This window comes from Schistocerca nitens, chromosome 11, assembly GCF_023898315.1.
Source record: "Schistocerca nitens isolate TAMUIC-IGC-003100 chromosome 11, iqSchNite1.1, whole genome shotgun sequence".
NCBI classification, from domain to species: Eukaryota; Metazoa; Arthropoda; class Insecta; order Orthoptera; family Acrididae; genus Schistocerca; species Schistocerca nitens.
Window position 1 is genome coordinate 164,172,522 of NC_064624.1, and position 144,179 is coordinate 164,316,700.

Consider the following 144,179-nt stretch of genomic DNA (forward strand, 5'->3'; position numbering starts at 1 on the left):
CGATCACCAGTGGTGTACGGCCAGTGTAGGAGATTGCTCCCCACACCATGATGCCGGGTGTTGGCCCTGTGTGCCTCGGTCGTATGCAGTCCTGATTGTGGCGCTCACCTGCACGGCGCCAAACACGCATACGACCATCATTGGCACCAAGGCAGAAGCGACTCTCATCGCTGAAGACGACACGTCTCCATTCGTCCCTCCATTCACGCCTGTCGCGACACCACTGGAGGCGGGCTGCACGATGTTGGGGCGTGAGCGGAAGACGGCCTAACGGTGTGCGGGACCGTAGCCCAGCTTCATGGAGACGGTTGCGAATGGTCCTCGCCGATACCCCAGGAGCAACAGTGTCCCTAATTTGCTGGGAAGTGGCGGTGCGGTCCCCTACGGCACTGCGTAGGATCCTACGGTCTTGGCGTGCATCCGTGCGTCGCTGCGGTCCGGTCCCAGGTCGACGGGCACGTGCACCTTCCGCCGACCACTGGCGACAACATCGATGTACTGTGGAGACCTCACGCCCCACGTGTTGAGCAATTCGGCGGTACGTCCACCCGGCCTCCCGCATGCCCACTATACGCCCTCGCTCAAAGTCCATCAACTGCACATACGGTTCACGTCCACGCTGTTGCGGCATGCTACCAGTGTTAAAGACTGCGATGGAGCTCCGTATGCCACGGCAAACTGGCTGACACTGACGGCGGCGGTGCACAAATGCTGCGCAGCTAGCGCCATTCGACGGCCAACACCGCGGTTCCTGGTGTGTCCGCTGTGCCGTGCGTGTGATCATTGCTTGTACAGCCTTCTCGCAGTGTCCGGAGCAAGTATGGTGGGTCTGACACACCGGTGTCAATGTGTTCTTTTTTCCATTTCCAGGAGTGTAGTTTTAAGTGATGAGTGGGAAGCTAAAATTGTCTTTGTTTCTTGTGTTATACGTGTGATTGAAACAGTTTTTCTCGAATAACTCTAAATTGCTGTGTAGAAAGATGATAATATCCTAGATGTATAAGGAGGGAACTATTAATAACTGTTGTTTTTCAAATAGTGGGTGACATGATGTCCTTGGATGGGCAGTACACATGTTCCTTATTATTCTTTTCTGTAACTTTAGTATGCACAATATATTGCTTGAATTTCCCCAAAAAATAATACCATACCTTACAACTGATTGAAAGTAGCTGTGGTATGCAATTTTCCTTGTGTTCATGTCTGTTGCACCAGCTAATATTTGCATAGTAAATGCAAAGCTACATAATTTGTTTAACAGGTAGTCAACATGTTTATTCCAATTTAGATTTTTATCTAGGTTTAACCCTAAAAACTTCACAGAATCCACTTCTTCTATATCCTGATTTTTATGAGTTATTTTAATTTCTTGGGGCTTTGACTGTTTTGTTCTGAATTGGACCATGTGGGTTTTGGGGATGTTCAATCTTAATCCATTCAGTTGGAACCATGTTTCTAGTTTGTTCATTGTGTTTATTATGTAGAGAGAGATGTTTTCTGGCTCCTGGTTTTCAATTAATACAGATGTGTCATCTGCAAATAACATCAATGGAGCATTTATATTGTTCGGTAAAACATTAACAAAAACAAAATAGGTCCTAGAATCAAGCCTTGAGGGACACCTTGGGCTACTGTTTTCCATTTTGAATAGTAATTTTCTGCATTTGATGGGACAATCACTCTCTGTTTCCTATTTGATAAGTATGAAGTAAGCCAGTTAAGAACATTACCCTTGATCCCATACTTGTCAAGCTTATAGATGAGCAGTACATTATTTACAGAGTCAAAGGCTTTTGTGAGATTGTCATCCCCACACCCACCCCCAGGAGAAGAAAGAACAGGTATATTACCCTCACAGTATTTTTATACAAATAATGAAACAATGAAAAGTCCAGGATGGAATGTAACAATATTATGAAAAGATAAGTTCCCACTCACCATATAGCGGAGATGTTGAGTCGCAGGTAGGCAGTGTGTGTGGGGATGGCAAGTGGTGACATGTAAAAATAATGTAAAAATATTTGGTAACAACCAATATTAGCACTGAATCCACAATTTTTGGGGCCCCTAGGCTCACTGGTGAAAGTCCTGAAGATGTTTCGCCCCCTAGGTTTATTTGTGTGTGTGTGTGTGTGGTGCAATTTCTAGCAAACGGGGCACACATATTACATATCATTTTGTGTGTGTGGCTATCTGCGGCTCAGCATCTCTGCTATATAATGAGTGCTAACTTTCCTTTTCATTATAGAAATAGTCATGTATACACAAAATTTGAGTGTAATTGCTCTAAATATTCCTGAGTTACGCCTATATGTCACCTCATCTTAACCCCCCCCCCCCCAAAAATCACTATGAAAGGTAGATGATTCTTACACAGTGCTTGTTTCCAGATGGTAAATATGTTCCACTTTTGATTCAAATTGATTCAGTGCTCACTGCCTGACTCAAAAGTGGAGCATCCAGAAGGAGAGGTGGAACTGAAATGAAACTTGATAGGTTGAGAGAGTATGTGATGTTATTTCATTGATTACGAAGTTTGGTCAAATTTACAGTGAACTGAGCAGTACGAGCCACTTATCAGTATACTGTTGCACCTGGCTGGCCTGGATGCATGCACAGATTCAGTGAAGAAGGTTGTTATGAAGCCATTGTATGCTCTCCTGAGGCAAGATGGGCCACGAACGCTGTAACTGGTCCTCTATATCCTGGCTACTGGCAGTGGATCGGAGTTGACATCTGTGACTGGTCCCATGTAGATGAGAGTACCTCAACATCATGCAGACAGTTCATAGACACACATACCATGTGTGGTCAAGAATTGACCTGTTGACAAGTGACACCACAATAGTATCATATGAGAGATGTACTGTTGTCACGGTCAATCCCAGCTGCAACCTGAAGTCATACCACTTGGCCAGGAATACAGGGCTATTAGAAATGATTGAAGCGATTTCATAAATTCACTGTAGCTCCATTCATTGACATATGGTCACGACACACTACAGATACGTAGAAAAACTCATAAAGTTTTGTTCGGCTGAAGCCGCACTTCAGGTTTCTGCCCCCAGAGCGCTCGAGAGCACACTGAGACAAAATGGCGACAGGAACCGAGAAAGCGTATGTCGTGCTTGAAATGCACTCACATCAGTCAGTCATAACAGTGCAACGACACTTCAGGACGAAGTTCAACAAAGATCCACCAACTGCTAACTCCATTCGGCGATGGTATGCGCAGTTTAAAGCTTCTGGATGCCTCTGTAAGTGGAAATCAACGGGTCGGCCTGCAGTGAGCGAAGAAACGGTTGAACGCGTGCGGGCAAGTTTCACATGTAGCCCGTGGAAGTCGACGAATAAAGCAAGCAGGGAGCTAAACGTACCACAGCCGACGGTTTGGAAAATCTTACGGAAAAGGCTGAAGCAGGAGCCTTACCATTTACAATTGCTACAAGCCCTGACACCCGATGACAAAGTCAAACGCTTTGAATTTTCGGCGCGGTTGCAACAGCTCACGGAAGAGGATGCATTCAGTGCGAAACTTGTTTTCAGTGATTAAGTAACATTTTTTCTTAATGGTGAAGTGAACAGACACAATGTGCGAATCTGGGCGGTAGAGAATCCTCACGCATTCGTGCAGCAAATTCGCAATTCACCAAAAGTTAACGTGTTTTATGCAATCTCACGGTTTAAAGTTTACGGCCCCTTTTTCTTCTGCGAAAAAAACGTTACAGGACACGTGTATCTGGACATGCTGGAAAATTGGCTCATGCCACAACTGGAGACCGACAGCGCCGACTTCATCTTTCAACAGGATGGTGCTCCACCGCACTTCCATCATGATGTTCGGCATTTCTTAAACAGGAGATTGGAAAACCGATGGATCGGTCGTGGTGGAGATCACGATCAGCAATTCGTGTCACGGCCTCCACGTTCTCCCGACTTAACCCCATGCGATTTCTTTCTGTGGGGTTATGTGAAAGATTCAGTGTTTAAACCTCCTCTACCAAGAAACGTGCCAGAACTGCGAGCTCGCATCAACGATGCTTTCGAACTCATTGACGGGGACATGCTGCGCCGAGTGTGGGAGGAACTCGATTATCGGCTTGATGTCTGCCGAATCACTAAAGGGGCACATATCGAACATTTGTGAATGCCTAAAAAAACTTTTTGAGTTTTTTTATGTGTGTGCAAAGCATTGTGAAAATATCTCAAATAATAAAGTTATTGTAGAGCTGTGAAATCGCTTCAAACATTTGTAATAACCCTGTACTGCCACCGTGTCCTTCCAAAACAGCAGAAGAACGAGACCGATTCCCAGGTCACTGACATACTCACTGACAATGGTTATCACGGGTAGTGTAGAACCACGATTCATCACTGAACACAGTACGGTGCCATTCATCGACAGGCCGTGCTTCCTGGTCACATCGTCACTCCAAATGCGGATGTTTGTGTTGTTGTGTTAATGACAGCCTACGCATTTGGACTGTAACAGCAGAAGAACGAGACCGATTCCCAGGTCACTGACATACTCACTGAGAATGGTTATCACGGGTAGTGTAGAACCACGATTCATCACTGAACACAGTACGGTGCCATTCATCGACAGGCCGTGCTTCCTGGTCACATCGTCACTCCAAATGCGGATGTTTGTGTTGTTGTGTTAATGACAGCCTACGCATTTGGACTGTATGTCCCTAGCCCAGCTGCCACTGGTCCCTGACCGATGGTGTACGACGACAGGAGATGTTGCAGAGACTCGTTACTTTTTCTCGGGTGGCAGCACACGTGTGAAGGGTTCACAATGTATTATGTGCACAATACAGCTGTCGTTCCCTGTACTGATCAGATGTGGTAGAGCGGAATCTTGACAATGAGTATGCCTGTCCTCACATTCCCGTGCAGTCCAACATTGGGCCACTGTCCCACATGAATGCCCCAGAAATCTGGTTGACCAGCCAGCCAAATGAAGACTCACAATGAGTCCCCTTTCAGACTGTATCAGGTGCTGATTGCACTGTTGCAGATGAGTACGTGGCATCTTCATGTGCTCCACAGAGATCACTCAGCAGCTTACAATATTACCCCCCCCCTCCCCCCCCCCATATACCTACCAGTCCCTGTAACATCACTAAACACAAACAGCGTTAATGCACTCTGGTTGCTGTCTACCTGTCAAGGAGAATGGCAACTCTAATCAGTTACTTGCCTGCTGGTGGTGTGTACATGTACAGAGTTAGAACGATGTCCGACTGTGTCGTCTGGGTTCTTACTTTGGTTTGTCAGGCAGTGTACGTAGATGTACATTACATATATCTCTATATGGTTTGAAATGCTGCATGCATTGTTTTAGACTTATTTAGGCAGATGTGGGAACAAGTGTGTCGTACATTATTCTGAGAACTTTATAGCCAACAAAGTTCACCGTTTTGAGGTAAATCTGTGAGTTCCTCATTTTACACAAGACATCTCTCCGCTCCCCTCCTGTCAAATGCTTCTCTGTAATAATTCCTAAAATTTTATGCTGCTTCCTTCTTTAATTAATACTTTGTTTATTTTAATATGTACATAATACATTTCACTCTGGTTGGTTAAACACTATTTACATTGTTAACAGACTCATTTTGTGAAATGTGGCAGTGAAAGTCCATTGTACTGTATTCTGAGAATTTCAGCATTAACATCTTTTCCCATTTTGTTTATGAGGAATATCTTGTGCTCAACTTTTTAACAACACATCTGTGTGTTCCTCACACATCAAATGCTTACAGTGACTAAACAGCCTCAACGCACGGCCAAATAGGGTTAGGCAATACAACGGCAAAATGATGGCAGCACAGATTAGCAATAACTGGACTTATTAATATACTGTGAGATGACAAAAGTAACAGGATAGTGATACACACATATACAGGTGGCAGTAGTATCGCGTACTCGAGGTGTAAAAGGGCATCGCATTGACGGAGCTGCCGTTTCTACACAGGTGATCGATTTCTAAAGGTTTCCGATGTGATTACGGCTGCACGGAGGGAATTAACAGGCCTTGAAGGTGGAATGGTAGTTGGAGCTAGACACGTGGGACATTTAATTTCGGAAATCATTAGGGAATTCAGTATTCTGAGATCCACACTGTCAAGAGTGTGCCGAGAATACCGTATTTCAGGCATTACCTGCACCTCGGCCGACACAGTGGCCGACGGCCTTCGCTTAACGACTGAGAAAAGCGGTGGTTGTGTACAGTTGTCAGTGCTGACAGACAAGCAACACTGTGTGAAATAACCACAGAAATCAATGTTGACTGTATGGGAAATGTATCCGTTACGATAATGCAGCTAAATTTGTCGTTAATCGGCTACGGCACCAAATGACATGCGAGTGCCTTAGCTAACAGCACATCGCCTGCAGCAACTCTCCTGGCCTTGCGGCCGTATCGGTTGGACCTAAGGCATTTGGAAAGAGCTGGTCAGATAAGTCCCAATTTCTGTAGCTAAGAGGGTTAAAGTGTGGTGCAAACACTGTGAAGGCACGTACCCGAACTGTCAACGAGGAACTGTGCGAGCTGGTGATGGCTCCGTAATGGTTAATGGTGTGGGCTGTGTTTACATGTAATGGACTGGGTCCTCTGGCCCAACTGAACTTATCATTGGCTAGAAATGGTTATGTTCGGCTACTTCTCTGGCCCAACTGAACTTATCATTGGCTAGAAATGGTTATGTTCGGCTACTTCTCTGGCCCAACTGAACTTATCATTGGCTACAAATGGTTATGTTCGGCTACTTGGACTGGGTCCTCTGGCCCAACTGAACTTATCATTGGCTAGAAATGGTTATGTTCGGCTACTTCTCTGGCCCAACTGAACTTATCATTGGCTAGAAATGGTTATGTTCGGCTACTTGGACTGGGTCCTCTGGCCCAACTGAACTTATCATTGGCTAGAAATGGTTATGTTTGGCTACTTCTCTGGCCCAACTGAACTTATAATTGGCTAGAAATGGTTATGTTCGGCTACTTGGACTGGGTCCTCTGGCCCAACTGAACTTATCATTGGCTAGAAATGGTTATGTTTGGCTACTTCTCTGGCCCAACTGAACTTATAATTGGCTAGAAATGGTTATGTTCGGCTACTTGGACTGGGTCCTCTGGCCCAACTGAACTTATCATTGGCTAGAAATGGTTATGTTCGGCTACTTGGACTGGGTCCTCTGGCCCAACTGAACTTATCATTGGCTAGAAATGGTTATGTTCGGCTACTTGGAGTGGGTCCTCTGGCCCAACTGAACTTATCATTGGCTAGAAATGGTTATGTTCGGCTACTTGGACTGGGTCCTCTGGCCCAACTGAACTTATCATTGGCTAGAAATGGTTATGTTTGGCTACTTCTCTGGCCCAACTGAACTTATAATTGGCTAGAAATGGTTATGTTCGGCTACTTGGACTGGGCCTTCTGGCCCAACTGAACTTATCATTGGCTAGAAATGGTTATGTTCGGCTACTTCTCTGGCCCAACTGAACTTATCATTGGCTAGAAATGGTTATGTTTGGCTACTCGGAGACCATCTACCATTTTTCATCCACTTCACGTTCCCAAACAATGACGGAATGTTTATGAATGACAGTGCACCGTGTCGCCAAGCCACAGTTGTTCGTGATTGATTTGAACAACATTCTGCGCAATTTGAGCAAATGTTTTGGCCACCCATATTGCCCAACACGAATCAAATTGAACACTTATGGGACGTTATCAAGAGGTCAGTTTGTGCACAAAACCCTGCCCCGGCAACTCTTTCACAATTGTGGACAGTTATAGACAGCATAGCTCAATATTTCTGCAGGGAACGTCCAACGACTCGTCTAGTGCACACCACATCGAGTTGTTGCACTACGCTGGGCAAAATGAGGTCTGACTCGTTATTAGGAGGTATCCCATGACTTTTGTCACCTCACTGTATGTCACTGTAGACTCTCTTTTTGATTATTGAAATTTTTCCTGAGTTTTGGTTTCTAAACTGTGACTGTTTTTCAATACAATGATATTTGTGTCATTAGCTCTTCAGGCGCTGAGACTACTGCATACATTATGATCAGTCCTCTCTTAATGCACATTCCCATCCCAGCCACTGCTGCCTACCACTGCACAGGAGGCAGTAGCTAGGACTGTGTGTGACCTTGAACTCACTCGCCTGCTCGTGCTGAAGCTGACTCCACTCAATGGAATAACTTTGAATGAAGATGCTCGGAAAAGAATGTGTCACTTCTGAAGGAAACGTCGCAGTGGGATTGAAGGAAGTGGCGTTTAGCTGGTTCCAATAGTAAAGCACAAAATGTTGTCAGATTATGTACTTTATTTAACAAAGTAATCAAGCAGTCAGACAATTAAAATATAAAGAAAAAGTATGAATTAAGGTAACTGGTATTGGCAGTAGAGAGAGAAAATGAAATAAGTCTTTTGTTGTTGTGGAAATGATGAACTGCTCTCTATGGAGCATTACAAATGACAATGTGCACAAAAGGGGGGATGGGAGTACCCACTGCCCCCACAAACGCTGCAGGCAGCATACAAAACACCGAGTACCTGTGCTGCGGGAGCAGAGACAGAGGTAATGACTGCTTAGGGAAATCTCTACAGTCAGAATAACAAAATACTAACATACAGTGATTCTACAGACAATATCACCTGCTTAGTTCGGCACCGGGTGGAAAGGAGTCAATACTGGCCATCTCGTAGCCATTCTTGTGCGCCCGACATCCCTGATATTGTGTGTACAGAAAACGGTACAGCCTCTGGCAAAGGGGAAGAGCCGACTGATGGAATACAGTTTCATCGACACAGCAGACTCACCTCTCCACTGCGATTTACACAAATTATCAAATGTAGGGAGAAGTGGTTGCAGAGGCAAAAGGGAGGAAAAACTGGTCACTGCTGATCAAACAGGCCGGGTGTTCAACAATATGTATAAAAGATTACTTTTATTATTTTTTTAAATTTCTGGGCAAATAGAGGCCACTTTCTGCTCACACTCAATGTCCTTTTACTTCAAGCTTTTTTTAAAAAAAATCATTTTACTATAAACACTAAAAAATGAGAACTGTTCTGTTCAAACACAGCACATATTAGAATATCGAAAGGTGACCTACCACCAACTTCTTAAAATTAGTTCACCATATACTCAGTCGCCAATGGACAGTGGATAAAAGCAATGGCAATTTTATGATGCCCCCCAAATAAGTCCAGACTGACAAAACTGGTAATGGAAGGTCCTGGGGGAATATAAATAATTCAAGCAATAAGGGTAACACCTCCTGAATATTAGACACACTGAGTTGTCAAAAGGCACATAAAGGAAAGAGAGGAATTTCCTAGCTTCCAGACAAATCCCAAAGTGCAATTCCCCCACCCTCTCTCTCTCTCTCTCTCTCACACACACACACACACACACACACACACACACACACAAGTGCATGTGCACGCACACAGCAGCACGACTGGTTTGAGGGGCTGTGTCATGTGGAGTAGGCAGGGCACTTGAGGAGGATTCAGCTTAAATATAATAGTTAAGTTCTTTCTCTCATTTATGAGCCATACAACAACTCAGCACCTCTAATATTTGATGAGGTGTTATCCTAATTTCTTTAATTATTTACAGACTGACAAAAATACAAACTGAAGTTCCTGCCACTGTTGAAAGTCAGAATTCTTTATTTAAAGGGGTATAAGTTTTGTACCACATCAGTAAACACTAGAGAGGCGAGGATCATACAAACATAAGTCTGAGAACAGCAAGAGGCCTCAGTCAATAACTTTGAGAACTGCATATCCTCCATGCTAGGAAAAATGCAGTACGGACAAGTTATTTTCCACACTGCCATCCAACATGTACTTGATGTAACACTTTGCTACTTAGAGTTGTTCTACTGCAGTCAGCAGAAGTTGATAAAACCTTATGATAGTTTGTTCCAGTACAGTGTGACCTAATAATTATGAGCTACAGCAGCAAAATTAATGGTTATACTTGAGTCATCAGTGAAAGCTTCATTACCACAAATCTGTGCAACACATTCACAGAGTTGCCAAGATGCGCTGCAATTTGTACTTGAGATTGCACATTAAATTGTACAGCTCGTGATTAGTGGCTTCTGAATAATTCCTGATTACACAGTGGAGTGAAGCAATTGCCTCAGCTGCAGCTAAGCCACTTCTCTGTCTATCCTTTCTTCTGGAAGTGACAACCCCACATTGTATCCAGAACTGTCTTGTTCAGGGAGGACAGAGAAGTGGTACTGGTGAAAATAAAAGCCTCGAGAGCGGAATGTGAGTCGTACTGCGATAGCTCAGCAGGTAGAGGACTTGCCTGTGAAAGGCACAGGTCCCAGGTTCGAGTCCCCGTTTGGCACACAGTTTGAAAATTTCTGCACACACTTCTGCATTGTTACAGTTGGGGCGTAAGGCCAGATCAATCAAAGGTGGGGGAAGAGCAGACTCATTTCTCGGCAGAGGAACCATTTTCAAACTCACGATTCACAAGTACTCCTCATCCATCTCTATAGCTCTTACCAATTGTGAATAATGTAGCAGAGAGGGAACATTCAAAGAAGAGCTCAGCATGCTTCACCACTTGCTTGTTCAGGAAGTGCAAGTGTGTTGTGCATTACAGTGTGGTTTACTATTGAAAATCCAAAAGAATATCTTCTTAGAAAAATGAACTTGTATACTGATTACTCGTTCGTATATCTCGCAAAAAGACCATGAAGGTAAAGTTAGACAGATCTGAGCTAAGGTGGGGGCTTACAAAAGTTGTTCTTCCCACACACCATTTGCTACAGGAATGAAAGGGGGGGGGGGGGGGGTGACAATGGTACACAAACTATGCTCCACCACAACCTAAGATGACTTGTGATGGCTTAATGTTGACTTCTTTTGTGTAAATGTGCTGTGTCTAAACCATCACTACATTTTATACAGTAGGTAGCAGCAGATAGAGAACAAAGATGACAAGAGATGAAGAACAATGACAAGCATTCTTTCAGGAACTGAGGGAATTGTGTGTTGTTTGTTCTCTCAGATCCTTGCAGGATCTATTACAATAATCTAGAAGTGGAGACTGGATGTGATTCGGAAATTCCCTGTGAATCGATTACTCCTTCCTCCCTCTCTGCTTTTGATTTTTACAATCTTTACAGACTAGTACAACCATTAAATTTGTTCTGCATGTTTTAAGTCGATTAACACTGAAATGCCAACAGAATGGAATGGGACAAAACAGAACGGGGCACAATAGAATATCACCGTCAACTATTCTCGGGAAAGAGTTTTGATGTTTGCGGAGGCTTGGTAGCATCACCTGCTAACTTTCAAAATTAATTTAATCTCACCACACTCACTCATCCGTGATTCAGTAGTGGATATTTTGCTTTCTTAAAATTTACTTGAATATATGCATCGCTTTCGCGAAAGGCTGCAGGACAACTTGTACATTTTTACCTACAAGTGTGAAATGGAAAAATAATTTAGGTTTTAACAATACCCAGACAAATAGAGCTTACAATATAGACTAATGAAACAAATGTAACACTCTTTTTTTTTTTTTTTAAGTAGTGAAAGGGCTAGTCAGGAGAAAAATCAGATTTTCATGGCATTATTTGGCAGGTAAGAAAAGAAGGATGGGGAGGGAAGAGCAAGACAGAGGATAAAGTAAAAATGTGTTATACATTGTCTTGGAAATATTGTTTAGTGTGTTTGTACATATTTATATCGATCAAGCAGATGCTGACATTCTAAAATGTTTGGATGACACTTTCCCTATTGTACCATCTCTCAGCTGTGTGTAAGTTGTACAATGCAACTTCAGTCAAGACCATTATTTATGATTTTTACTTTGGTCATTGATAAATTTTATTACTGCTAGTTCCTTAGTTCTGATGCCGTATTCTGACTACGTATCACTGATGGTATCTCATAACCTCATTTTCACCGTTTGGTAATGGGCTAAGGGAAACTGTGATATTCCCACACCACATGGGAAGGTGAAACAGCCAAAATAATTCACCGTCAGGTAGTCTGTTAGATTTGGACAAAATGTTAGCATAAAAGAAGCAGTTTAATCACTGGGTTTACAGCATACTGTCTCATGAGAGAGATGTGAAAGTGAGTTTCATCACTCTCTTGTTTGACAAAATTAAGAAGAACACTTCCACTGTTTGAGCAGAACTGCACAGGTGCAATACTCAAGCACACTCCAGTTTGAGTTCTAAGATTTGCAGACTGTACTGAGAATTAACATTTATGTATATTTAGCAGATATTGATACAAAATCAATAAAATGGGTGAATTCTGGACTATAGATAAACATTTTATTTACTGCATATATATTTAATAATCTAGATGCTGTGGGCATTTGCAGTTTTAGAAAAGCCACCATTGCAATGAAAGTATTACATTGTCTTTAAAGAAGACCCCTGCATAAGGGGGTCAACTGAAGCTACTGGTACTGGATGTTGGCTTTGCACCATGATGTAACAACATAGTGCTGTGTGACATCATACATGTGCAAAAAGGAAGAGAACAAAACCCCGATTATTTCTCTTTTACTCCATCTATATAATATTTTGGAATGTAGGTTGTGGTGACATTGTGAATTGGCAAAGCTGTATAGAAGGCTTCAGTTATTCCGTGTGAGGGATTGTAACACAATGATGACACACTGATATAATTAAGTAGGATTAATCTTCAGATCAAGAGAGAGAAATTATAAATATAGTAGCAACAGGATAATTGTTTCTTTTTTTTATACAGATGTGTAGTTTTATTCTTTACTCTTTTTGTGTTTGTTGTTTGGTTTCATGTATACTCCTGAATGAAAACAAATTACAGAAAACATAGATATTGAAGTGGAGAGGAATGAAGGAAGAAAAGAACATACAGTAAAGTTGAGGGGAATGAAAAAGAAAGTAAATAAAACAGAGGATCAGATGAATTACTAAAAATGCATCCAAAGCAGAGCAGCACACATTTTACGCAAAAAGTAGAAATTTTCTTGTAATACATAGTTCATACAATGAGCGTAATTGAAGAGAAATGGAGGAAACACTGTTGGAAATGCTATCACTTAAGAAAATTAATGTGATGTGAAGAGCATGAAGGAGACGTAACAAAGTATCTTCGTATTGATGTTCTGTCTAGTGTGAAAAGACCCCTTTCATACTGTTGACGATCAGTGCGAGTACACCTTTATACAAATATATGATGCACATTCCAAACAGAAACTTTCAAAAAAATCAGCTCAAGTGTGACCGAAACTCGTACAGACGGTCAAGCCCGGCCCGTTTAGAATGCTGACTGCAGTACGTTCGAGTTACAGAGGCACCAGCCACCGGCAGAGGAGCAGACGGTGAATTTTTGAAGGGATAGTTTTGACAGCAGAGAGGCAACACGAACAGCTTTCAATGCCCTGCATTTCACGATGCGAGGCCTCGCAACTCACAGCATCCCCATCTTCCGCCACTCTTCCCTCAGCATTGTCAGCTCCAGGCCTTCCCAGTGGCGCACCGGCAGCTGAGCGAAGAACCTGCAAAAGAAAACGGTAACGAGTGTACTAAACATTCTATTGATGGTGATGTAATTTGAGTGTGTGTGTACACTTATAAAGGGGGAAAACACCTATCATGTCCATTTCAGTGAAACCATCCTGACAGTCTCCCCAAATGACAGATGAAGAAAAAGGGCTAGCAAGGTTTAGGAAATGGGGGGGGGGGGGGGGGGGGAGATTGTAAAAGTGGCCCAGATCCCCAGGTTAGGGGACAAACCGGACTGGATGAGAAGGAAAGACTGATTACCGTATTTACTCGAATCTAAGCCGCACTCGAATCTGAGCCGCACCTGAAAAATGAGACTCGAAATAAAGGAAAAAAAATTTTCCCGAATCTAAGCCGCACCTGAAATTTGAGACTCGAAATTCAAGGGGAGAGAAAAGTTTTAGGCCGCACCTCCAAATCGAAACAAAGTTCGTCTAATTGTAATATGAGACACAATTTAGGTCGAATGAAAGACGATACAGCTACAGTAGTTTGGTTCGAGTCGTAAGCTTAGCAGTTAAGCTTTACCAGGTAGCCATTGCTACGCGTGACGCGCTCCGTCCGTATTTATACGGGTACCCTTCCTTTTTCACGTGCTTCGTCTGGTTTGAATCGATTGCTTATTTTGCTTTGATCTGATAAGTGCCGTTTTCTTTGTTATAGGTGTTTATGTCACTCTAAGCTGAAAATGCATTACTGTACTGTGTCATGCATTGTTTGACGCATTTTGATAGTGCGTGTTTACGGCCTGTCGCGGCTCGCGGCATGACTTGCTTTTGTGCGCGCTACCGCCGCTTAAAAAAAAAGAGGAATCGTCTCATTAGCGAAACAATGGCAAGAGACTGCTATTTGTTGTTACTTACACTGCTGCTTTCTTTGATAATGATCAACAAGAACCAAATGCGTATGATAGAACATGCGTATGATAGAACATGTTCTGAACGAGAGTTTTGCGAAAATTTTCCTCCGTTTGAAAATCTTTGCGGCCGCTTCTTTAGTACATCAAATTCTGCACAGAATTTAGTCATCTTACATTTAAAATCTAGTCAGTTGCCGTGCTTCATTTCTGACTGTATCACTATTAGGCATAAGAATAATACGAATATAAACATGACACGATACGTATATTCTTCCGCGTTTGCTGTTGTCTCACTCTAGTTTCGTAGTTTATTAGGCAGACAGGATTTAAATGAGATAGCAGCAAACACGAAAGAATACATGACAAAATGTTTATATTCGTATTATTCTTATGGTGAAGATAATACTGCATGTGATTCACATTTCATCAGGTTCCTATTAGCAACCATCTCTTCCCACAGGTAGGAAAAAACTCGGAACGTAGAGTTGGCCATATTGACAAACATCCCTAACAGTCTTGCCAGTCGGATTTTCGTAGTACATTGAAATTCTGCTACATTCGAAGATGAACAATACGGAATTTGTATTTACTTTGTTGGATAATGTATGAAAATGCAGTGGTCAAAACTCGGGGCGGAGAAAAAAAAAGCTCGTCTTCTACCTTTTTTTTTTTTTTTTTTTTTTTTTTTTTAATTTATTTTGGCGCCAGTATTTATCTTTGTGCCCACAAAGCACGCTTGTGTAGCGCCACATATATTCGACGGCAGAAGTTAGTTGTGGCGGCACCTATCAACATTTTTCAGAACTTCCGCTTGCTTTGCACTCGATTCTAAGCCGCAGGTGGTTTTTTGGATTACAAAAACCGGAAAAAAAGTGCGGCTTAGATTCGAGTAAATACGGTATTGGGTACTGCACCAGATGAGATTTGGAAGCTTGAGAGCTTAGTGGTGGAAAATAAGGTAATAGGCAATATAGAGATTACTGACAAAACACCACAGAAGTGGGACAGGACAGGTCAGAATATATGAGATATAGCAAACTAAAAGGAGTGAAGAAAAGAATAGTTACTGAGAAGAACTGCTGAGAATGAAGAAATTAATGCCAAATGGGTGGTGAGAAGAAAGGACATCATGTAATGCCAGTTCCCACTAAATGATTCACCTTAATCAACTTTACACATACCAAAAACTACTTTGCCTTTGAGGAGCAGACTTACAAACACATCAGGGACTTGGTGGGAACCAGGATGGCTCCTTCCTATGCCAACCTTTTCGTGGGTCACTTGGAGGGGTTTTCTGGGATCTATAAACCTTCATCCCCTTGCTTGGTTTAATTACATTGGTGGCATCTTTGCCATATGAACTCACAGTGAGGCCGACCTGTTAAAATTCTTAGAGTCTAAATATATTCTTCCAATTAAATTTCACACGGCCCTATTCTGAATCCCATGCCACTTAATTCAATGTTGATCTCGTCCTCACTGAAGGTCAGCTACACTCTTCTGTTCACATTAAAGCCACTAACAAATGACATTACTTACATTTTGACAGTTGCCATCCTTTCCACGTCAAATGTTTCCTCCCGCGCATCCTCGGCATTCGAGGCAAATTTTTTGTTCAGGTGCAGACTCTTTGCAGCAATACACCACCAGCCTCACCTCAACCCTCAGTGGAAGTAATTACCCTACCAGCATAGTTCAAAAGCAGATTTCCCAGGCCATCACATCTACCGTATTTACTCGAATCTAAGCCGCACTTTTTTTCCGGTTTTTGTAATCCAAAAAACCGCCTGCGGCTTAGAATCGAGTGCAAAGCAAGCGACAGTTCTGAAAAATGTTGGTGGGTGCCGCCACAACTAACTTCTGCCGTCGAATATATGTAGCGCCACACAGGCATGCTTTGTAGGCACAAAGATAAATACTGGCACCAAAATCTCTGCGTCAGTAAATAAATTAAAAAAAAAAGTGGAAGACGAGCCTTTTTCCTCCGACGAGAGTTTCGACCACTGAATTTTGGTACATTATCCAACGAAGTAAATACAAATTCTGTATTGTTGATCTTCGAATGTAGCAGCATTTCAATGTACTACGAAAATCCGACTGGCAACACTGTTTGGGATGTTTGTCAATATGGCCAACTCTACGTTCTGAATTTTTTTCCTACCTGTGAGAAGAGATGGTTGCTAATAGGAGCTTTTATGTATTGTGAATCACATGTAGTATTCTCTTCGCTATAAGATTAATACGAACATAAACATTTTGCCATGTATTGTTTCGTGTTTGCTACTATCTCATTTAAATCCTGTCTGCCTAATAAACTACGAAACTAGAGTGAGAAAACAGCAAACGCGGAAGAATATACACATCATGTCATGTTTATATTCGTATTATTCTTATGCCCGATAGTGATACAGTCAGAAATGAAGCACGGCAACTGACTAGATTTTTAAATCTAAGATGACTAATTTCTGTGCAGAATGTAATGAACTAAAGAGGCACCTGCAAAGATTTTCAAACGGAGAAAAATTTTCGCTAAACTCTCGTTCAGAACATCATCTATCATATGCAGTCTATTATTTGGTTCTTGTTGATCATTATCAAAGAAAGCAGTAGTGTAAGTAACAACAAATGTTTCGCTAATGAAACGATTCCTCTCTATTTTTTATTTGTAAGCGGCGGTAGCGCGCACAAAAGCAAGCCATGCCGCGAGCGGCGACAGGCCGTAAACACGCACCTATCAGAATGCGACAAACAATGTATGACAGTACAGTAATGCATTTTCAGCTTAGAGTGACGTAAACACCTATAACAAAGAGAACGCCACGTATCAGATCAAAGAAAAATAAGCAATCAATTCAAACCAGACGAAGCACGTGAAAAAGGAAGGGTACCCGTATAAATACGGACGAAGCGCGTCACGCGTAGCAATGGCTACCTGGTAAACCGTAACTGCTAAGCTTACGACTCGAACCAAACTACTGCAGCTGTATCGTCATTCATTTGACCTAAATTGTGTCTCATATTACAATTAGACGAACTTTGTTTCGATTTGGAGGTGTGACCTAAAACTTTTCTCTCCCCTTGAATTTCGAGTCTCAAATTTCAGGTGCGGCTTAGAATCGGGAAAATTTTTTTTCCTTGATTTCGAGTCTCATTTTTCAGGTGCGGCTTAGATTCGAGTGCGGCTTGGATTCGAGTAAATACGGTAGTCCTGGTACAGCTGATTCCTCCAAAAAACAACTTAGGAGTTCACCTCTTGTCTTCCAGTATTATCCTGATCTTGAGAGTGTTAATCAGCCACTCTGACAAGGCTATGTCTTCCTAATATCATCCCCTAAAATGAGGTCTTATCTGTCTGCCATCTTGCCCACCACATCGCTCTCCACAGTACCTGATCAGACCAGCTCCACTTTAAGGCTCTCCCTATGCATCCTCCTATCACCACTCTTAACTTACAAAGCATACACTACCAAAGGGAGACCCAAATGTGAAAAAATACACCATATACCAGCTGTTAAGTAAATGCTGATCGGTCTTTTACATTGGCACAACTACTACCTAGTCGTCAGTCAGGATGAATGTGAGCACCACATGTGTCATCTGAATTTTCCCTCAGACACCAGTTTCTCAGAACTCTACAGGTGGGAACTGGTATTAAAACATGTACTCAATTCTTACTAGCGACCTAGCCTTAATTTATGTTAATTTCTTCAGTCTCAGCAATTATTCACAGTAGCTATTCCTTCCTTCATTCTCTTTTAGCTTTCTATATCTTTTATTTTTTTTGACCAGTGTTCATTCAACATTTACCATACAAAATAAGAATAACACGATCCAATTACACAGTAGAATATACTGAAGCAACCACATCTGTGTACTCTCTGGTCACAAGCTGCTGTGCACTGCTACATTGACTCGCTGATATTTTCGTAGTGATACCCAACAACTGGCAGCACTTGGCGCATGATGAAAAAGTTGAACATTCACAAATGTGTAAGACAGGTTTCCATTTTGAAAAAAATACCTTTGTTGCAGCTAAGACACAGTAAATGACAGTTGTAGCCAGATGGTCTGAAAGGGTTAATGTAAGACAAAGACATCATAGAAACTTAGTCTGAATAATATACTAACAATAAACTATCAGTATACTGTTTAATGCTGTATACAGAATGATTGAAGGGAGCAAGTGAATAGTAAGGATGGGTTAAAAGAGGAAGAGAAATGAAAAGTTGAAAGGATAAAGAAATTAGAATAGAAAGAAGGTAGGAATGAGAGGGATATGGAAGGGGGAAAATAGGTTTCAGGTTTTGGCAGGCTAGTGTGCCGTGCTTAGAGTTGTCCGAGACTGTGAGTTCTTGGAATGTTGCCATTCCAATCCAGGTGAGAGACAACTGGCAGCATTAGACTAATTCAGAGGTTACATCTTGCTACTCCATATTTGGATACACATACAGTGATCAGGGCATTACAAACACAACTGCTTTTACTATTTTTCATACAGAAATAATTAACTGCATCACTTCGGTATTGACAGACAATTTAGTGGAGTTGCAACAGAAGTTAAATCAAATGGGATGTAATGGGATTGTCAGACATGTGCCACAAAAATGGAGATCAAACAGACCTATAATCAAGACATATAATTACTACAAAGGAACAGAGCTAAGGACAAATCATGGTGCAAGAACTATTGTAAAATAGAAGATTGAAAATAATAGTGACAGAATCACAGACAGAACAGTCAGGTTTGTTTAAAAAATAAACAAAAACAACCCCATGGAAACCATTAATAGCTATGCATCAAAATGAAGCGGTAGAAGATCTCTAGGAAAAGAAAGATAATGTTGACAAATGACAGCAAATTCCACTACAATAGGATAATGGGTGATTTTTAGGTGGAAGAAGCTTTGGGTACGGTACCAGAAATCACTAAGATCATACCTCAGCAGAATTTTCATTAACAAGGGGAGGCCGCCAATTGTGAAATTCAGATTCGATTCATATTGCGCATAATAAAAGCTCATAGCCAGAGGTGGAATGTGGCAAAGCATCAAGATGCACTTCTCAGCCGTTGTCGAGAAAATCGACAGTTAAAAGAAACTGTTGAGGTGAAATACTCTCTACGATTTGTAACTTCCTACAGCGTCGTGGCGCAGCGGTAAGCACCGGATCGAATCTCGCATCATGCAACATTTTTTTTTTTTAGTATTTAATATATATAATTCACTGCAATCAGTTGCAACAATTATGCATATAATAAGTTGTTGAAAGTCGTTTGTCGTGGAAAAACTGGCGACTTCGAACATCATTATGTTTTCTGCAAACAAAGTTGTATTTCACAAATGTTATTAATTGTCTTCATAATGTTTACACGTGTAGTTAACGGAAGACGTAGAAATGATATTCCGAAACGAATACGTATAGTGTAAGTCAATATATATATATATATATATATATATATATATATATATATATATATATATATATATATATATATTTGAATTACAAAAAACAAATACTAAAAAAAAAAAAATTGCATGGCGCAAGATTCGATCCGGCGACCTTTGACTTACGAACCCAAGCACTTGCCGCTGCGCCACGATGCTGTAGGAAGTCATACATCGTAGAGAGTATTTCACCGCAACGGTTTCTATTAACTGCCGATTTTCTCGACAACGACTGAGAAGTGCATCTTGGTGCTTTGCCACATTACACCTCTGGCCATGAGCTTTTATTATGCGCAGTATGAATCGAATCTGAGTTTCACAATTGGCGGCCTCCCCTTGTAAGAAGAATACCATGTATCCTTAAAAAATTTCTCCAGAAGAAATCTAAGAGAAAAACAATATGACAAGGAGCAAAAGGAACTTGACTACAATATATTACCAAATAACAAAGAAACTGTAAACTCTGAAATATGAAGTGATTAGAGTCTCTTTAAGATAGAGAGTTATAACAGATACAAACCTAGAAAGAGCCAAACTCATTATGTAGAAAGTGGGCAGTGTTAATTATGAGAAAATATTTAAGATTAGTGAAAGAATGAGAGGTACTGGCAGAACTGAAGCTGTGAGGATGGGTCGTGAGTCGTGCTTGGGTAGCTCAGTTGGTAGAGCACTTGCCCACGAAAGGCGAAGATCCCGAGTTTGAGTCTCAGCCCGCCACACAGTTTTAATCTGTCAAGAAGTTTCAAGAATAGAGACATTTGCTAGAATATATTAAGCAGCAAGTTCACTGTTTTACAAGTGGAGGTCCCAATTGTTGGGAACAATTTTACAAAACCATCTATATGATGGTGTAGGTTAAGGTCTCAGGTGTCACACAGCCTGCAGCCATTCAACCCCATGGCCTTACTCAGTCATTCTATAATTTAAAAAAAAAATATATGTACTTTTATCTGTTAACGTTTTTGCATCTAGGGAGAAATCACGTGTAGTGGTGTTACAAAAGTTTCAAATGTAATTTGGTTGTGCCCCAAAGAAGGAGAGGGGATTAAGGATACATTCATGACATGCTGAAGATTGTGAATATGATCTCATCTGGTGTTTAAAACTTTTTACTTTTAAATCTTTTTCTAAATGACTTTATTTTTATTCAATTAATTGGCTTCAGTCATTTAAATCATCATATTAACTTTCTTATTTGCTCTCATTTTTTTCTTCCTATCATTCTTTTTTCATTTGAATCTTTGGCGTGTGATTTCAGTTATTTTGATTAATTTATCATAATATTTAAATGTTTGAAAATGCTGTCTGTCAGTTAAGAAAACAAAAGACAAAATAATCTATTTATATTTGCTGTGGGCTATGACTACTCCACAATTCACAATTCACACTTAATAATTGGCAGAGGGTTCATCGAGCCACCATCCAATTGTTCCTATACAGTTACTCTTAAACAGCAAGTGACAAAAATGAATATGTAAGCTTTTTGCGAGACCTCTGATTTCTCTAATTCCATTATGACTGTCATTTCCCCCTAAGTAGATGTCTGTCAATAAAATATTTTCACATTTGTGGGAGAAAACTGATGACTGAAATTTTGTGAACAGATCTTGCAAGAAAAAACGCGTTTGTTTTAATGATTTACAGCCTTTAGATGTGCCAAAAATGAACTGTCATAGCAAGATGTACATTTTTTGGACAGTAATTGCCATACAATCATTTAAAACAAATTCTTGTTGCACTATGGACAAAATAATGCAAATCTAGATTTAAATGAATTATAAATGATCGTATATATAATGACACACAGGACAGAGTAGCATGGAGAGCTGTATCAATCCAGTCTTACGTCTGAAGACCATAACAATAATATATAACGATTATAAATAAAGTGGCAGTTTAATGAAAATGAGACACATGGAAAAAGTAAGGAAACTGTTTATTGTTTGAAAAATAATCACCATAACTGCTAATCTGCTAATATATTTATCCCACTGTGAAATAAGACAGTCAATACCTTCATAAAATCTCTTGACTGAATTGAAAACTTCAACCTCTGGCATGTCAAGACTGTATCTTAGTCACTAATGCTACATCAGCATGCTGAATAACTTTTACATTTAAGGCCCTAGACCAAGGACAGTCAATCTTCAGTATCTACTGCCCACTTTTGTATTGGTGTTAGCAGTAAAATTTTCTTATCACCCACTGTTCCACAGTAATGGTAATTTATAAAACAGAGAGCTAATTTAGCACAGTTTCACTTGGCCTCAGAAACAGTCAAATGACTATGAGGAAACGCCAAAAAAATTTGACAGAAAATTCTGAATCCATATACAACATCATAACAGGATACAAAACTTGGATGTATTCATATCAACTGGAAACTAACATGGGAAACTCCCCATTGCACCCCCGCCCTCAGATTTAGTGGTAAAACAGGCCAGTGGATGGCCCTTCAAAAAATGAACACAGAATACATGAAAACAGGAAGAAGGTATGGTGAACTGTGAAAAAAGAAGCCAAATAGAAACAGTTCATGGTCCAAGGTCAAGATGTGTAACATCGGGAGAATTGTAAGAACTGTGGCATCATAGCTGTGTGGTTGCAGTGTTGGACTGCAAAGCGGTAAAATCATGTTCAAATCTCCCTAGTGATCATGATCCTCTTTTTTTTCTCCCCCCCCCCCCGCCCCCCCCCTACACAAAATTATGAATGTTCTATCTGGTTATTGACGTGGCTGCTCTCCTTCTGTAGTCTTGACAGTTGTCATACTATACACTGGCTATAAAATATGAGTCATGTGGTAAGAACATGTTATCGTCGTCAGTAAATGGAATGAACAGTCAGAGCAGGCATAGATCTCTCACAGAAATGAAAACAACAAAGAAATGGGTGTGAACTATGTTACATCACAAGAATTAAAAAGCCAAAACATCCAAAACGGAATGCAAGAGTTGTAAGCTGTGGTATTTAAGTAGAAGTAGAACAGATGGGATGTCCACACGTCTAGAGGTCCCTTCCTAACACCTCACTGTTGCAAATGGGCGTTACGCCATGACACAAAAAAATTTGAATACACTGAACAGACACGTCAATGAGTGGATGGACAGTTCATAATTTTGTGAAAAAATAAAAATATGAGATACAAGGGAGATTTGTCATGGGGACCAACTTGCGAACCGTTTTTCTTTTTTTTTTTTTTTTTTTTTGTTTTTTTTTAAAGCTGTTTGTGTACAAGTTACCACCAAATTGTCAAACCAAAACACTGTATAGAATGCCTAGGCAATATACAGAATGTGTAGAACTTTTTGGCAAGGTTTTTAATTTTAATTTAATATGTTTCACAGCAAATGTATAAAATGCCTAGGTATTTTATAAAATGCAAAATGAATACACGGAAAGTATAAAATTACAATGAAATAATTTGTTGAAACCAGAAATTTATCACATTTGTGTGTGTCTGAAAATTGGGTTATTGTGAAGTAGATATGTTTTAATAATTTTTAATAATTACCAATATGAAACAAACAATTAAAAAAGCTTTTAAGAGTTATTACAAATACATAATATACAATAACTGAACCATCTAGATGTGTTTGAAACTCAATTAGATCAAACTAATATTGAGAAATAAATTCAGAAGAAATCCATGATTTTACTACCATGCCTTTTCTACAGCATTTCTGCTGTTAGGGTTTACAGATTTGTCTGGAAAGCTCTATATCAAAACAAATTACATTAAGATGAACCATAGACCTTGTCGTTGGTGGGGAGGCTTGCGTGCCTCAGCGACACAGATACCCGTACCGTAGGTGCAACCACAACGGAGGGGTATCTGTTGAGAGGCCAGACAAACGTATGGTTCCTGAAGAGGGGCAGCAGCCTTTTCAGTAGTTGCAGGGGCAACAGTCTGGATGATTGACTGATCAGGCCTTGTAACACTAACCAAAATGGCCTTGCTGTGCTGGTACTGCGAATGGCTGAAGGCAAGGGGAAACTACGGCCGTAATTTTTCCCGAAGGCATGCAGCTTTACTGTATGGAGAAATGATCATGGCATCCACTTGGGTAAAATATTCCGGAGGTAAAATAGTCCCCCATTCGGATCTCCGGGCGGGGACTACTGAGGAGGACGTCGTTATCAGGAGAAAGAAAACTGGCGTTCTACGGATCGGAGCGTGGAATGTCAGATCCCTTAATCGGGCAGGTAGGTTAGAAAATTTAAAAAGGGAAATGGATAGGTTAAAGTTGGATATAGTAGGAATTAGTGAAGTTCGGTGGCAGGAGGAACAAGACTTTTGGTCAGGTGAATACAGGGTTATAAATACAAAATCAAATAGGGGTAATACAGGAGTAGGTTTAATAATGAATAAAAAAATAGGAGTGCGGGTAAGCTACTACGAACAGCACAGTGAACGCATTATTGTGGCCAAGATAGACACAAAGCCCATGCCTACTACAGTAGTACAAGTTTATATGCCAACTAGCTCTGCAGATGACGAAGAAATTGAAGAAAAGTATGATGAAATAAAAGAAATTATTCAGATAGTGAAGGGAGACGAAAATTTAATAGTCATGGGTGACTGGAATTCGGTAGTGGGAAAAGGGAGAGAAGGAAATGTAGTAGATGAATATGGATTGGGGGTAAGAAACGAAAGAGGAAGCCGCCTGGAGATACTATAAGGTATCAGATAGATTATATAATGGTAAGACAGAGATTTTGGAACCAGGTTTTAAATTGTAAGACATTTCCAGGGGCAGATGTGGACTCTGACCACAATCCATTGGTTATGATCTGTAGATTAAAACTGAAGAAACTGCAAAAAGGTGGGAATTTAAGGAGATGGGACCTGGATAAACTGAAAGAACCAGAGATTGTACAGAGTTTCAGGGAGAGCATAAGGGAACAATTGACAGGAATGGGGGAAAGAAATACAGCAGAAGAAGAATGGGTAGCTTTGAGGGATGAAGTAGTGAAGGCAGCAGAGGATCAAGTAGGTAAAAAGACGAGGGCTAGTAGAAATCCTTGGGTGACGGAAGAAATATTGAATTTAATTGACGAAAGGAGAAAATATAAAAATGCAGTAAATGAAGTAGGTAGAAAGGAATACAAACGTCTCAAAAATGAGATTGACAGGAAGTGCAAAATGGTTAAGCAGGGATGGCTAGAGGATAAATATAAGGATGTAGAGGCTTATCTCACTAGGGGTAAGATAGATACTGCCTACAGGAAAATTAAAGAGACCTTTGGAGAAAAGAGAGCCACTTGTATGAATATCAAGAGCTCAGATGGAAACCCAGTTCTAAGCAAAGAAGATAAAGCAGAAAGGTGGAAGGAGTATATAGAGGGTCTATACAAGGGCGATGTACTTGAGGGCAATGTTATAGAAATGGAAGAGGATGTAGATGAAGATGAAATGGGAGATATAACAGTGCATGAAGAGTTTGACAGAGCACTGAAGGACCTAAGTCGAAACAAGGCCCTGGGAGTAGACAACATTCCATTCGAACTACTGACAACCTCGGGAGAGCCAGTCCTGACAAAACTCTACCATCTGTTGAGCAAAATGTATGAGACAGGTGAAATTCCCTCAGACTTCAAGAAGAATATAATAATTCCAATCCAAAAGAAAGCAGGCGTTGACAGATGTGAAAATTACCGAACTATCAGTTTAATAAGTCACAGCTGCAAAATAATAACACGAATTCTTTACAGACAAATGGAAAAACTGGTAGAAGCCGACCTTGGGGAAGATCAGTTTGGATTCCGTAGAAATATGGGTACACGTGAGGCAATACTGACCCTACGACTTATTTTAGAAGCTAGATTAAGAAAAGGCAAACCTACATTTCCAGCATTTGTAGACTTAGAGAAAGCTTTTGACAATGTTGACTGGAATACTCTCTTTCAATTTCTGAAGGTGGCAGGGTAAAATACAGGGAGCGAAAGGCTATTTACAATTTATACAGAAACCAGATGGCAGTTATAAGAGTCGAGGGACATGAAAGGGAAGCAGTGGTTGGGAAGGGAGTGAGACAGGGTTGTAGCCTCTCCCCGATGTTATTCAATCTGTATATTGAGCAAGCAGTAAAGCAAACAAAAGAAAAATTCGGAGTAGGTGTTAAAATCCATGGAGAAGAAATAAAATCTTTGAGGTTCGCCAATGACATTGTAATTCTGTCAGAGACAGCAAAGGACTTGGAAGAACAGTTGAACGGAATGGACAGTGTCTTGAAAGGAGGATATAAGATGAACATGAACAAAAGCAAAACAAGGATAATGGAACAGGTTTTCAGAAATTACTGCAACCAGTCGCCTTTTATGTAGATGTATTTTATTAACCATGACCGGTTTCGAGCTGCCTAGCAACTCATCATCAGATGGTGTATACATTTAGTGCTTTTTTTGTACCCATTGTGTGGGTGGTTGAGTATCTGTGGAAATGAATCTTTTTGCAGGTATATATATCTCTTTTAGGACGTATTTTTGAAACCATTGTGTCTTGTTTTTCACAATTTCACAAGTTAAAACTTTCACTAGATGTATATTACTTTTATGAGGCACTGTTGGAAACATATATCTCGTTTTTCGTAAACATCGCTGAACACACTTAGCCACAGATACGAATACAGGATTTACACATTATAAACATTGTTTATAATGTGTAAATCCTGTATTCGTATCTGTGGCTAAGTGTGTTCAGCGATGTTTACGAAAAACGAGATATATGTTTCCAACAGTGCCTCATAAAAGTAATATACATCTAGTGAAAGTTTTAACTTGTGAAATTGTGAAAAACAAGACACAATGGTTTCAAAAATACGTCCTAAAAGAGATATATATACCTGCAAAAAGATTCATTTCCACAGATACTCAACCACCCACACAATGGGTACAAAAAAAGCACTAAATGTATACACCATCTGATGATGAGTTGCTAGGCAGCTCGAAACCGGTCATGGTTAAATAAAATACATCTACATAAAAGGCGACTGGTTGCAGTAATTTCTGAAAACCTGTTCACACCACAGTCGCAGTGCTCCACATCCACAATGGATAAAAGTCTTAAGGATAATGGAATGTAGTCGAATTAAGTCGGGTGATGCTGAGGGAATTAGATTAGGAAATGAGACACTTAAAGTAGTAAAGGAGTTTTGCTATTTGGGGAGCAAAATAACTGATGATGGTCGAAGTAGAGAGGATATAAAATGTAGACTGGCAATGGCAAGGAAAGTGTTTCTGAAGAAGAGAAATTTGTTAAAATCGAGTATAGATTTAAGTGTCAGGAAGTCGTTTCTGAAAGTATTTGTATGGAGTGTAGCCACGTATGGAAGTGAAACATGGACGATAAATAGTTTGGACAAGAAGAGAATAGAAGCTTTTGAAATGTGGTGCTACAGAAGAATGCTGAAGATTAGATGGGTAGATCACATAACTAATGAGGAGGTACTGAATAGGATTGGGGAGAAGAGGAGTTTGTGGCACAACTTGACTAGAAGAAGGGATCGGTTGGTAGAACATGTTCTGAGGCATCAAGGGATCACCAATTTAGTATTGGAGGGCAGCGTGGAGAGTAAAAATCATAGAGGGAGACCAAGAGATGAATACACTAAGCAGATTCAGAGGGATGTAGGCTGCAGTACGTACTGGGAGATGAAGAAGTTTGCACAGGATAGAGTAGCATGGAGAGCTGCATCAAACCAGACTCAGGACTGAAGACCACAACAACAACAACGTGTAGCAGACAACTCCTTTATCATCCTGCCTCACCCACCATGGCCAACAAAAGAACAGATCTCACAAAGTATGTTAAAAAAAAACTCACTATCTGGAATGTAAGAGTTGGTTGTGTCAGTTTGTGTGTTCCTCAGATGTTCATTACACTGTACTTCATCATTAACGAATAATAGCGAGGTTGCTTCTTTTCCACAGTCTCAGTCGTATTCACACCCCTTAATGTGATTGTCGTTAGAATACCAATGTTTGTTCAATTACTACTCATTATCTGTAGCTTTGTCTTATTGCATTTGTGTGATCATCAGCCACAATGTTTTCACAGTTCTGATGTGCAGCGTCCATTTTAGCGAAAGTGGCACTCCAACACAAATGAACTCCAACTAAACTGGATTGAAAGTGTTACAATAATGATGTCTGTGGACCTTGTAACAGTCAAAATATTTAATTATCTTTCTTTCATAATTTGCTTTGAATATAATTCTATTAAATGCCTAGGCAAAATATCAAATAAGATACATTTTACACCCTGCCTAATAATTTTTTATATTCTTTATATTGTCTAGGCATTCCATAAAATGGTGGATTTCCCAGTTTGCTGGTAAAATGTGCATTGCTTTTCATGTCCCTTAGTTCGTTGGCACACGGACCGTGCTGTATATGGTTTCTGGCGTGGTACAAATGATAAACTGATGCTGGAATAGGATTTATAGCTAAGACCGTGCATCCGAGCGTTAAGCGTGCCGAGTTTCTTACGTCATAGCATGGAATAGCACATTCGGGAGTCTTTCCGAATGTGCAGAGCAATATCTGGCATGTCAGATATTCTGAGCGTGCATCTGAGCATTGACCAATGAGATGGCACAACGCCACCTACATCACACACACGCAGTCTCCCTTCAGTACAGAGTTGTGAGGCGCCATTTTGGCATTCATTTCAAGCCTGTATGTATATATGCCGTTTCTGAGTATCAGCAAATTGAGAATCACTGGAAAACCCATTGTTAGTTGTGTGATTCATTCCAATAAAATAATGAGAAACAATATATTCATGGCAAAAGAATTATTGTAACTTGTGTATTATAAGAGTAGGCTATTTGAAGGCGCGACACACTGAAAATCCACCCAAAACGCATTGTTCTTCGTACAATTTGTTATAATTAAATTTCAATTAGTAACATAATTATCTACGATTAACGTTTATAGGAAGGCATAACTCAATATGATTTATTACAACGAACGTTTTGTTGGTTTAGCGTAATGTGTAGCGTCTCTGTCGAGTAATGAGTTTTTGTTGGGGCGTTGGTTCGTGTCCTAACACTTCAAAATTTTTTTTCGTAACATTCGTGTTTTTATTAGGTTCTAATACTTTATTATTAGTTTAATATAAGTATATGCTATAATATTTGATGTTATGTAAATATAAATTCACCTTTTTTTGAGGGGTTACTGTTCGATTGGCTTATTCTACAGGGCAGCTTCCGGTACTTGTATAAAGGTATTTTGCTCCTTTTTCTTTTACGCTTCGTAATTCACATGTTGCAAAGATTTTGCAAGGAACAGTGATCAAGTAAGACTGACCTTGGGGTTTTACTACAATGTGGAAATGATGAAATAATGTTTATCTTATGCGGAAAAGTATTCCAAATTTGTACCACACAGTTTGTAATGGAACTTTTCTAAGTCTGTGTCCTTATTGATTGGACACGGTAATTTCCTTTTCGTGGACGATGGAGGAAATGTGCGTTTTAATAGAGCTAATGTGGGAATTTTACGCATGCGTGTTGAGTAAACAGTGTGATTTAAGAACTAGAAACATCCCTCAACTGCCACTGGAGTGTGTTGCGATCACGTATACCACGTCGGGGCCCACGTACCGTATGCACAAGTCGCATCGTTCCTGAGCATTCGACAGCTCGTCGAATTTGGCACGTTCAACGTTAACGTTCGACAGCACAGTCCGTGTGCCGACGGCTTTACTCTGGTGGTACATATCTCACATTTATGAAATTCGTAGGTCTTTGGTGAACCACAATAAAATTTTGACATAAATGTTTGACTGCAGTTTTGAACGACTTTAGTAAATTTTTGAATCCTTCAATCAAAGTGTTAAAAATGTTTGGTACCACTACAGGTATACTTTTAAACAGCAGACTGTAACTTCTGGATGGTTCAGCAGCAGCCAAAAACTGATGGGTGACCACCAGTCTGGTAGTAAACTGGTAAAATCACACACAATTTTGTCTTTTCTTGGTGTTATAAAGTGTAATTAGCTATATAATTGTTAGAAACAAGTTTGTGTATCCCTTCAGAATTCTTGAAGGACAATTATAACCTAAAAGTGAATTACGTGTCTTAAGCAAAAAAACACTATGTGTAAGGATACCCCGTCCATGGGTTAACTTAACTGAGACATACAGGGGATAGGCAAAATGATGTCAAACCTGTACTTACTTGGGAACGGTTTATTAATAAGGGGTTGGACCCTCATTTGCCCATAATACAGCTGCGATTCTTCTGCGAATACTGACATATGATGATTGTACGGTTTCCAGTGGAATGTTCAATCAGAACCTCTTCTAACTCCAGTAGTGAAGAGGGAGCGGAAATCTGCTCCGGAGTCTGTGCTCCAGTACCATCCAAAAGGGTTCGATGATGTTCAAGTTTGGGGACTGTCCTAGCCAGGAAAGATTATGCAGTTCAGCTGCGTGCTCCCCATACCACGATTGTACTCTCCTGGCTGTTTGAATGGGTATATTATCGTCCTGGAATACGGCATCATTGTTGGGGAACAACACTGGTATCACGGGCTGCACCCAAAATGTTCACATAATCGCTGGCTGTAATGGTGGGACCAGCAGAATACCACGATATGGCTGCCCACACCATCACACTTCCACCTCTCCGTGCTTAACCACTGGAATCGAGCACTCAAGATTGTAGGCTTCTTTTGGTGTTCTCTAGATGTAAACTCGGCCCGATGTTGGAAATAACTAAAATGTTGACTTGTCAGACTATATGATGATTTCCCACTGATCAGCCTTCCAGGATTTATGTTCCTCGCACCGCGTTTTATGTTTCTTTGCATCGGTTGTCGTCACTAATGGTTTTTGTATAGCTGCTCATCCGTGAATATTCACTTTATGGAGTTTTCGGCAGATATTGTCAATAGATACAGTGTCTCGAAGATGGGTACTGAGTTATGTAGTCACTTTAGCTGCCGTAGTTTTGTGTTGTTTTGACACAATTTGTGTTAGTGTACGAAAATCTCTGTCATTTAGTTTTGATTTCCACCCACTATTATGTTTACACAGAGATGTCTTTCCATGTTTTGTGTAGGCCCTCACGACTGTTGAAACAGATGCTCTTGAAACATTCAATAAGTTGTCTGACCTAGTTACTGACGGTCCGGCTAATCGGGACCCCACAATCTGCCATCTCTAGAACTCTGTTAGGTCTTGCATTGTACATCGACCTTGGCCTCTGAACGAAAATACTGCACTGTCGACCGCCAAACACAATCGTCCCATCGCTACCACTGTTCACATTATTTTGCCTATCCTCTGTATACTTATCGAGAGATTCAACAGTATTACTTTGTAATGGGTAACTTCATATACATGTCTGGAAATTTTAAATGGAAATAAGATAGAAATCTGGATCGATACGACGCTTTTCACAGTTTTACTGAGTTGTCTAAACACATTAAAAGTATAAATGGACATAGTGAGTCATTTCAATGGTAATTTTTTATGAAGTAAAGTGAAAGTGAAAACAATGTTTCGGCTATGTCTGGAGTAAGGACTTTTTCAATCTTCACTTTTGTAGCACTTCTTCTGCAGCGTGAGACACCACTCATCCTAATTTCACTTCAGTAAAGATTGAATGTTTATATAAGTGATTGCATGTGTTCTTTGAACTTCAGAAACCCTTTTCATAATATCCTTCATTCATCAAGTCGGCTCACAATGCCCCAGTAATTGATTTAAGATATAACTTCAACATCAGGCAGTATATATGTGCATGTTGATTCATCTGTCATCTTCACGAACTTCACTTCTCTCTCATCACACTATATCACTTTGTCTAATGAAGTTCTTGGTTTTCTTCTTTGATCTGAATGTTACCACAGCCTTTTTAAAGTAATCCTTACCCAAGTGCGAGTTTTGTCTTTGGTTTGCTAGCAACATGCTTCTACAGTTGCCTCCTCTTGAGGCCTTATTGAAGTATATTTCATACAAACAAGAATAACACCTAGAACATAACTATTACACCGCAATGGATTTTCTAGACAATGTAAAATACATAAAGATACTCATGTCCATTTAACTACATTTATCATCCAGGAGGATGATGTAGGGAACAACACAATCACAGTTTTCCTACCAGTAAAGTTCAGTCGTATCTAAGCAGCCATTTTACTCAGAACTTCCAAAACCAGCCACGTGGGGCACTTGCTGGAACTTACTTGATAGTGTGCAAAGTACGTCGGGGTTGTGTACAGTATACCCAGCTGACAGCGTACAATTTTTCATATTGGTAGTGGTCTTACCAATTCTCAGACCAACTGCTTTATAACACTGATATATTTGAAGTTGTGATTCAATATTCTGGAACAGGTATGCATCCACCATCAGTTCATGAGTTAAAAAGTTTCAAAAGCAGTCTGTGGACTTGAAAAAGAACACATCCATTAAGCCCAAATTGTATTTCTCCTTGCTAAGTTTCTTCCTTGCAGGCAGCAGAGACACATTCACTTCTACGAGCTACGTTTCATCCACTCCACAGCTGTACTGTCAACTGTGTAAACGCTTCTGGCTCTGAAATGACTTTGCTACAAACACTGCCAGTGGTTGACAATGTTGCCAAATGTGGCTGCAACTCATGTGACTGACAATGTTGCCCCACAAGATACAATTTCTGCAGATTGTTTAAGTATACCTTAAGAACAAACAAAAATGACTTCTTCTCGGAACCTGGCAGCACAGTGACTCAACCTAGACAGACCAGGGGAAAACATGCAGCACGCAGCAGAAGCGGCCTTACTTCTTTTGGACATCACGCAGCACCTCTTGTTCTGTAGAAGTCAGCCCGTCACGCAGGATCTGCAGGTTGGAGCGCAGGATTTGTGTGCTGTTGATTCCGACGACGTGTGTCGCCTGCCCCTCGCGCGTCAAAGCGTGGTGCATCGCCAGTCGGGCCAGCTCGACACCTCTCTCCTACGACAGCGAGACAGTCTATCGGTTCACACTGGCAATGCGAGTAAACAAGAGTGTGCATTCATTAAAACGATTATTGCATTGCATAGCATTAAAATCTTAATATAATCATACTGCAGAGTGATCTCTGCTGTCTCTGCATTTATCCCATAAATAAACCAGAAAACCTTGTACGGCTGTAGCCATTTTAGTTGCAATTACTGTGTTACTTTTTTACTCATCATGAGATCAGTCATGCTGCAACGCATGAAACAATATTGGTATAAAGGCTGTAATCTCCATTAGTAAACAACTGCCGGGCTGTAATCTACATTAGTAAACAACTGTCTTGGAACCCAGTATACCAGCTACAGGTTGGCTATCTAATAGGCTTCCAGGAGAATGAAAAATTTTATTTTTAATATTTCATCTAATTATTGACTGAATTTAAAAATTCAAAATGCTGTCATTATCTACTCATTAAGAGTATGTTTAGTATTTAAAACAACTAAATGAGGAGGAACTGTGAGGTAAGGGATAATCATTTGGGAGGAAAGGAAAGAAAACACTGCGGTCAGGACCTGAAGACCACGCGACAGTCGACCAACTGCCGTGTCATCCTCAGTCATTCGTCACCAGATACGGTATAGAGGGGTATGTAGTCAGCACACCGCACTCCCGGCCGTTGTCAACATTTTGAGATTCAAGCTGCTGCCTCTCAACCAGGTAGCTCATCAATTGACATTACAAGGTTGAGAGCACCCCCAGTCCCACTACCAAGGAAAAATCCCTGACAGTACAGAATCGAACACGGGTCCCCGAATTAACGATCTGTCGCATTGGCCACTCGGCTACGGAGGCAGGCATTGTTTGGGAGTGTCATAACATTTGACCAGGATGTTTTGGAGGTTATGAGGGCATCTGGGAAGGATATCAGAGGGACAGGATTTCATTGAATCACATTCAAAAAGTTGTAGCTTCAACCAAGTACAGTCTTGAGGCATTCAAGGTGGGTGACGAGGGGGATGCTCCTGAGTTTTTTGGAAGTGGAAGCAGTATTAGTCAGAGTGAGAGGACATTGGTTTGTGACTATCATCTGAGGGGTAGTTGCAGGAGAGGAAAGCCTAAGAAAGGGTTATCAGCATGGGTGTTGAGGGATATAGTGGCAGAACAGGTATGTTGCACAGGCTGGTGTACGTTTTGTTGCTTGCTGGTCAGTTTGCCAGCTGCCACCCCTTCCAGCAGCACACTGAGTTTGCTATAATTTTCACATGTGGCACAATGTTCTGTGCAATAATTTTTGCTTTACAAGAATTTGAATACTGCACCCAAACTATTAGCAGTACAAACTTCCATCATGAGGTGTAACTAGTTGTGTCTTCCAATTGCCAGTCTGCCATATGGTTTCATAGTGAGCGCATGAGTGTAAAAGTTGTTACTGATGTCTTTACACCTTTTTCTACTGTATTGTCTTTACACCTTTTTCTACTGTAACTGCAAATTTTAAAATGACTAACTTGAATGAACAAAGAATATGCATTAAGTTTTGTTTTAAGCTTATCAGAACTGCAACTGACATCCACTGTGCGCTACATGATGGTTTTGGTGCACAAGTTTTGGCTAAACAAGAACATTTGAGTTGTATGATTATTTAAAGATGGCCAGGAGCCTGTAGAGGATGACAAACACTTGAGCCTACAGTCATCACACACAATTCCCAACATGATCATGAAACGGCACGAAGTGATCAACAAGGATGCAACGCAGACAATCCGTGTTTGGTATTTCATGCGAGACATTATGATACGTTATAGCTGATGAACTCAAAATGAGACAAATTGCAGCGAATTTTGTTCCTTGTATGTCGAATGCACACCAATGAGACTGTTGAGATCAGATGTGCAGTGAAATGGAAACAGCAATTTGAGATGATCCAAATTTCCTGCCCAGAGTCATAACTGCCAATGAATTGTTGATGTACAGTTACAATTCTGAAACAATGTGGCAGTCTTTGGCGTGGAAGACACCGTCCTCTCCATAGCCTAAGAAAGTGCGCTAAGTTCACAGGAACATTGAATCAGTCCTAATGATTTCTTTTGTCATTTATGAAATTGTCGATAAGGAATTTCTTGAATGTGGTCGATCAGTCCCAGGAAAGTCCATCGCGATGAACTGAGGACACTGAGGGGAGATATTGGATGCAAATGGCCTGGTAGATGGGACCAGGGTGTATACATGGACAACAACAACAACAAAAACAACAACAACAAAATTTCCCCGATGCTTCCTAGATTTCCCAGGTGAAAACACACTTTTGCCCAGGTGAAAATACACTACATTATGGGTAAATATACACTCTGTCCTAGGTGAAAGTACATTATTTGCTTGTTAAGTGACTGTATACTTTTCCTTGGAGCTGTAAACATACAAATGCTTTGAGAGGTAAAGGTTTTATACACCAGCGCCGAACTTCCTGGAATTTAGGAAACAAAACTCAGCAAAAACAATGCGTTTTGGAAAGATCTTTGATGTGCGGCAATATGTACATGGTGTATTTTTGTACACTACTGGCCATTAAAATTGCTACACCAAGAAGAAATGCAGATGATAAACGGGTATTCATTGGACAAATATATTATACTAGAACTGACATGTGATTACATTTTCACGCAATTTGGGTGCATAGATCCTGAGAAATCAGTACCCAGAACAACCACCTCTGGCTGCAATAACGGCCTTGATACGCCTGGGCATTGAGTCAAACAGAGCTTGGATGGTGTGTACAGGTACAGCTGCCGGTGCAGCTTCAACACGATACCACAGTTCATCAAGAGTAGTGACTGGCGTATTGTGACGAGCCAGTTGCTCGGTCACCATTGACCAGACATTTTCAATTGGTGAGAGATCTGGAGAATGTGCTGGTCAGGGCAGCAGTCGAACATTTTCTGTATCCAGAAAGGCCCGTACAGGACCTGCAACATGCGGTCACGCATTATCCTGCTGAAATGTAGGGTTTCGCAGGGATCGAATGAAGGGTAGAGCCATGGGTCGTAACTCATCTGAAATGTAACTTCCACCGTTCAAAGTGCCGTCAGTGCAAACAAGAGGTGACTGAGATGTGTAACCAATGGCACCCCATACCATCACGCTGGGTGATACGCCAGTATGGCGATGACAAATACACGCTTCCAATGTGCGTTCACCACAATGTCGCCAAACACAGATGCGACCATCACGATGCTGTAAACTGAACCTGGATTCGTCCAAAGAAATGACGTTTTGCCATTCGTGCACCCAGGTTCATTGTTGAGTACACCATCGCAGGCGCTCCTGTCTGTGATGCAGCGTCGAAGGTAACCACAGCCATGGTCTCCGAGCTGATAATCTATGCTTCTGCAAACATCATCAAACTGCTCGTGCAGATGGTTGTTGTCCTGCAAATGTCCCCATCTGTTGACTCAGGGATCTAGACGTGGCTACACGATCCGTTACAGCCATAAGGATAAGATGCCTGTCATCTCGACTGCTAGTGGTATGAGGCCATTGGGATACAGCACGGCGTTCTGTATTACCCTCCTGAACCCACCGATTTCATATTCTGCTAACAGTCATTGGATCTCGACCAACCAGCAATGTCGCGATACGATAAACCGCAATCGCGATAGGCTACAATCCGACCTTTATCAAAGTCGGAAACGTGATGGTACGCATTGCTCCTCATTACACGAGGCATCGCAACAACATTTTACCAGGCAATGCAGATCAACTGCGGTTTGTGTATGAGAAATCGGTTGGAACTTTTCTCATGTCAGCACGTTGTAGGTGTCGCCACCGGCGCCAACCTTGTGTGAATGCTCTGAAAAGCTAATCATTTGCATATCACAGCATCTTCTTCCTGTCAGTTAAATTTTGCGTCTGTAGTACGTCATCTTCGTGGTGTAGCAATTTTAATGGCCAGTAGTGTATTACAAAAGTATAAATACGATTTGCACCAAAAACAGCATGGTAGCTTCCAAAGCACTGAAATTGAGATGGTGATGTGCTTTTGTCCGCCAATCATAACTCATGTCATGTGAACACCAGCCAATGACTGCAGATATTCAGAGCATAGGACACATGATGTAGTCAGCCAAGCAACATCAACTGAGTAGTATGAACACACAGATAGGAAAGGTTAATGGTTTAAATTACCATGCTCAATGTTTTGCTACATGAAAAGCTAAGCTTTCACATATAATACTGGTCATCAAAAATTTCTTGCTTTTTTCCAATAGTGTGGTTTGGTAGGATCCTTAAATCACAGCAACTGAATATTTCTGACAAACACAATTGTAAATTTCACTGCTGAGCACCGAACATTTTGTGGGTTACCTGGCTGAATAAATGTTTTGTCTAGCACTTCAATATTTCCATAGAAAAGCCAATTACGTGTGCAATTGCTCAAGAATTCATCTCGGCTTTTTTCTGGACGATAATCATACTTTTTTCCATCATTACTGCATAATTTGTCATCTAAGAAACGACCAAAATAAATGCGAAAAACTAACCTTGAAACCTGATCTCTTTTAGTGTGTGTTAGCCTTTCAGATATGTCAAACACAATAATGCTGGTAAGTTTTAAATAATGGCATAAACGACCAGTCTTGTAGGCCCAAAATATTTTTAAGTTGCTGGTCCTCAGACTGTTAAGTTTTGAATGAGATTCAAAATAAAGTGTGCTTTAAGAACTTTATTGCACTTTCTCACATCTAACATAATTCATTTTGCATAAAAGGATATTTACTTTGAAAGTAAAGTTTCTCAAACTGCCACCAGCAATATTTTCCTGTGCGCTAATAGAAATATAACCAGCTGTGATGCCATGCCCATTGAAAGCATTTTGTTGTTACAAAGTCCTAAAGCCTTTGACACATTTTGCTGCCAGCAGATGCTTGTGTGTGGACTTTGTTTTGTTGTTGTAACTGGCACGTTTTCTTTACATCTAAAGTTTTATTTTGTTGTTTACTGTAGTGGGCTAAACTAAAACTCTTAGAGTATCACTTCTAACCAGTCAAAATTACAAAAAAATTAACTGAAAACTAAAACAATGAAAAATTCACGGAATTCTAAAAAATTCCCAGAATTTTAAAAAAAATTCCTGTTTTCTCCGAATGAAAAAACTCCCATATTTTTCACTTGTACCATGGCGTATACACCCTGTCGGAGTACGAAGACTGGTTTCTGCATCATCATAATGCATCTACTTACAACTACCTCACTGTGAAGGAATCGCTGGCAAGAAAAAACATGACAAGTGTTCCCACCCACACTACTCACCTGATCGGCTCCTTGAGACTTCTTCCTCTTCCCAAAAATATAATTGAAGTTGAATGGACAGTGTTTTGACACCATAGAAGGGATTCAGGAAAATTGTTAGAAGCATTGGAAACAAGTGGAAGGGAGCTACTTTGAAGGGGAAGGTGGTCGTTAAAATACAAAATAACTTTTCATTTTTACACGAATAATCTCAGGAATTTTGAGCAGCACATCACATGTTACATTTTCACTACTCTGTTCTCACTGCACGTTACTATCGTGTACTTTTTATGCAGGCAAACACTCGAAAATGGCTTACAAAGAGAAAACCAGTCGAGTAGCTGAGAAGACATCTTAAGAATACACAGACTGAATGGGAAAACGTCACTTTAATTGTTTACGATGTATCATGTTTTGCACGTTATTTGTAGTACACACTGAGGTGGCAAAACTCGTGGGACAGTGATGTGCACTTATACAGATAGCAGCAGTATCGCGTACACAAGGTATAAAAGGGCAGTGCATTGGCAGAACTGTCACTTGCATTCAGGCCACACAATCGGAATTAACAGACTTTTAACGTGGAATGGTAGTTGGAGCTAGATGCATGTGATATTTCGTTTTGGAAATCGTTACGGAATTCAATATTCCGAGATCCATAGTGTCACTAGTGTTCCAAGAATAGCAAATTTCAGGCATTACCTCTCATCACGGACAATGTAATGGCTGACGGCTTTCACTTAAAGACTGAGAGCGGTGGCATTCACATAGAGTTGTCAGTGCTAACAGACAACGAATACTACATGAAATAAATGCAGAACTCAATTTCAGACGTACAACAAACACATCAGTTAGGAAAGTGTGATGGAATTTGTCACTAATGGTCTTTGGCAGTAGACAACTGGCACGAGCACCTTTGCTGACAGGACATCACCACCTGTAGTCTCTCTCCTGGACTCGTCACCATATCAGTTGGGCCCTAGATGCCTTGAAAATTGTGTCCTCGTCAGACGAGTCCCGATTTCGGTCGACAAGTTGTCAACGAGGCACTGTGCAAGCTGGTGGTGGCTGCTGCGCTATCCTGGGCAGAAGGTGGTCTGACACGATTTTAGGAGGAATCCCATCACTTTTGTCATGAGTGTACTGTTTGTTTCACCTTTTACCCTCCACTTAGCTCCTTACATGCCACAGGCATCTTTATCCTGATACTCCTTTCCATGTGTGCTACTCACGTTCTCGCTTCGCACCCACCTTGCAGTAGTCAGCTGCCGCCCGGCACGCATCCCGCAGCTTCTGGGGCGCAGGGTGCCACGGCTGCGGTCCCGTACTGCTCAGGAGGCCCATCGCCGTGCCTGCCGCACAGATCACGCCCACGCCCTTCTCCTGTGAAAGGCACGAAAACGGGCCACTTTGGTTCACTCGCTCACACACTGGGCCGGATAATAAGATCCTTGGAGGATGTGGAAGGAGTCAAGGTGTGGCCACTGCGGCCTACTTCTCTAAAGCATACTGACAACAAGTTATGACAGCACTAAACTACTCGTACAGAGGGCTGTCAAGAAAACTGTAAACAAGTATCATGACCAAAAAAGCACTAACAGAAACACAATAATCTCACCACTTCACAAGTCACCATAAAAAATTAATTTTATTATCAAAAAGTTTAATAGGTAAAAAAACAAATTACACATGAACTTACATCTTTTACCTATTTTTCTACATAGACACCAATGTTTTCAACACATTTCTGCCATTGTGGTACCAGTTTCAATATGCCCGGTTCGTAGAAGTCCATTTGTTTGGAGTACATCCATCTGCAGACTGCTGATTTCACTTCTGCATTTGTCACAGTGTTGGCTGACCAGAAATATCTTCACAGAACCAAACAGATGAAAATCCAATGATGCAAGGTCTCGACTGTATGGTACTGGAGTAACACGCCCCATTTCCAAAAGTATTAAAAACAGTAAAACCTAACAATAATAAGCAATAAGTAACTAAAGGCATATAAATTTCCAGTGAGAGAAACAGATTTCTGCAGTACTTTTGTAAGAAATGTAGAGTGACCCAAGAATTCACAGATTATTCAAAAGCCTACAAAAGACTCTGTGGTAGAATAGTCAAAGAGGCAAAAATTATGTGGAATGACGATTTGATAAGAAACTCATCTAACAAAATGAGATCCACATGGAGAGTTATAAAGTAAGAAACTTGTAGTTCAGCTCCAAAGAAAAAGAATGTATCATTAGCACTAGAAGGCTCAAAAGTCACAGACCCAAATTCAGTTGTGGAAAAATTCAATGAATACTTCACTCCACTAGCTGAAGACCTCATTCAAGTACACTGTCAAGGACCAGTCCCAAGTTTCTCCAGCAAGTCAGTGATCTCAACTGCTTCTATGTATGTTTATGAAACTAACCCCGATGAAATTATAAGTAAAATTAAATCATTAAGCAATAAAATGTCAAGTGGTCTTAATGAAGTACCTGATTTCATATTAAAAGCACGTGCTCACCACATAGCAAACCCCTCTGCAAACATTTTCAACCTCTCTTCAAAAACTGCTGTATTTTCAGATTTTTTAAAATAGAAAAAGTTCCACCACTGCTAAAAAAAGGTTCTTCTGAAAAAATATCAAACTACCGACCCGTGTCAAAATTAAGTTCCTTCTCAAAAATTCTAGAAAAACTCTTCTATGACAGGCTTTTAAGCTTCATAAATAAATATGCACCTCTTACAGTACAACAACATGGTTTTAGAAAGTCTAAATCTACACAGACAGCAATTTTCGAATTCTTAGACTGGATTTTAAAATCCCTTGATCAACATAAATTAGCTGCAAGTATTTTTCTAGATCTATCAAAAGCCTTTGATGTCCTGGACCATAACATTCTGCAATTAGAAAGATGAGGAGTAAGAGGTGTAACACATAGCTGGTTGTGTTCATACCTAAAAAACCGCAGGCAAAAAGTATCACTTCAGTATGAAGTCAACAAAATGAATAAAAGTAGGAACAACTCCTTTCTTTCTAGCGAATTACCAATAAAATATGGTGTACCGCAGGGCTCAATCTTAGGTCCACTACTCTTCTTGATTTATGTGGATAACTTAGTTGAATATATGAGTCCCACAAAAACTATCCTGTTTGCCAATGTCACCAGCATATTGCTCACTGGATCCAATCCAGAAACTTTGCAGTCCACAGCAGAAAGTTGTATGAAAAGACTTTCTGAGTGGTTCACAAAAAACAAACTCTTATAATACTGAAAAAAACTGTGTGTCGATTTTCATTTAATTCCTCCAAATAATCAAATGTCTATTCAAGCACAATTAAAAAACAATCCCCTAGAATATGTGTCACAAAATTTTTGGGTCTATGGGTTGAGCAAGACTTAAAGTGGGGCACACATATAAATAACTTGTCTAGAAAACTATCATCTGTGTGCTATGGGCTAAGAAAAACAACAGTACTTCAGGCATACTATGCACAGTTCCACTCACTAGTCCGATAAGGGATCGTTTTTTGGAGATACCCAACTCACAGTGTAAAGGTTTTTAGAATGCAAAAAAGAGCTCTAAGAATAATTTGAGGCCTTAAAAAGATGGAGTCCTGTAAATCCCATTTTACTGAGCTTGGTGTTCTAAATGTTCCAAGTTTATTCATTTATGAAACTATCTTGTTCACTAGGGACTACCCCCTGAAAATAGGCAAACTGTTACAGAACAAAAATGTACACAACTATAGTACCAGAGGGAAATCAAATATACATCAAAAATATCACAGAACAACCACAGAGGAGCATAATTAACACTGGTGTAATATTACACAATAAGATACCAGAGGAAATAAAAAATGCTACTCATCCAATATTTCAAGCTAAACTAAAGGCATTTCTAATAAAGCACTGTTTCTATTCTGTCAGAGAATTTCTGAATATGTAACAAAATTAATTGTAATAGGTACCTATTTTTAATTTGCCTACTATTTTGTTAATACTATGTATTATTGTAACTTATCTTTGACCTGTCCAATATCAATTGTACAATTTGTGCTGTATGATAAAACAGGACCAATAAAAAATCAAATCAAATCAAATCAAAATTACTGAAGTGGACAATTTTACATTTTTGAACATTTAAAGTGAGTTGTCAATCTCGGCACCACTTTGGAAACTTAGCAAGATCTGACTGAATATTTATGCACCTCCCTTCAGACAATAAATCATTATAGATAACTTCATCATCTGCAAAAAGTCTTTGATTACTATTAAAAATATCTGCATGTCATTAATATATGACATGAACAGCAAACACTCCATCCAAGATAACATGCTGCATCCTACCTGCCAAAAAGTCCTCAATCCAGTCCAAAATTTCACTCAATACCCAATATGATTGTACTTTTGATAATAAGCATAGGTATAGTACTGAGTCAAATGCTTTTTTGATCTCAAGAAATTCTGCATCTACTTGACTGCCTTGATCCAAGGCTTGCAGTATGTCTTGTGTGAAAAGTACAAGTTGGGTTTCACATGATTGATGTTTTCAGAATCCATGCTGGTTGGCATTGAGGAGGTCATTCTGTTGAAGATAGTTTGCTATGTTTGATCTCACAATATGTTCTAAGAGTCTACAATAAATTGATGTCAAGGTTATTGGACGGTAGTTTGGTGGAACACTTTTGCTACTGTTCTTGTAGATGTGTGTGACCTGTGCTTTTTTCCAAGTACTGGGCACGGCTTTACGTTCAAGGGATCTAAAATAAATTATAGCTAGAAGAGGGGCTAACTCAGCTGCAAATTCAGCATAGAATCTCACAGGGATTCCAATGGGCCCTGGAGCATCGTTCAGTTTTAACAATTTCAGTTGTTTCTCAACACTGCTGACATTAATAGTTATTTCACTCATCTTTTCAGTGGTACATGGATTAAATTGGGCGATTCTCCCGGGTTTTTAATTGTAAAGGAATATTTGAAAACAGAATTAATCATTTCAACTTGTGCTTTGCTACCCTCAATTTCAGTTCCTGTCTCATTCGCTAGGGACTGGGCACTTAACTTTGGTGCCACTAACAGTGTTTACATATGACCAGAATTTCTTTGGGTTTTGTGAGAGATCATTTGACAATATTCTGCTATGGTAGTCACTGAAGGCTTTTACGCACCCTCTTGACAGCCAAATTTGTTTCATTCAGCATCTTTCTATCTACAGCCATATACTTTCTTTTATATCTACTATGCAGGAGTCTGTTTCTTTAGATGTTTTTTTACCGTGACTGTATACCAAGGAGTGTCCCTTCCATTATGTACTGTTCTACTGGGTACATATATATCCTGTGCATGGTCAATTATTTTTTAAACTTGAGCCATAGTTCCTCTAAATTCCAATGTCCTGTGCTGAAAGTTTCAAGTTACTTACTGACATATGACACTAAAGACTTTTTATCTAGTTTACTGAACATATGTCTTTCTGCTTGCTTTAGTTGTTCTCTGTACTTTGGTAATCACTGTTGCCACTATCACATTGTGGTTACTGATACCAGTTTCAATGCGGACATCCTCAAAGAGGTCAGGTCTATTTATGGCCATCATGAGTGGGGTTCTGAACTATCTGCTCTAGGTATTTTTCAGAGAAGGTGTTTAATCAAATTTCACAGGATGTCTTATCTTGCCCATCACTAACAAAATTGTAATTTTCCCAATTGATTGTTGGGTGATTAAAGTCTCCACCGGTGTTGACAATATGATTGGGGAACTTATGTACAAGTGAACTGAGGTTATCTCTTAAAGTTTTGTGTTACATCAGGAGATGAGTCTGGTGGACTATAAAAAGGATCCAATTATCATTTTATACCCACCCCTGATACTGATTCTTGCCCAAACAATCTCTCATGCAGCTCCAATTATTATGTTGGTACATTTGAGTTTATTGTCTACTGTGGCAAATACACCACCTCCATTTCCCATTTGCCTATCTGTTTGATGTGGACTTAATTTTTCCCCAAAAATCTCACTGCTATCAATTTCAGGCTTCAACCAGCTTTCTGTACCTAGTATTATGTGAGCTTCACAACTTACCCTCTTCATGGAGTTGCATTCTGTGACTATGAATATTGATTGCATTTCCATGTGCTAATCTGTGTGACAGTGCTATAAGTAGTTTTATTTAGATTTACTTTTATTGGCTGCCCTTAATCCAATTTTTAAAATATACAGATTACAAGGATGCTTTCTTTTCTATGAAGGACCATTCGAAGATACTGCTTTAATCATTGAAACTGGTCATGAATAAATTATCAATTAACAGTTGTTTGCAGTTTTTTTCAAGTTCAATTTACAATGAATTTTAATGGCTTTGGCTACCTTTTTTATGAAGTTGTATGTAGTTCACAGTGTTTTGCAGAGCAGATTCGGGCACTTTCCTCTCTATATGACATATAACACACACACACACACACACACACACACACACAAAGAAAACTCCCTCCCTATCATCCCAATGTACCAGCCCACTACAGTTCTCATGATCTATCCCCCCCAATCAGTTAACCTTTAGCAAGTCAAATGCAGTGCACAGGCAACTAGATTCTAGCAGCAAGGTAATGTGCAATGAAATGCAAAAATGTCGCATGCAAGTAAATGAAATCTTACAATGTGGACCAACTAACGCTTAGACAAAGGCTAAGGAACACACGTACAGCTTAGGAAGAATAAGAGTTGCGCTAAATGACAGTTCTGTAATTTCCAACAAAGTAAACATTAAGATATAGTGTGCTGCCAGTATACACCATGTATCTCATCTAAATATGTATAGTTACAGAATTATTGTTGTTATTTTTCCATAGACCAGCAATGATGCCTAAAGGCAGCCACACAGGTAACTGAAATGGGCTCACACAATCGAACACTATGTTCAAGTATGCACAACTACATGTGGGATAATTTCGAGCATTATGATTGTTCAAGCTGCCTGATGCTTGATTGATTTTCATTTGTGCAAGTTCATGCAAGCACAGCAAACTACACATGCTTGAGCATGTGCACTTACAATGTTCAGGATAAATAGCAAACTGCTGGTCAAGGTTATTAGAGTACACAAAAACTAGCCTTGTTTCGAAAACATTAAACCAAAAACAAAAACATTAAAACAAAAATTAGAATTACAGTAATTAAAAGATTTGAGAAGGAGAAAACTGCTGCAAAATTAAATGCTGATTATGGTATTGGAATGCAGACTGTTTGGGGCATTACAAAGAATAAGCAGAAAATACAGGATTTTGTCAGGAAATGAGATTTTAGTTCTGGACCATTTGCACGAGAAAGCACGAAGAGATCTCCATTTGATAGATTAGGTGCTGCTGTTTTGCAATGGTTTAGTCAAAAACTAGCAAGAGATGTCCTACAGACAAAAGTGGTCTGTATTGGAAATAGCTGCTAACCAAAATTTGTCTAAAGAATGCATTTCAATTTTGTGTGCTAATGCTTCTGGGAACCACAAAGTTAAACTACTAGTGATTGGAAAACCCCATACATTCAAGGATACCATAACTAAGGATCTCCCTCTGCATTATTACAACCAAAAAGGGGAGCATGGATTGATAGTGAAATTTTCAAAAACAGGTTCCACACACATTTTGTACCCCAAGTTTGGTGATTTCAAGAAGAGAAGGGGTTTCCACATAAGTATGTTCTATTGCTTGATAATGCCCCTTCACATCACAATGAGAAGATTCTCAACTGATGATCGTCTCATCATAACTAAGTTTTTACCTCCTAACATGACTCCATTACACACCCAATACACCAATGTGTAACTGCATCAGCAAAATGGCACTACTGGGCTGGTCTATAGTGTCATTGAGTTAGGTCATTATGAAAATCATAAAAAAGCGTATACAATGAAAAGTTTCGTGAGAAATTTCTATTTTTTCAGATGATGACTGTATACAAACCACTCCATCAATTTCTGGGATGCCTTATTTTTAGCAATGATAAGTGACAATTTTAAAACAAAAGTGACTATATCTCAAAAGTGAAATCTACAAGTTCTTTATACAAAGCTACAAAGCAACACTCTTAATGTTTATGATCACCAATGTTTTTCCAAAATAAACAAGTAGAATGTTTGTATGCTTGAAAATTCAATCATTTCCTAATTTTTCTTATTGAAATTACTTCATGTTGACTTGTAACCTTTTGGCTTCTGCAGATGAGCACGCTACGAGGCAAGATGAGCGCTGCATCACTATTGCCTAGTGCATCTATCTGCACCAATTATCCCACATGTGGGCTTCTACCTGGTCCAGAGCTATCCTAACAGCCCGCTTTGCTCTGTGCTTTCTGTGATGTCTCCTGCAATTGCTATAAGATTTTCACCCCTAACATGAACATTATTGTAGGTGTAAAAATTAGTTCTGTCTTTGACGATGCTATACAAACGTATGGTCATTACAAATCTGCAGAGTCGTAAAGATGGCCTTTCTTTTCTCTCTCTCTCTCTTCCCCCCCCCCCCCCCCCCCCAGTCCAATTTTGATAATCCATTTTTAAAGTTCCAATCATTTTTAGATTTTTTGGACTTGGAAGAACTATCATTTACTCCTCTTGTTGTCCACCACCTGATGTAGGTGGCTTACGGCTATTTCTTTCAGAATCTGCTCAGGAGTTATCACTTTAAGTTGGCATCGAATAATTCATTCTCCGTGCTGCTCTTTATGAGTATTTCCACAATCTGCACTTAACTACAACCCTGACACCTTGTCATTTCCTTTACAGAACAGATGATTAGATCACAACAATGTAGCCATACACAACTCAGCTGCCAAAACTGAAAAGCTACTGAGATAGGCAGAAAAATTTCCACTGTAATCTTAAACCTACCATGTAGTGACATGTCTACACTCATCACTAATGCTCAGGTCTCAGCAAGGGGGCATAACTTGCAGCACCAAAGGAAAACCGAGAAGCTGAACTTAAACTTGTCAATAGCACTTAGGAATCAGTGGAGCATTACAAGTAAATGTATCAATGAGTTAAGCACACTAAATCAAAACTGATGGCCAAACGCACCTTGAAGAATGGCAGATGCCGCTGTAGTGTGTCGTCTACGAGAGTGTCTCTGGTGTACGACAGCACCGTGTCCACCTTCACGCTGCCACTCTTTTCGACGATCTCTCGGAGCGGCTCGAGAGGATACCCCGTGATGCCGATGAACCTCGCTTTACCCACTGCCACAAACTCCTGCAGCACTGGAAGAGTCTCCCGGATAATTACATCTGGGTTCTGAACAAACTCCACATCGTGCACCTGGAAACGTGAGAGAGGAAAACTCTTTGAGTTACTCACTGACATCAAATGTAATAGAATGTTTCCACATTCGTGGATGAACACAATAACATACACTAACTTCACGACAGACTAAAACTGTGTGCCACATCAGGACTGGAATCCGCAGCCTTTTCCTTTTGCAGGCAAATGCTCCACCGACTGAGCTATCCGAGCACAACTCGCACCCTGCACTTGCAGCTTTATGAAATACTTTTGTAAAGTGGTGCTCCACATCTGTAATACGTTTAATGAAGTAAATGCTTATACACTCCATCAGTCATTGCATAAATTTTGTTAGAATGTGCAGTTTTATTTCACAGCATCACATTTTTCTGATAGTTTTGTACAACAAATTGTGCCATAAATCAAGCACTTTTCAGAGATTGTAAATGTGATCTGTCTATTAAACTGAGTGTTTCCACAGAACATAAGTGTAAATGCAAGAAAAAACCAAGTACGATACTTCAGCTTTACATTCACTAGTTTAGCATGATTTGCTGTCCAAAATGTTTGGGAAATGAGATGTCGGCAGATAAAGTTATTACTTTACGAAGTGTGGCGATTAAATAATGAGACTGTGCAACTCTCATTGCATAGCCACACAGGAGGAGGCTGGTACTGGGATGTAGTTGCAGCTACCGTTTGTTTCGTCTTTCTGTTGGCTTTAGTTTGGTTTTGAGCCTCGGTTTGAGAGGACATTTTTTGTCGTAATACCACAAGAGCAGTGAACTTAAAAATTGAGCACCACATTAATCTTAAATTCCTTGTGAAATTAAAGAGTCACAAATGGGGGAATGTTTTTATATGTTAAAGAAAGTGATGATAATGTGGACGAGCTTTTGAATGGCAAAAACTGTTTTCAGTAGGGCGAGAAGAGACTGAAGGTGGTAAATGCCCCAGTCGATCTGCGAGTTCGAGAACTCAAGCAAACGTACAGAACATTAATGAGATTACACAAAACAACTGACATCTGACAAGTCCTTAATCAGGAATACTGCAAATAAGTCCTAATCAAGCTGAGGGAAAGAGTACGAAAGAAAAAAACCGAATTTGTGGAAGAACGATTCACGTATTCTGTATCAGGACAAAATGCAGGCCCACAGTGCTGTGCCAGTGAAAGAGTCTTCAGGAGACAGGCACATTTCTGTACCTGAACATTCATCGTATTCCCCAGATCTGGCTCCCTTTGACTTTTATGTATTCTTAAAAGTGAAAAGTACATTGAAGGGACCACATTTTCAGTCTGTCGAAGGGATAAAAGCAAAAACGGCAGAGTTGTTGAAGAGGGTGTTAGTGATTGACCTTTTTCGTGGCGCCCTCCATCGGTAATGCTGGAATTCAATATGGTGTTGGCCCATCCTTAGCCTTGATGACTGCTTCCATTCTTGCAGGCATATGTTCAATCAGGTGCTGGAAGGTTTCTTGGGGAATGGCAGACCACTCTTCGAGGAGTGCTGCACTGAGGAGAGGTATCGATGTCGGTCAGCAAGGTGCGGCACGAAGCCGAAAACATCCCAAAGGTGTTCTATAGGATTCACGTCAGGACTCTGTGCAAGCCAGTCCATTACAGGGATGTTACTGTCGTGTAACCACTCTGCTACAGGCCGTGCTCGATCGTGTCGAAAGATGCAACCGTCATCCCCGAATTGATCTTCAACAGTGGGAAGCACGAAGGTACTTAAAACATCAATGTAGGCCTGTGCTGTGATAGTGCCATGCAAAACAACAAAGGGTGTAAGCCCCCTCTATGAAAAACACGACCAGACCATAACACCACTGCCTCTGGATTTTACTGTTGGCACTACACACGCTGGCAGGTGACATTCACCAGGCATTCGCCATACCCACACCGTGCCATTAGATTGCCACATTGTGTACCGTGATTGGTCACTCCACACAACGTTTTTCACTGTTCAATCGTCCAATGTTTATGCTCCTTACAACAATTGAGGCGTCGTTTGGCATTTACTGGCGTGATGTGTGGCTTATGAGCAACCGCTCGACCATGAAATCCAAGTTTTCTCACCTCCCGCATAACTGACATAGTACTTGCAATGGATCCTGATGCAGTTTGGAATTCCTATGTGATGATCTGGACAGATATCTGCCTATAACACATTACGACCCTCTTCAACTGTCGGAGGTCTCTATCAGTCAACAATCGAACAATGGAAAATGCAGGATGGAATGTAACAATACCAGAGAAGGGAAGTTGAGAACTGAAACCACATTGCGAGCAGCAGCACCAGTGCATGATGGGAGTGGTGACTGGGTGGGGGTAAGGAGGAGGCTGGGGTGGGGGGGGGGGGTTCAGGGGGGGGGGGATAGTATGGTGCGAGTGGCGGACAGTGAAGTGTTGCAGGTTAGACAGAAGGCAGGAGAAAAGGTGCGGAGGGGGGATGGGGTAAGTAGCGGAAAGGAGAGAAATAAAAAGAAATTAAAAGACTGGGTGTGGCAGTGAAATGACAGCTGTCTAGTGCTGGAATGGGAACAGAGAGGATGCTGGATGGGTGAGGACAGTGACTAACGAAGGTCGAGGCCAGGAGGGTTACGGGAACGTAGGATGTATTGCAGGGAAAGTTCCCACCTGCGCAATTCAGAAAAGCTGGTGTTGGTGGGAAGAATCCATATGGCACAGCCTGTGAAGCAGTCAATGGGATGAGGGATATCATGCCTGGCAGCGTGTTCAGCAACAGGGTGGTCCACTTATAAACTGCCACAGTTTCTCGGTGGCTGTTCGTGCAGACAGACAGCTTGTCGGTTGTCGTGCCTACATAGAATGCAGCACAGTGGTTGCTGCTTAGCTTGTAAATCACATGACTGGTTTCACAGGTAGCCCTGCCTTTGATGGGATAGGTGATGTTAGTGACCGGACTGGAGTAGGTGGTGGTAGGAGGATGTATGGGACAGGTCTTGCATCTAGGTCTATTACAGGGGTACAAGCCTGAGGTACGGGATTGGGAGCAGGGGTTGTGTAAGGATGGACCAGTATATTGTGTAGGTTTGGTGGACGGCGCAATACCACGGTAGGAGGGGTGGGAAGCATAGTGGGCAGGACATTCCTCATTTCGGGGCACGACGAGAGGTAATCGAAACCCTGGCAGAGAATGTAATTCAGTTGCTCCAGCCCCGGATGGTACTGAGGGTATGAGGGGAATGCTACTCTGTGGCCAGACTGTGGGACTTTGGGAGGTGGTGGGAGACCGGAAAGATAAGGCACGGGAGATTTGTTTTTGTACAAGGAACCCTCATCTCAATGACTGCTTCCCAGCCTGTGCCATATGGATCCTTCCCACCAACACCAGCTTTTCTGAATTGTGCAGGTGGGAACTTTCCCTGCAATACATCCTACGTTCCCGTAACCCTCCTGGCCTCAACCTTCGTTAGTCACTGTCCTCACCCATCCAGCACCCTCTCTGTTCCCATTCCAGCACTACACAGCTGTCATTTCACTGCCACACCCAGTCTTTTAATTTCTTTTTATTTCTCTCCTTTCCGCTACTTGCCCCCTCCCCCCTCTGCACTTTCTCTCCTGCCCTCCATCTAAACTGCAACACTTCACTGTCCGCCACTTGCACCATACTATCCCCCCCACCCCACCCCACCCCCCACCCGCTCCAGCCTCCTCCTTACCCCCACCCAGTCACCACTCCCATCACGCACTGGTGCTGCTGCTCGCAGTGTGGTTTCAGTTCAGACGTGTGTGCAGTTGCGTTTGCATGAGTGTGTGTGTGTGTGTGTGTGTGTGTGTGTGTGTGTGTCTACTGCTGGCTGAAAGCTGTAATTGTGTGAATCTTTTTGTTGTGCCTATCGCGACTCAGCGTCTCCACTATATGGTGAGTAGCAACTTTCCTTCTCTGGTATTGTTACAGTCAACAATCGAAGTCAGACTGTACGCTTTTGTGCTGTACGTGTTCCTTCTCATTTCCACTTCACTATCACATTGGAAACAGTGGACCTAAGGATGTTTAGGAGTACGGAAATTTCACGTACAGATGTATGACATGAACGACAGCCAATCACTTGACCACCTTTGAGGTCCATGAGTTCCACGGAGTGGCCTATTCTGCTCTCTCACGATGTCTAAGGACTACTGAGGTCAGTGGTATGGAGTACCTGGCAATAGGTGGCAGCACAATGCACCTAATTTGAAAAACGTATGCTTTTAGGGGTGTCTGGATACTTTTGATCACTTAGTGTAAATCATTGCTTTGAACAATGGAAGACATATATGCAGAATTACGTATAGATACGGGAGTGGACTATGTTGTAGGGGATAAAAGTTAGTTGTAACTTTGTGTACAATAATCACATTTCTGACACCAGTCTCGTTAATTACTTGCCACATCTCATAATCCACCTTAAAAGATGGCATCATTATTATGCGGAAATTTAGTTAGTGGCAAAGTAACTTTCAATGCCAGCAGGAAATGTCGACATTCTTAAATACTTGCTGTTGTGCTGAATGCAATTTGTCTTCCATTTTCGAATATAACTTCCAAACAGCTGTTTTCACACTATAGTGAGGCATTAGCAGATCGGTAGAACAATGTCTGAGGGAATTTTGAATTATGACCATACTTTCTTTTCAAAAACTTTCATTGGCATGTGCTTGCAGAGAGAGTTCATTTTAACTGAGTATACTTAATGGGTTTAATGTAAATGTTTCTTTTTCCGACTGTGCTCTGCTTTCAGTTTTAGCATAACGCTAAGAAACAATGACATAAAAATAAATTAATACTTCAAAAATAAGCCCTTCAAAAATAGCACAGTACTTGGCAAAAAAAAAAGATGCTGAAATAGTCAAAAAACAGTACCGAAATTGTCCATAAAATCAAATGATTTTTTCCTGTCCCTACATACAACTATTCTACTACATCCAATGCACCTAATCATCCCTGCCATTGTTTCTAGCTGTCAGTGGAGACAAGTCTCTTATCACCTGTATGATGTCCACATAGTCCAGCTGCAGCAGTTCGAGACTCTTCGCGAAGCTCTCCCTCGTCTTCTGTGCAGAGAAGTCGAACATGGTGCGGGGGTCCATAGTGTAGCGGCCCACCTTGGTGGCGATGTAGTATGCCTGCCGAGGGACGCCCTTCAGGGCCTGCAGAAGAGATGACAGTGGACAAATGTAAAAAGCACTGTAAACTCTGGTTGGCCAGTTCATTTACTTGAAGCCAAGTATCTGCTGCAGTGTTCAGACATCTTACGGGAATATTGACGGGTGACATCGATAAACACCGATATTCCGGCAGATGAAATCCTGGTCATTTTCGATGCACTAACATAATGAGAGAAAGCTGTGGGAGGAAGGAAATTTATCGTTTCTATTGTTACTTGCAGAAGTTTGTAACACAGCAGGCTGGCACTACTCTACTTGTTGTTATAGAACTAATGATACCAATGTAATTTTCTGTTTTCACACAAATTTCCAGTAGTAGTACACATACAACAGCTGCACAAAGTTTCTAAAGCCTTAGTCAGGCATTATTTCATTAAACTTTATTACTCACTGTATAATTTACTGCCAATGACAGTAATACATTTGGTTCATATGAAAACATTTTATTTACAGAAATATTCCTAATTTCCATAGTTGTAGACTGTGTATTTCAAACAAAATGCCATTAGGCTAAAAATTGTTTATTCAAATTAACACAGCTCATTCACAAGTCCATAAGTCTTCACTTTTCAACCAACATTTTATTTCTTCCAAAACCATGTTGTTGTTGTTGTTGTGGTCTTCAGTCCTGAGACTGGTTTGATGCAGCTCTCCATGCTACTCTATCCTGTGCAAGCTTCTTCATCTCCCAGTACCAACACCCCTTCTAAATCTGTTTAGTGTATTCATCTCTTGGTCTCCCTCTACAATTTTTACCTTCCACGCTTCCCTCCAATACTAAATTGGTGATCCCTTGATGCCTCAGAACATGTCCTACCAACCGATCCCTTCTTCTAGTCAAGTTGTGCCACAAACTTCTCTTCTCCCGAATCCTATTCAATACCTCCTCATTAGTTATATGATCTACCCATCTATTCAATATTTTTATGTTCTGAATGTTCGAACCTTAAAAGGTACTTGTTTGTAAAATACAATGGCACAGTTTTGTAGCACTGGTTAGTTTCGTAATTACTCCAATAATAAAATTTCAGTGTCTAGAAGCTATTTGGTGAAGTTTGGGAATCTCTGTGCATACTGAGATCCAATGCCATAACATAATACCAATAATTTTGCCATTTTCTACTACTGGAGCAAGTAGTTAAGACAAACTTACTTTACTGCCTACTGTATCTTTGTCTCTTAATTTTCCTGTCTTTTATGTTAATAGGTGCAATGATATAGCTTAGTATTTTGCCACTGTGATTTTCTGTTATACACTTGTCTAGAATCGGGCAGCACGTTCTGAGCTGCGTCTGCAGTTGGTACATTCACTATGTCAGTCAGTGTTCATGTAAAGTTTCTATTTTGTTTATGTGCAATATCACAAAAAGCTCCTTTAAACCATTCGTGGATTATTTGAACCACTCACTTGTTATATATTAACTGTTAAAGTTACTTACTTACAAGCTGATCATTGTAAGTTTAAAGCAATAAACGCAATGTATTAAACAAATGGACATGGTTGTATTTTGACAGTAAGTCTTTACAGTGAACAAACCTATCTATTAGATAAAGAAAGTTCTCGAAGGTGAACATCAATAAAATTCACGAGGCACAGGGTGGTAACTTTACAAGTTAGATGAACATTGCAGTAAAATAGTGAAATCACAATGTGCACTTCTATTTTTGTCACATTACCTTCCTCGTTACATTTGTGTCTCAAAAATGATGGGACACTGACCTGTCAAAATATTGGCGGTCATCGAAGACATCATCTGGCTGCATTCCCATAAGTTGTTGAATATTTTATACACCGGGAGATACTCGAGTTTCACATTTACTGTGATGATTGTATATGACAAGCTGAAACAGTGGGCCTGACAGGTATTAAGATTCTAGATATATCTGCATCCAAATACTGATTTAGCACACAGATTTTCCTTCTCAGATACAATACTGTAAACAGTAATTCGAACCTCCGTCTCGAGACAAGACACATTATTACTGACTGGTATTATTTTGCACATTACTGCAATATAATTCATGCTACACGAAGAAAATTTCAATTGTGCAAAAGCCTGCAGTAAGAATATTATATAGAGTTCATTCCCATGGCTCTAGTAAATAAATCTTTCCAAGTAAATGAAATGTTTCTACATTCACCACCAGTATCTGTATTACACAACTCATCTCATTGGTGTATGCCAGAGGGTACTTCTGGTACCACTACCACGTTCCCTTTGCAAATACCACACGAGAAGAACAAGTGTCAGTAAACCGCCATACGATTCTTTGATTTCTCTGATTTTCTCATTGTGGACATTTTGAAAAATGTATGTGGAGGGGAAGTAATATTTTTGTCCAACTCTTTGTGACACAGCAAGGTGGATCCTTCCCACCTGTTATGTTTTTCTACATCCATAAATAAACAATTTTTTTGCTAATTTATTTTACTAACAACTACACTGGAATCTCACGCTCTTATTTAGACTTAATTTCACTGGAATTTGTTATTCAGATTCTTAGTCTGATAATTTTGACTCCATTGGAGTAATTAATTTTCATTAGGGCACTCATAATTCAGAAATGAAGTTAACTGAAGTAGTTAGAGATGTGAAAAAGTTTGTGATATAATCAGTAAAATTCCATATACTGACCCACACTGACACTGTTCAGCATCCCAGTTTCCCAGTAGTGTATTCTAAATTACCTAAAACTGATTATCTCCAATGTACAGACATTAATCACTGGTATCATAATCGTAGAACTTCACAGTGGTATGACTTGCAGTAACGAAAATATAAAATCACTGTGCACATAATGTAATTTGCAGTAGGATCACCAAAAATAATTACAGTATCCAGTGAATAGTATTTGTTCAACATTAACACACTGATATCATGTATTTACTACTGTGGCTTCAGGCTTTCATGAATATACATTAGAGACGAAGGTGTTTAATCTGATGCATGGACATTAAGAGACAAATATATTATGTGGTAGCACATTGCTTACACATTCATAGCTATTAAGTGTTTAATGTCAGGGTCCATGCTGGTGAGGGAGTGGCTGGCTGTTTAACGACCGACATAAGAATGTAATATAATCTTGGAAACTACATAATGTTTTTAAAATTGGCTACATAGATCCTGTTACTTTGGATGGATTTAACTGTTATCTGCTTTATGAAAGAAGTTGAAGATTAGTATATTACAAAAGTATACGCAACATTGTAATGGTTCCGTATTGGGAATAAAATTCGTACGACTAAGGCATCCATTGATAATTTTACATTAGGATATTTTACACAAATCTTAATGGGTTAATTAAGTGGTGAGGGGCATCATTTGACACGGAAAAAATATAGAAACAAAAGTACAGTGTCAAAGTTCAGAATCTAGCAAACACAAAGGCAAAACAGATAATGGAAATTATGATGGTCCAAGCTTTCAGTGTCAATCATTTGGTAAGTCAATTTGGTTTAGATAATTTAAAGTATGTTCTTGGAATGAGTGGAATGTCTGCTTTCGAATCAGTGCTAACAATACTTCATTTTCACATTACTTAACGTAGTAAAACTTTCAATTACCGACTGCCCCTAGGTACCCTACCCTCTCTCTGCCTCGTCCCTGTATGCTCCCCCAAGCAGCACTTCATCACCCCCCCCCCCCATCCCTACCCTGCTATCCCTCCAACTCCCTGCCCCAGCCTCCTCCTTACCCCCACCACCCAGCTGCTTCTATCATCATGCACTGGTACTTGCAGTGTGGCTTCAGTAGACAGAGACTGATTTACGAGTGAGTGAGTGAGTGAGTGAGCGAGTGAGTGAGTGTGTGTGTGTGTGTGTGTGTGTGTGTGTGTGTGTGTGTGTGTGTGCGTGCGTGTGTGTGTGTGTGTGTTTTTCTATTTCTGACAACGGCCATGTTGGCTGAAAGCTCACTTTCAGACAGTCTTTTTGTTGTGCCTGTCTGTGACTCAGCATATCCACTATATCATGAGCAGCAACTATCCTTTCCACAATACACTAGGATGAAGTGGGGTAAGTGTAACCACGTTTTGGCATAGTTCAACTTTGACACCAAATTGCCAACTTGTTATTGAAGATATGATTTTGAAATTTCTCATGCTTAAAGTTTGACTTATTGACTTTTAAACAATATACATTTTGTTTCTGAAAGAAAAAATTATATGGTCAAATAATTGTTTTCAAAATTTTGTGTTGTGAGATTACACTTGCCCCATGGTTCGGGGCAAGTATAACCCCACATTCTTGTACCCACACAGAGCATTGTAAAAGAGACTTGGGGTAAGTGACCTGATTACCCAATTTTACTGAATTTGAGGATTTTTAAATTATTAAAATACCTTAAATTTTACTCAAGATATGAACTTTTTTGCACTCGCCTCTTTGTATATTATGAAATACACAGAAACTGTTAGCTAAACTAAAAAGATAAGTGTTAGCTTAAACCATAAAACACTGAAACAGAATGAATCATAGATGATTTATTTTTGTTTTAGGCCAGTAATTTAATAGTTTAAATTCTACAAAAGTAATATTTTTTTCTTTAGTAGGCAATTTGACAAAAATAATAAAATATCTAGTCTCAAGCGAAAAGAAAAAAAATCACTTTATAAGTTCACTTTCTATTATTTTTCATGGTAATTGAAGTAAAGTTGTTGGCAATTTGTGTTTAATGCTAAACTGCCCTAATTCAACTTATTATATTCACACTTAGGCCCTAAGTATTATTTAGTCACTGAATGCTGTATGAATCAAATGTAACACCAAATGTCAGGTCTCCCTTATGACCAAAGTAGGCTCAGGCAGCACTGAAATGACATCAGAGGAGGGAACTTGCGTCTCATCTCTTCTATCAGGCCAATAGAATGTGGTGCCATGCTTTGTCTTATTTTTGCATCTGAGGAAAATCACTTCTGGATCTCCTAAATCAATAATTTTGGTAACTTGGCCAATAAAATGAACTTTCTTACATTTTGTTGCAAAAGCTACCAGAACATACTTTTCCAACTGTAATTTTATCTTTGGCTTCAAAAAAGTTTGCCTCTTTTTCTTCTTCTTCTTCACAGCTTATCATTTCTTTCCTGAGATCATCCAGTGTTATCATCTTCATCACTACTTATTAAAGATAGGCCTCCTTTAGTTTTACTTTCTTCACTTGTTGATTCAACTTCAAGTCTTTTTTCTTGTTACCCACGTGAGCAATCGGGGATTTTTTTTCCACAACATTCAGAGATGCCATTTCGGATAAAGTAACAGCACTTTGTTTGGAAGATTTACTTTTCATTACCAAGCACTTTTTTATGCCGATAATGCTTTTTCTTTTGCTTTCTCCTTATTATTCTTGTTTCCTTTAAAATCTTTTTCTTTATAGATGGCATCTTGAAAAGTGATAACTTCAGCTCCTGGTGCAATCCTTTTCTTCTTTGTTTTACCAGTGGGACTACACTGTTGGACTGTTTCCAATAATAACTTTTCAAATGACAAATCAGAAGTTCCAGAACATAATGAAACATTGGTTAGCTTGGGAATGGTTGAGAAAGAACTCTGATACTGAGAGAACTACAGGGCTCAGTAGATGTAGGCCTATAAAATTCTGGAGGTTGTTCAGCTGGAAGCTTCCCAAAAATCTGAGTACTTTCTGTTAGAGACGTAGTTTCCACACAGTCTATGGCTGCATTATCGTGAGCTGCCAATGGATTTGTTTCTGCCAAAGATTTGGTATGAGCTACATATCTTTTATATGCCTTTGGATCATATTTAGTTTTATCAATTACTTCTCTACTGTAAGGGAATATTCCTGCTTTTTGAAAACCACTTTTCACAAATTCAGGTGGTGTTTCATTCCATACAGCAGTGAGGAGATTGGAACAGTCACGTTTGCTCATTTTTACCCCTTGATGATGTCTCTGGTGATGAGTTAACTTTTGGTCCCAAGTAGATTTCACACACAGGAAGGTCAGTTTAGTTGATCTAGTGTGATGGCAAAAATAGGGTTATGGCTTAAATAAATATGTTCCGGTAACTTTATTTGGGGCAAGTGTAACACCCCCCCCCCCACTCCCCCCGGTTACATTTGCCCCAGCCGATTGGTTACCACTTGCCCCACATAGGAAAAAGTTGGGGTAAGTGTAACCATGCCTGGCATATCAAGAGCTTTATCAGTAGAGTAAAACGAATCTCATATTTGAAATTATCATGCAAAAGTTAGTTTGTAACCAAAAAATTGTGCAGTTGTCTTTAAAACTGCGAAAATGACAGACCACCAAATTCTGAGCACGTCACTCTCTCGCAGAGTGAAAATGTAGACGCCAATTCAAGTCCAAAAATTAATTACCAACTTATGTCAGATTTGACAACTTATGGTTAAATATAACAAAGAAAGGAGTAAATTAACATGTGTGATAGGTCAGAGGTAAAAATACAGCTTCTTTAAGGCACCATAAGCCGTGGTTACACTAACCCCATGGTTACACTTACCCCACTTCACCCTACTGGCCATTAAAATTGCTACACCATGAAGATGATGTGCTACAGACACGAAATTTACCCGACAGGAAGAAGATGCTGTGATATGCAAATGATTAGCTTTTCAGAGCATTGACACTAGGTTGGCGCAGGTGGCGATACCTACAACGTGCTGACATGAGGAAAGTTTCCAACCAATTTCTCATACACAAACAGCAGTTGACCGGTGTTGCCTGGTGAAACGTTTTTATGATGCCTCGTGTAAGGAGGAGAAATATGTACCATCACGTTTCCGACTTTGATAAACGACGGATTGTAGCCTATCGCGATTGCGGTTTATCGTATCGAGACATTGCTGCTCGCGTTGGTCGAGATCCAATGACTGTTAGCAGATTATGGAATCGGTGGGTTCAGGAAGGTAATACGGAACGCCATGCTGGATCCCAACGGCCTTGTATCACTAGCAGTCGAGATGCCAGGCATCTTATCCGCATGGCTGTAACGGATCGTGCAGCCACGTCTCGATCCCTGAGTCAGGGCAGCACATTCTCCAGATCTCTCACCAATTGAAAACGTCTGGTCAATGGTGGCCGATCAACTGGCTGATCACAATACGCCAGTCACTACTCTTGATGAACTGTAGTATCGTGTTGAAGCTGCATGGGCAGCTGTACCTGTATACGCCATCCAAGCTCTGTTTGACTCAATGCCCAGGCATATCAAGGCCATTATTATGGTCAGAGGTGTTTGTTCTGGGTATTGATTTCGTGCGTGAAAATGTAATCTCATGTCAGTTCAATATATTTGTCCAATGAATACCCATTTATCATCTGCATTTCTTCTTGGTGTAGCAATTTTAATGGCCAGTAGTGTATTTTTACATTCCATCCCGGATTTTCCGTTGCAGGAAAAAATTTATTTATTCATGGGGGAAGAAAACATAACAGAGGCAGGATTCCAGCTATTTTACGATCTATAGACAACTGCATCATCTGCAAAAGGCCTCAGGGAGGTTTTGATATTACCTACATCATCGTTTCTACAGGCACTATAACACTTGCTTGTGGTACAATTGAATTTATCTTTACACCTGTCGATTTTGTTCTCTCAAGAGCAGAATGTTGAGCTGCACCCACAAAGAAATTCTGAATCTAGCCACAAATCTGATCCAATATTTCGGAAGCTAGTATGATGATCTCCAAACAACAGTGCAAAACTGTATGGAACATCTTCTGGAATCAAAGAACGAACACACACACACACACACACACACACACACACACACAGAGAGAGAGAGAGAGAGAGAGAGAGAGAGATGCACACACACCACTCAAACATGGGAAAATGGCAAAAGCAGTTTCCATCCTGCAACTCAACCTCACCTTGCCAAGAACTTCTTCAGACCTCCCAAGGCCATAGAAGGGTGCCGTGTCGATGTAATTGATGCCCTGCCGGATCGCCTCCCGCACTGTAGCAATCGCATCCTCTTCAGGGTAGTCCCTACAACAGCACATGTGGTGTCATTGCAGGGGAGTTGTCTCACCTCTGTGAATTAATATATCAGGTCATATATTGGCCTATTGTAATATTATACAGGATGTTTCAAGAACAGTAAATATTTTAGTAGGCAGTAATATAGACTAATTCCAGTAAAACATTCCATACAATGTATGTTCATTTTTTGTTGGTTGCAGAGATAACAACTGTTTCAGCTGTAACTGGCATGAGACAACTGCTTGAAGAAATACCCGTTACCAATTCGTCAATGTACATAAGAGTAGACAATATGTGCTTCTAGTGATGTAAGTGATATGTTTATTATGTTGATGTATCTTCACTACAATGTTTCTTTCTGCTACACACATTAATCATTATTTAACATAATTTGAAGTAGTTTAATGACATGCAGAATATGAAGTTCATCATTAGATTACAATTCTGTTCAAACAAAATTTGTGGACATCCATTTCTGTTACTAACAGGTTTCAGATAGATTATATAATGGTAAGACAGAGATTTAGGAACCAGGTCTTAAATTGTAAGACATTTCCAGGGGCAGATGTGAACTCTGACCACAATCTATTGGTTATGAACTGTAGATTAAAGCTGAAGAAACTGCAAAAAGGTGGGAATTTAAGGAGATGGGACCTGGGTAAACTGAAAGAACCAGAGGTTGTACAGAGTTTCAGGGAGAGCATAAGGGAACAATTGACAAGAATGGGGGAAAGAAATACAGCAGAAGAAGAATGGGTATAGCTTTGAGGGATGAAATAGTGAAGGCAGCAGAGGATAAAGTAGGTAAAAAGACGAGGGTTAATAGAAATCCTTGGGTAACAGAAGAAATATTAAATTTAATTGATGAAAGGAGAAAATATAAAAATGCAGTAAATTAAGCAGGCAAAAAAGAATACAAACGTCTCAAAAATGAGATCGACAGCAAGTGCAAAATGGCTAAGCAGGGATGGCTAGAGGACAAATGCAAGGATGTAGAGGCTTCTCTCACTAGGGGTAAGGTAGATACTGCCTACAGGAAAATTAAAGAGACCTTTGGAGGAAAGAGAACCACTTCTATGAATATCAAGAGCTCAGATGGAAACCCAGTTCTAAGCAAAGAAAGGAAAGGAGAAAGGTGGAAGGAGTATATAGAGGGTCTATACAAGGGCGATGTACTTGAGGACAATATTATGGAAATGGAAGAGGATGTAGATGAAAATGAAATGGTAGATATGCTACTGCGTGAAGAGTTTGACAGAGCACTGAAAGACCTGAGTCGAAACAAGGCCCCGGGAGTTGACAACATTCCATTAGAACTACTGACAGCCTTGGGAGAGCCAGTCCTGACAAAGCTCTACCATCTGGTGAGCAAGATATATGAGACAGGCGAAATACTCTCAGACTTCAAGAAGAATATAATAATTCCAATCCCAAAGAAAGCAGGTGTTGACAGATGCGAAAATTACCGAACTATCAGTTTAATAAGTCACAGCTGCAAAATACTAACGCGAATTCTTTACAGAAGAATGGAAAAACTAGAAGCCGACCTCGGGGAAGATCAGTTTGGATTCCGTAGAAATGTTGGAACACGTGAGGCAATACTGACCCTACGACTCATCTTAGAAGAAAGATTAAGGAAAGGCAAACCTACATTTCTAGCATTTGTAGACTTAGAGAAAGCTGTTGACAATGTTGATTGGAATACTCTTTCAAATTCTAAAGGTGGCAGGGGTAAAATACAGGGAGTGAAAGGCTATTTACAATTTGTACAGAAAGCAGATGGCAGTCACAAGAGTCGAGGGGCATGAAAGGGAAGCAGTGGTTGGGAAGGGAGTGAGACAGGGTTGTAGCCTATCCCCAATGTTATTCAATCTGTATATTGAGCAAGCAATGAAGGAAACAATAGAAAAATTCGGAGTAGGTATTAAAATCCATGGAGAAGAAATAAAAACTTTAAGGTTCGCTGATGACATTGTAACTCTTTCAGAGACAGCAAAGGATTTGGAAGAGCAGTTTAACGGAATGGATAGTGTCTTGAAAGGAGGATATAAGATGAACATCAACAAAAGCAAAACGAGGATCATGGAATGTAGTCGAATTAAGTCGGGTGATGCTGAGGGAATTAGATTAGGAAATGAGACACTTAAAGTAGTAAAGGAGTTTTGCTATTTGGGGAGCAAAATAACTGATGATGGTCGGAGTAGAGAGGATATAAAATGTAGACTTGCAATGGCAAAGAAAGCGTTTCTGAAGAAGAGAAATTTGTTAACATCGAGTATAGATTTAAGTGTCAGGAAGTCGTTTCTGAAAGTATTTGTATGGAGTGTAGCCATGTATGGAAGTGAAACGTGGATGATAAATAGTTTGGACAAGAAGAGAATAGAAGCTTTCGAAATGTGGTGCTACAGAAGAATGCTGAAGATTAGATGGGTAGATCACATAACTAATGAGGAGCTATTGAATAGAATTGCGGAGAAGAGGAGCTTGTGGCACAACTTGACTAGAAAAAGGGACCGGTTGGTAGGACATGTTCTGAGGCATCAAGGGATCACAAATTTAGCATTGGAGGGCAGCGTGGAGGGTAAAAATCGTAGAGGGAGACCAAGAGATGAATACACTAAGCAGATTCAGAAGGCTGTAGGTTGCAGTAAGTACTGGGAGATGAAGAAGCTTGCACAGGATAGAGTAGCATCGAGAGCTGCATCAAACCAGTCTCAGGACTGAAGACCACAACAAAACAACAACATTTCTGTTCAGTCATCAAATCCAGGAAGGCAGAAATTTGTTTATGTAATGCATTTCTTGTACAAGATAAGCAGAATTTTCAAGTAAAAGTTTCTGGAAAACACTGTAAAAAGCTGTAGTCAATCATTCGAAATGTAAACATTAACATCATTCACAAAGTATATGGTCCCATTCACAAAGTATATGGTCCCGCAAATAAGATGAGTTACGGAGATCAGCTGTGGACAGTGGATCTTCACCATATCAATGGTACTATTATCACTAGAATATTTTGATGGTTTATTGAACTACCCCAAACTGGTAAACAATTTGGGGAAAACCAGCTCTCCAGCAGTTGAACTTTTTGTAAATGGCTCAACATACAAAGAAGTAACCAGCATTTAGGAAAAATAAATAAATAAATAAATAAAAAGAAAAAAGAAAAAGAAAAAACAAAGCAGCTGGAACTGACGAAATGCCAGTGGAATTGCTGAAATTGGTGGTTAAACTACTCGAGAAATTGTTTAATCATAATTCTTAAAATTTGCTGACATGAAAAAATACTGCATGAATGGAAGCAATCAATCATTGTTACTATACACAAGATAGGAGATAAATGAAACTGCTGAATTACTGCGAAATTTCCCTACTGGTCGCAGTATACAAAGCACTGTTGTGCTAGAAACTCATCAGCCAAGTTAGAATAGGTATGGAAAAGGGAGCAAGCAAGGTGACATACTGTGATTCACTATCTTCAAAGTCATCATGGAAAAAGTAGTAAGAAAACCAAATAAGCAACAAACTGAAACATGACAATTGATCAACCAAACATAATGGCCTGTGCATATGGCACAGTAGTGAAACTGAAACTCTGTTCCAGAAACTAAATGTACCCGTCATGAAAATAGGTTTTAAAATTAATGGAGAAAAGATACAATAAGGGAAAATATAACTATAAAACAACGTGATGACCTTCCGATAGAACACTACTTTCAATATCATTCCCTATTCCAGTTAACCTCAATGTAAATATAAATGACAACAGAATATATGTCCAATACCAAATTAAACTATATAGCGCAAACAATTATTTTTCCCTTCGAAAACTTCAATCCTACAAACTCTAGGAAAACTATAGCACACAATCATCAGCTCACAATTGCTGTAGGGAGTGGAAACCTGGAACGTGATCAAAAGAGAAGATCACACACTCTCGTCCTTTAAAAATAAGGTGCACAGAAAATTTTTTGTGTCAACATTTGGCCAAATAACTCAAAGATGGGTTAGGAGATACAATAAAGAACTAGTTAAGCTACCCCAATGGCCTTCAAATAAGGCAGAATAGCCTCAGATACACAACTGGTAGATCAAAGGCTGAAGACCTCTGAACAGAAAAGATGGCAAGATGAGGTGACCTCACGCTGCAGAGGGATGGGTGTGACTGGATGGAAGAAAGCACAATGAGATGGGAAGTACTGGAAGCAGATAGTGACAGCAGCACAGGACTGTCACGTCCCAAAGAAGTCAATGGACTGAGTATAAAAGAATACCTCATTAGCTACTCTTCTACAGTTTATTAGAAGTACTGCGCTCAGGAATGTAAACCTTGCCTAATTCTAATATCTGTTCCAGATAGACTCTGATTTTGCCAGTATACAGGGCGAGGCAGTTAAGTCATAACACCCTTTGTATCTCCCCAACCATAATACACTACTGGCCATTAAAATTGCTACACCACGAAGATGATGTGATACAGACGCGAAATTTAAACGACAGGAAGAAGATGCTGTGATATGCAAATGATTAGCTTTTCAGAGCATTCACACAAGGTTGGCACCGGTGGCGACACCTACAACGTGCTGACATGAGGAAAGTTTCCAACCGATTTCTCATACACAAACAGCAGTCGACTGGTGTTCCCTTCTGAAATGTTGTTGTGATGCCTCGTGTAAGGAGGAGAAATGCGTACCATCATGTTTCCAACTTTGATAAAGGTCGGATTGTAGCCTATAGCGATTGCGGTTTATCGTATCGCGACATTGCTGCTCGTGTTAGTCGAGATCCAATGACTGTTAGCAGAATATGGAATTGGTGGGTTCAGGAGGGTAATATGGAATGCCGTGATGGATCCCAATGGCCTCGTATCACTAGCAGTCGAGATCACAGGCATCTTATCCACATGGCTGTAATGGATTGTGCAGCTAGGTCTCGATTCCTGAGTCAACAGATGGGGACATTTGCAAGACAACAACCATCTGCACGAACAGTTCGACAATGATTGCAGCAGCACGGACTATCAGCTCGGAGACCACGGCTGCAGTTATCCTTGACGCTGCATCACAGACAGGAGTGCCTGCGAAGGTGTACTCGACGACGAACCTGGGTGCACGAATGGCAAAACGTCATTTTTTCGGATGAATCCAAGTTCTGTTTACATTATTGTGATGGTCGCATCTGTGTTTGGCGACATCGCAGTGAACGCACATTGGAAGCGTGTATTTGTCATTGCCATACTGGCATATCACCCGGTATGATAGTATGGGGTGACATTGGTTACACATCTTGGTCACCTCTTGTTCACATTGACGGCACTTTGAACAGCGGATGTTACATTTCAGATGTGTTATGACCTGTGGCTCTACCCTTCATTCGATCCCTGCGAAACTGTACATTTCAGCAGGATAATGCATGACCGCATGTTGCAGGTCCTGTACAGGACTTTCTGGATACAGAAAATGTTTGACTGCTGCCCTGGCCAACACATTCTCCAGATCTCACACCAACTGAAAATGTCTTGTGAATGGTGGCCGAGCAACTGGCTCGTCACAATACGCCAGTCACTACTCTTGATGAACTGTGGTATCGTGTTGAAGCTGCATGGGCAGCTGTACCTGTGCACACCATCCAAGCTCTGTTTGACTCAATGCTCAGGCGTATCAAGGCCATTATTACAGCCAGAGGTGGTTGTTCTGGGTACTGATTTCTCAGGATGTATGCACCCAAATTGTGTGAAAATGTAATCACATGTCAGTTCTAGTATAATGTATTTGTCCAATGAATACCCGTTTGTCATCTGCATTTCTTCTTGGTATAGCAATTTTAATGGCCAGTAGTGTAGATACAAAGATGCCTTTTGGACAGTGAATTGCAAGGACAGGGGCTACTTGAATATATCACATTTCATGTTTGTGCTATTTTTTATTACAGAGATATGAGGCCACCTTTGGTTTTTTTTAAAAAATAGAACCCTATGTTAAATTTTAACATGATGGGCTTCAAAAGACGGTTTCAAATGTGTAATCATAATATATATGCAAATAGTTTTTGAGACACAGATATATTCTCATATCGTGTTCATCCTCCAAAGCAGCATTGTCCAATGCGACCTTTCCTGTTGTGTAGAGTACATGGTAAATGTCGCGAGTCCGTCCTTACACAAACTCGCCCATTTACCCAACAATAGTAATACATACCTAGTACATATACGCCTGTAAAACAGGGTATGTGTAACAACTCCAAAATACTGGACTGATAATGATTAGTTATGGGGTGTAGACATATCTGGGCAAGTATAACAACTCCAAAATACTGAACTGATAATGGCTAGTTACCAGCCGAAATCTGGATCTGCTCTAATAAAGCTACAACAGAAACAACGACCGATTGCTGGTCTTTGCCATTTTGAATACTGTGTAACTGTATCACATCAATACAGGCAAAAATAATGAAAAAATTTTTTATCAGTTATATAAATAAATTTCATAGTAAATTTTGTCACATCTCCTGCACAACAAAGCACACTTCACAAGCACCACTCACCCATATATCCCCAGTGGGCCGCCACCCAGCCCCAGGTGGGACACCTCGAGGCCCGTCGTGCCGAGGTCATTGTACCGCATCGCCCTCACGGCCTCCTCGTCGTGGAAACCCGGAACGTAAGTTGGGGGCAGCATTTCTCACAGAGTCTTGTGCTCTGGTGTTTCTGCAACAGAGAATGGAGACGGGGTGGTTGCGGATACTGATGGCAAATACAGCTTCTTTATATGCTTGAGTGATGTAAGGTAAAAAAGAATAATCTTACATTTCAATGTATTTACATTAGCAATGTTTCAATACATTCAAACAAATGTGTTTCCTTCTCTGTTTTGTGTGGAGTTGATAGAACACTGGCAGGGTGGTATAACCTTTTTCAATCGGCACAGAGCTTTTCAGGGCCAGACACTGCAATGGCTTCTCACATGACATCCTGCAAGCTGCGCATCGTGGCTGTCAGGTGGATGCAGTATTTCTAGACTTACAAAGAGCATTTAAGTCACTATCATATCAATGTTTACTAACAAAAGTACAGGATGGAGCAGTTAAAAGTAGCCTGCTCCCTCCTTTGAATGCAAATGCAGTACTTCAACTTCTGAAATGAGTAGACAGTTTTATGCAATAATTGATTGTTAGCATTCTTCTGTCAGCATTTTAGTGTCTTTCATCAGTGAAGTTAGACGTTTTTCTTTCCAGTCCTCAAAATGACTTTCTCAATAGAAGAAAGAATCGAAATTGTGGTTTCGTATGTAAAAACAGGTTCAGTCAAGGAAACTCATGAAATTTTTGGGGTCAAATATCTGGATAGAGCACTACCAGCAAAGAGAGCAATACACAGCCTGTATAAAAACTGGCACACCTACGGACTGGTGCAAAATGTAAAACAACACAGAATTCCTTCAGTTTGTACACCAGAAGTTATTGCAGACATTCTTCAAAGAATTATGCAGGGCCAACAGGCACATGTAAATGGGAGGAGTTGCCAGTGGATATTGAAAAGTCTTAATTTGAAGCCAAATCGTGTGATGGTTGTGCAGCAATTAATGGAGGACGACAGTCAGAAACATGTAGATTACTACACGTGGCTTTTGAATATCAACGATGGTTTGTTAGAACCTTTCCATTATATCACAATGTGATGAAGGACTGTTTCATCTTTCCGGTCATGTGAAATTGCAGAACATGAGGTACTGAGCAACAGAGAACCTTAACACTGTTTGTCAGCAACCACTCCACAATGAAAAAAATCGGCATTTGGTGCAGTGTAATGGGAACGCGCACCATTGGACCAATATTTTTTGACAGTGCCCTCAATACAGTTGCACATATGGCAATTTTTGATACATTTTGTGTTCAACTCTCTGCATATGAAAGACAATACTGCTTCTTCCAGCAAGATGGGGCAACAGGACATATGTCTAAGGTATTCCTGGAACAAGTCCACGATGCCTTCACTGACGAACAAATAGCCAGCAAACATTTACGGCCACCACATTCGCTGGATCTAACAACATGTGATTTTTTTTTTTTCTATGGGGACACTTGAAGAGCAAGGTCTACGAAACAAATCCACACACTACACAGGAACTAAAAGACAGCATCCGCCATAAAGTTGCTGCCATCGATATCCGAGCTTTACGTTAGTGCATCTCAATATGTTACGGCGTGCACAACTGTGTACTGATGATGTAGGGATCACTTTCAACATCTTCTATGAATGTATTTTTCACTGTAAATAAATAGGTCAATTTCAGCTCTTTGTTTCTGTGATTTCACTGATTTTCTTTTATACTCACAAAGGCTACTTTTATCTGCACCAAGCTGTTACATTGCCGTCCTAAAATGCCCAGGTTCGATTCACAGCTGGGTCGGGGATTTTCTCCACTCAGGAACTGGGTGTTGTGTTGTTTTCATCATCATCATCATCTCATCCCCATCCATAGGTCACCCAATGTGGCATCGAATGTAACAAGACCTGCACCAAGGCGGCCGGACCTGCCCCGTAAGGGGCCTCCCGGCCAATGACGCCAAACGCTCATTTCCATGTGGAGTGTTGAGCGAAATTTGTGACTGGATTGAGGACTTACTGGCAGCGAGGACACAGCATGTTACCTTGGATGTAGAGTCACTGACGGATGTAAAAGTAACTTCTTCATGTGTGCCTCAGGGAGATGGCTTGGATCTGTTGCTGTTCATGTTGTATTTAATGACCTTGCAGACAACATTAATAGTAAGCTCAGACTTTTCGCACATGATGTAGCTATCTACAATTGTTACAGCACAGAGGCACTACAACAAACATGTATGAAAAGACTGCACACAGATACACAGTTTGGAGGGGGGGGGGGGGGGGGGGCCTTAGTGATCAGTTCCTATTTGAACTAGAAACATGGGATAAAAAGTTTTTGGTCTAGTCCCGATCAGTGGCCATTTTCACAGCCACTCGAAAATCTGTCTTTCTGTAGCTATGTTACATTGTATTAAGCAAGGTTTGAACAACGAACCAGGCAAATTGTGTGAATCGGTTAATTCCTTTTGCAAAAGTTTGTAATTGGGCAAAATTAATGCTCAGCTAATGCAACCAAATGTATGTGCGACATGCAACGTTCGGTTTTACATCCAAAAACAGTCATCCTTGTTTGGATTTTACAAGCAAAAACAGTCACCCTTAGACAACTCCAGACTCGAGCAAGACTGAGGGCCATGTGTATCCGACCTTCTTGGTCTAAGGTAAGTTTTAACCTTTTGAAAAATCTTGCTTCATACGTCACTTCTGTACTTTAAACTTGTACGAATTGGTTCAAACTTTGCATAGTCAAAATGCAGTTTTTTTATCCAATAATATTTATCTGTTGTCGACATACAATGTTTAAACTAAGCTAAATGTAGGACATAAAGTTCATTTGTGCGTGAACTAAATGCATGGAAATGGTTTAAAGTGACTCAAATAAATAAAAATGGGTTCTTATGATAAAATTGAAAACTCACTTTCAAAAATCTAGCTTCATTCAATTTTACATGCAAAAAATACATGTTTTGTGAGGTTTTTTTACACGCGCCACTTCTATATTTCAGGCTTGCGCAAAACAGTTCTAATCTTTTAGAGGTATTCAAATGTGTGTAATTAATGGTTGTTATGTTGTTTTCTAAAAATATTTTTCCATTCCAGTATATAGTGGTAAAGTTGCATGTGAAAACCTGGTTTTACACAAATCACACATGCTGAGATGGTTTAAAGTGATACAGATTATAATGAAAAATTTGCATATCCTTATGGTAATTGTGAGAATATTTGCAAAAATCGGTCATAATTCAGATTTGCACATGAAACTGTGTTTGCTAGAAATGTATTTGAATATAATTTAAAAAAACTGGTTGTTACAGTCAATAATCTTTTGTGCAAAATGATGTACTGTGTGACTGAGCATTTAAAGCTTTATCAATGACCACGCAGAGAATTAAATTAACCTGAAAATTACTATAAATATAGTTGTCACAAAGGTGGTCACCTGATTTCTAACCAATAGAAAATGTTTTACTACATTTTCTTCTGAAACTACTATGCTGTCTTGGAGAAAATTTATGTTTGGATAAAACAAGTTTACGTTCATCAATTTTCATACAGGATAGAAAAGTTGATAGTATTTTATCATGCATACAGTGTTTCCCAGTTGTTCTGCTTATTTCAGCCAATCACAGTCATACTTAATTCGGACTGGCTGTTGTAACATTTTGTGGCAAAATTATTAGCTTGAGTTTTTCTAGCAGCAGTTTCTTAATTTCCAATTTTTACTATTGCGTACATTAAATAAACAATGACAAGAGTTTTCAAATAAGAGATAATAATAAGAGGTATTTTCAATACTTTATTATTTGTTGTGCAAATCATTCAGCTTGTGATATAGTAAGTTCATCTATGCCCTATGGCTATATTGTAAGTTTATCTATGTAATGTAAACTATTTACATATATTATTATCATATACTTTGCACAGTATTTAATATTTTATCAAGTATCGTATTTATGTTTGCTGTTATTTTGTGTACTTAAGTATTTATGGTTATCTTTCATATGATTCCACATGCAGTCTCAAGCATACATGAATAAAATACATGTACCTATAAAACAAAAAAATAAACAAAAAAATAAACAAAATTCTAAAAATATAAAACTAAACACAATAATGAAAATATGGAAAAATGAAACAAAAAATGTCTCCCACGGCCATTGACCTTGATGTAGTGGTGAGGCTCGTGCTCTAAGGAAGCAGTTGGCTGTAATGGACAGCTTCAACAATACACCAGGTACGTAATCACAGAGGATCCCGACTAATGATGCCCAACTCAAGCAACATGGTTTGAAAGTCAATATGAATTCTATACCATATCAGTTGCTGCCCAAGTCAACAAAAATCTACATCAGATGCCAAGCTATGGCAGTCTAGTGTCAAAATTATGGTAGAGTTAACATTGGTTAATGAGACATTGTATCATATTACACGGCAGAACAAATGCCACGTTGGATGATATAGTGGCATGTTATATGACATAACATCATGTATGATGCTACTTTAACTCACGTGATGCATTAAGTTACATGATGTGTACAAATACTAACAAGTAAAGAACGAATATGTCAAGATGTTTTCATTCAACTGTTTTTGAAGCTGCCAGACAAGTCAAAGAGCTAGTTCCTTTCTTTTACATCCCTAACTGTGCCCAGGGCATATTCACTTTTTTTTGTGCTGTGATAGGAGCATTTTTCATTCTGGTGAACTACCATCTGATAACAGCTGCACAAATATTCAGTTGTGGCAGGAAAAGCAGCCTCGGAATATTTTCACCAGGATCTAGATCCACAGGAAAGATTTACCAGTGAAAAATCTCTCTTTTAGAATTCCTGTAACACGCCAGAATAACTGGCAGCACACAGACTACTTTGCCTCATTAGAGATTTAGAATTTCCTGCCTTAGATTCCCAATCACAAAATTTTATGAGCTTCTATAGTATTTTACTGCCTGCACTACGAACTGTATTTCCCTTCTTGCGATCTGAAGTTATCGTGGAAGCAGAAGAAACAATCTCATCAAGTATCATTCACAGTATAAAGCCCATTTCTTTGCAAATAGAAAACAGCGACAGAATACAGATATAAATAACCAGCAAACATAACACACCTAAAGAGCTGTTGTATCTGAAGAGGAATCAGAGATAATGAGGACACTGGGCATTCTATGATGGATTGCTCATAATACTGAATATGATCCAAAAACCAGTCGACTTCATATACAGGGTGTTTCAAAAATGACCGGTATATTTGAAACGGCAATAAAAACTAAACGAGCAGCGATAGAAATACACCGTTTGTTGCAATATGCTTGGGACAACAGTACATTTTCAGGCGGACAAACTTTCGAAATTACAGTAGTTACAATTTTCAACAACAGATGGCGCTGCGGTCTGGGAAACTCTATAGTACGATATTTTCCACATATCCACCATGCGTAGCAATAATATGGCGTAGTCTCTGAATGAAATTACCCGAAACCTTTGACAACGTGTCTGGCGGAATGGCTTCACATGCAGATGAGATGTACTGCTTCAGCTGTTCAATTGTTTCTGGATTCTGGCGGTACACCTGGTCTTTCAAGTGTCCCCACAGAAAGAAGTCACAGGGGTTCATGTCTGGCGAATAGGGAGGCCAATCCACGCCGCCTCCTGTATGTTTCGGATAGCCCAAAGCAATCACACGATCATCGAAATATTCATTCAGGAAATTAAAGACGTCGGCCGTGCGATGTGGCCGGGCACCGTCTTGCATAAACCACGAGGTGTTCGCAGTGTCATCTAAGGCAGTTTGTACCACCACAAATTCACGAAGAATGTCCAGATAGCATGATGCAGTAATCGTTTCGGATCTGAAAAATGGGCCAATGATTCCTTTGGAAGAAATGGCGGCCCAGACCAGTACTTTTTGAGGATGCAGGAACGATGGGACTGCAACGTGGGGCTTCTCGGTTCCCCATATGCGCCAGTTCTGTTTATTGACGAAGCCGTCCAGGTAAAAATAAGCTTCGTCACTAAACCAAATGCTGCCCACATGCATATCGCCGTCATCAATCCTGTGCACTATATCGTTAGCGAATGTCTCTCGTGCAGCAATGGTAGCGGCGCTGAGGGGCTGCCGCGTTTGAATTTTGTACGGATAGAGGTGTAAACTCTGGTACACGAGACGATACGTGGACGTCGGCGTCATTTGGACCGCAGCTGCAACACGGCGAACGGAAACCCGAGGCCGCTGTCGGATCACCTGCTGCACAAGCTGCGCATTGCCCTCTGTGGTTGCCGTACGCGGTCGCCCTACCTTTCCAGCACGTTCATCCGTCACGTTCCCAGTCCGTTAAAATTTTTCAAACAGATCCTTTATTGTATCGCTTTTCGGTCCTTTGGTTACATTAAACCTCCGTTGAAAACTTCGTCTTGTTGCAACAACACTGTGTTCTAGGCGGTGGAATTCCAACACCAGAAAAATCCTCTGTTCTAAGGAATAAACCATGTTGTCCACAGCACACTTGCACGTTGTGAACAGCACACGCTTACAGCAGAAAGACGACGTACAGAATGGCACACCCACAGACTCCGTTGTCTTCTATATCTTTCACATCACTTGCAGCGCCATCTGTTGTTGAAAATTGTAACTACTGTAATTTCGAAAGTTTGTCCGCCTGAAAATGTACTGTTGTCCCAAGCATATTGCAACAAACGGTGTATTTCTATCGCTGCTCGTTTAGTTTTTATTGCCGTTTCAAATATACCGGTCATTTTTGAAATACCCTGTATGTATGACAACAGTATGAAGAAAAGTAACACTTCACAAACTCTAGATCCACAGAGAAAAGAAAGATTACCACTGCGAAATACACTGAAGCACCAAAGAAACTGGTATACGGACGCATATACAAATACAGATGTATGTAAACAGGCAGAATACGGTGCTGTGTTCAGCAACGCCTATATAAGACAAGAAGTGTCTGGCACAGTTGTTAGATTGGTTACTGCTTCTACAACGGCAGGTTATCAAGGTTTAAGTGGTTTTGAACATGGTATTATACTCGGCACATGAGCAATGAAACACAGCATCTCTGAGGTAGTGATAAAGTGGGGATTTTCCCATATGACCATTTCACAAGTGTACTATACCAGGAATCTGGTAAAACAGTAAATCTCTGACATCACTATGAGTGAAAAAAGATCTTGCAAGAACCAGATCAATGATGATGACTGAAGCGAATCGTACAACGTGACAGAAGTGCAACCCTTCCACAAATTGCAAACTCTTCTGAGTTTAAAAACCAAACTCCCCAGACATGAACATTTTGTTGTTGTTGTGGTCTTCAGTCCTGAGACTGGTTTGATGCAGCTCTCCATGCTACTCTATCCTGTGCAAGCTTCTTCATCTCCCAGTACCTACTGCAACCCACATCCTTCTGAATCTGCTTAGTGTATTCATCTCTTGGTCTCCCTCTACAATTTTCACCCTCCACGCTGCCCTCCAATACTAAATTGGTGATCCCCTGATGTCTCAGAACATGTCCTACCAACCGATCCCTTCTTCTAGTCAAGTTGTGCCACAAACTCCTCTTCTACCCAATTCCATTCAACACCTCCTCATTAGTTATGTGATCTACCCATCTAATCTTCAGCATTCTTCTGTAGCACCACATTTTGAAAGCTTCTATTCTCTTCCTGTCCAAACTATTTATCATCCACATTTCACTTCCATACATGGCTACACTCCATACAAATACTTTCAGAAACGACTTCCTGACACTTAAATCTATACTCGATGTTAACAAATTTCTCTTCTTCAGAAATGCTTTCCTTGCCATTGCCAGTCTACATTTTATATCCTCTCTACTTCGACCATCATCAGTTATTTTGCTCCCCAAATAGCAAAACTCTTTTACTACTTTAAGTGTCGCATTTCCTACTCTAATTCCGGCAGCATCACCCGATTTAATTTGACTACATTCCATTATCCTTGTTTTGCTTTTGTTGATGTTCATCTTATATCCTCCTTTCTTATTAAATAAAACAGTAAACTAGTGAAAAACTGCAAATATCTTCTAAAGAGGGGGGGGGGGGGGAGGGGGGGCAGCTGCCCCCTCCCCGTGCCCCTCACTGGGTACGCCCATGCCTATAGTGGTGTCATTACCTGGGTAAGGGTATTCTTTAAATTATATTATTAAATGTTCTGCAAGTCTGGACTACATATTTTGTATCACAGTTATGGCATGAAAGCTTATGCAGTCCCGAACATTCACACTTGTTCTCTAACTTTGTTAATGTATACCTATTTGTGTTTTTGCATTATTTGTCATTCTAAAAGCAATAGTTATATTACTATTTCAAAAAGTCTTCAATTTTGTCAGATTTTCAACCTTTATACACCGAAGAGCCAAAGAAACTGGCACACCTGCCTAATATCATGTAGGGTCCCCATGAACATGCAGAAGTGTTGCACACAACGTGGCATGGACTCGACTTAAGTGTCTGAAGTAGTGCTGGAGGGAATTGACACCATGAATCCTGCAGGGCTGTTCATAAATCCATAAGAGTACAAGGGTGTGGAGATCTCCTCTGAACAGCATGTTGCAATGCATCCCAAATATGCTTAGTAATGACAGCCTTGGGAGAGCCAGTCATGACAAAACTCTACCATCTGGTGAGCAAGATGTATGAGACAGGCAAAATACCCTCAGACTTCAAGAAGAATATAATAATTCCAATCCCAAAGAAAGCAGGCATTGACATATGTGAAAATCACGGCTCCAAAATACTAACGCGAATTTTGTACAGAAAAATGGAAAAACTGGTAGAAGCCGACCTCAGGGAATATCAGTTAGATTCCGTAGATATATGGGAACACGTGAGGCAATACTGACCCTACGACTTATCTTAGAAGCTAGATTAAGAAAAGGTAAACCTATGTTTCTAGCATTCGTAGACTTGGAGAAACCTTTTGACAATGTTGACTGGAATACTCTCTTTCAAATTCTGAAGGTGTCAGGGGTCAAATACAAGGAGCAAAAGGCTATTTACAATTTGTACAGAAACCAGATGGCAGTTATAAGAGTTGAGGGGCATGAAAGGGAAGCAGTGGTTGGGAAGGGAGTGAGACAGTGTTGTTGCCTATCCCCAATGTTATTCAATCTGTATATTGAGCAAGCAGTAAAGGAAACAAAAATTTGGAGTAGGAATTACAATCCATGGAGCAGAAATAAAAACTTTGAGGAGGTTTGCCAATGACATTGTAATTCTGTCAGAGACAGTAAAAGACCTGGAAAAGCAGTTGACCAGAATGGACAGTGTCTTGAAAGGAGGGTATAAGATGAACATCAACAAAAGCAAAACGAGGATAATGGAATGTAGCCGAATTAAGTCGGGTGATGCTGCGGGAATTAGATTAGGAAATGAGACACTTAAAGTAGTAAAGGAGTTTTGCTATTTGGGGAGCAAAATAAGTGATGGTCGAAGTAGAGAGGATATAAAATGTGGACTGGCAATGGCAAGGAAAGCGTTTCTAAAGAAGAGAAATTTGTTAACATCGAGTATTTAAGTGTCAGGAAGTCATTTCTGAAAGTATTTGTGTGGAGTGTAGCCATGTATGGAAGCGAAACATGGACGATAAACCATTTAGACAAGAAGAGAATAGAAGCTTTCGAAATGTGGTGTTACAGAAGAATGCTGAAGATTAGATGGGTAGATCACATAACTAATGAGGAGGTGCTGAATAGAACTGGGGAGAAGAGAAATTTGTGGCACAACTTGACAAGCAGAAATGATTGGTTGGTAGGACATGTTCTGAGGCATCAAGGGATCACCAGTTTAGTATTGGAGGGTAGCGTGGAGGGTAAAAATTGTAGAGGGAGACCAAGAGATGAATACACTAAGCAGATTCAGAAGGATGTAGGTCGCATTATGTAATGGGAGATGAAGAAGCTTGCACAGGATAGAGTAGCATGTAGAGCTGCATTAAACCAGTCTCTGGACTGAAGACCACAACAACAACAACAACAACAACAGTTGCTGAACCTCATGGACCAGAATGTCCTTAATGAAATGAAAATGATGATGACGAGTATCATTAACTGTTGTAATAGGTCATAAGTGTGTGTGTGTGTGTGTGTGTGTGTGTGTGTGTGTTTACTATCTGTTCTTTACGTTCTGATTCAGGTTTCACATTAATTACAAACTCTACAAATGCAAAAGATGCTTTTGTTACTAGCTTACAAATGGAAATTTAGTGAACTAACATTAACAATAAATATAATCTTAAATATTAAGTAATATTTCATAACATATAGTGGGTACATTATCTTTTTCCTAGTCAGTATAGGATGTGCAGACTTGGTTAAAAAAGAATTCAGACCTCTTATAGTAGTGGTATGTCTGATTAATTTGATTATTACAAACATCTATTTTTCTTAAAACTTTGTTTCTGTTCTTTGTGCCCTCATCATTGTCAGTGCCTCCTATATAAATTATAAGCCTCCTAATATGACAGGTGATTCCAAAATATTTTTGTTTGCTTATGTCACTAGCTTGGTAGTGAAGGATACTGAGTGTAAAACATGCAATCTTTCAAGTAGTGAACTTGTAGGAAACAAATCAATGCTAAATCACAGCAAGATTCAGTTTTTACAGTTTCTAATACACAATTCAACAACAGAGTTGAGAATTGTAGGGTCCCCCTTAATAGGTCAGGTCTGCACTACACATCAGAGGCTGCTACTCAGGTAGCTGACAGTGTGTGGGGTGCCCACAAAGATTTTTTAGATTAGGCGACTGTCCATCCAATCCAGATAACAACAGCTGTATGACACTGAGAAGTATCAGTGTAAGATCAAAAGAAATGCCTCTCACAACTGAGAGTATTAAAAATCTAATGGTTAACTGCTGAAGCATTCCCAACAAAATGTCAGAGTTTGAAGCACTCCTGAAAAGCAGTGAAACTCAGATAATACTAGGTACAGGAAGCTGGTTCAAACTTTAAATTGATAGCAGTGAGGTTTTTTGAGAAAATTTAAGTGTATACGGAAAGGACAGGCAAATGGGAAATGGAGGTGGTGTATTTGTTGTGGTAAACAAGAAGTTCAAATCCACCGAGATAGAAATTGAGGCCACATGTGAGATTGTTTGGACAAGACTCGGTATCAGGGGTGGATATAAAATGATAACTGGATCCTTCTGTTACACACCAGACTTATCTCCTGATGTAACCGTACACTTTAGAGAAAACTTCAGTTCACTCGAACATAATCTCCCCAATCAGACAGTAATCATCCAAAAATCAAGTGGAAAATAGGAGTTTTGTTAGTGGTCGGCGTGATAAGACATCCTGTGAAGCTTTACTAAATGCCTTCTCTGAAAACTACCTAGAACAGATAGTCAGGGACCCCACTCACGATAGAAATATACTGATCTAATGGCGACAAATATACCTGACCTCTTAGAGGATGTCCACATGGAAATTGGTATCAGTGACCACGACATGGTTGTGGCAACAATGATTACCAAAGTACAAAGGACAACTAAAACAAACAAAGATATACATGTTCAGTAAACTAGATAAAAAATCAGTAGTCTCATACCTCAATGAGGAACTTGAAATGTTCAGCACAGGGCAAGAGCATATTGAGGGAATCTCCATGGTATATAGTCACTGTAAAGAAATTTCTAAAGAAACAGATTACTGCATAATAGGTGTAAAACAAAGTGTAGGACTATAGATGAAACGTGTTTGGCTGTCAAGAGAGCAATGGCTGACGCCATCAATGACTACCGTAGCAGAATATTCTCATGTGATCTTACACAGAACCCAAAGAAATTCTGGTCATACGTAAAGGCTGTTAGTGGCATGAAAGTTAAGAGTCCAGTCCCTTGCAAATGAGACAGGACGTGAAATTGAGGGTAGCAAAGCACAAGTTGAAATGATTAATTCTGTTTTCAAATGTTCCTTTACAAAGGAAAACCAAGAAGAATTGTCCCAGTTTATTCCTCATACCACTGAAAAGATGAATGAAATAAGTATGAGTGTCAGTGGTGCTGACAAGGGAACCTCCCCATCGCACCCCCGTCAGATTTAGTTAGAACTTGGCACAGTGGATAGACCTTGAAAAACTGAACACAGATCAATTGAGAAAACAGGAAGAAGTTGTGTGGAACTATGAAAAAAATAAGCAAAATATACAAACTGAGTAGACCATGGACCACGTAGGCAACATCAAGAAGAGTGTGAGCTAAGGAGCTCCATGGTCCCGTGGTTAGCTTGAGCAGCTGCGGAACTAGAGGTCCTTGGTTCAAGCCTTCCCTCGAGTGAAAAGTTTACTTTCTTTATTTTCGCAAAGTTATGATCTGTCCGTTCGTTCATTGGTGTCTCTGTTCACTGTAATAAGTTTAGTGTCTGTGTTTTGCGACCGCATCGCAAAACCGTGCGATTAGTAGACGAAAGGACGTGCCTCTCCAATCGGAACCGAAAATATTTGATCACAAGTTCATAGGTCAACCGATTCCTCCACAGGAAAACACGTCTGATATATTCTATACGACACTGGTGACGGCATGTGCGTCACATGACAGGAATATGTTGTCGACCCACCTAACTTGCACACTTGGCGAATGGGTAAAAACATTCTTCTACCTTGCCCGATTTAGGTTTTCTTGTGGATGTGATAATCCCTCCCAAAAAAGTGATGAAAACATAAGAGTTTGTCACATAAACTGAAAATAAAAAATTAAAATTTTCACTCTATGGAAGATTTGAACCAAGGACCTTTTGTTCCGCAGCTGCTCACGTTACCACGAGACCACGGCGCTCCTGCGGTCCCAGTGTTCATGATGTTGCCTATCTTCCCATGAACTACTCAGTTTGTATATTTAGCTTATTTTTTCACAGTTCCACACAACTTCTTCCTGTTTTCTCAATTGATCTGTGTTCAGTTTTTCAAGGCCTATCCACTGTGCCAACTTATAACGAAATTTGAGGGGGGTGCCATGGGGAGGTTCCCTTGTAAGTATAACCTTTCTTAGATCCCTCAAACAAAAAACCGTGTCCAGATTTTGGAAAAAGGCACATCCACAAAACTATCGTCTTATATCCTTGACATCAATTAAACAACAAAAATAACCAATTATTGATACTATAATGTAAATGAATAGATAAAAAAATCTGCTCACCAAGTAGCAGCAGGTGAACACACACACACACACACACACACACACACACACACACACACACAAAAAGCAGTTGAAGGGTAAGGAAGTGGGGTGAAGGAAAAGGACTGGATCGGTTTACGGAAACAGGTACAGTTCAGGAAAGTCATCCAGAAACCCAGGTCAGGGGAGACTTACCAGACAGTAGGAGAAGGAACGACTGATTGTTGGAGACTGCACCGGTCGAGATTTGAAAACCTGAGAGCTTAAAGGTGGAAGACAGGGTAATACGCAACACAGAGATTACTACTAAGACGTCGTGCATGAGTTAATAAGAGTGAAAAGCTAAGTTCATTGTATGAAACACAGGAAGGAAGGAGGATCGCAAAAAACAGACAAGTCAGAAAACAAAAGATGTAGAAAACTAAACTGGAGTGAAGAAAGGAGTAGCATTCCTTCTTGGGATTCATAGTATATTATTGAAAGGAAAAACCTAACCTTAGAGTTTTGAGGCACAAGTTAGTCCACTCGCTATGCAATGTTCCAGCTACTGAACTGCGTGGTGTGATACCACGGGTCTGCTAAATCGGGCAACTGGACAGCATATCTGCAGATAGCAGCTCGTCCTTGAACCTGATCTGTGAATGATGATGTAAGAGGGCACAGGACGGATGGGTGAATAGAAATGCCACACTAATGCTACCAGATTACCAGTTACGTAACACAGTACTTCAAACACACACATCATCTGTTTGCAAAAACAAACATTGTTTCAAGGATGCAGACATTGAAAATCTCAATGTAACACTGGAGAAGACAAACTGACCACCATACTTCATGCAGAGGTATTGGTGGGCCACCTGGGAGAAACACATGGTTAAGGGTGGGCGCAATGCATGGGGATGGACATTCTGCTTGCAGTTTTGGGACAAACAGTTATGTTGTTGTGGTCTTCAGTCCAATGACTGGTTTGATGCTCCTCTACCTTGTGCAAGCCTCTTAACCTCTAAATAACTACTGCAACTTACATCCTTCTCAATCTGCTTACTGTATTCCTCTCTTGGGCTCTCTCTACAATTTTTATCTCCAAATATTAACTAGGTGATTCCTTGATGTTACAGAATGTGTCTTATCAGCTGATCACTCCTTCTAGTTAGTTTGTGCCACAAAGTTCTTTTCTCCCCATTTCTATTTAGTATCATGTCATTAGTTATGTGATCTACCCATCTAATCTTCAGCATTCTTCTGTAGGACCACATTTCAAAAGCTTCTATTCTCTTCTTGTCTAAACTGTTTATTGTCCATGATACACTTGCATACATGGCTACACCACATACAAATATCTTCAGAGAAGACTTCCTAATACTATGTATATGATGCTAACAAATTTCTCTTCTTCAGAAATGCATTTCTTGCCATTTACATTCTACATTTTATATACTTTACAATTGAGCCCTCATTAGTTATTTTGTTGACCATACAGCAAAACTCATCTACTACTTTAAGTGCCTTGTATCCTAATCTAATTCTCTCAGCAACACCTGACTTAATTCAACTACATTCCATTGTCCTTGTTTTGCTTTTGTTGATGTTCATCATATATCCTTTCAAGACACTGTCCATTCATTTCAACTGATCTCCCAAGTGTTTTGCTGCCTCTGAAAGAATTACATCATCATCAGCAAACCTGAAATTTGATTCCTACTCCAAATTTTTCTTTTGTTCCCTCTACTGCTTTATCAGTGTAAACATTGAATAACATCGGCGATATGCTGCAACCCTGTCTCATGCCCGCCCCTCTCAACCACTGCTTCCCTTTCACGCACCTTCACTCATCTAATTGCCATCTGGTTTCTGTACAAGTGGTAAATAGCATTTTGCTCACTATTTTATCTCTGCTATCCTCAGAATTTCAAAGAGAGCATTCCAGTCACCACTGTCAAAAGCTTTCTCTAAGTCTGCAAATGCTATAAACATAGGTTTCCCTTTGCTTAACATGTTTCTAAGATAAGTTGTATTGCCTCACATGTTCCTACATTTCTCTAGAATCAAAACTGATCTTCATTGAGGTCAGCTTCTACCAGTTTTTTTCAATTATTCTGTAAAGGATTCTTGTGAGTATTTTCCAACCATGAGTTGTCAAAATGATATCTTGGTAATATCCAAGAGACTAATACACTAAGCAGATTCAGAAGGATGTAGGTTGCAGTAGGTACTGGGAGATGAAGAGGCTTGCACAGGATAGAGTAGCATGGAGAGCTGCATCAAACCAGTCTTAGGACTGAAGACAACAACAACATCCACAAATATTTTAATTGGAAGGAAGGTAAACATGAGTGAATAGAACAAACTATCCCTTTTTGATTACACAATTGACAAAAGATGTCCAAAAAATGTAACAATCAAAAAGTTTGAATATCAATTTATTAATTAACTGGTGACCATTTGTTCTTGACTTGCTTCTCCATGGTATTTCTGGTCTAGTAAATATATTGTAATGGTCCTTATGTACTGATTTTCAATTTTGTACTGTTAGCAGCGACCGTGTGTGCTAATGTGATGATGAGTGCATGAGAGCAAGTCTGATCTTATGTAACTCATTAGCACATCTCTATTTTATATGTTTTAACCCTACTCGTCTCCTGTGGTATTTGTAAGGGCACCAATGACCGTGATGCTGAGCACTCCAAACAAACATACAGCAACAACAACAAAGTGGATGCCAGATTGGAATTTACTGCAAGAATTCTTAAAAATCATAATTCATCTGCAAAGACGAGGTTACAGAACTTTTATTTGTGTGATTCTTGAATACTGCCCATCAGTTTGGGATCCTACATAGATAATATCAAAGGAAAAGTAGAGAATTTTCAAAGCAGGGCAGCATGATTTGTCAGAGGTTCATTTATTAGACAGCGAAGTATTACACTGATGCTCTTCAAACCCCAGTGGCAGATGCCACAATAGAGGCGCTATACATTACAGAAAGGTTTGCTGTTAAAATTCTGAGAGCGCACATTTCAAGATAAACCTTCCAGAACAATAACCGAGAAAACTGGAGCTCAACAGTCGTCCTTCCCATGAACGATCTGTGAACGGGACAGGGAATGGTGGAATTAAGAGTGGTACCAGAGATACCCTTCACTACACACCACAAGGCGACTTTCAGACTGGTTGTAGGTTGTCATTTTCTCTTTCAGTTTCATCTCATTACTTTCTGAACAGAGGTTTGTATGCCTCAAATTACGATATATTTTAAGAATGGTTTTCTACTCACATTATGTCCATTGCAGAAATGCCATTTTGCTGCTGTATTTGCAACCGGCTGATTCAATTAGCAGTGACCACAGGGCAGCTTCCTGTCTGGCTTCTTCCAGAATCAGAGTCAAAACTGATTTTCATTTTCTCTATTATGTCCAGGGGAACCTGCAGATATATTGCCTGAAAGAGAAAAATTCATTATGGGAAACAAATCATGGTATATATCACCTCATGTGCACATCCTATCTGCACACTGCTTTTAGGAGATCAATTGCCACTTGTTCCACATTGTTCACAGTGATACAGACTTAATAATTTACAAGTTATTTATTTGTACATACTACCACCTTATGCATGTGTATGTATACTAACCATCCTTTTCATTTGTTTTAGAGCCCACAGTAATAACATATATATTTTCAGTTGTGAGTGGTTTGTGCCATACATTGTCCATCTTCAGGAACAATAGAGAAAATAGTGAAAATGTCTACCTTAAAACCCTACTTTTTAGAAATTTTTTGTCAATTCCATTAACAGGTAATGTAATGATTTCTTTTCTCCTTTTGTCACTGTAGTTTCTGAATATTAACATGTATGTCTGAAACCAGCCACAATTAAAAGGGTTTTACCATAATTTTATCTAAAAGAAATAAAATCTATTTATGTATTTATTTTTTTATCCCACAATGACATGGTGACATTACTATTCAACCATGAATCATGTCAAATGGAGTAAATGAAAAATAAATACATGCGCTGAGTAATAATACAGTAATGACTGGTGAGAAAGCACATAGTTGCATGTAAACTGTCTCCAAAATGTTTAGTAACAAACATTGATCAAATTAGAAAAGGAAAAAGAAATCAAATATTTGGGAAAAATTAATCCAAGAATTGTTTTTTAAAAATGTTCTAAAGAGGAATGCTCCACAAGACAATTTGGTGAGGAATGCTTATTTAACAAGATTAAGTAAAGCATGAAAATACACTGTTGAAACCACAGCAGCTATATTCCTGATACTGCCTGATACTGAATTACAAGTTCGATAATCTAGAAACAGTGGAGAGAAGAATTATAAGGAAAATACTGGATCCACTAAACAAAACTGGCTCCTGGAAATGAGGACACAATGTTGGAATGTACATTATGTGATCAAAAGTATCTGGACACCTGGCTGAAAATGACTTACAAGTTGCTGGCGGCCTCCATCAGTAATACTGGAATTCAATATGCTGTTGGCTCATCCTTAGACTTCACTGAGGAGAGATATCGATGTCGGTTGATGATGCCTGGCACAAAGTCGGCATTCCAAAACATCCCAAAGGTGTTCTAGATTCAGGTCAGGGCTCTGTGCAGGCCAGTCCATTACAGGGATGTTATCATCATGCAACCACTTCACCACAGGCCATGCATTATGAACAGGTGCTCGATCGTGTTGAAAGACGCAATCACAATCCCCAAATTGCTCTTCAACAGTGGGAAGCAAGGTGCTTAAAACATCAATGTAGGCCTGTGCTGTGATAGTGCCACACAAAACAAGTGGTGCAAATGCCCTTCAATGAAAAAACACAACCATACCATAACACCTGAATTTTACTGTTGGCACTACACACGCTGGCAGATGACATTCACCGGCCATTCACAATCCCACACCCTGCCACCACTTCACCACATTGTGTACTGTGATTCGTCATTCCACACAATATTTTTCCACAGATCAATCGTCCAATGTTTACACTTCTTACACCAAGCAATGCATCATTTGGCATTTACCAGCGTGATGTGTGGCTTATGAGCAGCCGCTCGACCATGAAATCCAAGTTTTCCCACCTCCCGCCTAATTGTCATAGTACTTGCAGTGGATCCTGATGCAGTTTGGAATTTCTGTGTGACGGTCTGGATTGATGTCTGCCTATTAGACATTAAGAGCCTCTTCAACTGTCGGCGGTCTCTGTCAGTCAACAGACGAGGTCAACCTGTACGGTTTTATAGTGTACGTGCCCCTTCAAATTTCCACTTCACTATCACATTGGAAACAGTGGACCTAGGGATGATTAGCAGTGTGGAAATCTTGCGTACAAATGTATGACACAAGTGACACCCAATCACCTGACCACGTTCAAAGTCTGTGAGTTCCGCGGAGTGTCCCATTCTGCTCTCTCACTATGTATAATGACCGCTGAAGTCACTGATATGGAGTACCTGGCAATAGGTGGCAGCACAATACACCTAATACGAAAAACGTATGTTTTTGGGGGTGTCTGGATACTTTTGATCACATAGTGTATCCAGAAGTAAAATATGAAAAAGGAGCGTCATATCTGTCCATTTACATGAAATTTATGACAACACATTAACCAAACAGGTACTCAAGTATCTTTGACAAAAGAAGTTGTCTACAAGCTGGATTCAAAGGGTCAATAAAGATTCATAGAAAAAACAAAAGATGATAACGAACAATTGACAGAGGCACGTTTAGAATAAAAGTGTTAGTGATGGAAGAATTCTTACATCTAAATCCATACTCCGCAAGCCACATCATAGTGTGTAGTGGAGAGTCCTTTGTGTTCCATTGAAACTTAACCCTTTTCTTTTAGCGAGATATACATAGAAGGATGAGATATATTGGTTGACTCTCATAGGAAAACATACAAATTCAAATGGCTCTAAGCACTAAGGGACTTAACATCTGAGGTCATCAGTCCCCTAGACTTGGAACTACTTAAACCTAACCAACCTAAGGACGTCACACACATCCATGCCTGAGGCAGGATTCAAACCTGCAACTGTAGCAGCAGCACGGTTCCGGACTGGAGCGCCTAGAAACTCTCTGCCACAGCGGCTGGCGAAAAACACACCTTCGGAGTTTTAGCAGTAAACTACAGTGTGATGCACAACACCTCTCTTTTAGTGTCTACTATCGGAGTTAGATGAGTATCTCTCTGACACTAGTGTACTTATTAAATGAACCTGGGAGGAAAATACTATTCTTCTTTGGATCTTTTGTATTTCCTCTACCAATCCTATCTGGTACAGATCTCAGGCTGGTGAGCAATACTCAAGTGTTGAAATACTGGTCCAACAAGGGTTTAGTACGCTGCCTCCTTACCTGCCCAATGGGGTAAAGTTGCTACACATAGCAGATGCACTTTGGCCACAGGGAGAGTAATGGTACCCACTGAAAGAGGTGTGTATTTTGCAGTAAAATACTATAATAAAATCAGAAGGGAGGCTTGCCTACGTAATCAGGTACAAGAGCAAACAGTAAAGTTGACCTGCACAAAGTAATGCTTACTACGAAGGCTTTGTGATGCCAGAGTAATTATGGAACAATAGTGGCTCCAAGAACATCAATCATGTGTGTGTTTTATACTGACAAAAGTGTTGCTCCATTTTTCTAAAGTGATATCTGTTGTCTCTGGCTGACTGATATATTGGAAATTCACATGGGAGAACCTAGCATAGCAGCAGGAGGTGGCTTGGGAACCAAGTAGCTAATTGGAGCTGCAGAGACAACCAGTTAAGAGAATAAGAAGTCAAAAAGTGTTTTGACAGCACTGGGGAGTGCGGGCAGATGTAGTTAGTCCGATGAGCAGCAGTAGTGTGGGTGACAAGTGCGGACCATGAAGAGAAAAAGAAAGTGAGTTTAAAAACAGCATTGAGGAAGACATTGCAAGCGCTACTTGGAATGGCAGATAGCGGACAGATACAATATTTGCATCAAAAGGTAAAGTGCGGAAGGGTACTGTAGTTAATTTACAGGGCGGAGGAAGTGATACTTTTTGTCACAAGATGGAAGGGGGCAAGATTTTCTGTTACGGTAACTCCATCTGCCTGGAGAGACTTGGCAGTTTATTTAATTTTTTTATTTTATCTGTCATTAGAGAGAGAGAGAGAGAGAGAGAGAGAGAGAGAGAGAGAGATTGAGATTGACTTTAAGTTGTCATAATATATTTATTGTTTATTATTTATGTTGCCCCATGTATGGTAGCCTCTAGGTGAATTTGATCGCATTGCTTTGGATTGCGACTATACAAGTAATTATTGATTGTAGAAACTTGTGTAACACTATGATGACTGTTTGCTCAGAAGCCAATCCATACTGTGTTCGTCAACATCAAGGAGGAGCACCTTCAGGGATTTCAAATTAGTGAAATTATACATCAGTAGGCGGAAGCAACCAGTGCTAACTACTTCTGTGAAGTATTCTGACAACGGACTATGACTAGCACTGATCCACTAAAACTATAAAAAATTATGATAATTACCTCTGGATTACTTTGAAAAAGCACTGCTGCTCCTCCCTTAATAATCTTTATTTGTTCATAGTAACTTGATAGTTTTGGAAATTGTCATTTTTTAGTATTTTTACAATATCACGCCATGTACATGAATATACTGTATACAATAGCACTTTTTATACCGTTATATAAACATTTACCACATTTATGTACTGCAGTATACTAAAGTACAATTGTCAATAATGGAGCTCAGAAATCTGTGAATAAGTATAAACATCTTTCAATTAACAACTGTTTCAGTTTGCCTTAAAGACATTTATCTGGAGTTGCTTTACATTAATTGGCTACTTATTATAAACTGTCTTCCAGCTTCATGTGGACCATAATCGGCGTTCTTTTATTACTCACTAAATGACAGCAGGAGAACACACATATGAACATTAAGAAAATCTGCAAGCTTTCAGAGTCAGTGCCTCCTTTTCCTGGCAGGAGGGGACGAAGAGGGGTGAAGGAAAAGGAATCTCTAAATACAGTTTCTAAATACTTCTCCCAATTAAATTTCACATGACCAGTTACCTCGCAGTTGATCTCATCCTCAACAAAGGTCAGCCACACTTCTGTTCACATTATACCCACTAACATTTTGACAGTTCCCATCCTTTCTATGTCAAATGTCCCCTCCCATGCATCTGAGGCACCGTATTTGTTCAGACACAGACAATTTACAGCAATACACCTCCACTCTCTCCTCAGCCTCCAGTGGACATAATTACACCACCAGCCTAGTTCAAAAGCAGATTTCCCAGACCATCACATTTTCCCAGACCATCACATCCAATGCTGGTACCTGCTGCTGATCCCTCCAATAAACAAGTTAGTCCATGGTCTTGAATGTATTAATCAGCTACTTCGACAAGTCTACGACCTCCGAGAATTATGCCCTGAAATGAGGTTCATTCTTTCCGAGACTTTGCCCACCACACCTATAATAACTTTTCGTCACCTTCCCAATCTCCTTGTCAGACCATATGCTCCTTCTGCACCCCTCTCCTTACCCCTGTGACCCCGCCCCCACTTGCCTACGCATCCTCATACCACCACCTGTATACCAGCCCTGTAACTGACAAAACATATACTATCAAAGGGAGACCCACCTGTGAAACGACACACATCATGTACCAACAGTTAAGAAAACACTGTTTGGTCTTTTACATTACCTTGACTACAGGAAGTTATCAGTCAGGATGAATGGGTATAGGCAGAGGGTGTATACAGACCATGTCCTACCACATGACAGTTGTGACCTCAGTGCTTGTTCCACCATGTGCCATTTGGATTTTTCCGTCAGCCAGTTTCTAAGAATTCTGCAGGTGGAAACTGGCGCTACATGTCCTTGACTCTCACCACCCGCCTGCCTTTATGTTACATTAATTTCTTCAGTCCCAGCATTTATTCACAGTAACTGTTCCTTTCTTCACTCACTTTGAGTTTTCTACACCTTTCGTTTCTGACCTGTCTATTTCTCACAGTCCCTCTCCCACTTCTTTCACGTACACTGCATTTAGCTTTTCACTCTAATTAACTCTTGTACGATGTTTAGGTGGTATTCTATGTCTTGCATGTTACCTTCACTTCCACTTTTAAGCTCTCAGGTTTTCAAATCACGTCCAGTGCAGTCCCCAACAATCAGTCTACCCTTCTCATCTTGTCCAGTAAGTTACCCCCGACCCGGGGTCCTGGGTGACTTTTCCAAACTCCACCAGTTTTCCTAAACCTCGGCAGTCCTTTTTCTTCACCTCTCTACATCTGCATCTACATACATACTCCGCAATCCACCATACGGTGCGTGGCAGAAAGGTACCTCGTACCACAACTAGCATCTTCTCTCCCTGTTCCACTCCCAAATAGAGCAAGTGAAAAATGACTGCCTATATGCCTCTGTACGAGCCCTAATCTCCCTTATCTTATCTTTGTGGTCTTTCCACGAAATGTAAGTTGGCGGCAGTAAAATTGTACTGCAGTCAGCCTCAAATGCTGGTTCTCTAAATTTCCTCAGTAGCGATTCACGAAAAGAACGCCTCCTTTCCTCTAGATACTCCCACCCGAGTTCCTGAAGCATTTCCGTAACACTCGCGTAATGATCAAACCTACAGTAACAAATCTAGCAGCCCGCCTCTGAATTGCTTCTATGTCCTCCCTCAATCTGACCTGATAGGGATCCTAAACGCTCGAGCAGTACTCAAGAATAGGTCGTATTAGTGTTTTATAAGCAGTCTCCTTTACAGATGAACCACATCTTCCCAAAATTCTACCAATGAACCGAAGACGACTATCCGCCTTCCCTACAACTGCCATTACATGCTTATCCTACTTCATATCGCTCTGCAATGTTATGCCCAAATACAGGGCTATTACAAATGATTGAAGCGATTTCATAAATTCACTGTAGCTAATTCATTGACATATGGTCACAACACACTACAGATACGTAGAAAAACTCATAAAGTTTTGTTCGGCTGAAGCCGCACTTCAGGTTTCTGCCGCCAGAGTGCTCGAGAGCGCAGTGAGACAAAATGGCGACAGGAGCCGAGAAAGCGTATGTCGTGCTTGAAATGCACTCACATCAGTCAGTCATAACAGTGCAACGACACTTCAGGACGAAGTTCAACAAAGATCCACCAACTGCTAACTCCATTCGGCGATGGAAATCAACGGGTCGGCCTGCAGTGAGCGAAGAAACGGTTGAAAGTGTGCAGGCAAGTTTCACGCGTAGCCCGCAGAAGTCGACGAATAAAGCAAGCGGGAGCTAAACGTACCACAGCCGACGGTTTGGAAAATCTTACGGAAAAGGCTACAGCAGAAGCCTTACCGTTTACAATTGCTACAAGCCCTGACACGCGATGACAAAGTCAAACGCTTGGAATTTTCGGCGCGGTTGCAACAGCTCATGGAAGAGGATGCGTTCAGTGCGAAACTTGTTTTCAGTGATGAAGCAACATTTTTTCTTAATGGTGAAGTGAACAGACACAATGTGCGAATCTGGGCGGTAGAGAATCCTCACGCATTCGTGCAGCAAATTCGCAATTCACCAAAAGTTAACGTGTTTTGTGCAATCTCACGGTTTAAAGTTTACGGCCACTTTTTCTTCTGCGAAAAAAACGGCTTGATGTCTGCCGAATCACTAAAGGGGCACATATCGAACATTTGTGAATGCCTAAAAAAACTTTTTGAGTTTTTGTATGTGTGTGCAAAGCATTGTGAAAATATCTCAAATAATAAAGTTATTGTAGAGCTGTGAAATCGCTTCAATCATTTGTAATAACCCTGTATTTAATCGACATGACTGTGTCAAGTGCTACACTACTAATGGAGTATTCAAACATTATGGGATTCTTTTTCCTATTCACCTGTTTTAATTTACATTTATCTATATTTAGAGATAGCTGCCATTCTTTACACCAATTACAAATCCTGCCCATGTCATCTTGTATCCTCCTACAGTCACTCAACGATGACACCTTCCCGTACAACACAGCATCATCAGCAAACAGCCGCACATTGCTATCCACCCTATCCAAAAGATCATTTATGTAGATAGAAAACAGCAGCAGACCTACCTCACTTCCCTGGGGCACTCCAGATGATACCCTCACCTCTGATGAACACTCACCATCGAGGACAACAAACTGGGTTCTATTGCTTAAGAAGTCTTCGAGCCACTCACATATTTGGGAACCAATCCCATATACTCGTACCTTAGTTAGGAGTCTGCAGTGGGGCACCGAGTCAAACACTTTCCGGAAGTCAAGGAATATGGCATCTGTCTGATACCCTTCATCCATGGTTCGCAAGATATCATGTGAAAAAATGGCGAGTTGTGTTTTGCAGGAGCGATGCTTTCTAAAGCCGTGCTGATGCATGGACAGCAACTTCTCTGTCTCAAGGAAATTCATTATATTCAAACTGAAAATATGTTTGAGAATCCTGCAACAAACCGATGTTAAGGATATTGGTCTATAATTTTGAGGATCCGTCCTTCTACCCTTCTTATATACACGCGTCACCTGCGCTTTTTTCCAGTCGCTCGAGACTTTACGTTGGGCAAGAGATTTGCGATAAATGCAAGCTAAGTAAGGAGCCAATGTAGTAGAGTACTCCCTGTAAAACCAAATGGGAATCCCATCAGGACCTGGCGATTAATTTATTTTCAACCCATTCAGCTGCTTCACAACCCCAGGGATGTCTATCACTATGTCCTCCATACGGGAATCTGTACGAGACTCAAACGGCGGTATGTATGTAGGATCCTCCTGCGTGAAAGATTTCTCAAATGCTAAATTTAAAATTTCAGCTTTCGTTTTGCTGTCTTCCGTGGCCAGGCCAGACTGATCAGTGAGTGACTGGACGGAAGCCTTTGACCCACTTACCGATTTTACATAAGACCAGAATTTCCTTGCGTTTTCAGCAAGATCTTTTGCTAAGGTATGACGGTGGTAGTGGTTGTATGCTTCGCGCATCATTTTTTTTACAGCAGCACGAATCTCTACTAACTTTAGCCTGTCCTCATTCTCCCGATCTTTCTTGTACCGCGAGTGCAACTGTCTTTGCTTCCTGAGCATTCGCTGAATTGCGCTGTTAAACCACGGTGGGTCTTTTCTGTCCGTAGCCCACTTTTTTGGCACATACTTCTCCAATGCGTGATTTACAATGTGTTTAATATTTGCCCATAATTCTTCCACGTCCATCGTACTGGAAGTCAATGGTTCAAATGGCTCTGAGCACTATGGGACTTAACTTCTGAGGTCATCAGTCCCCTAGAACTTAGAACTACTTAAACCTAACTAACCTAAGGACATCACACACATCCATGCCCGAGGCAGGATTCGAACCTGCGACCGTAGGGAAGTCAATGAAGTCGATTAATTTACTAAGTGGGATGCTAACAACTGCTTATCTGCTCTTTCTAGTAAGAATACTCTGCTAGCCTTCTTGACCGACTTTTTAACTTTCATAACCATAGTCGTAATGACAAGATCATGATCACTAATCCCTGTCTCAACACTGACACCGTCGATGAGGTCTGGTCTGTTCGTGGCTACCAGATCTAAAATATTTCCATTACACGTTGGCTGTCGATTTAGCTGCTCAAGGCAGTTTTCGGATAATGTGTTCAAAAGTAATTCACACGACGGCTTGTCTGTACCACCTGTAATGAATCCATAGACATCCCAGCCTATACTAGGTAGGTTGAAGTCGCCTCCGACTAATATAGCATGATCCGGGTACTTCTGCGATACAGAGTGTAGACTCCCTTTGAATGATTCTAGAACTGTCACGGTGGAACCTGGTGGCCTTGCCCTTCAGCTGTTCTGCCAAAAGAAGGAGTGCCTGGCTTCGGTAGCTTGCAAATTGTAATACCTTTTATATGTACATTCTCCTGTCGCCAATTGGTAAGTAGATTTTTTCATCTGTCAAATTACATTATCTACATAAAAAAAAAATCTACTCACCAAGTGGCACCAGAACACACACACACACAAAAGATGGTTATAATTGATTTCGGAGCCAGTGGCTCCTCCTTCAGGCAGGAGGAAGAAGGGTGAAGGAAAAAATACTGGAGGTGGTTTAGGAAAAGGGGAAGATTTTGGGAAAGTCACCCAGAACTGTGATTCAGGGGAGACTTACCATACGGGACAAGAAGGGATATGTTAGTAATAATGTCAACTGCTCTCTCTTGAATTCTGAAAATCCTCTTCCCTTCTCATCCTGTACGGTATGTCTCCCCTGACCCATGCTTCTGGGCGACTTTTCCGAAATATATCCCTTTTCCTAGACCTCTCCAATAATTTTCCCTCACCCTTCTTCCTTCCCCTTCAACTCTTGTGCCTGAAGAAGGAGCCACTGGCTCCAAACTGTCTTACGTGTGTGTTACCTGAGACTGCAGTCGTGTGTGTGTGTGTGTGTGTTGTTGTTGTTGTTGTTGTTGACAAAGGCCATTGGCCGAAAGCTTTAAGTGTGAAAATCTTTTTGTTGTGCCTATCTGCGACTCAGCATCTCCGCTATTTGGTAAGTAGGAACTTTTCTTCTCAGAATATTGTTACATTCCATCCTGGATTTTCCATTGTTTGATTTTTGTCAATAATTGATTGTTTTTGTTGTTATACAATTACATTATCTATTCATCATGATTAGTTCATCATTTCTCTTTCACAGCATAATAGTCCAACAGATATACAATGAATACATAGTCAGCAAATTTGTATTTTTTGAAGTATTCACTACACAACTGGCATTTCCTTATGTTAGCGATAATACCAACTGCTTTCTTTTGAATCCTGAACATCCTCTCCATCTAGACTGTGGGTGCCATACCCCAAATATCCATCCCATATTGCACATGTGGCTTAAATAATCTGTAGTGCACTTGTTTGAGGAGTTGTTATATTTGAAACTTTTGCAACTACTCTTTTCACAGTGTAGGTGACATGGTCTTTCCATGTAAGATGACTACCAATCACAATGTGTAAAAACAAGATTATCGAATGAAACTTCCTGGCAGATTAAAACTGTATGCCGGACCGAGACTCGAACTCGGGACCTTTGCCTTTCACAGGCAAGTGCTCTACCAACTGAGCTACCCAAGCACGACTCACGCCCCATCCTCACAGATTTACTTCTGCCAGTATCTCGTCTCCTACCTTCCAAACTTTACAGAAGCTCTCCTGCGAGCCTTGCAGAACTAGCACTACTTTCTTTCAGGAACTTCTGTAAAGTTTGGAAGGTAGGAGACGAGGTACTGGCAGAAGTAAATCTGTGAGGACGGGGCGTGAGTCGTGCATGGGTAGCTCAGTTGGTAGAGCACTTGCCCGCGAAAGGCAAAGGTCCCGAGTTCGAGTCTCGGTCCGGCACACAGTTTTAATCTGCCAGGAAGTTTCACATCAGTGCACACACTGCTGCAGAGTGAAAACCTCATACTGGAAACATCCCTCAGGCTGTGGCTAAGCCATGTCTCCGCCATATCCTTTCTTTCAGGAGTGCTAGTTCTGCAAGGTTCACAGGAGAACTTCTGTAAAGTTTGGAAGGTAGGAGACGAGGTACTGACAGAAGTAAATCTGTGAGGACGGGGCGTGAGTCGCGCTTGGGTAGCTCAGTTGGTAGAGCACTTGCCCGCGAAAGGCAAAGGTCCCGAGTTCGAGTCTCGGTCCGGCACACAGTTTTAATCTGCCAGGAAGTTTCATATCGGTGCACACTCCGCTGCAGAGTGAAAATCTCATTCAAGATTACTGAAAGTTTCAAACGTAGACAGTGATTCAGTATGAGATTGGTTATAATTTAACATGAACAACATTACAACAGTCTTTTCCTTGTTCAGTGTTAGTTTATTCATTATGAGATATTTCTGTCTTGCAACACAGTTTAGTAATCTGTCTTAGGAAATTTAGCACTAATACTGTGCTCACAGAACCAAAGGCCTTAGACAAATCTAGAAAAATTCCAATGACTTTGTTTCTTTTATCAAGTGCATTTCGCAGTATATTAAAAAACAATCATTACTACTGTTGCTTGTGGGTCACCCTTTTCAGAGTTCTTTAGTAGGTTGTATGTACAGAAGAAAGATTCCATTTGGTCTAGAATTACTCTTTCAAGGAATTTGCTACGTGTTCAACTCTAATACAAAAATGAAAGTAATCTCGAATTTACTTTCCTCAGTCATAGTATTCTGATAAATTTAAGATGTAGTGGCTTATGAAGTACTTTTTTTTTTATGTATTAGGGGATTTTCAACTGTCTGCCCAATGTCACATCATAACCTGTTACAAAATTTTTTGCCCAAGAATAAAACTATATATTCTCATCCCTAGACACAGAAGCACAGTCCAATGGAAATTAATTCTACTTCTAATATTGTAATTGCAAATTCCGAGTTCTGCCAGAATTAAATCTTTTTATTAATCAAAAATACCATTAGCGTTATCGGTAAAACTTTACAAAGGGCTGTCGGGGAAATCTAAGATAGTTGAACAGCCGAACTGTGAATCAATGTTTAATTTTATTTATTTATTGATTTTTTTTAAAAGTAAAGCATGGTACTAGGGTGGTGGATGGATGAAGATAAACAATCAGTTTTTACTGTCAAAAGTAAGAAAACATTTCCTCTAAATCAAATGCGCATAGGTGTTGCCAACATCTGTCTCTACCATTGTAAACTTTAGCCGGGTTATCTACATAAATATGTAACATTCATATGTCCCCGATCAGGCTTCTGCAAGATGTTTCATCATCATCTTTACACGATACTCTCGTTGCATACCTATGTAGAGCCAACACATTTTCACCTTAACTGCAAGGCACAGTATGCTGCCAAACTTGCCCGCAGGTCAACACAGTGAGAGAGATTTCTGAGTGCAAAGCAGGGAGAACTGAGCTTTTTGGAAAACATGCTGGGGCCTCATCAGTGTATTATCATCTGGATACACAGGAACTTCACACATAGAGCATCACTTTGTATTCCCACTAATCTCTGTTACCAGTACTTGCTTGCTTATCCTAGTTTCATAATGAAAAAATGTTGTCAACTGCAATTTGATCCATAATGCTTACATCAATAGTAAAGCACAAGGAAGAGAAATCTCTTTCTTGCATATTCTGTTGTTTCAGATATACTTCGTTTCCAGGATATCGGTGTTCTGCAGAAAATGTATTGCGTGCAGGGGAAAGACATACAGCATATCAAATATGTACAGAGAAAATTGAAATAAATCATAAGGGCATTATTTCAGGATTTGAAATTTTAAGGACAGATAGAGATATATGAAGATTTGGGATAGTGGTCATTTTGAGCAAGAGTATTGATCTAAATGCGTGGCATCTGTCGAAAAATTTGAAGTCAGGCTTTCCTGCTTGTTTATTTACTTTTCATGAGAGTACGGTAGGACTTGCTAGTTAAATTTCTGTTACTATGAAGGTTAAATACAACATGCTATAATCTATCCACTCAACTGATAACAAGCATTAATAATTGATGTGTTTACCCACCTTTGAAATGTATTGTTGTTTTTCCTTGCAGAACAAGTTGTTATAGATCAAGAAGGTACATAGCGCCAGACCGGAAGATTAAAAATACACCCGATGTAAATTTAAAAATCGTATAATCATTCCACCAACAAACAACGATGTATAGGAAAAGTGTAACCTACTTGCAGCATTCAAAATAATTACAGTGCTCTAGATTCAACTACTACACACTTATTGAAATACTTTAAAAACAAAAAACAGGTAAGTACATCGAGTGGGAAAAGGGATCAGGGATTATTTTTGTCTCAATATTACTAAACTTTCGTAAACGATGATCTTCCGATCCATCCTTTCTTACAAAACAAAGCACGGGGTGTGTAAGTTAATGAAAACGCTTCCTGCAGGTGTTTTATTTTGTTTTTTACGTTCTCGACGAACTTCTTCCTCAATGACCAGAAGAACTCCTCATGAGGCTGTATCTCCCTCAAAACGAACAGTTTCACCTCCAAGTATACCATTCCCAGATACGTAAACTTTTAACGAAACGGTGATTCAGAGCACTGCCACCTACTTAACCCCTTTTTCAAATCAGTAACGCTAGGGTACCGAACACCACCACGGTCAGGAAAGCAAACAAGCCTATCTATTTACAAATAGATCTTTTCGGGTCAAAGGTTTCATTGAGTTTGTAAATAATAACTTTGGATTGTTTAGTCTACTGTGGCATTTTAAATATAGTACCCACGCTGGATACGATTCTGAGTGTTGTTTATAATTTCTTTTATCTTTTGCGTTATAAGAACATTAATATTTATTATTTACTAAAAGGATAATTAAGTGAATTAAGCAATGCACGAAAATGCTAGTGAACGATAAGCACCAAGGAGGTTCAATGATTAGTGCTATCTTTGACTTTATGTTTAAAAAGAAAATTACAATAATTGCATTCTGATTGTTATTATTATAATTGTATTGGAATTTCGAAAGTGAATATTTTGTTCAGTTACAAGTTACAACCGTATTTTGGTGGTTTGTTGTTGGACTACACGGAGGAAGATAATTTAAAAGATTTTGCGTGTGGTCGATGCGATTTGTGCGAAATGCGGTAGTCTCGCCGACACTTAAACTTATTATTCTCGCACGGAAGAATTGTTATAAATCGTTATAGTCCGGTTGCCGATTGAAGCACGCAATTTCATAATTACATGGAATAAAATACAAATATGTCAGAACACTTTCCATGCTTTATGTTTTAAGGCACCTTTAGAAAATTGCATAGCTCAGCTGTAAAAGAGGCAATGGAATCGCGTAATGGTAGCCATACACGAATTCCGTATAGAATGTTTTGAAGTAGCTGTTTCATTTCCGCCGTTTCTCCGTGAAATTATGATCGGGTTCCTTCTATAAAATGAATGAAGTATTGTTACACTCGAAGTACTTAATAATACGGTAACAAACACAGCTACAGCCTTATTCGTCAGTAACACTGTTATTTCAGTAATTAGCATTAATGCACCATTTGCATGCAGGCTGATTTGCCTGGCTACAGCGGAATATTGACCTTATCTGAAATAACTGCTCGTGATGACAGACTGATACAAGTAAAAACTCGTACTATAACGCAAATCAGGTAGAAGTAGAATTTGTTCTTCCTATTTCAATCTGTAGCTGACACAAGTGGTCTAACAGTAGTGGAGGGCAAGTGAAACAATACAGAACTTGATGAGAATTTTAGATTTATTTATATATTCGTCCATAGATCATTTGGTACAGTAATATATGTCAGAAACATACAGAAATAATATATACAAATAAAACATGTACAAAGTAGGATAGGGTAGTAAATCTGCCGTGGTGTAATAAAGCATTCACCTTAGTGACAAGGGGAAACCACGGAAAACCCAAGTCAGGATTAGCGGACGGGGATAAATCTCAGTCCTGATGCGAGTGCAGCACAGTAAGAGTGAAGTCGGTCTCTTCACTCGGTATGTGATTGCAAGGGGAATAACAAAATACCTCGTGTACATTGAGTGTGCAACATGCACAATCAGTAAGTAAATGAAAAAGAAAATTTCAAAATAAAAACGCTACTGAAAAAGTGAGAACATGAGAACAGATTTATGTAAACTGCAGAAAAGCACAAAATGCACAGTAATTGAAGGAAAGGATGGATTGCTATTCACCATAAAGATGACCCCAGACAAGGAAAATGAAAAGACAGTTGCATATTGTAGCTTTCAGCCAAAGACTTCTCCAGCATACCTCATGCTCACTACTGGCAGCTCCATTTCTTTGCTGAAGAAGGTTTTGGCTGAAAGCTATAATGTGTAACAGTCTCTTCTTTATGCATATCTGCAGCTCAGTGGGCCATCTTTCGGTGAGTAGCGATCTATCCTTTTACTAACATTGTTGATATTCCAACTTCGAGTTTCCTTTGTTTGAAAATGCACAATAAGTCAGTCAATGATGTAGGTAAAACATGACACTTTGATTCAAAACATTCTTCAAAAAATAAAAAAACAAAAGCACATTATATAGCAGTGCTAAAATGTGTAAAGTACAAGCATACAAAAACTTGCCAATACTATAACCATCAGAATTAGGTTAGCATCAGATCCTTTCTCAGGTGATTTGGAGCACTGCTGCCTATTTAACCTGCATTGCATCTCAAACAGAGAAAATTGAATACCAACAGCAGAAACATTCTTTGCAAAGTCAAACATAGTGCTGATGGTACATCAGTTAACAGAATCAAAAGTACTCAGTGATGAATCAGGGTCTAGTAATCCTATAAGCCAACTTATTCATTTACATTATACAAACTCTTCTGAACAAGAAATAATTTTAACTTGGATCGAAAAGCCATTTCCATCTCCAGCCTGTTTATGTATGTTGGCAGTGTATTATAAAGAATAGCATCAAAGTTGCTCACTTGTCTTTGAGTGTGGGTTGTTCTGTATGGAGGGCCCATATGTGAGTATTCGTCATTGTTGGCTGGTACTCACATTTTAGTTTTCATTTTTCTCCTGAATTTCCGTTGTTACAAGGCAGTTCAGGTATGGAGATGCCTATGATAGCTTAGCAAACCAATCCTGGCATGGAACGTGCCACCACATGACACACAATTGCAGGGGAAGGGTGTGGCAGGGCCGTGCAAAGTTTGCATATCTGTTGTTTCTCGTTTCCCTGCCTCTGACGTTCCTGCTCAAATTGTAAGACAGCAGCTGAAGTAATTGTGCACCATTTTTCACGATCTGTTGTGGTGCAGCAATTACTTGGGTCATTGTTTAGACTCATTATGTTCTTCTTGAGTTGGTCCTTGTAGCACTTCAGAGGAGCACTGTGGGGCCTTCTACCTGTGCCCACTTCACTAAATAAAATTTGTCGAGGAGGTCTTTTGTTTCTCGTCTGCTGGATATACCCAGTCCATCTGAGTTGGTAACCAATAACGGTGGCTTGTACACTATGCATTGCAAGAACCATAGTGTTTGATACAGATTCATACCATTTGATGTTCATAAAGTATCTAAGCTTCTGTTGGTTGAAGCTTTCTAGCTTCTTAAGATCATTGCAATCCCTGTTTCACAGCCATAGAGCAGGGTAGAGACAACAGCTGCTCGATACACCATCAGTTTGGTGCTTAGTGTCACATCTTTACTCAGGAAAACCCAATGTAGGAGACATCCAAAAGCAATATATGTGACATTAATCCTGTTCTCTTTTCTTTTGCTGACAAGCAATTAGTTGATAATATACTTCTTAAATAGAGGAAGTGATGTACTTGTTCCAAAGGTGTGCTGGAAAAAGAGCTATTGAGATCTGTAGAGGCAGTTCCCAGGTGCAGACTGTACTAGTATCTTTGTTTTTTGGATGTTGATGGTGAGGCCAAGCTGTTTATATGCAGTACTGAAGCAATTTACAGACAATTGCAGCTTTGCGAGTGTGTAAGTTGGAGAAGCAGTGTCATCAGTGCACTGTAATTCAATTACCTGAATGAGACAAGTGAACCTTTTACGATGCAGTCTGGACTGATTAAATATCACTCCATCAAATCTTTGTTTGAGTTCTACTCCTGCATTGATTACAGATGATGTCTCATAAAGCACGGCTGCTAGGAGCAGAGCAAGTAATGTTGGCACAAGGACACATTCTTGTTTGAGCCCATTAGTGAATCTGTCAAATGTTTCAATCTGGTATTCAGCATGGAAATCTTGGACCAGTTTAACAAAGTGTTCAGGGTAACCAAAACGCTTTAAGACCTTCCACATAACTTCTCTGAGCACTGTATCAGAGGCCATTTCTAGGTCATAGAACGCAAATAATAAAAGCATATGCCACTTCACCTGCAGTTGGTATGCAAAGAAGATCATATGAACAGTTCCTCTGGAGGGGCGAAATCCACACTAAGATTGAGGAAGTACATCTTGGAAAGAGTCTGGAGGTAATTTGACAGAACTCTAGCAAAAATGTTACTAGTCACAGAGAGCAAGGATATGTCATGGTAGTTACCACTTATGCTTCAGTCTCCTTTTTAAAAAAAACCTGCGGGCCCAGGGATTAGCAGAGGCCCGAGGTAATCCTGCCTGTCATAAGAGGTGACTAAAAGGAGTCTTACACGTTTTGGCCTCGATGTGACGGTCCCCTGTATGGTTTGACCTCCATTTTTCAAAATTTTCCCGAGGAAGGGGAAGGGCGCCTTACATGGTGCATCATGTCCATCGTGCCTCAAGATCTTTAGCCCACTTTCTCCTGATTTCTTCAAAGAAAATTCCACCCTGGCTGTATAAAAGATTTTTATTAAATCTGCGACCGGTTTCGCACCACTTAGCGCATCCTCGGCCAATCTGTACAAAAAATAATATAATAAGAGCTCGTATAAACTATTCAAACCACCAATTCTGAGGTGCAAATTAAACTTTTAAATAGTCAGTTTTTTGAAGAAAGAAGAAAGTACTCACATACGCTATTTATAACATAGTTAACATTGAACATTGCCCTATAGCCACTCCCCACCAATCACGTCCAATATACCGTCATCTGGTGAAAGCCGTAGTTAAAATTTAGAAATGATTTAAAAAAATTTTTTTTGAAATGACATGAGCGGCAATGACCTAAACAGTAAAAATAAAATACAATGCTGATAAAACTCCCTTAAACACGAACGACGAAGAGCGGAACATTAGCATGAACAAACAGTGGAATTAGGGCCATATAAACATATCAGAACATACCGTGCAAGTTGAGAGGAGCTGCATGGCAGCAGACATGGCCTGACCGACTGGCTGAAACCTGGAAAGCGCGCACACATTGGTGTGAGAATTGCCAGAGGCTGGATGACATGTACAAGGTGTGAAGAGTGGGGGGTGCTGAACATTTGATACACAATTCCTTATGTCTATTTTTTTTTAAAAGTCTAATACCATATTAGGTGGCCGACATAAAAAAGGGCAGTTAGTTAAAACCATAAGAATAATAAATGTGGTGGTTCTGAATGCGTGAGGCCCTGAGTACGCATAAAAATATATTGGACAGAACCTACTAACAAGTTATAGGGGTAAAGCTACCTGTTTAAGTAATCAAAATTTTCTAAAAGACCCTTGTGCCTCAGATCGGTCTGGGCTTTAAGTGAGGAGTGAGGCGATTTCTTCAGAACTCGGAAGATTTCTACTTCTACCCTTACTTTCCAAGTGTAACACCCGCATGTTGTTCTGTATACTGGTGATATGGTGACCTGTTTCCTGCAAATGCACGCCTATGGCCGATTTTGAGCCTGGGTCGCTGATGTGCTCCTTAAAACAGGTCTCGAAACTTCTTCCTGTCTGGCCTATGTACTCCACATTACAGCCATCACAGACGATGATACTATATGCCCCCGATGACTTGAAACTATTCCATGTTGCAGCCTCCTTATGCCTGAACTTCTGTCCATTGCTTTAGGAATATAAAAGGCCGGATTTATTCCCTTGGAACTTAAGCATTTGCCGATTCTACTTGAAATGTTACCATAGAAAGGTATCCTGGGAATTTATGCCCAATAGCTAATCTGCTATTTGCTGGCGGTAGGGAAGTGAATGTTCTGGGTGTGAGTGGGGTGTTATGTTTCATGTTCAACTTCCGTAATACACCCCTGTTAATCTTTCCAACAAAATCTGCATTGTATCCATTGGAAAAGGCGATAAACTGTATTACTTTAAATTCCCGATTCCTGGCGTCTTGAGATAATGGACCATATGCATCCTGTGTAGTAAAGCCCTGAATGTGGTCTTTTTGAATTGCAAAGAATGATTAGAAGATCTATGTATCGCGACGTCAGAAGTGGTGGGCTTCCAGAAAATATCATAATTAACCGAGTTACCATTGATTTTGACCAATAGATCTAGGAAGGGAAGGGTGCCATTAATGCTCTGTTCCATAGTAAATTGGATCCTCTCGTGTATTTTGTTTAGTTCACCTAGGAAAGCGTTACAATCCTGGAAAGAACCGCTATACAGCAAAATTATGTCATCCACATATCTAGCCCAAAAAATTATCCTTTCAGAGTACCTGCTTAAGTCGACCATCATATTATACTCAAAAAAGTCATAAAAATGTTGGCAAGGCAATAAGACAGTGGAGATGCCATTGGCAAGCTCTGTTTTTTTTATGTATGTACTATCCCCAAATTTAAAATAGTTATAACCTAATACAAATTTGAGAAGTTGCAATACCTCTTCTATCTCTTCTAATGGTCTGCCACTATTTTTCTCCACGAAATAATTAGTGAAACTTTAAAGAAAAATCATACTTTGCAATTCAAAAAGGCTGCATTCAGAGCTTTACTACACAGGATGCATACAGTCCCATTATCACAATAAGCCAGGAATCGGGAATTTAAAGTAATATAGTTTATCGCCTTTTCGAATGGATACAACATGGATTTGTTGGAAAGATTAACAGGGGTGTTTTACGGAAGGTAAACATGAATCATAACACCCCACTCACACCCGGAACATTCATTTCCCTACAGCCAGCAAATAGCAGATTAGCTATTGGGTGTAAATTCCACAGGGTACCTTTCTATGGTAACATTTCAAGCATAATGGGCAAATGCTTAAGTTCTAAGGGAACAAATCCGGCCTTTTATATTCCCAAAAAGGATGGACAGAAATTCAGGCACAAGGAGGCTGCTACATGGAATAGTTGCAAGTCGTCAGGAGTATTTAGTATCGCCTGCAATGATTGTGATGTGGAGTACATAGGCCAGACAGGAAGAAGTTTCGAGACCTGCAAGGAGCACATCAGTGACTCAGGCTCAGCTGTAGGTGCACATTTGTGGCATCCAGAACAACATGTGGGTGTTACATTTGGAAAGTAAGGGCAACACCCTTAATGTTTTGGAAGAGGTAGAAATCTTCAGAGTTCTGAAGAAATCCCATTGTTCCTCACTTAATTCCCAGACTGATCTGAGGCACAAGGGTCTTTTAGAAAATTTTGATTACTTAAACAGGTAGCTTTATCCCTACAGCTTACTTGTTAGTAGGTTCTGTCCAATATATTTTTATGCGTACTCAGGGCCTTATGCATTCAGAACCACCACATTTATTATTCTTATTGTTTTAACTAAGTGCCCATTTTTTATACTGGCCACCTAGTATGGTATTAGACTTTTTTTAAAAAATAGACATAAGGAATTGTGTACCAAATGTTCAGCACCCCCCACTCTTCACACCTTGTACACGTCATCCGGCCTCTGGCAATTCTCACGCCACTGCGTGCGCGCTTTCCAGGTTTCGTCCGGTCAGTCAGGCCGTGTGCGCTGCCATGCGGCTCCTCTCAACTTGCCCGGTATGTTCTGATATATTTACAATGCCCTAATTCCACTGTTTGTTCACGCTAATGTTCCGCACTTCATCGTTCGTGTTTAGGGGACTTGTATTAGCATCGTATTTTATTTTTATTTTCTAGGTCATTGCCACTCCCATAACTTAAAAAAAATTTTAAGAACCATTTCTAAATTTTAACTACCACTTTCACCAAATGACGGTATATTGGATGTGAATGGTGGGGAGTGGCTACAGGGCAATGTTCAACATTACTATGTTATAAATAGCATATGTGAGTACTTTCTTGTTTATTCAGAAAACTGGCTATTTAAAAGTTTAATTTACACCTCAGAATTGGGGGATCAAATAGTTTATATGAGCTCTTATTATATTATTTTTTGTACAGTTTGCCTGAGGATGCATGGATAAGTGGTTTGAAACTGATCGCAGATTTAATAAAAATCATTCATACAGCCAGTGCGGAATTTTCTTTGAAAATATGTCGAAGTTTGGCTGTGGTTGCCTGTCCTACAAAACAACACTTTCTCGTCGTTGCACTGCAGTCCAACTCATTCACCATCTTTTGGGCTTCCTGGGTACGTTTTCCACCATGCACTATGCAATGTCGCTGTTTGCACTGACAGTGAGCACGGACTTCTTTGCACCTCATATCCAGCATGGTAGCCAGTCCGTTGTGGTGGGGCCACCATGTACCCTGTTGACTGTAGCCCCCTGACAACACAGGGATCTCTCTGCTGAGGCCTGCGCCGTTAACTCACCACTTACGCGAAGGAGTAGATGCCCGTCATCCTGGAGCATCCGTCGTCTCAGCAATGGCCATCTTGCTAGGTGGCCTTTGCTGCGGCTGGGTGTTGCGCTTGGGGAGGCCTCCTGGTCGGAGTGGGTGGCATCAGAATGGATGATGCGCGATGAAGCGTACCACATAATCACTTGCTGGTGATCAAACACCAGCAGTCTCTAAATGTTCCAGGTCTCAGTACAAATACAAGGAAGTACAACCCTAAAACATTCCCCTCCCTGGCGACACCATGGGAAGAATGCCAGGCTAAGGATGGCAGCGAACCTTATTCACCCCCATACCTCGTATGTACGAGAACTGATGGGGACTCCTTTGTTTTGATAAAACCACAGTTTTTTGTAGAACATTTAGAGGACAACTTTGAGGAGGTGGAGGGCTTGTCCAAAATGCGATCTGGGTCAGTCTTGATAAAAACAGCATCCTCTGCCCAGTCACAGACTTTACTCACTTGTTATAAGTTGGGGGGATGTTTTTGTTACCATCACACCACATAAGAGCTTAAATATGGTCCAGGGTATTATCTTCCACAGGGACCGTCTTTTGCAGTCTGACGACGAGCTGTATGCCAATTTAGAGCACCAAGGTGTTCATTTCGTGCAGAGTGTCCATCGGGGTCAGGGATAATCAGGTTGCCACCAGTGCCTTCATCTCGGTCTTCGAGTGTGATAAATTACCCAAGAAGGTCTACCGCTGTGATGTCAAGCCATATATCCCACGATGCAGTACTTCAAGTGCTGGACATTTGGCAATATGTCTTCCCACTGTACTTCCAGTGTCACATGTCGAGATTGTAAACATCCATCACATCCCAATAATCCATGTGCCCTGCCTCCCATCTGTGTCAACCGCAGAGAGCATCATTCACCTTGCTAGGCAGACTGCAAGATTTTACAGACAGAGAGGAAAATCATGGAATACAAGACCCTGGACCAACTGACCTACACTGAGGTTAAGAGAAAATATGAGCGCCTACATTCGGTGGCTATGACCTTCTCATATGCTGCCACTACGAGAACAGTTGTAGCCCCATCAGTTCCGCGAATTCTGGTCAACTCTCAGAGCCAGAAGGCTACACCTGCCCCCTTGATGGTGGGGGGCACTTCCCCCCCCCCTCCCCCAACCATCAGGGACACAAGTCCCCACCCTCAGCCGGAGAAGCATAAGTCTCCTTTGGCTCCTGTCGCCAGGAAGGGGTCCCTTGGGTCACTCCCTTCCCAGGTTTCTGCTAATGGGAAAGATGACGCCTGCCAGGAGCTGAAGTGCCCAAAAGCAGCTGGTTGTAGGGCTTCACAATCATCTTCAGTCCCGGAGACTGAATCAGTGAAGCCCTCCCACCCAGAGAAACCCAAGGAGCAGCGACAGAAATCCAAAAAGAAGATGCCTAATGAAATATGCTCACTATTTTTATATACTTGAATTTAGCATATTTCGTGACAGTACTCACTTTTCCATGAAATGTTTATAAGATGATATTTGACTTTTCTGTGTTGGCTTCAGTCGTCTAGTGAAAGTATGATTCCACAATGCTGTTTCGTCGGCTGCAGAAATGACCTGGTTCAATGCGTTTGCCTCATTTTTGGTGCTTCAAATACCATTTCTCTGAATGTGCTTCCTTCTTGATGTTTATATAAAAAAGTAGTAACATAATTCATTTTTCCTGTTCACTTGCAAATTATTATAACAGCGACCTGCACATTGTTCCACCGTCACACACACCAAGAGTTCACTGCCGACTGACTACGGTCAAAGACGACTCCAGTGTCAAAGACATTTCACACAACACACAAGCTTCCACTTGTAACCAGTCTCTTTGATATTCTTCCTCACATCCACTAATATGAATCAATATGCTGTCACTCTCGAACATATAAGCAAATTAGCATAAAATAAGGCAAATTACAATTCACAAAAAAAAAAAAAATTTCTGACAAAAATATAAGAAAACATTTACAACCTCCCTCATTAGATTTGGTATCGACAAATCCGGTAGAAAATAACACATCTCCCAGATCCATTACACTAAGACCAAGGAAATTGCGGTGGCACCCACACCATCACAACCTACAAGCTCTGCGTCTGGGAATAAGGTGGAAATTCTGGCGTCCGCTGAGGACCTAGATCTCGCCATACCCTCAGACACAATGGTTATAGACTGCTCAGGCAATAAATAGGTGGCAGCAGGTGTGACTGAGGCACAAACTGCGTCATTGAATGTTCCATGCCTTCCCAGTCTCACGATGATGTCCTCCTCCAGTGGAATTGCGGCGGTTTTACCCACCACCTGGCTGAGCTACGGCAACTGTTAAGCTCTACACCTGCTATCTGCATCACCCTCCAGGAAAGCTGATACCCGGTAATGTGGACCCCTGCCCTCCATGTTATAAGGGATATTGCAGGAACCGTAGTGACTATAATCGAGTGTCAGGTGGAGTTTGCGTTTATGTCCTAAACTCAGTCTGTAGTGAAACTGTGCCCCTTTGAACTCCTCTTGAAGCTGTGGCTGTCAGAATAAGGACGACACAGGAAATAACTGGCTGCAATGTATATCTTCCTCCAGATGGTGCAGTACCCCTGAATGTATTAGCTGCACTGATTGGTCAACTTCCTAAACCTTTCCTACTTTTGGGAGATTTTAACGCCCATAACCCCTTTTGGGGTGGCACCGTGCTTACTGGCCGAGGCACAGATGTCAAAACTTTACTGTCTCAGTTTGACCTCTGCTAATTAAATACTGGGGCCACCACACATATCAGTGTGGCTCGTGGTAGTTACTCAGCCATTGATTTATCCATTTGCAGCCCAGAACTTCTCCCATATATCCACTGGAGAGCACATGACGACCTCTGCAGTAGTGACCATTTCCCCATCTTCCTGTCACTGCCCCGCGTCAGGCCCAAGGACGCCTGTCCAGATGGGCTTTAAACAAGGCAGTCTAGGAAACTTGCACCTCTGTGGTCACTGTTGACTCTCCCCCACACGGTAACATCGATGTCATGGTTGAGCAGGTGACTACAACAATCCTTTCTGGTGCAGAAAACGTGATCCCTCACTCTTTAGGGTGCCCCCGACAGAAGGCAGTCCCTCGGTGGTTAAAACAGCTCCGTGCCCGCATTTGCCAACTTATCAAAAGACGGAAGCAGGAGTGTTGGGAGAGATACGTCTTTACCATTGGATGCCATACGTCACCTTCCCAAATCTGGACGAAGATCAGACATCTTTTGGGGTACCAGACCCCAACAGATGTCCGTGGCATTAACATCAATGGCATGTTATCTACCGACGCAAATGCAATTGCTGAGCACTATGCTCGAGCCTTTGCATCAGAGAACTATCCCCCAGCCTTTCTCACCCTCAAACAGTGGATGGAAAGGAAAGTCCTCTCATTTGCTACACACCACAGTGAACCGTATAACGCCCCATTTACAGAGTGGGAGCTCCTCAGTGCCCTTGCACATTGCCCTGACACAGCTCCTGGGCCAGATTGGATCCACAGTCAGATGATTAAACATCTCTCGTCTGACTACAAGTGACATCTCCTCATCATCGTCAACTGGATTTGGTGCAATGGCGTCTTTCCATCGCAGTGATGGGAGAGCACCATCATTCCCCTGCTTAAACCTGGTAAAAACCCACTTGATGTGGATAGCTATTGGCCCCTCAGCCTGACCAACGTTCTTTGTAAGCTGCTGGAATGTATGGTGTGTCGGTAGTTGTGTTGGGTCCTGGAGTCACGTGGCCTACTGGCTCCATGTCAGGGCGGCTTCCGCCAGGGTCACTCTACCACTGATAAACTTGTGTCCCTCCAGTCTGCCATCAGAACAGCCTTTCCCAGATGGCAACATCTGGTTGCCATCCTTGTTGATTTTCAAAAAGCGTATGACATGACCTGGTGACATCATATCCTTGCCACATTATACGAGTGGGGTCTCCGAGGCCCGCTCCTGATTTTTATCCAGAATTTCGTGTCGCTTTGTACTGTCCGTGTCCAAGTTGGTGCCTCCCATATCCCCCCCCCCCCCCCCCCTACACATTAAGGAGAACGGGGTCCCGCAGGACTCCGTATTGAGTGTATGTTTGGCAGCAGATAAAAATCTGTGTGGGTTACTGTAAAAAATGAGACAGGGAAGATACATGAAGAGCAGGAAATTACTCTTACAAATATGATGATATCAATATTATCAGAAAAAGACCTGTCTGATTACATAAATGATTACTTTACAAATGCTTCCCAAAAACTTAGCTTAAATTTCACTAATCAGGATAAACTTAGGGTTTTCACACCAGCATACAGCATGAGGTTACTACCAACAAATAAACTTGAAGTAGTAAAGATCATCAAAAACCTCAAATGAAAAATGTCAGCTGGTGTATATGTGTCACTTATAATGAGTATTGTTTAGCAAATTGCAAAGTCGTTGGTTCACGTTGTTGATGTATCATTCATTGACAGCATGTTTCCTGAAAGATTAGAAATATCAAAAGTGATACCTTTATTCAAGGCTGGAAATATGCTTAAAGTTGAAAATTGCTGACCCATTTCACTTCTCCCAGAATTATCTAAAGTAACTGAGAAATTAATGAAACAATGAATCGGCAAGTAGTTAGACAACCACAGCGTTCCGGATAATAACCGACATGGCTTTAGAACAGGTAGAAGTAGAGGAAGAGCAATAAATGATTACACTGACAAAATAGTTAGTAGTTTAGATAACAACGATAGTGTTATCAGAGCTAATTTAGATCTTTCTGAAGATCCTTTTAGATAAGCTAGATGTGTTGGGGATGAAAGGAATAGAAAAGAAATGGGTGCTTGCAGTGAGTCCTAGCTGAGCTGTGTGACAAGATTCTAATAGCCCTTTTCTGTAACGTGAAAATTCATTTAACTGCCTATTAATTTTACCCCAGAAAACTATTCTGCAAGCTACAAGTGGCTGGAAGTAACCAAAATTAGCCATTACAGCAGCGTCTGGGGAGCAAACTTTAGAAATAATTCTCAGAGCAAAACATGCAAATCTGAGTTTCTGTGAAAGATTATTTACATAGTCTTTCCAGTTTTAGTTTTGGTCAACATGCATTCCTAAAAGTTTTGTGCACTGTACTCTTTCTACCTCTTTTTCCACCCAATACCAGGTAGATATCTTGGTTTTGACTTATCTTCCCAAACTGTATTTCATTACTTTTCTTCACATTTATGATTACCCTGTTGACATTGAACCATGAATGCAATGGCTTAAGGACTTAATCAGTTGTAGCGGACAGAGGTTCTTTAATCTTCACTCAATATTACACTAGTGTCGTCTGTAAACAGCATGATCTTGAGAACAATGTCTGAGGTGTGTATATCATTTATATAAGTAAGGAACAGCAGTGAACCTAACACACTCAGGGTACACCTGTTTCAACTTTTCTTACCTCAGATACTAATCTGATTTTATGATTAGCATGAGCTGATAGGAGCTACGCAATCTATAATCTGTTTTGCAAATGTGATTGAATCCACTACTTTTCTATTCTTTTCATCCCCATTGCATCCAGACTATCTAAAAGGATTTCATCAGTGACTGTACTGAAAGCTTTAAAAAGATCTAAATTAAATCCGATAACACTATTGTTGTTATCTAAATTACTAACTATTTCGTCAGTGTAATCATTTTTGCTCTTCCTGTACTTCTACCTGTTCGAAAGCCATGTTGGCTATTATCCAGTACACTGTGGTTGTCTAACTACTTGCCAGTTCATTGTTTCAGTAATCTCTCAGTTACTTTAGATAATTCTGGGAGAAGTGAAATGGGTCAGTATTTTTCAACTTTAAGCATATTTCCACCCTTGAATAAAGGTATCACTTTTGATACTTTTAGTCTTTCAGGGGACATTCCGTCAATGAATGACATATCAACAACATGAGCCAAGGGCTTTGCAATACGCTAAGCAATACTCGTTACAAGTGACATATCTACACCAGTAGTTGGTACTAACCTCATGCTGTCTGCTGGTGTGAAAACTCTATGTTTATCCTGATTAGTGAAATTTAAGCTAAGTTTTTGGGAAGGATTTCTAAACTTCAAAGGGAAATACAGCATTAAGAACAGTTTAGATTTAGTTAACAAGTTAACAGATGTTAAGGTTCCAACAAATGCAACATTAGTCTCTCTTGACGTGCATAGCTTGTTCACATGTATTCCAGTGAAAGGCTGTACAGATGTTGTACCACAATCATTGTTAGTACAGTGGAATATTGTTTAAATCAAAATTATTTCTGCTTCCAAGGGATCTGTTATCAGCAAGCAGATGGACTGGCAATGAGCTCACCTTCATCCCCCTTACTGGCAGAAATGTTCTTGGACAAGTGGGAGACTGAATTTATGAAGAGAGAACCACTGGCAAAACATGTCGTGTATTGGTATAGATACGTAGATGATATTCTTTGTATGTGGAAAGGTTCCAATAGACAACTCCATAAATTTCTGGAAAATATGAACCAGTGGCACACTAACATAAAGGTCAACATGGAGTTGGAGGGAGGGAGGGGGGGGGGGGACAGCATTGATTTCCTGGACATAAGCTTAAATATAAAAGACAATAACCATAAATTTAAAATTTACTGAGAAGATTCCTTCACTGACACTTTCATCCCGGCTTCCTTCCAACAACCTACAACCTACAAAGCTGCAGCATTCCATCACACGATCCACCGTCTCCTTTCTATTCCTATGTTCCAAGAAGACTTTGACCAGGAGCTTAACACAATAAAAACAACAGCCATAAATAATGAATTTGACCCCAACATCATTGATAAAATTTTAGGTAAAAATATGAAGAAGCGAGCCAGGTCCCTACTGGCCTCAATGAAAAACACAGACAAACAGGAAAAGAAATGGTGTAGATTACCTTTTATAGGGAAAACATCAAATAGCATAAGTAACATCTTGAAGGCAAAGGGTTTCTCTATGTTTTTCTTTGTTCCTCAGACAACAAGTAGTTTCTCGTTCAATGCAAAAGCCAAACAACCAGCTGTCACAAAAAGTGGGGTTTATAAAATCACATGCCATGAGTGTCAGTCTTGCTACATTATACAGAGGGGGATGTCAGTCTGTACCAGGCTTAAAGAACACCACAGAAGCTGGAGATTGAAGAAGCCTGATTCAGCCTGTGCAGAACATTGCCTGAACAATAACCACAAATGCACAATAGATGTACAAGTCCTACGCACTGAGGAAAAGGGGGCCATCTCAACCAATTAGAAATTTTAGAAATTCAAAAACAGATGTTATTAAGTGAGCAAAGCCAGTTCAATTATTCACCTCTTTTACATGAGATCACAACCCCAGGATAGAAGCAAAACTTTGGGCCCCAGTCCATCATAGTTAAAAAGCTCTTGGCTGATGCATAACTTTAGTCCAGTCATTGTAGTGTAATTGGTGAATGTGTAATAATGTATGTAATTTGCTAAAAATGGTCATTGACATAACTGTACATTAAGCTATGGATTGATAGCTTAAGAAGTTGAGATGATTATCTTTGCCTTGTCATCATGTTTATTTGCGCATTATCATCTTTGGGAATCAGTAATGTATGTGAAAATGGGCTTATAACCCAAAACCTAGGTTGTGCAATAACATTAATAATAAATTGTGCAACAAGGCTAAAACAGTGTTTGTTTTGTTAATTTACAATGTTTCACCAAGAACCCACAGTTGATTTAATTAAAATCATTTATAAAGTAATCATTTTTGTAATTTGACAGGTCTTTTTTTTTCTTATCTTGATATCCTCTTCTTTGTAAGATTAATTTCCTCCTTTTCATGTATCTTCCCTGTTTCACTTTTTACTGTATCCCTCACAGAATTTAATTTTCTGCCCAACATTCCTATTATGTTATCATTTCAAAGCATATTTGCCTTTGCAGTTACTTATCTATCTATTTTCTGATAAGTCTTTACATATCGAATAAACTGGGGATCTGTGGGTCTTTTCATTTGAGAACTGAGAATTTTGAAGTCCTGCAGGAAATCTCAATGTCTTACGTATCTGTTTTACCTGTTTTCTAAGAATAATTGTTTGCATGTAGTCTTTCTATCTGCAGTTTACTGACATAAGTTTAAATGAATGCTTAAAAATAGAGAATAAATGAAATTACACAGAAAATGTGAAAGAGCTGCAAATGAAGTGAACGTGACTGCATAAGAATTTATTTTTTTCTCTTTTCTTTATTTTTATTTATTTATTTACTTATTTTAATGCAACAAATGGCAGTTTCCTAACTCCTGGTAATCAGAAGTCCAAACCTGACCCTGCCTATGCTTATGCTCATCACTTTCTACAAAATTTTGGAAACAGAGTGGCAGTTTGAACCCAGAAAGAAGATCTAGTAGAAATACGTAATGTGTACATCTACGTCTACATTCTGCAAACCACTGTGAAGTTCATCGTAGAGGGTATATCCCATTGTACCACCTATTGGAGTTTCATTGTGTTCCATTCACATGTTGAGCATGGGAAGGATCAGTATTTAAATGCCTCTGTGTGCAGTAGTCCTCACGATCCCAATGTGAGCAATTAAGAGAGGGTTGTAGCATATTAAAAGCTGGTTTTTGAAACTTTAAGTAGGCTTTCTTGGGATAGTTTACATCTGTCTTCAAAAGTCTTACAGTTCAATTCCTTCAGTACCTCTGTCACACTTTTCCATGGATCAAACAAACCTGTGACCATTCATGTGCTGCCCTTCTCTGTATATGTTCAAAATTGCCTGTTAGTCCTATTTGCACTATGATGGAAGTACTCTCTATTGCGCCCTTCACAGTGCAGAGTATGGGTGTAGTTGTGGAAGTAAGTAATACTGAGTAACATTTAAATGTGGCTTTGTTTTTGAATGTGGTGATGAAGCAACTTGGGATCTCTTTACTTCCTTCCTTAAATTAATATTTTTTTTTTTTTTTTTTTTTTTTTTTTTTGCATTTTTGCCTAATTACATTTAACATGCATTTTCCATAAAAGAAAAAGGTTGGCCCTCAGTCTCAAAGAATAAAGCTCCACATCTAATTTTGTGCTTAGTGTTGTGTATGTAATTAATTTCCTAATTTATTTTGACCATTCCTAGTTAATACTTTTGTTATAGAGTGAAATCAGTAATTGTTTTGTGATTTAAATTCTATTGTTGACTTATAAACAAATATAAATTCTGTACTAATTATAAACATTTGGAAGGAGAACTACTAGGATTCTTAAAGTATTTATTTGGCTCTGTTCAAAAAGATATTAGCAAAGCCAGCCCTTCATTAATTCCAAAATAATTACCATGTTTGTCAAAAGTATTGTTTGCATATCTCTGTTAATCTCATTATTTAAACAAATAATTCAGCCCAACCTTTGTGGTAGCATAAGCTGTTAAAAAAGTAAGAATTTTTTGATGTATTCAGTTAAATGAATGAGTTATGTTTTACTGTAATTTCTGTAAATTAAACATCGAACAATGTGTAGTTTCAGTTCCTATTATAGTGAGGCTGGATTTTTGGTCCCAAGACAGTCAGTCCGTGGCCGATTTTCAGAGGGGAATTATGTATTGTTTCAAGTGGAATTAGTGTAACACAAATAGGCCATGTGTTAAAACAATGACAGTGTCTGTTCAATTTATTTGAGAAGTAGTGTCACACGTACCTTATTATTCTACTCGAACTGTGAGTCTAGGTCTTTACTGCTCATAGATATTCAACAGCAAACTATTGTAGCAGTATACTGATGTTTTCCTGCAATCTATTAACGAGGCTTATCAAAATTTGCCGATAGTGAACTGGCCAGGTAACTGTGTAATATTGGGGGTTGTGAACAGTGAAAGTAAAGAACTGTGATTTACAATAGTTAGTGTTGAACTTCCACCCCCCCCCCCCCCCCCATTTTTCAACCAGTATAACAGTGTGCAGTACATCGACACCGAGGACTATCAATGAAGAAATAAAGCAGGTGAATGTCACAATGTGAGAACTGCTTTAAAGAAATAAAACATTTTAGGACCTGTAAACAGTTAATGACATGACAATGTTCTGACTATTTTAGTGCTCAACTCTCTGGTTCAGGTTTGTAGTGGGTGTCGAGGCTCATCGCCAACGGCGTTGACGCAGTGGTAACACCGGTTCCCGTCAGATCACTGAAGTTAAGCGCTGTCGGGCTGGGCTAGCACATGGATGGGTGACCATCCGGTCTGCCGAGCGCTGTTGGCAAGCGGGGTGCACTTAGCCCTTGTGAGGCAAATTGAGGAGCTACTTGATTGAAAAGTAGCGGCTCCGGTCTCGGAAACTGACATACGGCCGGGGGCGTGTTGTGCTGACCACATACTCCTCCATATCCGCATCCAGTGACACCTATGAGCTGAGGATGACACGGCGGCTGGTCAGTACTGTTGGGCCTTCATGGCCTGTTCGGGAGGAGTTTAGTTTAGTTTTTCGTGGAGGCTCATCAGGTGAGATGGTGGTGGTGGTGGTGGTGGTGGTGGTGGTGTTACAGGTGAAGGATGTCAAGCTCGGGGAGTCGGGTCCGCAACTCGTGGTCTCCTGGTCGCATTCTCGCTTCCCGAGCACGGGTTCCCGTGGTCGATTCCCGGCAGGGTCAGGGATTTTCACCTGTCAGGAGATGATTGGGTGTTTTTGTCGTCCTCATCATTTCATCAGCATTCATGTAAGTGGTGAGATTGGACTGAGCAAAGGTTGGGAATTTGTATGGGCGCTGATAACCGTGCAGTTGAGTGCCCCACAAACCAATCATCATCATCATCATCATCGGGAAGTCAGTGAGGGTGGCTGTTGCATGCCCAAAGGCATCAGTTGAACAGCATTGTCTCAAAATACCTATTTTGTTCATGATATTACAACACGGATTGTGTTTCCCAGCATGGCAAAGGCATGCTAAGTCGCACACTCGTGCAAAACGAGGATTGTGAGTTAAGCTTTCTGGAGGCTGTGTGTATTGAGCATGATGTCCAGATAGCCGGACTGGGAGTCTGCAGGCATGATTCTATAGCAACTGAACAGTAGGGAGTGCAGTGGGCCCCAGCACTCTCAAAAATGGACATGCGTTTAGGTGTGTACTAACACCATACCGTGGATGGCAGACATCATGAAGGTGGATGCTCATGACCCCAGTGGGCAGCACAGCCTACAGCCAAAGGAGGTGCCTCGCCTGACAGGTTGAAGGCAGTGCCTTGGAGTCACTTGGGACAGCTCTTCACAAGAGAAAGCCCTAGCTCGTCACCTTTCTCTATCAGTCAGGGATGTGACCAAATAGTAGTGTCAGCTCACAGTGGCTAAGTCCTATCCCAGCAAACTGGCTGCAAGCTCAGAGATGAAATTTTCACACAGGCAGCACATCACGACTCGCCGACCAACTTACCCTGTAACTACAAGGTGTACAACTTTGCTTCCACCATTTGCCGATAGGTGGCGACAACGGTAAGTAGCGGTTGAAAGAAACAGATCGCAGGCATCAGGCAGTTAGCTTGGACCTCGGTCAACATAACCTCATTCAAATATTAGTCGATTTGTGTCTGCATCATAAAGTTGTTCTTGATTGAAAATGTCAGTTTATGAGCCTAATTCTCGTCATGTGCGGGAGGTGTTACTGTTTTGCTTCAATATGAAGAACACAGCGGCTGAGTCTCATCAAATGCTCTCAAGTGAGTATGGTAAGGAAGCTGTTAGTAAAAGAATGTGTCATGAGGGATTTCAACACTTCAAGAATGGTGATTTTGATGTCATAGACTGGCACAGTGGCGGAAGAGAGAATGTTTTCGAAGATGCAGAATTGGAGACATTGCCGAGTGAAGACTCACGTCAAACTCAAGAAGAATTGGTACAATTAGTGGGAGTGACACAGCAAGCCATTTCAAAACGTCTCAAGGCTATGGGCATGATTCAGAAAGAAGGAACTTGGGTCCTGTGTGAGCTGAAACCAAGAGACTTTGAATGGCATTTGTGTGTTTGTGAACAGTTGGTTCAGAGGCAAAAACGAAAGGGATTTCTACATCACATTGTGACCAGGGACAAAAATGGGTTAATTACGAGAACCCTAAACGCAAAAAATCATGGGGATATCCTGGTCATGCTTCCACACTGACGGCCAAACTGAATATTCACGGCTCCGAGATCGTGCTCTGCATTAGGTGGGACCAGCTTGGTGTTGTGTATTATGAGGTGTTAAAACCAAGTGAAACAATCACATGTGCTCGTTGTCAGATGCAATTAATGCATACAGAGCATTAAAAGACAAATGGCCACAATACAGTGAGAGGCATGATGAAGTGATTTTGGAAACGTTAAAATGGGAAGTCCTACCCCACCTGCAGTATTCTCCAGTGTAGATCAGTGGCACATGGCCTGGCTGACCAACACTTCCGATCTCACGGAGAAGTCACAAATTGGATCGATTTGTGGATCGCTTCAAAAGATGAACAATTTTTTCGACATGGGATTCGTACACTCCCCGAAAGATGGGAGAAAGTAGTGGCAAACGATGGAAAATACTTTGAATGATACATGTGTAAACAATTTGTTTCATTAAAGCCTCAAGTGTTAGGGAAAAAAAACAGCGGAAGCAAAGTTGTACACCTTGTATAAATACAGTCATTCTGTCAGAATCATAGAAGCAGACGTGGTGACCGGACACTGAGATGGAGACTCAGGTTTCTTGAAAGGGGGTTATTAAGCTGGCATGCATGAAGCTATGATATTTCCCCGATGTTTTGTGGCCACAGTTTTTAAAATAAATCATTTTGTTGATTGAGGGGGAAATCTCATACGAATTTTGAATATTAGTGAAAATAGAAAAATTGTAGAGAGGTTTAAACTCTAATTACTTTGTCGGAAGATTTGATAAGGAGCGTGCCTTATTTTGTGTGTTTTGTTATCTTTCTGAGGCTTTCTGCATGAGCTTTGTGCTGTGCAGTCTGAATAAATTACATTCACAACTACACTATAGTGAGAGTACACCTACCACTTGTATGAACTCGGTAAACATTGTAGGGGATTAGAATTCCCGTGAACCAACATATTTTACTTTGTATGTGTAAACATCCTTCAGTACTGTGTTTAGCTCTTGATGTCGCACATTTCTCGACACATTAGCACAACAAGCGGTACTAAAAATACACGTACTCCAAAAAGAATTCGTCAAATACACGAGCTTAGTTTAAACTGTATAGATAGTGGAAAATTGTCAGACTGAGGTAAAGCAGGGACATGGGCTGGTTTATTAATCAATGAAAAGGAGAATACAATAAAGAGAAAAATTTCTACTGACATAAAGTGTTTAAATATTAAAAACTAAAGAGAAGCAATTTAGGGGGCAAAATAAATATTCATCTGCAATACTGAAAATGACACTCTTAACATAGACTGTTATGGTTAGTACTTAGTAAGCATCAATTACTCCTCATGATCTTTTGCATCTCTTTGGCACGGATTTCACCCACCAAAGGGAGAGATTCTGTCATGTGCACTGTAATTTTATGCCATTCCTCCTCTAGAGCATTCTTTAGATCATTTCTATTGGATATCTGATTATTCCTCATATTTTTGTCCAGTACATTCCACAAATTTTCTATTGGATTAATGCCTGTGTTTGCAGTGGTGTCTGAAGCCAGCGGGGACTGTTATACAACAGCCACAGTCTTCAGAATAAGATTTTCACTCTGCAGTGGAGTGTGCATTGATATGAAACTTCCTGGCAAATTAAAACTGTGTGCCAGACCGAGCCTGGAACTCGGGACCTTTACCTTTCACGGGCAAGTGCTCTACCGTGGTAGAGCAGTTGCCCGCGAAAGGCAAAGGTCCCTAGTTCGAGTCTCAGTCCGGCACACAGTTTTAATCTGCCAGGAAGTTTCCGCGACAGTCTTGCATCAAGAGCTGTGTGGTGTGGATGATTATCTTGTGTGGAGATGTAATCCCCAGAAAGAGCTACATTATCCAGATTTTTGGATAGATTGGTTTTTAGGATGTTTATGTAAACCTTGTGGTCAATAAAAACACAAATCCCCCACACCATGTGCACTTATGCAGTCCCAGACAAGTCCTGAACCTCCTCCATGTTTAACTGAGGCTGCTATATTTCTCTTTCCAAGTTCACAATTCTTTTTTCTCCACACTGTTACTCACACATTTTACTTAATCAGCCCAAATCAACTCTCATCAGTAAGTACAACCTTCTTTCAGAAATGAAACCCACTGGATTCACATGGGGTGTCTAAAAAGTTCACTGAATGGTGTTGCATTTGAATTGCAAGTTGGTGCACTTGTGCGTGCAAGTGCACGGGTCTTCAGAGACTTGAGGAGAATCGATACATGGTATGCACTGCACGTGACTGGATGTGTAAACAGACTGCGACAAGTTGAACATAGTGTGAGAGGAAATGCCACAGCGCAATGGAGCGATGTGTAAACATCAAGTTCTGCTGCAAATTGGGGAAGGCTGCAACGGAGACACGTGGAATGTTGGTGCAGGTGTATGGGAGGGAATCTGTGAGCAGAAAATGTGTTTCTGAATGATTTAAACTATTCTGTGAAGGCTTTCTGCATGAGCTTTGTGCTCCCCGAGGAACACAAAAAGTTGTGATTGATGTCACAACGTGTGGAGTGATTGACGGTGGCAGAGAATCTTCTGCACGAAACATGATTTCATGGAATACCGGTAACCAGAAAATTAATAATGTAAATGCTGATGTATATACTCTCGTTTTTTGCTTTGGAAGATTGGAGTCGGTTCATACGAGATGTACGTAACTGATCAAATTCAGATCAGGTATAATAAAAGTCTTCATATGAATCGGAGTTGCTGAGTTCTGTTTTGGACATTAACAGAATTCTTCGACAGACATAATGAGAGTTTAGCAACGCATCAGGGGGTTCACAAACTGCTCGGAGCTGAAGACCAGTGAAGAGAGAATCTAAGAACTAACCGAACCGTCGCACATGGCACGCGATGTGGTCATCTGGCCTCATTAACCTGAGATGTCAGCAGTCTTGTCTCTTTGTGGTGCCTCCGTTATTGTCAGTTTTCCCTGCCTTCACACCTTCCATCAGTACTAGGATGCTGTGGTGTGGCTGAGCTACAATGTTATGTGCCATTATTCCGTATCGTAAGGCACGCCGAATGATGTATCAGGTGCTTTCACACTGCGCCGTTTGCGCTCCTCACTTACAGCTCAGCTCAACGTGCCAATGAACTGAGAGTGGTGCTGCCTTCTGAGACACTCGTACTCTTTGTGTGCTTCAGATTCTGATTGTGAAACATGGTATGAGCCACACTCTGTTCTCAGCCATTTGTGCCAAGTGATAATTTTGAAAATTTATATGTGCACCTGGGAATCGGATCTGCTGTGCAACAATATATACGAGGGCTATCCACAAAGTACATTACGTTTTGGAATTAAAAATAAATAAAGTATTGAAATTTTTTTTATTATATACAGATGAAAGCCACACTTCAATACTACTTTTGTACATAGTTGCCATTTAAATTAAGGCACTTATCGTAGCGATGGACGAGCTCGGAAATTCCTTCGTCGTAAAATTCGGCCGCCTGCGCCTTCAACCACGTGGTTACCTCTTCTTGAAGCTGTGCGTCGTCATCAAAACGCTGCATAGCCAACCACTTCTTCATTGCTGGGAATAAGTGGAAGTCGTTCGGTGCCATGTCGGGACTGTGCGGCGGATGAGCAAACAACTCCCACTTAAAAGATTCGAGAACTTCACGAGTGGCATTTGCCGTGTGGGCCCAGGCGTTGTCGTGAATCGGCAAGATCTTTGAGCCCAACTTTCCCCTGCGCTTCTTTTGTATTGCTCTTCTGAGGTTGTGCAGAGTTTGGCAATACCTTTGAGAGTGTATTGTAGTCCCTCTTTCCAGGAAATCCACAAAAATCACACCTTTTCTGTCCCAAAAGACAGTCGCCACGTGGTTGAAGGCGCAGGCGGACGAATTTTACGACGAAGGAATTTCCAAGCTCATCCATCGCTACGATAAGTGCCTTAATTTAAATGGCAACTATGTAGAAAAGTAGTATTTAAGTGTGGCTTTCATCTGTATATAATAAAAAAAATTTCCAATACTTTATTTATTTTTAATTCCAAAACGTAATGTACTTTCTGGATAGCCCTCGTACATTTTCAATAGAAAAGGGGAGACACCACCAGTATGTTAGGAAAAACCAACTACTTTACTAGCAACATAAGGTTTCATTTACTGTTTGTGTTCTATGTGTACATACACTCCTGGAAATTGAAATAAGAACGCCGTGAATTCATTGTCCCAGGAAGGGGAAACTTTATTGACACATTCCTGGGGTCAGATACATCACATGATCACACTGACAGAACCACAGGCACATAGACACAGGCAACAGAGCATGCACAATGTCGGCACTAGTACAGTGTATATCCACCTTTCGCAGCAATGCAGGCTGCTATTCTCCCATGGAGACGATCGTAGAGATGCTGGATGTAGTCCTGTGGAACGGCTTCCCATGCCATTTCCACCTGGCGCCTCAGTTGGACCAGCGTTCGTGCTGGACGTGCAGACCGCGTGAGACGACGCTTCATCCAGTCCCAAACATGCTCAATGGGGGACAGATCCGGAGATCTTGCTGGCCAGGGTAGTTGACTTACACCTTCTAGAGCACGTTGGGTGGCACGGGATACATGCGGACGGGCATTGTCCTGTTGGAACAGCAAGTTCCCTTGCCGGTCTAGGAATGGTAGAACGATGGGTTCGATGACGGTTTGGATGTACCGTGCACTATTCAGTGTCCCCTCGACGATCACCAGTGGTGTACGGCCAGTGTAGGAGATCGCTCCTCACATCATGATGCCGGGTGTTGGCCCTGTGTGCCTCGGTCGTATGCAGTCCTGATTGTGGCGCTCACCTGCACGGTGCCAAACACGCATACGACCATCATTGGCACCGAGGCAGAAGCGACTCTCATCGCTGAAGACGACACGTCTCCATTCGTCCCTCCATTCACGCCTGTCGCGACACCACTGGAGGCGGGCTGCACGATGTTGGGGCGTGAGCGGAAGACGGCCTAACGGTGTGCGGGACCGTAGCCCAGCTTCATGGAGACGGTTGCGAATGGTCCTCGGCGATACCCCAGGAGCAACAGTGTCCCTAATTTGCTGGGAAGTGGCGGTGCGGTCCCCTACGGCACTGCGTAGGATCCTCCGGTCTTGGTGTGCATCCGTGCGTCGCTGCGGTCCGGTCCCAGGTCGACGGGCACGTGCACCTTCCGCCGACCACTGGCGACAACATCGATGTACTGTGGAGACCTCACGCCCCACGTGTTGAGCAATTCGGCGGTACGTCCACCCGGCCTCCCGCATGCCCACTATACACCCTCGCTCAAAGTCCGTCAACTGCACATACGGTTCACGTCCACGCTGTCGCGGCATGCTACCAGTGTTAAAGACTGCGATGGAGCTCCGTATGCCACGGCAAACTGGCTGACACTGACAGCGGCGGTGCACAAATGCTGCGCAGCTAGCGCCATTCGACGGCCAACACCGCGGTTCCTGGTGTGTCCGCTGTGCCGTGCGTGTGATCATTGCTTGTACAGCCCTCTCGCAGTGTCCGGAGCAAGTATGGTGGGTCTGACACACCGGTGTCAATGTGTTCTTTTTTCCATTTCCAGGAGTGTAGTTTACATCATCTGGTAAACACAATTGATAGATTTGTTTAATTCTGCTTCAGGAAGTAACACACAGCAATACACGTGCTTTATTCATTTTTATAAGCGATTAGTGTTGTCGAAGTTAAATAAAGTAATAATAATAAAAAAACATAAGCAAATGTCACTAAGTGCAAGTGAATAATACAGGATAGATACACTGCTTATTATGCAAATGACAATAACAATAAATAATTTTGTAATAGAGCAATAATGAGATAATCCACTACATAGCAAAAAGAATGTCAAAGACAATACATAATCAAACAGATAAATGACAATAAGCTCATAAGAGAGTAATAAAATAATGTTACACAGTCTGATGTACATGTTTATAAAATAATATCTGACGTTTATTTATAATACATTCGCACACGAAATTTGGACAACTTGTCTCACACTCAAAGATCTCTTAAGCAGAGTAAAATATGTTACCCTTCTCTCATTTCACAAAATTAGTTTTAAATTTGTTTACTGGCATTGTCAGGTAATTTGTTGTTGTAGAAAAGACTCGAGCCCCCGCCCCCCCCCCCCTCCCCCCTCCCATGAACTGTGGACGTTACTGTTTGTGAGGTGGCTTGAGTTCCTCAGTGATATTGATAGCTGTACTGTAGATGCAACCATAACAGAGGAGTATCTGTTAAGAGACCACACCATTCCTGAAAAAGGGCAGCAGCGTTTTCAGTAGTTACAGGGACAACAATCTGGATGATTTACTGACCTGGCCTTGTAACATCAACCAAATTGGCCTTGCTGTTCTGGTACTGCAATTGTCTGAAAGCAAGGAGAACTACAGCCATAATTTTTCCCAAGGGCATGCTAGTCTACTGTGTGGCTGAATGACAACGGCATCGTCACTTTACAGGGAATATCAAAAAGAATCATCTGATTTGCCATGTCTATATTTCTGAAACTAATAAACATAAACAATGAATCTACATCTACATCCAAATTCCACAAGCCACCTGACGGTGTGTGGCGGAGGGTACCCTGAGTACCTCTATCGGTTCTCCCTTCTATTCCAGTCTCGTATTGTTCGTGGAAAGAAAGATTGTCGGTATGCCTCTGTGTGGGCTCTAATCTCTCTGATTTTATCCTCATGGTCTCTTCGCGAGATATACGTAGGAGGGAGCAATATACTGCTTGACTCCTCGGTAAAGGTATGTTCTCGAAACTTCAACAAAAGCCCGTACCGAGCTTCTGAGTGTCTCTCTGGCAGAGTGTTCCACTGGAGTTTATCTATCATCTCTGTAATGCTTTCGCGATTACTAAATGATCCTGTAACAAAGCGCGCTGCTCTCCATTGGATCTTCTCTATCTCTTCTACCAACCCTATCTGCTACGGATCCCACACCGGTGAGCAGTATTCAAGCAGTGGGTGAGCAAGCATACTGTAACCTACTTCCTTTGTTTTCGGATTGCATTTCCTTAGGATTCTTCCAATGAATCTCAGTCTGGCATCTGCTTTACTGACGATTAATTTTATACGGTCATTCCATTTTAAATCACTCGTAATGCCCACTCCCAGATAATTTACGGAATTAACTGCTTCCAGTTGCTGACCTGCTATACTGTACCTAAATGATAAGGGATCTTTCTTTCTATGTATTCGCAGCACATTACACTTGTCTACATTGAGATTCAGTTGCCATTCCCTGCACCATGCGTCAATTCGCTACAGATCCTCCTGCATTTCAGTACAATTTTCCATTGTTACAACCTCTCGATGTACCACAGCATCATCCGCAAAATGCCTCAGTGAACTTCCGATGTTATCCACAAGGTCATTCATGTATATTGTGAATAGCAATGGTCCTATGACACTCCCCTGCGGCACACCTGAAATCCCTCTTACTTTGGAAGACTTCTCTCCATTGAGAATGACATGCTGCGTTCTTTTATCTAGGAACTCTTCAATCCAATCACACAATTGGCCTTGCGGAAGTCAAGAAACACGGCATCTACCTGGGAACCCGTGTCTATGGCCCTTGAGTCTCGTGGACGAATAGTGCGAGCTGGGTTTTACACAATCGTCTTTTTCGAAACCCATGCTGATTCCTACAGAGTAGATTTCTAGTCTCCAGAAAAGTCATTGTACTCGAACATATTACGTGTTCCAAAATTCTACAACTGATCGACATTAAAGATATAGGTCTATAGTTCTGCACATCTGTTTGACGTCCCTTCTTGAAAACAGGGATGACCTGTGCCCTTTTCCAATCCTTTGGAATGCTACGCTCTTCTAGAGACCTACGGTACACCGCTGCAAGAAGGGGGGCAAGTTCCTTCGCATGCTCTGTGTAAAATGGAACTGGTATCCCATCAGGTCCAGCGGCCTTTCCTCTTTTGAGTGATTTTAATTTTCTCTATCCCTCTGTCATCTATTTCGATATCTACCATTTTGTCATCTGTGCGACAATCTAGAGAGGGAGCTACAGTGCAGTCTTCCTCTGTGAAACAGCTTTGGAAAAAGACATTTAATATTTCAGCCTTTAGTCTGTCATCCTCTGTTTCAGTACCATTTTGGTCACACAGTGTCTGGACATTTTGTTTTGATCCACCGACCACTTTGACATAAGACCAAAATTTCTTAGGATTTTTCTGCCAAGTCAGTACATAGAACTTTACTTTCGAATTGACTGAACACCTCTCACATAGCCCTCCTCACACTACATTTTGTTTTTTGATGAACAGGAAACTCAAAAAGTTTTTTCATACCTTTTCATAGGTGTTAAATATGCCCTCTTAAGACGCACAGTATATGTCAGTGCGGTATTCAAACTGTTCCCACACTGCAGTGAGCATGTCTTGGGTTGGTTACAGCTTTCACAGCTGCTGTTATGCGAAGTCTCAGTTCGTTCATTGTAGTTGGTAATGCGAGCACATAAACAGAGTCTTTTATAAACCCTCACAAGAAACAATCACATTACAGTCAGGTTTGGTGACCTTGGAGGCCAGTAATGTAAGGCTGAATCATTTGGTCCAGTGCGACCGATCCATCGTTCAGTAATCCTCTGATTTAAAAATCCCCGCACTTCCAGATGCCAGTGTAGTTTTGTCCCATTTTCCTCTGGCCACCACTGTTTAGCCTTTTCCTGCTTCATGTCAATCTCCGTCTTTTAGTCGTTTGTGTTCCCTTTCACTTGCTTCATTTGCTGCATTTTTATAGTTTCTGCTTTCATCAGTTAAATTCAATATCTCCTGTGTTATCCAAGGATTTGTACTAAGCTTTGTCTTTTTATGTATTTGATCTTCTGCTGCCTTTACAATTTCATCTCTTAAAGCTACCTGTTCATCTTCTAGTGTATTGCTTTCCCCTGTTCTTGTCAACCATTGCCTAATGCTTCCTCTGGAACTCTCCACAACCTCTGGTTCTTTTAACTTATCCTATTTGCAGTTTCTTCAGTTTTAATCTACAGTTCATAACCAATCAATTGTGGTGAGAGTCCACACCTATCCCCTCTTACTATTATACACTATGTGATCAAAAGTATCCGGACACCTGGCCGAAAATGACTTCCAAGTTTGTGGCGCCCTCCATCAGTAATGTTGGAATTCAATATGCTGTTGGCCCACCCTTAGCCTTGATGACAGCTTCCCCTCTCACAGACATACATTCAGTCAGGTGCTGGAAGGGCTGCACAGAGGAGAGGTATTGATGTCAGTCAGTGAGGCTTGGCACGAAGGTGGCATTCCAAAACATCCCAAAGGTGTTCTATAGCATTCAGGTCAGGACTCTGTACAGGCCAGTCCATTACAGGGATGTTATTGTCATGTAACCACTCCGCCACAGGCCGTGCATTACGAACAGGTGCTCAATTGTGTTGAAAGATGCAGTCGCCTTCCCCGAATTGTTCTTCAACAGTGGTAAGCAAGAAGGTGCTTAAAACATCAATGTAGGGCTGTGCTGTGATAGTGACATGCAAAACAACAAGGAGTGCAAGCCCCCTCCATGAAAAACACGACCACACCATAACACCACTGCCTCCGAATTTTACTGTTGGCACTTCACACGCTGGCAGATGACGTTATCCAGGCATTAGCCATCCCCACACCCTGCCATCAGATTGCCACATTGTATACTGTGATTCGTCACTCCACACAATGTTTTTCCACTGTTCAATTGTCCAATGTTTACGCTCTTTACACCAAGTGAAGCATCATTTGGCATTTACCGGCGTGATGTGTGGCTTATGAGCAGCCGCTTGACCATCAAATCAAAGCTTTCTCACCTCCAGCCTAACTGTCATAGTACTTGCAGTGGATCCTGATGCAGTTTGGAATTCCTGTGTGATGGTCTGGATAGATGTCTGCCTATTATACATTACAACCCTCTTCAACTATCAGCGGTCTCTGCCAGTCATCAGACGAGGTCGGCGTGTATGCTTTTGTGGTGTACGTGTCCCTTCACATTTACACTTCACTATCACATCAGAAACAGTGCACCTAGGGATGTTTCGGAGTGTGGAGATCTTGCGTACACATGTATGACACAAGTGACACCCAATCACCTGACCACATTTGAAGTCCGTGAGTTCCGTGGAGCTCCCACTCTGCTCTCTCATAATGTCTAATGATTACTGAGGTCGTTGATATGGAGTACCTGGCAGTAGGTAGCAGCAGAATGCATCTAATATGAAAAACGTATGTTTCTGGGGGTGTCCGGATACTTTTGATCACATAGTGTATAATCAATCTAAAACCTTCTGTGTCTCCAGGTCTCTTCCACACCTACAGCCTTCTTTCACAATTCTTCAAACAAGTTTTAGTGATTATTAAATTATGCTCTGTGCAAAATTCGAGCAATATTCTGAAACCAGTCACATGAATGATTTGTAAGCAATCTCATTTGCAGACTGATTGCACTTTCCCAGTATTCTGTCAATAAACCAAAGTCTACCACCTGCTTTACCCATGACTGAGCCTATGTAATCATTCCATTCCAGATCCCTACAAAGTGTTACACCCAGGTATTTGTATGAGTTGGCCAATTCCAACAGTGACTCACTGATATTATAGTTACAGGGTATTGTAACTTTTTGTGAAGTACACAATTTTAGATTTGTTAATATTGAAAGTGAGTTGCCAACCTTTGCACCACTTCAAAATTATCAACATATGATTGAATATTTATGCAGCTTCTTTCAAACAGTACTTCATTACAGATAACTGCATCGTGTTTAACAAGTCTGAGGCTACTATTAAAATTTTATGCAAGGTCACTAATATACAACATGAACAGCAAGGATCTCAAAACACCTCCCTGGGGTACATCCGAAGTTACTTCTACATCTGACAATTACATTCTATCCAAGATGACATGCTGCATCCTCCCTGCCAATAAGTCTTCAATACAGTCACAAATTTCACATGATACCCCATATGATCATACTTTTCACAATAAATGTAGGTGTGGTACTGAGTCAAATGCTTTTCAGAAGTCAAGAAATACTGCATCTACCTGACTGCCTTGATATGAAGCTTTCAGTGTGTCATGTGAGAAAAGTGCAGTTTGGGTTTCACATGATCAATGTTTTTGGAATCCATGCTGGCTGGTATCGGAGATCATTCTGTTCGAGGTACCTCATTATGTTTGAGCTCATAATATGTTTGAGGATTCTACAACAAATTGTTGTCAAGGATATTGGATGGTAATTTTGTGGATTATTTCTACTACCCTTCTTGCAGGCCTGTGTGAACTGTACTTTTTTCCAAGAACTGGGTGCAGTGTTTTGTTCACAGGGTCTACGATAGATTGTAGTTAGCAGAGGGCCTGACTCAGCGGCACATTCAGTTGCTCAGGCCTATTTTTTGCCATTAGATCCAATATACAGGGTGATTAATTAAAGTTAACTTTCAAACCACTGTAGAAATAACACCACTGGTCAGAATGACGTCATATTGCAAAGGAATATTATCAGGGAAGAGGGAAAATGTGTGGCAGAAAAACAATAAATAGCTACAAAGTGTAGCAATAGATAGTGCTGTGAGCATCATAATTTAATAGAGGTCGACTGCAAATGACAAATGAATCATACAACAAAGCCTTAGGTGTACGTCGGACATTAAACAAACTGTACTACTCAGTGTGCACGGGTGTAGATGTGTGATACTATGAGTTATGTAAGCCTATCCACCACAGCAAGGTCATTCCACGTCGGAAGCGAAAAATTGGTTTTTAATTGTCTGGGGCCAAAAACCACATAAAAAGAATCACTCACATTGGTTTTTAATTGTGCTAAGACCAAAAACCACATAAAAAGCATCAATCACATCGGTTTTTAATTTTCCTGAGGCCAAAAACAGCATAAAAAGCATCAATTAAAATCAAATCGGATTATTAATTTCCCTGTGACTGGCTAAAACATGTTCAATATGCTGTCCACCATTTTCTGCAACAAGTTGAAATCAAGAAACAGCATGTTCCACAACTGACCGAAGTGTTTCCGGGGTCACATTCAGGATGTGTTGCGCAATGTGTGCCTTCAGTGTAGCTAAGTTTGCAATCAGAACACAACATATTTCAGACAGCCCTACAGCCAGAAGTCGCACGGATTAAGATCAGGTGATCGGGATGGCCAGGCTGTAGGGGAAATGGCAGCTGATAAATCTAGCATTTCTGAAATGGTGTTTCAGCAGCTGCTTAACTGGATTTGCAACGTGCGGAGGTGCGCCATCTTGCATAAAAATGATCCCATCCACACTGTTGGAGAGCTAGAATGACACGGTTGCTCAAAAGACACTCATAGCGCTTACCAGTGACGGTACAGGTAACAGTACCAGAAGCACCTGTCTCTTCAAAAAAATATGGCCCTATGATAAATGATGCCATAAACCCGCACCACACAGTGACCTTTTCAGGATGAGGTGGTACTGGTTTATTTGTGTGTGGATCTTCCGTTGCCCATATCTGACAATTCTGTGTATTGACATCTCCTGTCAGATGGAAGTGGGCTTTGTCTCTCCACAAAATCTTCCACGGCCAATCATTGTCCACTTCCGTGCTACCAAGAAATTCTAAAGCAAAGGTCTCTCTTGCTGGCAGGTCAACAGGAAGCAACTTGTGCACATGGGTAATTTTGAATGGATAGCAAAGAAGGATGTTTTGTTGGATTTTACACGATGTGCTCACAGATATGTCCGATGTTCAGACCAACGCCTTTTTTCAAACCCTTCAGTGTCCAGAACTTCTGCTGAGTGACGTGTACACAGTCATCATTCTTGTAGTACAGCTTTACAACCAGAATGCGAGCCTGCTTTGAGACAGTCGTGGCGATCGTCGCAGACGCAAAAGGAGGAAAAGCCGTGTACCCAGCATGTTTATACCAACTTCAATAGGTCGTGTGCATGACAGGTGTTTTCATTCACATATTCTGACACATGGTCGCCATCTGTTGATCCATTTTCACACTTTTTTTTTCTTCTGCCATGTGTTTTCCCCCTTCTCTGATAATATTCTGTTGCAATTTGACATCATTCTGACCAGTAGTGTTATTTCTACAGCGTTCTGAAAGTTTAACTTTTATTATAACCACTCTGTATTTCTATCATGAGCGGGATGCTGAACTGTCTGTTCATGGTAGTTTCAGAGAAGTAATTTAATAATGTTTCACAGGATGTCTTATTATGTGCACCATGAATAAAACTGTAATTTTCCCACTTTGTTGTTGGTTGATTAAAGTTTCTACAGATAGTTACAGTCTGATTGGAGAACTTAGGTACAAGTGAAGTGAAGTTTCCTCTAAAGTTTATGATTCCATCAGATGAGTGTGGTGGGCAACAGAAATATCCAGTATCATTTTATACCCACCCCTGACACTGAGTCTTGCCCAGTCTCACATGCAGGTTCAGTTTCTATCTTGGTGGATTGGAATTTCTCGTGTACTGCAACAAATACACCACCTCCATTTCCCATTTGTCTATCCTTTCGGTATATACTTAAAATTGTCCCCAAAAATCTCACTGCTATCAATTTCATGTTTCAACCAGTTGTCTGTACCTAGAATTATCTGAGCTTCACTGCTTTTCAGGAGCACTTCAAACTCTGACACTTTGTTGTGAATTCTTCAGCAGTTAACTATCGGGATTTTAATAGCGTCACCTGTCGGAGGCATTTCTTTCGATCTTACACTGATACTTCTTGGTTTCCTGCAGCTATTGTTATGTGGACTGGATGGACAGTCACCTAATGTAGAAAAACTTTGCATGGACACCACACACAGTTAATTATATGGATACGGTGTCTGTTCTTTCGGACATGTCCGAAAGAACAGACACCATATCCATATAAGTATATAGTTCTGGCAATACTGGCCATGACCTTCTTCTTCTGTGCGGATGCACACACTTTCCCCGAACTCTTACGGGACTTGGTAAGAATGTCTTCCACGAGTAACGAGCGTGTTGGGGTGGAACACTACGAATGTAGTGCGTGGACATACAAGGTAAGAATGTGGGCCTCACAGGAGGTGTGCGCGCGAGATAGTCCCTGCAGTCGCACTATCCTCTGTGTCCTCGGTGGCTCAGACGGATAGAGCATCTGCCATGTAAGCGGGAGATCCCGGGTTCGAGTCCCGGTCGGGGCATACATTTTCTTCACCATAGCAGCTAAAGGTATTAATATAATTCTAACATACAGTTAGCTACCTGAGTAGCTATTTCACAATATCACAATACAAATGGGTACTGACACAATCAATGAAAGATTATGCAGAAGTGACATGATTAGTAAAATATGCAAATTTAGAATTGCAAATTGGCACAAGAATCTCGTACACGCAGTCTCATACAATGGAAAATCCTGAAGTCAATGTGTGAACTGCACTTCTTTTTCATTTGGCTCTTTCTGTGCACACTTCTCCTCCGGTATGTTAAATAAGCGCACTGCAGCGTGAGTGTATCTCGGGCAAAATCGTTAAAATGTGCAGCACCAACAAAGCACATCTTGTGCCTGTTGCAGCTAACAGTAACTGACAAGCTTTAAACTGTCCAGTTAACAGCTGTAAAAATGTTCTGGTCGATTCATTAGCATCTGCACTGGATATTATTTTATCCAGTTTTAAGGAATTCAGTTTACTTGTCAACTGGTTTAGCTCTGGGTTGTCAATTGGTCTTATAATTCTTCTATTTTCAATGGAAGTTTGAATTATTTTGCTGTTAAGACTCTGTCTGAGCCGTAGTCCCTCTTGATATGAAACCACTGCAAGCTGTCTGTTGTCTGGTTGTGGGAGGTGTGCCCTCACGGCCTCCCAGCCACCTAGATGTCAACTGCCACCCCTGGTGGGTGACCACGACCATCGCTGCTCACCATCGGACATCTAGTGTCAGCCGTTGCACCCGAAGGCACGACATGGGGACCACGAGTAATCGTAGGAGTGCATATCTGGCCAAACTTTGGAGGTCCTGAACTGGCCACAACTCAGAGCGACAGATGTCGCAGGGTCCGTCGGGGCACCAGTGCATTCCACAGGCGACTGTGACAGCGTGTGCTGGGTGGCCTAGAGGACGGCCATCACGCTATACATTGCTACTGGAAACAAAAACGTATTAATGCTACCACTATTTCACTGTGCCCCGGTGTAAATCAGTCCTCTCCCACACCATTTCTCTCACCCATCCTGACGCAAATGTGCTGGCTCGCTACAATATCACAAAATATTGCTATTCTGTGATCACTAGTAAGAGTATCAGTTCATTCAGCAGCCCCACAAACAAGTCTTCATTGTGATTTGTGGGGCAGTACACTGAAAGTACTAAGTTTTCCAGTTTGGCAACATTTTGGTTGCAGGTCCAAATTTTTCCTCTATGCACAGGTCACTAATGCCTATAAATTCACAGATTAGATTCAGAATATTTTTAACATAGGCAGATACACCATCATGTTTAACACTTGTTCTGTAGCTGCTTGTGTGTATTTTTAGTATTGGAAACAGTTCTTAAGGAAATGGTATTCTAAATTTTGATTCTTCATTGTTAAACCAGTGTTCAAGTTAGTGTTCATTTACTGAAAGCACACTCCAGTTTAATTTTTCAAGCCAGCACTGAAATTCATTAACTTTATCCTTGAAAGATTGCACAGTAATGCACAAAAACATTGCACTTAGTGATATAATTGATAACAGGGTGCATGATTTTCTTCTGCACACTCCATTGTGTTAGCTTTGTCTGCATATTATGACAAGTGCATTCTGAATACATTACATTCACAACTACACCATATTGAGAGTACGCCTACCACTTGTATGAACACAGTAAATATTGGAAGGGATTAGAATTCCCGTGAACCGACATATTTTACTTTGTATGTGTAAACATCCTTCAGTACTGTGTTTAGCTACTGATGTCGCACATTTCTCGACACATTAGCACAACAAGCAGTACTAAAAATACATGTACTCCATAAAGAATTCGTCAAATACATGAGCTTAGTTTAAACTGTATAGATAGTGGAAAATTGTCAGACTGAGGTAAAGCAGGGACATGGGCTGGATTATTAATCAATGAAAAGGAGAATACAATAAAGACAAATTTCTACTGACATAAAGTGTTTAAACATTAAAAACTAAAGAGAAGCAATTTAGGGGGCAAAATAAATATTCATCTGCAATACTGAAAATGACACTCTTAACATAGACTGTTATGGTTAGTACTTGTTGTTGTTGTGGTCTTCAGTCCTGAGACTGGTTTGATGCAGCTCTCCATGCTACTCTATCCTGTGCAAGCTTCTTCATCTCCCAGTACCTACTGCAACCTACATCCTTCTGAATCTGCTTAGTGTATTCATCTCTTGGTCTCCCCCTACGATTTTTACCCTCCACGCTGCCCTCCAATACTAAATTGGTGATCCCTTGATGCCTCAGAACATGTCCTACCAACCGATCCCTTCTTCTGGTCAAGTTGTGCCACAAACTCCTCTTCTCCCCAATCCTATTCAGTACCTCCTCATTAGTTATGTGATCTACCCATCTAATCTTCAGCATTCTTCTGTAGCACCACATTTCGAAAGCTTCTATTCTCTTCTTGTCCAAACTATTTACCGTCCATGTTTCACTTCCATACATGGCTACACTCCATACAAATACTTTCAGAAATGACTTCCTGACACTTAAATCTATACTCGATGTTAACAAATTTCTCTTCTTCAGAAACGCTTTCCTTGCCATTGCCAGTCTACATTTTATATCCTCTCTACTTTGACCATCATCAGTTATTTTGCTCCCCAAATAGCAAAACTCCTTTACTACTTTAAGTGTCTCATTTCCTAATCTAATACCCTCAACATCACCCGACTTAATTCGACTACATTCCATTATCCTCGTTTTGCTTTTGTTGATGTTCATCTTATATCCTCCCTTCAAGACATTGTCCATTCCGTTCAACTGCTCTTCCAAGTCCTTTGCTGTCTCTGACAGAATTACAATGTCATCGGCGAACCTCAAAGTTTTTATTTCTTCTCCATGGATTTTAATACCTACTCCGAATTTTTCTTTTGTTTCCTTTACTGCTTGCTCAATATACAGATTGAATAACATCGGGGAGAGGCTACAACCCTGTCTTACTCCCTTCCCAACCACTGCTTCCCTTTCATGTCCCTCGACTCTTATAACTGCCATCTGGTTTCTGTACAAATTGTAAATAGCCTTTTGCTCCCTGTATTTTACCCCTGCCACCTTTAGAATTTGAAAGAGAGTATTCCAGTCAACATTGTCAAAAGCTTTCTCTAAGTCTACAAATGCTAGAAACGTAGGTTTGCCTTTCCTTAATCTTTCTTCTAAGATAAGTCGTAAGGTCAGTATTGCCTCATGTGTTCCAGTATTTCTACGGAATCCAAACTGATCTTCCCCGAGGTTAGTACTTAGTAAGCATCAATTCCTCCTCATGATCTTTTGCTTCTCTTTGGCATGGATTTCACCCACCAAAGGGAGAGATTCTGTCATGTGCACTGTAATTTTATGCCATTCCTCCTCTAGAGCATTCTTTAGATCATTTCTATTGGATATCTGATTATTCCTCATATTTTTGTCCAGTACATTCCACAAATTTTCTATTGGATTAATGCCTGTGTTTGCAGTGGTGTCTGCAGCCAGCGGGGACTGTTATACAACAGCCACAGTCTTCAGAATAAGATTTTCACTCTGCAGTGGAGTGTGCACTGATATGAAACTTTCTGGCAGATTAAAACTGTGTGCCAGACCGAGCCTGGAACTCGGGACCTTTGCCTTTCACGGCAAGTGCTCTACCGTGGTAGAGCAGTTGCCCGCGAAAGGCAAAGGTCCCTAGTTCGAGTCTCGGTCTGCCACACAGTTTTAATCTGCCGGGAAGTTTCAGCCACAGTCGTGCATCAAGAGCTGTAATGGTTTAGATCATTATCTTGTGTGGAGATGTAATCCCCAGAAAGAGCCATATTATACAGGTTTTTGGATAGATTGGTTTTTAGGATGCTTATGTAAACCTTGTGGTCAATAAAACGCAAATCCCCTATACCACTTGCACTCATGCAGTCCCAGACAAGTACTGAACCTCCTCCATGTTCAACTGAGGCTGTTATATTTCTCTTTTCAAGTTCACAATTTTTTTTTCTTCACACTGTTACTCACACACTTTACTTAATCGGCCCAAATCAACTCTCATCAGTATGTACAACCTTCTTCCAGAAATGAAACCCACTGGATTCATACGGTGTGTCTAAAAAGTTCACTGAATGGTGGTGTATTTGAACGGCAAGTGGGTGCATTTGTGTGTGCAAGTACACGGGTCTTCAGAGACTTGAGGAGAATCAATACATGGCATGCACCGCATGTCACTGGCTATGTTAACAGACTGCGACCAGTTGAACTTAGCCAGTGTGAGGGGAAGTGTCACAGCGCAATGGAGCAATGTGGAAACATCAAGTTCTGCTACAAATTTGGGAAGACTGCAACTGAGACACATGGAATGTTGGTGCAGGTGTACGGGAGGGAATCCGTGAGCGTAAATTTGTTTCTGAATGATTTAAACTATTCTGTGAAGGGAAGGAAACAACTGAGGATGAACCACGTTCAGGTCAGCCATCGAGAAGCACAACCCCAGAAAAGATCGAGAAAGTGAGACAAATGCGGGCACAAGATCAGTGACAGACTTTCAGACTGATTGCAGAGGAATTGGGCATTTGCAAGGACATGGTGCACACCATCGTCCGAGGTGATATGGGTAAGTGGAAGATCTGCTCCTGATTTGTGCCACACAAACTCACATAATGTGCTGCGAATACATAGAAAGGAAGATCCCTTATCATTTAGCTACAATATAGCAGGTCAGCAACTGGAAGCAGTTAATTCCATAAATTATCTGGGAGTACGCATTAGGAGTGATTTAAAATGGAATGATCATATAAAGTTGATCATTGGTAAAGCAGATGCCAGACTGAGATTCATTGGAAGAATCCTAAGGAAATGCAATCCGAAAACAAAGGAAGTAGGTTACAGTACACTTGTTCACCCACTGCTTGAATACTGCTCAGCAGTGTGGGATCCGTACCAGATAGGGTTGATAGAAGAGATAGAGAAGATCCAACGGAGAGCAGCGTGCTTCATTACAGTATCAGTTAGTAATCGTGAAAGCGTTACAGAGATGATAGATAAACTCCAGTGGAAGACTCTGCAGGAGAGGCGCTCAGTAGCTCGGTACGGGCTTTTGTTGAAGTTTCGAGAACATACCTTCACCGAGGAGTCAAACAATATATTACTTCTTCCTACGTATATCTTGCGAAGAAACCGTGAGGATAAAGTCAGAGAGATTAGAGCCCACACAGAGGCATACCGACAATACTTCTTTCCACGAACAATACGAGACTGGAATAGAAGGGAGAATCGATAGAGGTACTCAAGGTACCCTCTCCCACACACCGTCAGGTGGCTTGCGGAGTATGGATGTAGATGTAGATGTAGACAAGCAGAAAGCAAAACGGATGGAAACTTCCGTGTGTGATCAGGATCCGTTGCTTTTGAACACCATCGTCATGGGAGATGAGACCTGGTGCTACCATTTCGATCCGGAATCAAAACGGCGATCGATGTCATGGTGTTCACCATCTTCCCCGTGACACAAAAAAAAAGCCGTCTGCAAAGATCCGAGGTGAAAACACTGTTGATTGCCTTCTTTGACAACAATGGCATCATCTACAGGGAATTTATTGCTGCAGGTCAAACAATTAATGCTGCATTTTACCAGTCCGTTTTGAACCAATTGCTACAGCTTGTCCGGCGGGTTCAACCAGAGTTGCACAGGGCTGGAAAATGGATGGTGCTCCATGACAATGCCCTTGCTCACTGTGCAACTTGTGTGTGCCAGTTCCTGGCACACAATATGGTAACCATTCTTGAGCATCCTCCGTTCCCTTCTGACGTGGCTCCTGCAGACTTCTTCCGGTTTCATCGCTTGAGGGCGGCCATGAAAGGTGAACAGTGTGTGGACGTGAATGCGATCAAAGTTCATGTGACAGCCATTCTGTGATCGATTCCACAGGAAGCCTTTGCTGATAGTTTCCAGAAGCTGTACAAATGTTGTAAAAAGTATGTTGTAGCAGGTGACGACTATTTTGAAGGGCGGTAAAGAACATTTGTTTTATCTTTTGTTTTGCTTGCTGTCTGATAGCATTCACTGAACTTTTTAGACACACCATATGTGTTCTCTTTCAAAAGCACCTTGCTTCCTTCTGTCAATTTTACTGACACTGTTCAGCCTCCACACCCAGTTTCATAAAGCACATTTGTTACAGTCTGTACTGCAACAGACTTTGCTATATGGATCTGAAATCCCATGGCAAGTTTTGAAGGGCTTAGATTTGGTTTTTTAATTACAGTAGAGCTTCGATTATCTGAATGTCGGTCAACTGAACGACCGCTTAACCGAACTGTGTACTCGCTCGCACCTGTTACTCTCCCACCCTACCGTCCATCACCCCCCCCCCCCTCCCAAACCAAGTTTCCCACAGTTGTCGCCGCACTGGGCCACCACTGGTGGAACATTGCTTCTAATGGGGCCTTCACAAGGTGCTGCTTACTGGCCGAGCCACCAGTCGCTGTGTTTCAACAATCAGCACACTTCTGTCTGCTCGGCACTGGCAGTAGAAGTAGCGGCAGTACCAAAGCTGTTCACAGCAACAGCTGCGCCAGCTTAGAGTTGAGGTGTGCCACTGCGCACAGTTTGAAGGACTGCGCGCCCCCAAGAAGAGGTTCTCACGGTGCAAACTGTCACCTTCTGTTCTCTGTGACGACCACTTGTGTGCTGCTGCGTGAAAAAGTGAACTTGACGATACAAAATGCTTAAACGTAAACGTGTTGTCCTTTCTATCAGGGACAAGGACGAGATTATTGAAAGGTTAGAAGAAGATGAGTCTGCAACCACTTTATCCAATTTTAATTAAGTATACTGTGTGTATTGTTCATGCAAAATGCGTATGTAATATGTATATATTTTTGTTTAATGAACTGTGTCACATGCTATATATTCCTACTGAAGTTGCCTTTGTGTGTTACTTTGTAATACTAAAAGAGATGCCTATTTTTATGAATAAATTTGCTGTACAATACTTCTTTTTGGCAAATAAACATGTACAGTTTGATTATCCGAACAAACCAGTTTTCCGAACACCCATGTCCCCCATTACTTCGGATAATCAACGCTCCACTGCACTTCTTTAAGTAGCTGTCATTTTTTTATGTCAGATACAATTGCAGGACTATGGCTTCGTGGTTGGTTTTCGTATGTTTTGTTTTGATTAAACATGTGTATAATAGTCTCCACTGTACTGGTAGGTCTGTCAATGGTTTTTCCAATTTATTGAAAAGATGCTTGATGCACATTTCTCTCCCTTTTGTAGTTTTACAGTGCTTTTGACCCATATTACTTAAATATCACTCAACAGCTTTGAAAACAAAGAGGGAACTATCCACTACAGTGGATGAAGCACAACTGCATAATGGAAGGGAAAATCGTACGTATCAGTGCAGCACCATACCTGCGATCTTGATTACAAGACAAACTTGTTTGGCATCAGCTGTGGCACAGTATTAAATAACGTGGATTTTTTCACAAATCAAGCAACATATGAATTCAAATAGTGTTTCATTTCTCGTATAGATATTAAATGATTTAAAGAAATAGTTATTGTTGTTGTGGTTGTGCTTGTTATATTCTGTGTGTTATGGTTGGATGAATACCTTTTGGAGTCAGTGGATGTCACAACATAATAGATGGCGAGTATTCATTAGAGACAAGGGTATCGTCAGGAGTGCCCCAGGTAACAGTGATAGGGCTGTTGTTGTTCTCTATACAGGGTGTTACAAAAAGGTACGGCCAAACTTTCAGGGAACATTCCTCACACACAAACAAAGAAAAGATGTTATGTGGATATGTGTCTGGAAACGCTTAATTTCCATGTTAGAGCTCATTTTAGTTTCGTCAGTATGTACTGTACTCCCTCGATTCACCACCAGTTGAAGGAAGGTAATGTTGACTTCGGTGCTTGTGTTGACATGCGACTCATTGCTCTACAGTACTAGCATCAAGCACATCAGTACGTAGCATCAACAGGTTAGTGTTCATCACGAACGTGGTTTTGCAGTCAGTGCAATGTTTACAAATGCGGGGTTGGCAGATGCCCATTTGATGTATGGGTTAGCACGGGGCAATAACCGTGGCGCGGTACGTTTGTATCGAGACAGATTTCCAGAACGAAGGTGTCCCGACAGGAAGACGTTCGAAGCAATTGATCGGCGTCTTAGGGAGCACAGAACATTCCAGCCTCTGACTCGCGACTGGGGAAGACCTAGAACGACGAGGACACCTGCAATGGACGAGGCAATTCTTCGTGCAGTTGACGATAACCCTAATCTCAGCGTCAGAGAAGTTGGTGCTGTACAAGGTAACGTTGACCACGTCACTGTATGGAGAGCGCTACGGGAGAACCAGTTGTTTCCGTACCGTGTACAGCGTGTGCAGGCACTATCAGCAGCTGATTGGCCTCCACGGGTACACTTCTGCGAATGGTTCATCCAACTATGTGTGACTCCTCATTTCAGTGCAAATGTTGTCTTTACGGATGAGGCTTCATTCCGACGTGATCAAATTGTAAATTTTGACAATCAACATGTGTGGGCAGACGAGAATCCGCACGCAATTCTGCAATCACGTCATCAACACAGATTTTCTGTGAACGTTTGGGCAAGCATTGTTGGTGATGTCTCGATTGGGCCCCATGTTCTTCCACTTACGCTCAATGGAGCACGTTATCACGATTTCATACCGGATACTCTACCTGTGCTGCTAGAACGTGTGCCTTTACAAGTATGACACAACATGTGGTTCATGCACGATGGAGCTCCTGAACATTTCAGTCGAAGTGTTCGTACGCTTCTCAACAACAGATTCGATGACCGACGGATTGGTAGAGGCGGACCAATTCCGTGGCCTCCACGCTCTCCTGACCTCAACCCTCTCGACTTTTATTTATGAACACTCTCGTCTACGCAACTCCGGTACCAAATGTAGAGACTCTTCGTGCTCGTATTGTGGACTGCTGTGATACAATACGCCATTCTCCAGGGCTGCATCAGCACATCAGCGATTCCATGCGACGGAGGGTGGATGCACGTATCCTCGCCAACGGAGGACATTTTGAACATTTCCTGTAACAAAGTGTCTGAAGTCACGCTGGTACGTTCTGTTGGTGTGTGTTTCCATTCCATGATTAATGTGATTTGAAGAGAAGTAATAAAATGAGCTCTAACATGGAAAGTAAGCGTTTCCAGACACATGTCCACATAACATATTTTCTTTCTTTGTGTGTGAGGAATGTTTCCTGAAAGTTTGGCCGTACCTTTTTGTAACACCCTGTATACATAAATGATTTGGCAGACTGGTTGGGCAGCAATCTGCAGTTGTTTTCTGATGATGCTGTGGTGCTTGGTAAAGTGTCGAAGTTGAATGATTGTAGGAAGATACAAGATGATTTAGACAAAATTTCCAGTTGATGTGATGAATTGCAACAAACCTGTATTGTCAGATACAGCACTAATAGTGTCCTGCTTGACACAGTCAAGTTGTTTAAATATCTGGGCATAACGTTGCAAAGCAATATGAGGTGGAACGAGCATGTGAAAACTGTGGTAGGGAAGGCAAATGGTCAACTTTGGTTTATCGGGAAAATTTTAGGAAAGAGTGGTTCACCTGTAAAGGAAACCGTATATAGGACACTGGTGCGACCTATTCTTGAGTACTGCTCAAGTGTTTGGGATCTGTACCAGGTTCGATAGAAGGAAGACATCGAAGCAGTTCAATGGCAGGCTGCTAGATTTGCTACCGGTAGGTTCAACCAAAGCGTAAGTGTTATGGAGATGTTTCGGGAACTCAAATTGAAATCACTGGAGAGAAGGTGACATTCTTTTAGAGAAACACTATTGAGAAAATTTAGAGAACCGGCCTCTGAAGCTGACTGCTGAGCGATTCTACTGCAGCCAATGTACATTGTGCATAAGGACCATGAAGATAAAATACGAGAAATTAGGGCTTATACGGAGGCATACAGTCAGTCGTTTTTCCCTTGCGCTATTTGCGAATGGAACAGGAGGGGAAATGACAAGTAGTGGTACAGGGTACCCTCTGCCATGCACCGCATGGTGACTTGTGGAGTACCGATGTAAATGTGGATTACAGTTTTATTGACTATTACCCCCCCCCCCCCCCCCAAACTGACTTCACATTTCCTTCACTCACAGAAAATGGCCAAGTTATATTGTGTATATAAGGGCTTCAGCCCTCTGTACATGGAGCTACTCAAATTAAATCTGTTGCCGATATGAGCTGATAAGTGACCGATGATCGCAGATCGTTTCCTGTGTATCTAAATAGGGCACCGCAGATGCTACAACTACAGAGTGACTCGCCAGTAAATTGGTTGCATCATATTATCAACTACTTGCTAGTGACTCAGTATTTGATTGACAAATGATCTGAGTTGCATTGTGTGCTCTAACAGAGTCTGTATTGGTTTAATATGAAGACGAAAGAGCAGGTTGTGAACATTAGCTCTGCACAGTAAGTTGAAAAACATCTCATTTTATACCTTCAACTACAAGATGCCAGGTGGGATAAGACAGAGAAAGTGTGGCGTGAAGTGGGAAAAAAATTTCATATGACATGGATGTAGAGTACTGTACACCTATTGTTTAAAAGAAAATTACCGTTACATCACTGGGAGCAAATGAGTATAATAGCAGGAGTATTCTTTTGTGTGTGTAGCAACCTGCACCATGCTGTAAAATTACACTGTCAATTGGACATGAACAGTGAAAATGACAGAAACCCCACAAAACTCTGGTACATGTAAAAACAATGGTAATCGCATACAAATGATTTGATGAGCACAAAACACACCATGTTTCCATCTATATAAAATTCATGACAGGCGTGTTTTCAAAATAAACGTAACACTGTGTTATAGTGGAAGACATCAAATATGCCAAATGACTGTAGTAATGTTTAGTCATTCCAGAAAAAACTATGAATTTCAAATCTGTCTATTGCAGTTCCTTGACTGCCATGTACAGCCTGCATTTTATGTTTCTTTGGATGTGTAGAGGAAACCAGAATTTTCTTAATTTTCTCACACTTTTGTAGTAATAATAGAGAACCAGATCTTTCATTTTCTTTTGCTTGAGGCCCACAACCTGAATAAATTTGAAGACTGACAGTTTTCTAACAGACTGTGTATGTTTCCAGATACACTTTAGAATGGGCAATGCCCAAAACCAGTAGTATGAAAAATAAAAGTTTTATACACAGTCTGTTAGAAAAATGTCATTCTTCAAACCAGATCTTTCTCTGAGCTTGAATCTGTATTCAATATGTCGAATGTAACCAGTAGACATTTGGCAGTGAGAAAAATTTCTCCCTCTCCTCTATGCTCACATATGGGAAGTGCAGTGTTTTGTTTCAGAGTTGCGTCGTGTGTGGAACTGCACTGCCAGCTAGTCGGTTACCAGTTGCCAATTTAGTCATGGAAATATGATGGTGGTTTAAGCTCATTAAATCATATGTACATGAGCACAATTATATTTTCATGTATCAGAAACCCTGGCTTCTCTGCCATTTTCCTGTTATTTTCACTGTTCATTTCCACTTGACAATGTAATTTTATATAATGACAAAGGCTGCTAGTCACACAAAAGAATACTCCCAGTAAAATTTATTTATTTATTTTTTGTACATTTACTCCCATTGATGTACCAGAAATTTTATTTTAAACAGTATCTATACAGTATGATATTTGGGAGCTCAATCTAACTCCGTCATTGCAATAAATATTGTTCAGTATTTGACAATAACTTTATTATGGAAGCATAGGATGAGCAAAGAACAGAAGATACACAAAAATTGTAAACAATGACAATAACTATACTGACAACAGTGAAGATCCTTTTTATAGTCCGCGTGGCAAAGTGTACTGTATTGTCACCACATCAGCCCCATCCTTTTTAAAACCAGTTGAAACTGGCGTATGAAGAAACGTGCATGTAACCTGCCTGTTGGTCCTTGAGAAAATAGCTGGTGAAGGCAATGATTGTTCCTGGTGTGAGGTAGATGCTTTGGTGTCTTCTGTTGGTGCCAAAGACTCTGCCTGCTCATTGGAGTGCAATGTTGTGGTATGAGAAGAGGACGTAACCTCACGGCATATGCAGGCATGAGTTGCACTGTTGACACTGCCTCCTGTTTACTGTCTTTTTCAACCTTGAAGGAATGGCTCCCATGTTTGAATACTCTGTACAGTCCTGAATATGGCGAAATCGGGCGGGGGGGGATGATTCTTGAGCCACACATGTGAAACGGAAACTCGAGGTAGGAATATCAACAATGTAGGAAATGACAGATTGCTATTTACCACAAGAAGAAACGTCAAGTTGCAGACAGTCACAATTAAAAAAGACTCACATGTGGCTTCTGATCACAGCCTTTGTTAGTTAAAAAAAAGACACACACACAAAAGCAAGTACACCTCATGCACATACGACAGTCAACTCCAGCATTTCAGGTCAGAATGCCGGTATT

At 40.8% G+C, this 144,179-nt stretch overlaps 1 protein-coding gene and 1 non-coding gene across 4 annotated transcripts; both read right to left on the reverse strand.

Moving 5' to 3' along the window:
* Positions 1-8,321: 8,321 nt before the first annotated feature.
* LOC126213029 (uncharacterized) lies at positions 8,322-97,415 on the reverse strand. 3 transcript variants are annotated; one of them, XM_049940598.1, is made up of 9 exons: positions 96,797-97,415; positions 83,535-83,698; positions 67,049-67,211; positions 60,394-60,511; positions 52,363-52,524; positions 47,163-47,399; positions 39,348-39,479; positions 32,650-32,822; positions 8,322-13,559 (listed from the first exon to the last, which is right to left on the reverse strand). In XM_049940598.1, exons 3-9 carry the CDS (start codon positions 67,180-67,182, stop codon positions 13,472-13,474), a joined length of 1,044 nt encoding a protein of 347 aa, XP_049796555.1. In that variant the 5' UTR covers positions 67,183-67,211; positions 83,535-83,698; positions 96,797-97,415; the 3' UTR covers positions 8,322-13,471. The 3 variants fall into 3 exon arrangements, with proteins under 3 accessions (XP_049796555.1, XP_049796554.1, XP_049796556.1); XM_049940597.1 differs by lacking the exons at positions 83,535-83,698; positions 96,797-97,415 and adding an exon at positions 80,756-80,871; XM_049940599.1 differs by lacking the exons at positions 83,535-83,698; positions 96,797-97,415 and adding an exon at positions 80,456-80,627.
* On the reverse strand, positions 94,331-94,405 carry Trnas-uga (transfer RNA serine (anticodon UGA)). Its single transcript has one exon. It is a non-coding gene; the product is annotated as a tRNA-Ser (tRNA).
* Positions 97,416-144,179: the final 46,764 nt, after the last annotated feature.

Coding starts and splice junctions, on each gene's coding strand:
- LOC126213029 (XM_049940598.1), bottom strand. CDS start 67,182: ATGCTGCCCCCAACTTACGTTCCGGGTTTCCACGACGAGGAGGCCGTG. Junction 47,400..52,362: donor ACTATGTGGACATCATACAG/GTGATAAGAGAC, acceptor TCACGTTTCCAG/GTGCACGATGTGGAGTTTGT. Junction 39,480..47,162: donor GGCATCTGCCATTCTTCAAG/GTGCGTTTGGCC, acceptor TGCCTTTCACAG/GAGAAGGGCGTGGGCGTGAT.